Source organism: Tachyglossus aculeatus, unplaced genomic scaffold, assembly GCF_015852505.1.
Source record: "Tachyglossus aculeatus isolate mTacAcu1 unplaced genomic scaffold, mTacAcu1.pri scaffold_135_arrow_ctg1, whole genome shotgun sequence".
NCBI classification, from domain to species: domain Eukaryota; kingdom Metazoa; phylum Chordata; class Mammalia; order Monotremata; family Tachyglossidae; genus Tachyglossus; species Tachyglossus aculeatus.
The window spans coordinates 8,967-153,145 of record NW_024044862.1 but is presented as its reverse complement, the minus strand read 5'-3'; the positions used below and the strand labels follow the sequence as shown (position 1 = coordinate 153,145).

The window sequence follows — 144,179 nt, the reverse complement described above, 5'->3', positions numbered from 1 at the left end:
GATCATGAAGAGGAAGAGGGTTAAGACCAGGCTAAATGCGAGAACCAAGACCAAGCAGAAGATGAGGGCCAGTGCCAGGGGGAGGGGCCAGATGGGGTAGGAGGGCCAGGACCAGGCAGAGGAGCATGACCAAGACCAGGTGAGTGAGGAGGGTCAGGACATTGTGGAGGAGGAGTGCCAGGCCCAGGCGAAGGAGGAGAGTGAAGATCAGACAGAGGAGGTAGGAAAAAGATCATTGGGAGGAGGAGAGCCAGGTGGAGGTGGAGGAGGAGGCCCAGGACAAGACGGAATAGGGTGGGCTAGGACTAGGCAGAAGAAGAAGAAGAGGATCAGCAGAAGAAGGAGGTCCACGATCTGGCGGAGAAGGAAGGCCAGGATGAGGCAGACGAAGAGGACCAGGATCGAGGGAGGAGGAGGGACAAAAGTAGGAGAAGTAGGAGGCGAGGTAGACTGCGAGGAAGGCAAGTGCCAGGTGGAGGTCCCAGGAGATCCAGGATCCGGCCGAGGACGAAGGCCAGGACAAGGCTGAGCTGGTGGGCCAGTGTTTGGTGGAGGAGGATTACCAGTACCAGGAAAAGTTGGAGGGCCAGGGAAAGAATTAGAAGGAGGCCAAGACCAGGAGAAGGAGGAGGCGCAGGATCTAGCTGAGGAGGTGGGAAAGGACGAGGCAGAGAAGCAACAGGATCACGAGGAGGAAGAGGGTTAAGACGAGGGTGAAGGCGAAAACGAAGACCAAGCAGAGGATGAGGGCCAGTGCCCGGTGGAGGAGCTAGATGGGGTAGGAGGGCCAGGACCAGGCAGTGGAGAATGGCCAGGGCCAGGTGGGTGAGGACGTTCAGGACGATGTGGAGGATGAGTGCCAGGGCCACACGAAAGAGGTGAGTGAAGGTCAGACAGAGGAGGAGGCAAAAAGTTCATTTGAAGGAAGAGAGCTAGGAGCAGGTGGAGGAGGAGGCCCAGGACCATACGGAACGGGGTGGGCCAGGACCAGGTAGAAGAAGAGGACGAGGATCAGGAGAAGGAGGAGGGCCAGGATCTGGAGGAGGAGGAAGGCCTGGATAAGGCAGAGGAAGAGGACCTGGACCGAGGGAGGAGGAGGGCCAAGACTAGGAGGAGGAGGAGGCGACCTAGATGGACGAGGAAGGCAAGTACCAGTTGGAGGTCCCAGGAAAGCCAGGAACTGGGCGAGGACGAAGGCCAGGAGTAGCCGGAGTATGAGGGCCAGTGTTTGGTAGAGAAGGATTACCAGTACCAGGAAGACTTGGAGGGCCTGGAAAAGAACGAGAAGGAGGCCAAGACCAAGAGAAGGAGGAGGCGGAGGATCTAGCAGAGGAGGAGAGCCAGGACCAGGCAGGGGAGGAACTTGATCATGAAGAGGAAGACGTTTAAGACGAGGCTGAAGGCGAGAACCAAGACCAAGCAGAGGATGAGGGCCAGTGCCAGGTGGAGGAGCCAGATGGGGTAGGAGAGTCAGGACCAGGCAGTGGAGGATGGCCAAGGCCACGTGGGAGAGGAGGGTCAGGACCATGTGGAGGAGGAGTGCCAGGCCCAGGCGACGGAGGAGAGTAAAGATGAGACAGAGGAGGTGGGAAATAGTTTAATGGGAGGAGGAGGGCCAGAAGCACGTGGAGAAGGAGACCCAGGACCAGACGGATAAGGGTGGGCCAGTACAAGGCAGAAGACGAAGAAGAGGACCAGAAGAAGGAGGAGGGCCAGGATCTGGAGGAGAAAGAAGGCCAGGATGACGCAGAGGAATAGGACCTCCCTCGGTACCGAGGGAGGAGGAAGGCAAAGACTAGGAGGAAGAGGAGGCAGCCTAGTTGGACGAGGAAGGCAAGTGCCAAGTGGAGGTCAAAGGTGAGCCAGGATCTGGCCGAGGAAAAAGCCCAGGATTAGCCGGAAAAGGAGGGCCAGTGTTTGGTGAAGGACGATTACCAGTACCAGGAAGATTTGGAGGGCCAGGAAGAGAAAGGGAAGAACGGCCAACACCAAGAGAAAGAGGAGGCGCAGGGTCTAGTAGAGGAGGAGGGCCATGACCAGTCAGAGGAGGAACTGGATCATGAAGAGGAAGAGGGCTCAGACCAGGCTGTATGCAATAACCAAGACCAAGCAGAGGATAAGCGCCAGGGTCAGGTGGAGGAGCCAGATGGAGTAGGAGGGCCAGGACCAGGCAGTGGAGGATGGCAAAGACCAGGTGGGTGAGGACGGTCAGGACCATGTGGTGGAGGAGGGCTAGGCCCAGGGGAAGGAGGAGAGTAAACATAAGACAGAGGAGGTGGAGAAAAGATCATTGGGAGGAGGAGAGCCAGGAGCAGGTGGAGAAGGAGGCCCAGGACAAGACGGAAGAGGGTGGACCAGGACCAGGCAGAAAAAGAAGAGGATCAGCAGAAGTAGGAGGTCCACGATCTGGAGGAGAAGGAAGGCCAGGATGAGGCAGACGAAGAGGACCAGGATCGAGGGAGGAGTAGGGCCAAAACCAGGAGGAGGAGGAGGCGAGGTAGATTTACGAGGAAGGCAAGTGCTAGGTGGATGTTCCAGGAGATCCAGGATCTGGCCGAGGACGAAGACCAAGACAAGGCGGTGCTGGTTGGCCAGTGTTTGGTGGAGGAGGATTAACAGAACCAGGAAGAGGTGGAGGGCCAGGGAAAGAATTAGATTGAGGCCAAGACCAAGAGAAGGAGGAGGCACAGGATCTAGCTAAAGAGGTGGAAAAGGACCAGGAAGAGGAGGAACAGGATCATGAGGAGGAAGAGGGTTAAGGCCAGGCTAAATGCGAGAACCAAGACCAAGCAGAGGATGAGGGCCAGTGCCAGGTGGAGGAGCCAGATGGGGTAGGAGGGCCACGACCTGGCAGTGGAGAATAGCCAAGGCCAGGTGGGTAAGGAGGGCCAGGCCCAGGCGAAGGAGGAGAGTAAAGATGAGACAGAGGAGCTGTGAAAAAGATCAATGGGAGGAGGAGGGCCACGATCAGGTGGAGGAGGAGACCCAGAACCAGACGGGAAAGCGTGGGCCAGGACCAGACAGAAGAAACAGAAGAGAATCAGCAGAAGTAGGAGGTCCACGATCAGGAGGAGAACGAAGGCCAGGATGAGGCAGACGAAAAGGATCTGGATCGAGGGAGGAGGAGGGCCAAACGTAGGAGAAGGAGGAGGCGGGCTAGATGGATGAAGAAGGCAAGTGCCAGTTGGAGGTCACAGGAGAGCCAGGAACTGGCCGAGGACGAAGGCCAATAGTAGCCGGAGTAGGAGGGCCAGTGTTTGGTAGAGGAGGATTACCAGTACCAGGAAGAGTTGGAGGGCCTGGAAAAGAACGAGAAGGAGGCCAACACCAAGAGAAGGAGGGGGCAAAGGATCTAACTGAGGAGGAAGCCAGGAGCAAGCAGAGGAGTAACTGGATCATGAGGAGGAAGAGGGCTAAGACCAGGCTAAAGGCGAGAACCAAGACCAAAGCAGAGGATGAGGGCCAGTGCCAGGTGGAGGAGCCAGATGGAGGGCCAAGACCAGGCAGAGGAGGATGGCCAAGACCAGGTGGGTGAGGAGGGTCAGGACCATGTGTAGGAGGAGTGCCAGGACCAGCCAAGGAGGCAAGTGAAGATCAGACCGAGGAAGTGGGAAAAAGATCATTGGGAGGAGGAGAGCCAGGAGCAGGTGGAGGAGGAGGTCCAGGACCAGACAGATGGGGGTAGGCCAGGACCAGGCAGAAGAAGAAGAAGAGGATCAGCAGAAGGAGGAGGGAAAGGATATGGGAGAGAAGGAAAGCCAGGATGAGGCAGAGGAAGAGGACGTGGAACGAAGGAGGAGGAGGGCCAAACCTAGGAGGAGGAGGAGGAGGCGACCTAGATGGAGGAGGAAGGCAAGTACTAGGTAGAGGACCCAGGAGAGCCAGGATCAGGCCGAGGACGAAAGCCAGGACAAGGCAGATCTGAAGGGCCAGTGTTTGGTTCAGGAGGATTACTAGTACCTGGAAGAGTTGGAGGGCTAGAAAATGAACAGGAAGGAGGCCAAGACCAAGAGAAGGATTAAGCGCAGGTTGTAGCAGAGGAGGTGGGCCAGGTCCAGGCAGAGGAGGATCTGGATCATTAAGAGGAAGAGGGTTAAGACGAGGCTGAATGCGAGAACCAAGGCCAAGCAGAGGATGAGGGCCAGTGCCAGGTGGAGGTGCCAGATGGGGTAGGAGGGCCAGGACCAGGCAGTGGAGGATGGCCAAGGCAATGTGGGTGAGGTGGGTCAGGACCATGTGGAGGAGGGGTGCCAGGCCCAGGCGAAGGAGGAGAGTAAAAATGAGACAGAGGAGGTGGGAAATAGTTCAATGGGAGGCGGAGGGCCAGGAGCACGTGGAGAAGGAGACCCAGGACCAGACGAATGAGGGTGGGCCAGGACAAGGCAGAAGAAGAAGAAGAGGACCAGAAGAAGGAGGAGGGCCAGGATCTGGAGGAGAAAGAAGGCCAGGATGACGCAGAGGAATAGGACCTCCCTCGGTACCGAGGGAGGAGGAAGACAAAGACTAGGAGGAAGAGGAGGCGGCCTAGATGGACGAGGAAGACAAGTACCAGGTGGAGGTCAAAGGTGAGCCAGGTGAGCCAGGATCTGGCCGAGGACGAAAGCCAGGACAAGGCGGAGCTGGAGGGCCAGTGTTTGATGCGGGAGGATTACCAGTACCAGGAAGTGTTGGAAGGCCTGGAAAGGAACGAGAAGGAGGCCAAGACCAAGAGAAGGAGGAGGCGTAGGATCTAGCTGAGGAGGTGGGCCAGGACCAGGCAGAGGAGGAGCTGGATCATGAGGCGGAAGAAGCTTAAGACCAGGCTGAAGGCGAGACCCAACACCAATCAGAGGATGAGGGCCAGTGCCAGGTGGAGGAGCCAGATGGGGTAGAAGGCCCAGGACGAGGCAGTGGAGGATGGCCAAGACCAGGTGGGTGAGGAGGGTCAGGACCATGTGGAGGAGGAGTGCCAGGCCCAGGCGAAGGAGGGGAGGGAAGATCAGACAGAGGAGGTGGGAAAAAGGTCATTGGGAGGAGTAGAGCCGGGAACACGTGGAGGAGGAGGCCCAGGACCAGGTAGATGGAGGTGGGCCAGAACCAGGCAGAAGAAGAAGAAGAGGATCAGCAGAAGGCGGAGGGTTAGGATATGGGGGAGAAGGAAGGTCGGGATGAGGAAAACGACGTGGAAAGAAGGAGGAGGAGGGCCAAAACTAGAAGGAGGAGGAGGGGACCTAGAAGGAGGAGGAAGGCCAGTACTAGGTGGAGGACACAGGAGAGCCAGGATCTGGTCGAGGACGAAGGCCAGGACACGGCGGAGCGTAAGGGCCAGTGTTTGTTTCAGGAGGATTACTAGTACCAGGGAGAGTTGGAGGGCCAGGAAAAGAATACGAAGGACAGGACCAGGTAAAGGAGGAGGGACAGGATCTAGCAGAGCAGGAGAGCCAGGACCAGGCAAGGGAGGTACTGGATCATGAAGAGGAAGAGGGTTAAGACCAGGCTGAAGGAGAGAAACAAGACAAAGCAGAGGATGAGGGCCAGTGCCAGGTGGCGTTACCAGATGTGTTAGGAGGGCCAAGACCAGTCAGAGGAGCATGACCAAGGACAGGTGGGTGATGAGGGTAAGGACCATGTGGAGGAGCATGCTCAGGCGAAGGAGGGGAGTGGAGATCACACAGAGGAGCTGGGAAAAAGATCACTCGGAAGAGGAGAGCCAGGAGAAGGTGGAGGAGGAAGCCCAGGACCAGACGGATGGGGGTGGGCCAGGACCAGGCAGAAGAAGAAGAGGATCAGCAGAAGTCGGAGGTCGACGATCTTGAGGAGAAAGGAAGGCCAGGATGAGGTAGACGAAGAGAACCTGGATCCTAACCCTAACCCTAACCCTAACCCTAAACGCTAACCCTAAACCCTAACCCTAACCCTAACCCTAACCCTAACCCTAACCCTAAACGCTAACCCTAAACCCTAACCCTAACCCTAACCCTAAACCCTAACCCTAACCCTAACCCTAACCCTAAACCCTAACCCTAAACCCTAACCCTAACCATAACCCTAAACCCTTTCCCTAACCCTAACCCTAAACCCTAAACCCTAACCCTAACCCTTACACTAACACTAACACTAACCCCAACTCTAACCCCTAACACTAACCCTAACCATAACAACCCTTACCCTAACCCTAGCCCTAAACCTAACCCTAACCCTAGCTCTAACCCCTAACCCTAACCCAACCCTTAACCTAACCCTAAGATAACCTACTATTAATTCTGTTTTTACCTAACAACCTACTTTTAATGCTAACAGCCTGCTTTTTAATCTGTTTTTAGCTAACAGCCAATTTTTTAGTCTGTGTTTATGCTAACAGCCTGCTTTTGAATCTGTTTTTATCTAACAGCCTGTTTTTAAAGCTAACAGCCTTCTTTTAATGCTAACAGCCTATTTTAATTTTAAAACACCCTACTTTTAAATGGTAACAGCCTGTTCTTAAAACTTCCAGTCTATTTTAATGCGAAGAGCCTACTTTTAAATCTTTCACCTAACAGCCTGCTTTTAAAGCTAATAGCCTACATTTAAAGCAAACAACCGACTTTTAAAGCTAACAACCTACTATTAAATCTGTTCTTATCTAACAACATACTTTGAATGCTAACAGCCCAATTTTGAGCCTGGAATCCAGTTCTGACCTGTGGCCTTGGGACCTGAAGAACAGTGTCCCAGAAGCCTGGGGGCTGAACAGTCCAGGGCCGACGGGTCACCCTCTCTCCGCCACACCCATAGACTCTAGTGGCACTCCAATCTAAACCCCGCCCCAACTCCCTACCATCCCGCTGGCTGAAGGAAAGTCAGGCCCCACCCCTCGGGAAAGAAGTGGGAGTTTGACACCGGCTCGGTCCTGTCCCCACCGTCCCAGAGTCCTGGAGTTAGAGTCCACACCCAGGCTGGCCTCCATGCTCCCGGCGGCGGCCAAAGCAAAACTGGGGGATCTCGGAGAGGGCCGAGTGCCGTGAGCCACCTTCCCTCACATGGCTGTCTCGGGACGGGATTCTGTCCATTCGTCTGGGACCAAAACCCATGGCACGTCCCAAGGCAGCCCCCGCTTCTCCAGACCCGTCGCCCCAGGACCGTCCTGATGCCACTTCGTCCTCCTAGGTTTCTTTTCTCCCACGGGGTGGGGGCCCTCAGAAGAAGAATGGTTCATCGTTCTTTCTGTCTCTGTTCGTAGGTGTTCAGGAATCTGCGGGTCTTGGACGAGGAGTCGTTTTTCAGGGCTTCAATTTCTGAAAAGGAGTGGTAAAGAAGACGTGTGATGCAAGGCAGTCCTCCACTAGAAGCTGTTCCCCTCCCCGACTTTGATCATGCCCCGGGGACATGGGAAGAGTCCTCCACTCCCCATCCAACTCCAATCTCCTGAGCCCATAACTTCCCCTTGCCTCGTTCTGTCCTTCTACCACCACCCTCCCAGGGCTGCGGAGATGGGAAAGCCTGAAGCACGAGACAGAGGAAAGAAGAAGACAGAGAAATCAATCCGTCAGTGGATGGTATTTCCAGAGCGCTTACCATGTGCAGAGCACTGCATTAAGCGCTAGGGAGAATATAGTCAACTAGAATGAGCAGACAGATCTCCCAGCCCATAAGGAGCTAGCAGTCTAGGGGGAAATAGCTGCTAGAGGCTCAGAGGGCCAGCATTCAGAAAGGCGAGTGAAAGAGAAAAGCAAGACAGAGGAGGAAGCACAGAGCATGGCGAGAGGCAGAAGAGAGAGACAGAGAGACAGAGAGAGAGAGAGACACAGAGAGAGAGAGAGAGAGAGAGAGAGAGAGAGAATAGGGGACAGATGGAAAGGGTGCGTGTCTTTGTTAGGACTCACTCTGGAAAATGATTGTGAACGTCTTGTCGGAGAGGAGCGCGCTTGCGGGATACAGAGTGATGGTGTGTACTGTGGGGAAAGGAAACAAACCATTATTTTCCTCGTTTGTTTGCCCATCCATCCGTCCACCCGCTTCCCGGAAGGACGGCTGGAGAAGGACTTGGCTTCCATATCCAGCCCCCGGAGTCAGGGAGGAGGAGCCAAGAGAGGCCTCCTCTGGGATCTGGCCAGAAAAGGGGTCGGGCCAGATGGTGTGGCATTACTTCGTTGGTTTTTAGTTTGTATGCTTGCTTGCCCTCCACTCCCCACTCACCGAGGAAGACAACGGCCGCAAATTTCACATCTGGTTGGATGCAGTTGGTATAGGCCAGAGTTTGGGACAAGAAAATGGGATGGAAGTCCCCAAAGTTCTTCATCTGGGCAGAAGGAGAAGGAGAGTGGGAGACCCCAACCCATCCCCAACCTCCTTGACGATGCGCCCCAACTCTCCAACTTCCACTTCCACTACAGGACACGGGGCTCTCAACCTCCTCCTGGTCCCTTTCGCAAATCAACCCCTCTAGACGGTAAGGTCATTGCGGGCCGGGAACGTGTCTACCAACCATTCAACTGTGCTCTCCGAGGAGCTCGGTACAGTGCTGTGTACAGAATAATTACCCAACAAATCCCACCGATGTGCCCCGCAGGAGGGATCCGCGCCCACAGTTCCCACCCCAGACCCAAGGACACCCCCTCCCAGCCCCCATCCATCCCTGACGTACTCACCAATGCCGTCCAGATGGTACCATAGGCCCTGATCTCCCTCTCTTCCCACCTCAACTTCCATCCGACGACTCTGGAGTGCCTCCAGCCAATATTCTGGGCCAGCCAGAAGAATGTATATCTGGCTTTCTGGAAACACAAAACCCGAGGGGGTGGGTGTCAGGGGGCGGCAGAGCCCCGGACCAGGGGCCCAGAGAGGATGGGTACTGTGGAGGGTGGGGGAGCCTCACTTTGGCCACTGAAGGGTGCTCGTCCTTCAGGTGGAAGAGTACGGGGAGAAGGCAGCAGATCAGCTTCTGATGGAGACGGGATTTTGGAACCATCACACAGCTGCTGGCCACGGCTGCCAGAAGCTCCAGGGCTGCCACCCGCACTTGAGGTCTGTCCTGAGGAGAAATCCCCGGTGGAGTGTGTGGGAGGGGCAGGAGATGAGGGGAGGGCTGCGGGCACTGGAGCCGGGGCTGGGGACCCCAGGGCAGGGGCAACGTAGGGACTGAGGTCTTCGGGGGGAGAGTAAGGAGTGAGGACATCACCGGCAGAGGAGGGGACGCAGTGCCGGGCGGGGGCGGGGGTGAGCCGTGGCTCACCCCTTCCTCCAGGAGGAAGGGGAGCTGAGCAAGGAGCACTGGGCTCTGAGGAGACGAGGGCAAAGAGGGCGAGGGTGAGGCCGTCCGCCCTGAGACGGCTCCCCTGGCCCCTCGATCCCGGGCCCCCACCCGGACTGCCCACCCCCGGGCCGCCCCCGACCGCTCCCGGGAGTCCTTTGTCGCCCCGCTTCCCCTGCCCGATTTGGGCCCTCCCCGGGGGCGGGGTGCTCTCAGAGACTGTCCGGGTCCCGGGCTGGTGTTCCCCCCCGGCCCTACACCCTATGGGGGTGGCCCTAGGGCTGGGCCCCTGACCTTGTCGTGGTTGAGGGGCAGGCTGGTGAGGGCCTGCAGGCTGATGACTCGCACCACGGGGTCGGTGTCCTTTAGGCCGTCCCGGAAGATGAACCGCACGACCTTGGGATCCAGGACAGTCTTCATGCCGGGGGTCCAGATCAACTGCCACAGAAAACCGTGTCTGCGCCTGGACCGCGTAGCCGAAGGGGGCGGGAGTCTGATGCTTGGGAAGGCGGAGCCGGGACCCGCAGAGAGGGGGCAACGAGTGCCAAGCTCTTTGGGACGGGGGGCAGGGACCAGTACCTCCCCGCTCGCCTCCAACCTCTGCCCACCCTCTCACCCGGGGTTCGGGTCCGGGGGTCTCTGGCTGAAGGTGACAGTGCTCACCGCGGATCCGAGCCGTCTCTCCGGGGCCCTAGACCCCTGCTCCTACCTCGGCCAGAAGCCCCATGGCCACATTCCGGCCCTGCGGGTCTTTCTCCTGCAAAGAGGTGCCCACCATTTCCATGAGTTCGGCCACCATCGGGCATTTGCTCTGGACCAGGGTCCGGTGGGAAACAGCCCCACAGGGCTGAGCTCAGAGAGGAGTCCGGGAAGCCCTGGGGCCGGAGAATAGGAGTTCGGGGAGGGACAAGGGTAGGGCAGTTAACTGCGGAGGCTACTCCCCACCCGCTCGTCCAGACCAATTTCTTGGGGGATCCTGCCCACCCCGTGTCACACACACACACACACACACACACACACACACACACACACACACACACACACACACAAACACACACACACACACACACACACCTTGTCAGAAGGGCCACGGCCTCCTGGAAGGTGTTGAGGGATGAGAAGAGGTGCCAGCCATCCTGCAACTCCATGGCTATGAAGCTCTGCCAACATCCTCTGGTGGACAGAAGCCTCCTCAGGGCCTCCAGGGCCGTCCTGAAAGCAACGAGGGTTTGCGGGTTCAGGGCGGGTGGGTGGTGCGAGAGGACCAGAGGGTGTCCGTCAGTCCTGCCGATTCTGGGCATGTCCCAAAAAAAAGTCTTGTCCTGTCACAGGCAACCCCTACCTCCAGGGGTAGGACACACGAGAACTGGCCTCCAAATCCCCCATCCTTGCCGTGTTTGGTCCCCAGCCCAGCAGGGACAATCTGGACCAGGAGCTCCCTGGAATTTCTGCCATCTCCGGCCTCCCAGACCCACGGCCCATCGGCTCCCCGGCCTCTTGAAGCCCCCGGCCCCAATTCAGACTCCTCGAAGGATCTGTCCGGTGATCAGGGGATGAGCCATCCGCAATTGGAGTATCTCCTTCACGGGTCCCTCTCCCCCAGCTCCACATCCCTCCGGTCGCTCACCTCCAGGGACTTAGGGCAGAGGGGACGGTGGGCTCCACGGCCAAGAGCACTCGTTCCCCCACCAGGCCCAGCTCCAGCACATACTGGATCTGGATGATGAAGGCCAGGAAGAGCTGGGGGAGGAGTTGAGCCACAGCCTCCGAGTACTCCACAGCAAAGAGAAGCTCATATAGCATGTTCACATCCTTGTGGGGTGGCACAAGGGCTCAGCCAGAAGTTCCCTCCAACCCGACCTGCCCCCTGGCCTCTGTCCACGGCTCCCTTTGACCCCACAACCGGGGCCCACTCTGAGCCGAAGCCCCGGGCAGGGATAGGCAGCACCCAACTCTGTGGCCCCTCTAGGGCCTTGGCCCCCTGTGCCCTCGAGGACAGCCCCCGACTCCCACCCCTTGCGCCCTGGGCAACCTCCCCAGGCAGCGGGGGATGGGTCGGAGGGAGTGGGAAGAGGTGGGGCAGGGGTGGGGCTCAGTGCTAAGGGCTGCGGGCTCCAGCCAGGCCTGCCCTTCGATCCGTTCTTCTGGGTCTCACCGCGATGGAGCCTCGGGTATGCCTCTCCCACCCGGTCCCGTTGCTCTCCTCAGGTAGAGGTCGTACCAACACTCTACGGAGCAGTTCCCGCATCATTCAGGAGGCGATGGAAGCATCCGCCCCGACAGATTTCCAAGCCTCAAGGACCTGCCTGTAGAGCCACAGCCCAGACTCAACTTTTCCCACCTCTCCCCAAGCAGCGGCCCCGGATCACGCCCCAGAGGGGACCAAGGCATTGCGGGGGACCCTGGATTGCAGCCTTGGGGGCCTGGGAATCTCCCCACCACTCACCTGCCTGCACCTCCGACCCAGGACCGGCCCCTCAGGCAGAGACCAAGGAGAGCCGAGGCCCCCAGTCTCCATAAAACTGCCGGAGTTCGCACTAGGCCCCCACCCCGGAGGCATCCGGTGTCGTCCATCCCGGGTCTGTCCCAGCTGGGGCCTTTCCGTCCCGAGGAGCTGGGGGGGCGATGGTGGCCGTACCTGTTCAGAGGTATTGAGTACTCGAGGAACACCTGCACTGTCTCCCGAGTGTGGTGACAGGCCAGCAGGGCCAGGGCTTCCTTGAAGAGGGTCTTCCCAGCCTGGGGGTCGGAGGAGATGTGGTGCTCCAACACGCTCCTTGCCAGGTCGGCCGCCTGTAGGTCAGTGGGGAGGCAGACGGTCAAATTTGAACTCGAGAACCCCGCCAGTCATCCCTTCCCGCCGTGTCCCCCACTCCCACCGACCCCCCCTCCGCCCCCACCGCACGAACCCTGCCCGGCCCGGCCGTCTGGGCTCCAAGCAGTAAAGGGGTGAAGGCCCCACCGCCTCCCAGGCCCAGGTCTGCTAGTCTGGCTCCAGTTCACAGAGCAGGGGACCGGAAGTGCTGGCGAACTGAGTGGGGAGAAGCCGAAGAGGGGAGAGCGAGAGACTCCCGCTCCTCAAGAACCTCCAGTGGTTGCCTGTCCACTTCCACATCAGGCGGAAACTCCTCACCAGTGGGTAAGCACACCACCACCTTGCTCCCTATTTCCTGCTGATTTTCTATGGCGACCCAGCCCGCGCACTTTGCACTTCTAATGCCAACTCCCTCACTGTACTTACTGTATTCAAGGTACTCACTCTACCTCCATCTCATCCAGACTTTGGCCAACCTATCGCCCATGACAGACCTCTGGCCTGGAACGCCCTCTCTCCTCAGATCCGACAGGCAATGACTTACTGAAGGCACATCTACTCCACGAAGTCTTCCCTGACTAAGCCCCCCCCCCCCCTTCTCCCACTCGCTTCTGTGTCACCATGACCTGCTCTCTTTATTCATTCCCCCAGCCAGCCAGCCAGCCAGCCCCACGGCACTCACGTCCATATCTCTCATTTTTTGCTTTCTCTTACTATCTGTCTCCCCCCTCTAGACTGACAGCACATGGTGGACAGGGAATGGCTTCATTTGCTGTTATATCGGACTCTCCCATTCGTTTAGTACAGTACTCTGAACACCGGAAGTGCTTAAAAATATGATTGACTGACTGATTCTTCCTGTTCTTGGATGTTTAGTATTGTTCACTGCCCTTATAAAACTCCCATTTTTAAAAATTTGATAGACTCATAAGTAGATATTCCAATGAGCCCTGTCCTGTGGAACGATTTTGAGTATTGACGCACAGCGCTACTGCTCGTTCAGCTGGGCGTAACCGAAAATAAATCAGGATTGGGTATTCGGAAAACTATTTTGTGTGCACACCACCACGATTCCCAGGGCGATTCCACGATTCCACGATTCCACGATTCCACGATTTCACCTGCATCGGTACCCTAAGAAGTTGTGTTGTGAAACAGGGACATCAATAAATAGTACAGACACACGGGAAGATAGAAAATTAGGAAAATGTAGGTCTCAGAATGCCTAATCCTTTGGTTTCCAGATCTGGAAAAATTGCCATTGCAGATAAAACGTGCCAGTTTTGTGGAGATGACAGATGGGGAGAAATGATATGTTCACTTTAGTTATTGATTCCTATTCGTTCATTCCTTCACTCAGTCATTCAACCGCAGTCATTGAGCGCTTACAGTGTGTCCGACACTGTACTAAGCGCTTGGGAGAGTAAACTAGAACAACCAACAAACACATTCCTGCCCACGACGTGCTTACAGTCTTGAGGGGGCGACAGGAATTAATATAAATCAGTAAATGATAAATAGATAAAAAGTAAATCAATTACAGTTCTAAGCATATTCATACCGATGTGCCGGGGGGATCAGAGTGAAGATGAATGAAGGAGCAAGTGAGAGCGGCACAGAAGGGAGTGGGAGAAGAGGAGAGGAGGGCCTAGTGAAGGTAGACTTTTTGGAGGAGAAGGGTCTTCACTAAGGTTTCGAAGTGGGGGACAGAAAGTATCTGAAGAAGAGAAGCAGCGTGGCTCAGTGGGGAAAGCCCGGGCTTGGGAGTCAGGGGTCGGAGGTTCTAATCCCGGCACCACCACTTGACAGCTGTGTTACTTTGGGCAAATTACTTAACTTATCTGTGCCTCGGTTACCTCATCTGTAAAATGGGAATTAAGACTGTGAGCCCCAAGTGCGACAACCTGATAACCTTGTATCTATTCCAGGGCATCATCCCCGTCAGCTCTTCCGTACATTCAACTCCCTTCTCAGGCCCCCGGTTCCTCCCCCTTCGCCTTCCCTCACCCCCAAATATCTGGCCTCCTACTTCATTGATAAAATTAAATCCACCACGTCCGACCTCCCCAAAGTCACTCCACCACCTTCTCCAACCCCTCGGCTCTCAACACTCTCTGCTACTCTCCCATCCTTCCCAGCGGTATCCTCAGAGGAGCTCTCCTCCCTCCTCTCAAGTGCTACTCCGGCCACCTGTGCTTCTGACCCCATTCCCTCTCATCTTATGAAATCTCTCGCTCCGTCCCTTCTCCCCTCCTTAACTTCCATCTTCAACCGCTCACTCTCCACTGGTTCCTTCCCCTCTGCCTTCAAACATGCCCATGTCTCTCCCATCCTAAAAAAAAAACCCCCTCTTGAGCCCACCTCACCTTCTAGTTATCGCCCCATTTCCCTCTTGCCATTGCTTTCCAAACTCCTTGAAGGAGTTTTCTACATGCGCTGCCTCGAATTCTTCAACAACAACTCTCTCCTGGACCCCCTCCAGTCTGGCTTCCGTCCCCTACGTTCCACGGAAACTGCCCTCTCAAAGGTCACCAATGACCTCCTGCTTGCCGAATCCAACGGCTAATACTCTATCCTAATTCTCGTCGACTCTCAGCTGCCTTCCACACTGTGGACCACCCCCCTTCTCCTCAACGCGCTATCCGACCTTGGCTTCACAGACTCTGTCCTCTCCTGGTTCTCCTCTTATCTCTCCGGTCGTTCATTCTCAGTCTCTTTTGCAGGCTCCTCCTCCCCCTCCCATCCCCTTACTGTGGGGGTTCCCCAAGGTTCAGTTCTCGGTCCCCTGCTGTTCTCGATCTACACTCACTCCGTTGGTGACCTCATTTGCTCCCACGGCTTCAACTATCATCTCTACGCTGATGACACCCAAATCTACATCTCTACCCCTGCTCTCTCCCCCTCCCTCCAGGCTCGCATCTCCTCCTGCCTTCAGAACATCCCCATCTGGATGTCTGCCCGCCACCTAAAACTCAACGTGTCCAAGACTGAAATCCTTGTCTTCCCTCCCACACCTTGCCCTCTCCCTGACCTTCCCATCACTGCAGACGGCACTACCATCCTTCCCGTCTCACAAGCCCGCAACCTTGGTGTCAGTCTCGACTCCGCTCTCTCATTCACCCCTCACATCCAAGCCGTCACCAAAACCTGCCGGTCTCAGCTCCGCAACACTGCCAAGATCCGCCCTTTCCTCTCCATCCAAACCGCTACCCTGCTCGTTCAAGCGCTCATCCTATCTCGTCTGGACTACTGTATCAGCCTCCTCTCTGATCTCCCATCCTCGTGTATCTCCCCACTTCAATCCATACTTCACGCCGCTGCCCGGATTGCCTTTGTCCCGAAACGCTCTGGGCATGTTACTCCCCTCCTCAAAAATCTCCAGTGGCTACCAATCAATCTGCGCATCAGGCAGAAACTCCTCACCCTCGACTTCAAGGCTCTCCATCACCTCGCCCCCTCCTACCTCGCCTCCCTTCTCTCCTTCTACAGCCCAGTCCGCAACCTCCGCTCCTCTGCCGCTAATCCCCTCACCGTGCCTCGTTCTCACCTGTCCCGCCGTCGTCCCCCGGCCCACGTCATCCCCGTGGCCTGGAATGCCCTCTCTCCCAACATCTGCCAAGCTAGCTCTCTTCCTCCTTTCAAGGCACTACTGAGAGCTCCTCTCCTCCAGGAGGCCTTCCCAGACTGAGCCCCCTCCTTCCTCTCCCCCTCGTCCCCCTCTCCATTCCCCCGTCTTACCTCCTTCCCTTCCCCACAGCACCTGTATAAATGTATATATGTTTGTACATATTTATTACTCTATTTATTTATTTATTTGTTTTCTTTGTACATATCTATTCTACTTATTTTATTTTGTTAATACGTTTGGTTTTGTTCTCTGTCTCCCCCTTCTAGACTGTGAGCCCACTGTTGGGTAGGGACTGTCTCTATATGTTGCCAACTTGTACTTCCCAAGCGCTTAGTACAGTGCTCTGCATACAGTAAGCACTCAATAAATACGATTGATTGATTGATTGATTGACTGGCACATTGTAAGCGCTGAAGGAATACCATTACAATTACTTTTGTTGTCTGTCTGATACGAAAGAGGGCGGGCATTCTGGGCCAGAGGGAGGATGTGGGCGAGAGGTCGACGGCGAGATAGAAGAGATCACAGTAAAGTGAGAAAATTAGCGTTAGAGGAACGAAGCATGCTGCCTGGGTTGAAGTAGAAGAGAAGCGAGGTGAGGTAAGAGGGGACAAAGCGATGAAGTGCTTTAAAGGCCAGGGTGAGGAGTGTTTGTTTAAAACAAAGGTGGATAATAATACAATAATAATGATGATAGAATTTGTTAGGCGCTTACTATGTGCAAAGCACTGTTCTAAATACTGGGGGGATACAGGGTGATCACGTTGTCCCACGTGGGGCTCACAGTCTTAATCCCCATTTTACAGATGAGGTAACTGAGGCTCAGAGAAGTTACTTGACTTGCCCAAGGTCACACAGCAGAAATGTGGGGGAGCTGGGATTAGAACCCATGACCTCCAACTCCCAGGCCCGTGCTCTTTCCACTGATAAGCTCCAGCTGGAATTTCTTGGGGAGTGGGGAAACATGGTCTGAACGTTTTTGCCGGAAAATGTTTCAGGAAGCAGAATGGAGTGTGGACTGGAGTGTGGAGAGAGAGGAGGCAGGGAGGTCAGCAAGGAGGCTGTTACACTAATCAAGGAGGGATAGAATAAGTGCTTGCATCAGTGTGATAGCCGATTGGATGGAGTGGAAGGGGGGGTGGGGGGCGATATTGTGAAGATAGAATTTAGGGAATTGATTGCTGGCTGGACTGTGTGGGTGGAAGGAGATAGTGGAGTCGATGCTCATGCCAAGGTTATGGGCTTCCTGTGCCCATCTTCCAGGAATTTTTGTGATATTTAGCATTCCATTTTCTGTTGAGTTTCTTTTTGTGAGGGTGGGACCCTGCATATATGGGTACACGGTGGGTCTCCAATTTAGACATGGCAAATGAGAGAATGCCTTCCTGTCTGGGAAGTCCTCAGCCTAATGGTTGAGCAGCCAAAAAAGGCACAATGGGCTTAGGAAAGGATATGGAGAAGGCAAAGGTCCAGGAGCTTTCTTGTGTGATACAATTACCTCCTAGAGCCCCACCTTTAGGGAAATGGGGAAGTAGCCGGAGTAGTATTTCCCTGTGGGAGCAGGGGGAAGTGACTACCGCCTAACTGTGACTTGAGGAGAGTGAGGGAGGTCTCAGGTGACAGACAGCCCCAAGACCAGGAAACCATGGAGCATCCCCAAATCATTTATTGGTCGTCATGTCCTTCTCCCGCTTCTAGACTGTAAACTTGTTGGGGACAGAGAATGTGTCCACAAACTCTACTGTGTGGTACTCTCCCACGCTCTTAGTCCAGTGACCACTCGATGGATACCATCGATCGATGGTGCTGGCTTACATCAGAGGGACTGGCTACAATCAGGGTTCATTGTATTGGTTAAACACTTGGCATGTGGCAGTCACTGCACTTAACGCTGGTGTAGGTGCACGACTAACGGGATGGATACAGTAGCTGTACCACATAGGGCTCAGTGTCTTGATCCCCATTTTTCACATGAGGGAGCTGAGGCCCAGAGATGTGGAGTGACTTGCTAAGATCACACAGCAGCCAGGTAGCAGAGCCAGGATTGGAATACAGACCCTTCTGTCTCCCAGGCCTAAGGTCTAGGAGACACTGGGCGACTCTGCCTCTTTCTGTGACTTGTGTCACACCACTGTGCCTTGTGTCTCTCAGTTGGTCTACAATCCCGAGCCCCCCACCCCAGCATGCCACTTATTGCCTGACATCAAAGGTAAATCCCACTCCCAGCCCCTCCCTCCTCAGACCCCTCCCTCCCCCCACCCCCGGGTTCCTACCTGATTTTCGAAGGCTGTGTTCACCTGAAGCAGTATGGAGAGTATCCGCATTGCCTGCCCCACCCTGGTCAGGTTGGGGCTCCTCAAACAATTCAGGACTTGAAGGGAGAGATTACTCACCTGGGGCGAGGTTAGGTTCCTGGTCCAGGACTGGTGGGAGGTTAAGAGGGAGTCAAGGAGCGATGGCACATTCTGACCACTTAATTGTAAGAACAATGATAGCAATAATAATAATAGTACTTGTGACATTTGTTAAGAGTTTACAGTGGGCCAGGCACTGTATAAAGCCCTGGGGTGGGTCCAAGCAAATCGGATTAGACGTAGTCCCCGTAGCACCTGGGGCACACTTTGTCAATCCCCATTTTCCAGTTGAGGGAACTGAGGCCCCGAGAAGTGAAATGACTTGCCCAAGGTTCCATAGCAGACAGATGGCAGAGCAGGGATTAGAACTCGTGGCCTTCTGACTCCCAGGCCCCCTGGCCTATCCCCTCCCCACTCCCGCCTCACAGAGCAGGGAGACCCTCCTCTCCCCACCCTTCCCCCAGCCTCACCCCCCCCCCCCGGCCCCGGAGAGGCCCAGGCCCAGAGGAATGACCAGGCCCAGGGAGTGCTGGCTCTTACCACCAGATCGCCGTGGGACTGGGATCCGTAGAGCTCACTGAGCACGAGATCAAAACTCCACTCTGGGAAGGAGGGAGAAACCCCGCGGTGAGAACTTGCTCAGTGATGATGATGATGGTATTTGTTAAGCGCTGACTATGTGCCAAGCATTGTGTCTGGGTCTCTTTGTCCCCTGCCCCCAGTTCCCTTCTCCAGACATCCCGCCAGCTCCAGAACATTCTGAGGACGGGGCTGCACCCGGCCCCTCGCAACCCCCCTACCAAAAAAAAAAACCAAAAATCCAGGCCTCTGCACCCCACCCTCCATCTCCTCTTTCTATTAACTTTGGTTACGGTACTTGCTATGCGCTTACTCTGTGCCAGACACTCTATTAAGCGCTAAGGTAAACAGAAGGTAATTGTGTTGAACACAGTCCATGTCTCACATGCGGGCTCACTATCGATCCCCATTTTCTTGATGAGGTAACAGAGGCATGGGGAAGTGACCTGACTTGCCCAAGTTCACCCAGCAGACAGGGGCAGAGCTGGGATCAGAACCCAGGTCCTTCTGTCTCCCAGGCCCGCACTCCGTCCACTACCGTGTCACAGGTTCCTCACCATTGCTCATCACTTCCTCCTTGAACTCTGTGTCCTCGGGGGCTGGAGCGACCCGGGAGGTGCTCATCACTTCCTCGTTGAACTCTGTGTCCTCGGCGGCTGGAGTGACCCGGGAGGTGCGGGCGAAAAGCTTTCTGAAATGAGCCTTTCGGTCCCATTCCAAGAAGCGCCGCATCCTGGAGGTCTCACTCGCAGAAAAAATTCTCTTGTAGCAGTAGGAAGAGTTGAAAGAGAAGGAGATGTAAAAGGGGGTTGAAAGAGGCTCCTGGACTGGGGCACCTACCTCTCCCAGTCCCCGGCCTCAGCCTCCCCTCGAAGGTTAAGAAAAAGGGGGGGGGGAGGCACCTCCAGCACCTCCCATAACTGCCGCTGCCCTCCCCTCCTCCCCTCCCTTTCGCCTCCTCCCTTCTCCTGCTTCTCAGCCCCTGTTTCCCCTCGGCCCCCAGCCCCTAGCCCCAGACTGGACCCCCGCCCGTTCCCCTTCTCTTGCCCTCCCAGCTGACCACATCCCGGGCCCACGGACACAAGAGTGGACTGACAGGATGAATCGAGACATTCCGCTGATCGTTATCACTCGACGCTACTCTACTCTGCTCTACTCTACTGTTCGCTAATCTAACTAAAGTCCCCTTCCCTAGCCCAACAATTCCCCCCCTCCACCTAGCCCCTCTCTAGCCCCCCTCCCTAGCCCACAACAAGCCCCCCGCCTCTTCCTAGCCCTCTCCAAACACCTTCCCTCAACAAATAAACGAAATCCTTCTCTCTCCTCTCTACGTTCCAATCTACTCTCAAGCTCCGAACCACCAAACTACCACCGAAAGCACCACTAACTCTTCAACCACTACCAACACCTCGGCCAACGGTCCAATGAACACTTCCCGTCCCCAACGGGCAGACCCCTCGCGCCCGGGCTCTGACATCAGTAGTACATCGCAATCGGTTGCCTGGCAGGGCTCAAGCCCCTCTACTTTTCGCTCCCCCGCCCCTCCTTTCCTCCTCACGGTTCCCCACCCAAGCCCCACCCAACCTATGGTCTCTGACCTGCAGTCTTTGTCCATGTGTCCTGAGGATCTGCCTTTTCCCGGCTTTCTTTGTGGACTGTGCCCCCTGCCCCCCCCCGCCCCCAACACACACACACACATACATACATATTCTAGAATTTGAGCCCGTTGTCGGGTAGGGACCATCTCTATATGTTGCCAACCTGTACTTCCCAAGTGCTTAGTACAGTGCTCAGCACACAGTAAGCGCTCAAGAAATACGATTGAATGAATGAATTAAAGAAGGAAAGACATAAATATACTAAAGAAACAGATATAATATATTCATATAATAATTACATAATATATTATATTAATATATTAATATAATGGAAATTATACACACACGCACATATATTATAGAGATATGTTGTGCCAAGTTGTACTTCCCAAGCGCTTAGTACAGTGCTCTGCACACAGTAAGTGCTCAATAAATGCGATTGAATGAATGAATGAAAGGAGACACATATACGAAACAGATATATTAATATAATAATTAAATAATATATTTTATTAATATATGAATATACTGCAAATTATTTATACACACACATATATATTCTAGACTGTGAGCCCATTGTCGGGTAGGGACCGTCTCTATATGTTACCAACTTGTACTTCCCCAGCGCTTAGTACAGTGCTCTGCACATAGTAAGCGCTCAATGAATACGATTGAATGAATGAATGAAAGAACGAAAGACATAATATACTAAAGAAACAGATATATTAATATAATAATTATGTAATATACTAATATAATGTAAATCACACACACACATATATTCTAGACTGTGAGCCTGCTGTCGGGTAGGGACCGTCTCTATACGTTGCCAACTTGCACTTCCCAAGCGCTTAGTACAGTGCTCTGCACACAGTGCTCAATAAATACGATTGCGTGAATGAATGAAAGAAGGAAATACATAAATATACTAAATGAAGAGATATACTATATAAATATAATATTATCATACTAACATATTAATATAATGTGAATTACACACACATGTGTGTATATATGTGTATATGTGTGTATATGTGTACAGAAATGTGTGTATATGTGTATATATATATGTATGTGTGTGTATATATACACATACATACATATCAATCAATCAATCGTATTTATTGAGCACTTGCTGTATGCAGAGCACTGTACTGAGCGCTTGGGAAGTACAAGTTGGCAACGTATGGAGACAGTCCCTACCCAACAGTGGGCTCACAGTCTAAAAGGGGGAGACAGTGAACAAAACCAAACATACTAACAGAATAAAATAAATAGAATAGATATGTACAAGTAATGTAAATAAATAAATAAATAGAGTAATAAATATGTACAAACATATATACATATATACAGGTGCTGTGGGGAAGGGAAGGAGATATGTATAAGTGTGTATATATACATATATAGAGAGAAGCAGCGTGGCTCAGTGGAAAGAGCACGGGCTTTGGAGTCAGTGGTCATGGGTTCAAATCCCGGCTCCGCCAATTGTCAGCTGTGTGACCTTGGGCAAGTCACTTAACTTCTCCGGGCCTCAGTTACCTCATCTGTAAAATGGGGGCTGACTATGAGCACCCCGTGGGACAACCTGATCACCTTGTATCCTCCCAGCGCTTAGAACAGTGCTTTGCACATAGTAAGCACTTAATAAAAATGCCATCATGATTATTTTTAGACTGTGAGCCCACTCTTGGGTACGGACGGTCTCTATATGTTGCCAACTTGTACTTCCCAAGCGCTTAGTACAGTGCTCTGCACACAGTAAGCACTCAATAAATGCGATTGATTGATTGATTGATTGATGTGTGTGTATATATACATATATATATATACATATATGTATGGGTGTCTATATACATAGATATGTATGTGTGTGTATATATATATATATATATATATATATATATATATATATGAATGTTTGCATATATATGTGTTTGTATGTGTCTGTGTATACACAAACACACACACACACGCACACACACACACACACACACACACACATATATATATAAAACCAAGGTCATGCGCAGTGTGGGAGGTGAAGCACGTGGGCTGGGCCCGTCTCCTTCCAGCCTGGCGGGGAGCGCCTGAGGGGACGCGCGTGCGCGAGGGCACGAGGCCGGCGGAGGAAGGAAGAGGGAGAAGGGGGGCTCGGGGCCTCTGGTTTCCTGCCCGGCCGCCCGCCGTCAGCCGCCACGTTGGTTGCTAGGAGACGTGGTGTCACCGGAAGCTGGGCGCGGGCTAGGCCGAGGCCAGGTAGCCGTGGCCCGGCCTGGCCCGGCCCGGCCCACGGGGTGAGGGGCCGTTGCCCGGAAGAGGGCCGAGCGTGTCCGAGGGGCCCACCGACACCGACACCGACACCGACACCGACACGTCCCCGCTTCCCGCCCGGCAGTGCGGGCCGGCAACATGTTGGGCCCCGGGCCCCAAGCCTCGCCAATGATCGGGGGCGCCCGCTGCCACTCCTGCTGCTGCTACTGCTACTGCTACCGCTACTGCTGGCCGGGCCGGGACCAGCGCCCTTCCGGGGCTGGGAGACCGGAGACCTGGAGTTGTTCGACCTGGTGGAGGAGGTCCAGCTTAACTTCTCTGACTTCCTGGGTGTGCAGCAGCTACGGCCGGGCCCGGTCGGGGGCTGCCACCAACGTGCGCAGCTCCCCCTCCCCACCCCCTGCCTTACCCCCTTCCCCTCCCCACAGCACCTCTATATATGTTTGTACAGATTTATTATTCTATTTTACTTGTACATATTTATTCTGTTCGGTTTATATGTTTTGTTGTCCGTCTCCCCCTTCTAGACTGTGAGCCCGCAGTCGGATAGGGGCCGTCTCTATATGTTGCCAGCTTGCAGTTCCCAAGCGCTTAGTACAGTGCTCTGCACACAGTAAGCGCTCAATTCCATTCAATCGTATTTATTCAATACGATTTATACGATTCAATAAATACGATTGAATGGATGAATAAATGTGATTGAATGAAGGAGCGAGGATGGTCTCCTTTCCACGCAGGCTGCCCGGCCTAGCGGCAGGACCGGCGCCCCAACCCTACCGGGGGCGGGCCCGCACCTTGCCAAGCGCCCCCGTGCCCGGGGTTAGATTCGCTGGTGCCACCCCAGGCAGCCCCCCCCCCCCCCCCCCCCCCGCAGCAGGAAAGGGGCAAGTGGGGTTTTGGGGGCAGGGTTTGTTTGGCTTCTAGACTATGAGCCCACTGTTGGGTAGGGACTGTCTCTATATGTTGCCAACTTGTACTTCCCAAGCGCTTAGTACACTGCTCTGCACACAGTAAGCGCTCAATAAATACGATTGATTGATTGATTGATTGATTGATTGCCCCACCCCTCACCTCCCATAAGGGCACGAGTCAGAACTTGTCCAGTCTCTGCTGTGCAGTTTGGGATGGGGGTAGTGCCCTTTGGCTCTCTGAAATGAGGAGTCTTCCCAGGTCATGGCCAGTCCTCTCATCAGAATCAGAATCATGGAATTTGTTAATCGCTTCCTATGTGCCAAACATTTTCCTAAGCGTTGGGGTGGATACAGATTAACCAGGTTTAAGAAAGTCCATGTCCCACATGGGGCTCACAATCTGAATCCCCATTTTAGAGGTGAGGGAACTGAGACTCAGAGAAGTGAAGTGAGCTTACCCAAGGTTACAGCAACCGAGTGGCAGAGCCGGGATTAGAACCCACTTCCCCTGACTCCCAAACCTGTGCTTTTGGGGCTGCTTAAGTTTCCAGTCTGGAAACTCATTATGGGCAGGGAACCAGTCTGCTAATTCTGTTGTATCAGACTTTTCCAAGGGCTCAGTACAGTGCTCTGCACATAGTAATAATATTAATAATGACATTAACTGTGGTCTTTGTTAAGCGCTTACAACGTACAGACCACTGTATTATGTGCTGGGGTGGATAGGGGCAAATTGGGTTGGACACAGACCCTGTCCCACCTGGGGCTCACCGTCTCATCCCCCATTTTACAGATCAAGTAACTGAGACACAGAGAGCTAGAGTGACTTGTAGTAAGCACTCATAGCTCATAGCTCTTGTAAGTGCACATAGCTAAGTGCTGCTGAGAGGCAGCACGGCCTAGGAGTCAGAAAGACCTGGTTTGTAATCCCTGGTCTGTCATGTCTCTCCTGTGTGACCTGGGGCAAGTCACTTATCTTCCCTGGGTCTCAGTCCCTGCATCTGTAAAATGGGGAATAAGACTGCAAGACCTTTATGGACAAGGAATCTGTCTGCTATTTCTCTTGCAATGTACCCTCTCAAGAACGTAGTACCGTGTTCTGCAACAGAGTACACACTCAATAAACATGTTTGATAGATCAAGCCTATGAATCCCCAAAGGGACAGGGGCTGTTTTCACCTCGGTTTGGCTGTATACACCCTAGTGATTAGTACAGTGCTTGGTACATAGTAGTTCTTAACAAATACCACGCTTATTATGATTATTGTGCATTATCATTACTATCATTACTGTCAATGAATACCATTGATTGATTGGTAGAAAGAGTGGAGAAGACTCTCTAGCTCTCCCTATCTAGAGGTCCCCTGTTTCTATCCCAATAGTTGGAGAAGTTGGACTAAGCTAAAGCGGGGGGCAGGAATTACTGCTTTTCCCTATGATGGGGGTCCCGCATAGAGCTCAAGGTCAAGAGACGGGGGGCACCCATCCGCCCTTGGAGCTCCCTGTGCTCTGACTCTAGGGAAGGAAAAGGGAACTTCTGAAAAAAAATCTATGACCAATAAGGGTGTCATGAAAGAGGAGGTCCCAGGATTAGAAGTGTAGAAAACAAGAAAATCTTTCAATCTGAATCGAGTATGCTCACCCGTGGGATTACTGGTGGAGAGACTCCTTTTGGGGTTCACTCAAAGTAAGCGGGGTTCATAGCTATTAAGGTTATTCTCGATCCCACCTGGGGGCTCGAGTTCTTTACTATGGAGAGGAATACGATACCACCACCAATAATCATGACATTTGTTCAGCATTTATTGTGTGCCAGGGAATCTACCAAGCTCTGGGGAAGATACAAGTTAATGAGTTTGGACACAGACCCTTTCCCACATGACACTCACGATCTTAATCCCCAGTTTGCTGTTGAGGTAACTGATGTCCAGAAAAGTGAAGTGACTTGCCCAACGGCACACAGGAGACACGAGGTGGAGCCGGGATTGCCCTCTCGGGGGAGATTTTCCCATAACAGCTCTTACTAATGAGAATCTTATTGATTTAGTGCTGTATATGCGTCGAGTAATAATCATAACTGTGGTATCTGTTAACTACTTACTATGTGCCAAGCACTGTTCTAAGTATTGGAGTAGATATAAGGCAATCCGGTCAGACATGGTCTCGATCCTATTCGCAGCTAACAGCCTTAGAAGTAGAGGCTACTATACTCTCTCCCCATTTCACATGGCCTAGTGGATAGCGCACGGGCCTGGGCGATAGAAAGACCTGGGTTCTAATCCTTTTTCTGCCACCTGTCAGCTTTATGACCCTGGGCAAGTCACTTCACTTCTCTGGAACTCCTCTTTAAGAGGAGAATTAAGACGGTAAGTCCCATGTGGGACAGGGACAGTGGCCATTCTGATTATCTTCTATCTTCCCCAGGATGTAGTCCAGTGCCTGGCCCATAGTAAGCGCTTCATGATTGCCACAATTCTTATGATGATCGTTATTATTTCACAGAGGAGGAAACTGAGGCACAGAGAGATTTAGTAACTTGCCGAAGGTCACACAGCAGGAACCTCTTTGGACTGGATTATTTGTATTAAGGTCTGTGTTCCCCTCTAGTTGATGAAGCTTGGAACTATGCCATCTAGGGTTACCCATAATGGGAAGGACTAAGCCTAAGCATCAGACAGAGTCAAATCACCTGTGCTAGGCAGCCGCGGCGTGGGGAAGAGTCAAAGATGGGCGGTCGATTTGTTGAGCAAAGACAGCTGCAGAGATTCGAGTTTTTACTGTTTGGAAGAAGGCAATGGTAAACCACTTCAGTATCTTTACCAAGAAAACTCTATGGATATGCATACCGGGATGACTTGATGACAGAAGATGGGACATTCTGGCAAGGGTGTCTCAATGATATTACTGGAAAGGGTGTCTCCATGAAATTGAGCTGGATTCCAAACAACTCGATAGCATTCTGAACCCACTGTGGGCAGGGAATGAGTCAATGTTGTATTGGACTCTCCCAAACGCTTAGAACAGTGTTCCTCACATAGTGAGCACTCAATAAATGCGATTGATTAGTCTTCTGAGTAGCAGAGCCATGCTCTTGCCAGTAGGCTGCACTGCCTCCCACGAAGCCCCTTAACAGGAGACGATGCAGTTCCCTTTTGATCTTGACATGCCTTAGGGTTCGTGGTGGGGATGAAATTTCCAGTCAGGATCAGGTTTTCAGTGCCTTGCTCTCGGGCCCCCAAATGTTGCCAAAGACTTGGGGTGAGGGTGGATTTTTAATAGGGGAACAGGGTCTTCTCACACTGCCATCCCCCACACGACCGGATCAAGGACAGGCGGGCCACGGAGGCTTCTCCGGTCATCAGGGTGTCTTAAGGGACCCCCGAGCTCTGGTCATCTGGTGTCAGTGGAGGGCTACTTGGCAACAATCAAGAGAAACACTTGGATCATTTAGTAGCTATTCTGTACCAATGAAAATATTCAGTGTCACCTTCTTAAGTAACAGTTTGGGAAGCAGCATGCCCACTGGAAAGAACCCGGGCCTGGAAGTCAGAAGGACCCGGCTCCCTCCCTTGTCTGCTGCATGACCTGGGGCAAGTCACTTCATTTCTCTGTGCCTCAGGGCCCTCATCTGTCAAATGAGGAATAAGACTGTGAGCCTTAAGTGAGACATGAACTGTGTCCAACTTGATTTGCTTGTGTCTCCCCCAAAGCTTGTTACATGCCTGGCACATAGGGCAGGGATTGTCACCATTTACTGTTGCATTGTACTTTCCCAAGTGCTTAGTGCAGTGCTTTGCACATGGTAAACACTTAATAAATACAATTGAATGAATGAATGAATGAGTGAGTGAAGTGACTAGCCAGTACCCTAAATATATAGATTTGAAACATCATTTCTCCTTTTACACGCAAAGAGACAAACTGTACTTTTATGGCATTTCTTAAGCACTTACCATGTATGAAGCACTGGGGTTTCTACAGGTTAATCCGGCCGATTACAGCCATGTCCCATATGAATCCCCAGTTTGCAGTTGAGCAAACCGAGTCCTAGAAAACTGACCTGACTAATGTCAGATCACCCCGTGGGTAAGTGGTGGAGCTGGGATTAGAATCCAGGCCCTCTGACTCCCAGTGTGCTTTAACCAGCCCAGCTGCTTTATCTGTAGCTTATCCTTTCTCCTGATTGTGGTTTGTGCACAGAGAAATGTGTCTACCAGCTCTGCCATATTGTGTCAGGCACGGTACCGGGAGTCAGATGGATTTGCGATCTAATCCGAGCTCCGCCAATTGTCTGTCATATGACCCCTATGTGGGACAGGCACTTTGTACAATCTGCTTAGTTTGTTATCTATCCCAAGCGCTTAATACTGTGCCTGGCACTTAGTAAGCGCTTAATAGATATTGTTAAACAACAACAACAACAACAAGCAGCATGGCTGGGCGGATAGAGGCCAGGGCTGGGAGTCAGAAGGTCTTGGATTCTAATCCCACTTCCACCTGCTGTGCAGCCTTGGGAAAAATCACTTCACTTTTCTGGGCCTCAGTTTCCTGATCCGTGAAATGGGTATGAAGACAGTGAGCCCCATGTGGGTCAGGGACTATGTCCAAACCGATGATCTTGCATCATCTTCAGGCCACAACATATTGTGCCTAGTACAGTGTTCTGCACACAGTAAGTGCTCGTTAAAAACCATTGATTGATTGTTATTTCTTCCATCCACATATTTAAAAGCATCTGTAACAGACGACCCCTTTCTTGGTAATGTCCTGAGGGGGTGTGGGGGATCCAAGCCATAAAGTATGGGTTACTTCCCATATGGGGACCAGATCAGTCAACCACTCAATCAGAAACATTTAAGCAACCCTGGGACGGGTATAGCACCATGGTAAGTGTTGGAAGAAAACACAGACGTTGATTCATCAACAGCCTCCAGTCTCCTACAGAGTCTCCGTCCCCGCATCCCAGATTACTCTTTTGCCCTCCTGTTCCACCGTAGGGATCTTGTAATAATAATAATGATGGTACTTGTTGAACCCTTTTCGACGTGATCAAGCCCTGTTTTGAGGGCTGGAATTGATGCAAGTTAACCAGGTTGGATGAACCCAGGCCCTGTGCCTCATGGGGCACGTATGCTTAATTCCCTTTTTTGCGGATGAGGTAAATGAATCCTAGAGAAGGAAAGCGACTTTCCCAAGGTTACATAGAAGACATGTGGTGGAGCCGGGATTTTCATTCATTCATTCTATCATATTTATTGAGCGCTTACTGTGTGTAGAGCACTGTACTAAGCGCTTGGTAAGTACAAGTTGGCAATATATAGAGACGGCCCCTATCCAACAGCGGGCTCACAGTCTAGAAGGGGGAGACAGGCAACAAAACAAAACATATTAACAAAATAAAATAAATAAAATAAATATATACAAGTAAAATAAATAAATAAATAAATAGAGTAATAAATATGTATACATATATATCTATATATATATATATATGGATGCTGTGGGGAGGGGAAGGAGGTAAAGTGGGGGGAAGGGGAGGGGGAGAAGGGGGAGAGGATGGAGCGGCCTCAGTCTGGGAAGGCCTCCTGGAGGAGGTGAGCTCTCAGTAGGGCTTTGAAGGGAGAAAGAGAGCTAGCTTGGCGGATGTGCGGAGGGAGGACATTCCAGGACAGGGGGAGGACGTGGGCCAGGGGTCGATGGCGGAACAGGTGAGAACGAGGCCCAGTGAGGAGATTAGCAGCAGAGGAGCAGAGGGTATGGTCTGGGTGTAGGGGTATTTGGTGTCAGTCGGCTGTCCGCGACCCTTCTCCAGGGCAGCAGGTCGTCGCTACAGCCGTTGGGCATCCCATTGTAGCCAATCCCGACGACCTTGTTTTCCATGTTCACGATGCAGGCACCCACCTGGGAGTTAGGGTCCTTGCACCAAATCCAACCCGACTGACTTGTATCTACCTCAGCACTTGGTACAGCGCTTGACCCATAATCAATCAATCAATCAATCAGTCAACCAATCATTCGTATGTTTTGAGGTCTAACTATGGGCCAAGTGCTGTACTAAGAGCTTGGGTGAGTATAATAGGACAGAATTAGCAGATACGTTCCCTGCCTATAACTAGCTTATCATCCAGAGGATGCACTTGGTAAATGCCATCATTAATTAATTATCCAACATGAGATTTTAGACACCGTTAAGCCCTCACCCCAGAGCAATAAGATAAAGCCCTCACTCCAGGGCCATTGAGATTTCTCCTACCGCGAGCTGATCGGTCCGAGTACCTACTAAGATCAGCGAGAGCATCCCAGGTTCAAAGATCTCCATCAGCCTGTCCTTCGGTCGGGCCCACCGGATCCCCTTTCTAGCTACCCTGCTCTGTGGCGGGTGAAGCTGTGATCTGCTTCCCCCCACCCGGGTCAGCAACCTCAGGCGATCACTGGACTACTGACGTATCCCAAAGGAGGGACTTAATTGGTGGACACTTCGATTCAGGCGCAGAAGAAGGAAGCAAACAGACCCAGTGAGTTCGGTCATGAAAACTATGGCTTTACTATGAAAACCTACGTAAAGGCTAAGGCTTTGAAGGATGTGTCTATGGAAAAGCTATGGCTTTACTGCATAAACCTACAAGAGCTGTGCATCCGTTTACGAAACATGGTCATACCTCAAACGAAAGGTATTACATCCTTTAGGGACCCAATGTCTCACCCCATCACGGGGCGGTCTGACCTCATGCCTCAAACTCAATCTCAGATAGACAGGTCCTCGAACCCCTTTTCCTCTCTAGAACTTATCGGGGCCTTTACAGAGCCTTGGACCGGTAGTCCCAGGCTAAGCCAAAAACACTCTGGACTGTCCTAGGCTCCCCTCCGGGTTGCAAAGAGCAAGAGTTAGTTAGCCCAAGTTCACGTTGTTTTGATGAGGTTGGGCGTGGAAGAGGCAGCTGGGCGTTCATATTCCCCGACCAACCAGGCGAGCAATCCAATATGACTGCCTTGTTTGGAAAGGATTATCTGCCTGTAACGCATAACATCGAGCTTCTTCCGCATGGACCCTACTCTACATAGAAACATGTTTTTGTGGACGTAGCAGACGGGGAATATATAGCGGAATTTGGGTGAGATGTTTCGGCCCTGTTAAGTGTAACCTTGAGCCATATCTGCAAGGTGTGGCCTCTAACTACAAGTCTTTGTTACCCATACATAAACAACTAAGAGCATGTAACAATTCCCTGATAACAGAGGAGAAGGAGGGCCTTTCCAAAATGGGGTCGGTTTGGCTAGCTCAGGTTGGGAGACTCAAAATGTGTCCCGACCGGTCAGCTCCAGTGTTGCTCTAGGCAGAGCGCATTCAGGTGGAGTTTCGTGGAGAAGCTGTGTGGAAAAAAGCAATAGAGAAAGCTGGAGAACAACAGAGCACGACACTATTTAAGCCATGTCTTGAGCGAGGAAAGTCAAAATATGCCAGGACCAATGGGGGAGGCAACAGTGGGGAAACATGAGGAAAGGAATGCTCAAATAACTTCCATTTTCTCGGAGTCTATTCGGTCCTACCCGAGTCCTGTAGACGTACAGGACCAGGTCTCCCGTACCTTTCGCCATCTGGTTTTGGAGGGCAAATCCAATGTGAGCTGCATGGACGATATGCTCAAAGAGCTTGGCCAAGTCCTCCTCGTATATTTTCTTGTGTGAAGCCGGAGCCTACATTCCTAGTCTGAAATCCTTCATTCATTCATTAATTCATTCAATCGTATTCACTGCATGCTTACTGTCAGCAGAGCACTGTCCTAAGCACTTGGAAAGTACAATACGGCAACAAATAGTGACAATCCTTCCATAACGGGCTAAGAATCTAGAAGGGGGGAGATAGACAACAAAACAAAACAAATGGACAGGCATCAATAGCATCAATATGAATAAATAGAATTATAGATGTATACACATGATCAATAAAATCAGTAGAATTATAAATGTGAACATGTATACACAAGTGCTGTGGGGTGGGGATGGGTTGTAGAGTAGAGGGAGGAAGTAGAGGAGATGGGGAGAGGATGTGGAGCAGAGGAAAAGGGGGGCTCAGTCTTGGAAGGTCTCCCGGAGGAGTTGAGCTCGTGGGGGTTGCATACCTATGGGGATGAAGAGAAAGAGCCCCGTGTTCGACAGGGACTAGGTCCACCCCGATCTGGTCTTATCCACCACAGGGCTTAGTACAGTGCCTGGCACATAGGAAGCGACTAAAAAATACCGCAGTTATCATTATTAGACTGGGTGCCCCATGTGGGACAGGGACTGTATTTTGACCTGATGATCTTGTATCTAGCCCAGTGCTTAGAACAATGCTTGGCACCTAGTCAGCGCTTTACAAATGCCATCATTATAATTTTTCAGACCCCCAATCACCTTCCTAAAAATGAAGCGGAAGCCGAGCCGATTTTTGAGTCCTACTCTCCCTAGCGCTAGGTAAAGTGCTCTGCCCCCAGTAGGCACTCAATAAATCCCGTCGATTGGCCAAAGAAGCAGATTCCCCCGAGTCACCTGAGGTCCTGATGGCAGTTATCCAGCAATTCAGGACTGAGGGCTAGACCAACCATAGTTATTTTTATTATAAACATATCTTATTTATAGTAATGTAAATACTATATACTATAGATTGTGAGCTCTTTGTGGACAGGGAATGTGTCCACCAACTCTGTGGTATTGTAGCCTTTCAAACATTCAGCAAGCTACTCTGCACGCAGTAAGCTCTCAAGAAATCTGATGGATCTACAGATTAGTTCTCCAATACAGACACTCAATTTAGCTAATTGTTACGAATAAAGGCAGAGCTTAATCTCTACCCACGGGACGTATCCCCCTTTCTTCTATCCCACGTTTTGGCACCGGTCCACCCGTGGCCCAGTGAGGCCCTTGACGGCCCTTACAGCCAAGGCCTTATCTGGACAGGCATAAGGGGCATCCCATTTCCTCACTTCTATGGTATTCTTCTGCGGTTTCCAACAGCAGCATACATCAAATAGGACAAAGTGAAATAGAATAGGAAAATTCACGCACCGAGGTTCCAGGGAAGGGAGGACATCCACTCCCAAGGATGCCAAGTGGTTTACTGCATGTGTACCTGAACCAACCTATCGTGGAGTGTTGGGAATAACCACTTTCTGCATGGCCACCATTGCTGCTCCACTCCGATTGGAACAGGACCGATTCCATCTCCCAGGACACAGCCGTGGCTTGATCCAGGCACTGGGCTAAAGTGCAGGAGCGGTAGTAGAGTAAACTATCACGACAAGAACTGAGAACGGGATCTGCACATTTCTCAACTCCCACGTGCAGAGGTAGAATAAGAATCATGGCCTGAGGTTATTCCTAGTGCTCCCAGGCTGAGAGAATAGGAAGCCTGTGAGAATGAGGGCCAGAGCCAAGTGTGAGGCCCGAAAGGCCACAAACCGGTGCGGACAATAAACCACCGCCTGGGTCAGAGACCTCCATGAAGATGCCGAGATCTCCCTGCAGACGGGTTACAAGCCGGCAGGACCATCAAACACCTCCCGGGTCAAGGACCTACACTCTTCCCCTCTGCTTCCCCTCCTACACACTCCACCGCGGGTTTCTCCCAAGGAGCTACCCCAAGTGCGGGTGGCAACCCTGGAGCTTCTGGCAGCTGTGTCCAGCAGCTGGGTGACGGAGGAGGAAGTCTACCTCTAGCAGGAGCTGATCCGCTGCCTCCTACCTGTCCTTTTCCACTTGAAGGACAAGCACTCGACAGTGGGCAGTGAGTCTTCCCGACTCTGCACAGTCCCCTTCATCTTGTTCTCTGGTCCTGGCCTCTTCTCCCCTCTAAAACTCACCATCGGATTCTCCGTTTCATAAAAGCCAGATACATATTCTTCTGGCTGGCCCAGAGCATCGACTGGAGGTACACACAAGTAGTTGGATGGACAGTAAGCGGAGAGGAGAGGGAGAGCACGGCCTATGGTACCATCTGGGACGCCTTGGTGAGTACGGCTGGGATGGGTGGGGGGCTAGAGGGGCGTCCTTGGGTCTAAGGGGGAATTTTGGGCCCGATTGTCTCCTGGGGGGCACATCGATGGGATATCGGGGGTAATTAGCATGTGCAGAGCACTGTACGCAGCGTTAGGGAGAGTTCAGTTGAACAGCTACTGGACACGGTCCCGATCTGCAATGACCTTCCAGGTTAGAGGGGTTGATTTAGGAAAGGGACCAGGAGGAGGTTAAGAGCCCAGTGCCCTGGGGTGGAAATAGGTTTTGGGGACTTGGGGGTGGGCATCTACAAGCCTGTTGGGGACGGGCAGGGGTCTCTCACTCTCCTTCTCTTCCTGCTCAGATGGAGAGCTTTGAGGACAACCATCCCATTTTCTTGTCCCAAGCTCTGGCTTATACCAACATCCCACAACCAGATGTGAAATTTGCGGCTGTGCTCGTCTTCGGTGAGTGGAGAGTGGAAGGCACTGGGGATAGAAAAGAAAACAAGCAAAAAACCAACAAAAAAACGTCATGTTCTGGCCTAGCCCCTATTCTTTGCCGGATCCCAGAGAAGTCCCCTCTTGGCTCCTCCTCCATGCCTCTGGGGACTGGATATGGAAGCCGAGTGGCGATAGTCCTTCTGGGAAACGGGTGAATGGATGGATAGGCAAACAAATTAGAAAATAAAAATACAACCTGGCGGGACCATCAACCACCGCCCGGGACAAGAACCTGCCCCGTTCCCATCTCCTGCCCTTCCTACACACTCTAACGGGGTTTCTTCTCAGGAGAGACCCCAAATGCAGACTGCTCCCGTGGAGCTGCTGGAACCGTGGCTGGTGGCTGGTCAATGGAGAAGGAAGCCTGCCAACTGCAACATTGATGTTCCACTGCCTCCTCTCTGTCCTCTTCCACATAATGGACCAGCACCCTACAGTGAGCAAAAGGCGTCTTCCCCACCTTCTGCAGTCCCTGCCTATTTTGCGCGATTGGTCCTCCCCTCCCTCTCCCTCTGACACCTCCCCTCCCCCTGCAACCCCCATTCTTGTTCTCCATTTCCAGAAGGCCTTCTGGAAAGCCTACATATCTTCTTCCATATACACCATCAACATCAGTCTGGATAATCTGGGGCTCTTCGTTGAAGACTTGGAATTCCTTTCCCAGGGTGAGTCCCAATCGTATTCTATCTGTCTGTCTGTCTGTCTGTATCTCTCCCTCTAGCTTTGTTTTGTGCTTCCTCGTCCTTCTTCCTTTCCTTCCTTCCTATCCTTCTGAAATTTCGCGGCCACCGACCCGGCTGTGCCATAACCCAGAGGGGGCCGCTACCCCTGGGTTCGTGGCATCGGCTGCCCTTCCCAATAATGTCACCCCTGCAACGAGCCACAGGGCTTCCCCCGTACCCGAGCGCAGCTTTCCTTCTGCCAGTGCTGCCTTCGCTCCCTACACTCCCCCGGCAGACGTCTCTCCTCCGGTTGTCCCTGCCCTGGGGTCCCAAGCCCCCGCCCTGGGGTCAGAAGCTCCCCACCCATCTCTTGCCCCTCTCACACACTCTACCGGGGATCTCTCCTCAGGAGAGAACCCAAGTCGGGGCGGCTGCTTCCACGGCTCCCATAGAGCTTGGGGAATCTGCAGCGCTTCCCCAGCTCATCACCTCAGCGGCGACCCACGGCGCTCCCACACCCTCCCCCAGGCACTGCGTCTCCCCATCTGCCAGCGCTGCCCTTGCCCCGGAGATCTCAGTACCCCTGTTGTCTCTGCCCTAGGGTCCCCAGCCCTCTCCAGGGTGCAAGCAGCCCCCCACCCATCTCCTGCCCCTCCTACACACTGCACCGGGGATTTCTCCTCAGGAGAGACCCCAGGTGTGGGTGGCAGCCCTGGAGCTGCTGGCAGCAGTAGCCAGCGGCTGTATGATGGAGAGGAAAGCCGGCCTCTGTCAGAGGCTGATCTGCTGCCTCCTTCCTGTCCTCTTCCACCTGAAGGACGAGCACCCAACAGTGGTCAAAGTGAGTCTCCCCCACCCTCCACAGTGCCCATCCTCTCTGGGCCCCTGGTCCTGGGATCTGCCGCCCTCTGACACCAACCCCTCTGGCTCTCCGTTTCCAGGAAACCAGATATACATTCTTCTAGTTGACCCAGAATGTTGGCTGGAGACACTCCCAAGTAGTCGGGTGGATGTTGAGCTGGGAAGAGAGGGAGGGCACAGCCTACGGTACCATCTGTGAGGCCTTGGTGAGTATGTCAGGGATGGGTGGGATGTGGGAGCGGCATCCTTGAGTCTGGGATAAGCATTGTGGGTGCCGATCCCTCCTGGGGGACACATGGGTGGGATATCTTGGGTAATTACTGTTTGCAGAGCACTGTACCGAATGCCTCAGAGAGTACAGTTGAACAGTTGGTGGACACGTTACCGGCCTGCAATGACCTTGCAGTTTAGAGGGGGTGATTTGCGAAAGGTACCAGGAGGAGGTTAAGAGCCCAGTGCCTTTGGGTGGAACTAGGAGTTGGAGATTTGGGGTGCATCCGCAAGGAGGTTGGGGGTGGGCTGACGTCTCTCACTCTCCTTCTCTTCCTCCCCAGATGGAGAGCTTTGAGTATAGCCATCCCTTTTTCTCGTCCCAAGCTCTAGCATATACCAACTGCCCCCAGCCAGATGTGAAATTTGTGGCCATTGTCTTCCTTGGTGAGTGGAGAGAAGAGGGCACTTGGGAAAGGAAAAAGAAGCAAACAAAAACTGCAAAATATGCTCATGATCAGGCCCGGCCCCGTTTCTTAGACAGATCCCAAAGGAGTCCTCTCTTGGCTCCTCCTCCCTGCCTCCGTGGGATGGACATGGAAACCGAGCGTCTGTAGTCCTTCTGGGAAGCGATTGGACGGATGGATGGGCAAACAAACGAGAAAATAATGGCTCTTTTCCTTTCCCCTCAGTACACACCATGACCGTCATTCTAGAAAGCTCGCTGCTCTCCGTTGAGGACTTGGGAATCCTTTTCCAGAGAGACTCTCAAACATAGACACCCTCTCTCTCTCTCCCTCTCTTTCTCTTTCTCTCTCTCTCTCTCTCTCGCTCTGCCCTACATCTCACGTGCTCTTTACCACCACCTTTTCAGAAATTCAAACTCTAGAAAATGACTGCTCGACCAAGATTCGCAGATTCCTGAGATCCTACAAGAGGAGACTGGCAGATAACGATGGCTAGTTCTTCTTCTGAGGGCTCCCATCCCGTGGGAGAAGAAGAAGCCTAGGAGGGCTAGGTGGCAACAGGACTGTCCTAGGGCTCCAGGTCTGAGGCAATGGGGGCTGCCTTGGGACGTGCCATAGGTTCAGGTCTCCGAAGAATTGAGAGGATTCTGGCCCCAGACAGCCACATGAGAGAAGCAGGTTCAGGGGCCCTGGCCTTCTCCGTGAACCCCCATTTCTGCTCTGGCCGCCAGCGAGAGGAAGGAGGCCAGGCGGGGTTGGACTCTAACCCCAGGACTCGGGGATGGGGGGAACTGGACCGCGGCGGTGTCAAAGTGCTAGCTCCTTTCCAGGTTGGGGCCGCCTTTCCTTCAGCCAGCGTGGTCGATAGGGAGTGGGGGCACTGACAGTAGAGCGCCATTCGAGTCTGGGGGTGGGTCTGGGAGGGGGAGACCGGCCTACCAGGGTAGAGCTTGGATAGTTTTAAGTGCTGGGCTTGGGAACACTTCTGGTGAGGCATGGGTGCCCCAGGAGGGGGTTGGTATGGCATTCATCCATTCAATCGTATTTACTGAGCGATTACTGTGTGCAGAGCACTGTGATAAGCGCTTGGGAATGGCACTTGGATTGGGGCCAGAACTGGGTTCCAGCCTGTCCATTTGATGCCATCGGAGGAGGAGGAGGGCCAGGATCAGGTGGACGAGGATGGCTAATAACTGGTGGAGGAGGAGGGCCAGCACAAGGCAGAGGAGGCTGAGGCAGAGCCAGAGGAGGAGGACAAGAGCAGGCGGAAGGGGTGGGCCAGGACCGTGGGAGGAGGGGGGCAAGACCAGACAGAGGAGGGTTAGGGTCAGGACAAGGGGGAGGAGGAGGGCCAGTGGTAGGCAGATGACGAGGGTCAGGACCAGGTGGAGAAGGAGGGCCAGTGGTAGGCAGATGACGAGGGTCAGGACCAGGTGGAGAAGGAGGCCTAGGACCATGGATTGGATTAAGGCCAGGATCAGGTGCAGGACGAAGACCAGTACCATGTGGAGGATGAGGGCCAGGGCCAGGAGGAGGATGGAGGTCGTAGTCAGGCACAGCAGGAGGACCAAGACCAGGGCGAGGAGGTGGTCCAGTACCAGGAGGAGTAGGTGGGCCAAGACCAAAGAGAGGTGGAGGATTACGACTAGATGGAGGAGCAGGGCCATAACCAGGTAGAGTACAAGGGACAGGACCAGATGGAGGAGGGGGGCCAGGGCCCGACAAAGGAGGAGGAAGGCCAGGACCAGGAGGAGAATGAGGGCACAGGATCAGGGAGTGACAGAGGGTCCGGACTAGGCAGAAGGGTAGGGTCATGACCCGTTAGAGGAGGATGAACAGTCAGAGGTGCTAGATAGTACCACGGGACAGAAGTGGACTAGGACCAGGAGGAGGAAGAGAGCCAAACCCCGACAGAGTAGTAGGAAATCGAGCAGCGGTAGTTCATCCAGAAAGCGAGTGGATGGATGAATGGACAAACAAAGGAGAAATTAATGGTTCGTTTCCTTCCCCATCAGTATACACCATCACCATCAATCTAGAAGCAGAGTAGGGAAGAGTGAGAGAGTCCCTTCTTTTGTTCTCCGAGCAAGACTTGAAATTCCTTGCACAGCATGAATCCCAACCGTAGACTCTCTTTCCCCCCCCCCTCTCTCTCTCTCTCTCTCTCTCTCTCTCTCTCTTTCACCCCCCTTTTCGGTTTTATGCATCCTCCTCCATCTTCCTTTCCTTCCTTACTCTCCTCTCTGAATGCTTGCCCACCGGGCCTCTAGCCGCTGTTTCCCCCCTAGACTGTCAGCTCGTTAAGGGCAGGGAAACGAGTCTGCTCATTCTGATGGATTTTGCTCTTCCCAGCTCTTAGTACAGTGCGCTCCACATAGTAACACCATCGATTGACTGATTGATTCGACAAATACTATCGATTGATTGATTTCTCTGACTTTCTTTCTCCTCTTTCCCTTCTCTCAGGCTCTTTCTCTGAGCCCCTTACTGTCTCCGCAGCCCTGGAAGGGGAAGTTGGAGGGTGAGGCAGGGGGAAGGTAACACTCCTCCCAGGTACCCGGGGTGTGGTAGAAGAGGAGGGCTGCTGACAGGGTAGGGCTGCATCGTGTCTCACGTGGTTTTTGCCACCCACTTTTCAGAAACTGAAATTCTAAAGAACGACCCCTCGATCACGATCTGCACATTTCTCAGCTCCTATGCGAGAAGCCTGGAAGAGAATGATGGCCTGGGCTTGTTGTTAGTGCTCTCAGGCTGAAAGAGAATAGGAAGCCGGTGAGGACGAGGGCCGGAGCCAGGCCATAGGGAAAAGAAGCCACAAAATGGCACGGACCATCAACCACCCCTTGGGACAAAGACCTGTTTCAGGAGGCCGACATCTCTCCAGCGAGGGGCCACAAGTGGCGCAGACTATTAACTGTGGCCCGGGACAATGACCTGACATAGGACGGTGAGATCTCTCCTTCGAGGGGCCACAGAGCTGTGCGGCGTTCAACCGTGGCCCGGAATACCGACCTGCCCAAGAATCAGGAGATCCCTTCGCCGATGGGCCACAAACCGGCAGAGAACAACCGTCGCCCGGGGAAGAGACTTTTCAGAGAACGCCGGACCTCTCCCCCGAGCTACCTCAGCCTGGTCAGGTCATCAACCGTTGGAATCCCTGACAACCGTCTGCCTGCCCGCCAGGATGATAGGACCCACTGTTCTCGATCTCCTGCGGACTTGAAGTGGCTTTTTTTCCTCAATTTCTTCATCTTCCCACTTTCCCTACAGTCAGATCACCTCCCTTCTCTCCTTCTATATCCCAGCCCGCACACTCCGCTCCTCTAGTGCTAATCTTCTTACTGTGCCTCGTTTTCACCTGTTTCGCCATCGACCACACAGTACCTGGGGCCTGGAGTGCCTTCCCTCCTCTTATCCGCCAAAGAAACGACACTTCCCTCCTTCAGAGCCCTACTGAAGGCTCACCTCCTCCATGAGGCCTCACCAGAATAAACCCCCCTTTTACTCAGCTCCCGCAAACCTCCCCATCAGCCAGACTCACTCCCTTGGCTCTTCCTCCCTTCCCACCCCACAGCACCTGTGCATATATGCATACGTATATATATACACACACAAACATATATATATGTATACATAAATATATATACATACATACATGTATATATATACTTATAATTCTATTTGTCTCCCTTTATTGCTGATTTGTACTTTCAAGCACTTAATACAGTCCTTGCACACAATAAATGCTCGATAAATACGATTGAATGAAGAATTAATATTAATGCCTGTTTACCTGTTTTGATGAGTACATAGCTATAATTGTAGTTTTTTGTACTGAGCCTGTTTACTTGTTTTGATGTCTGTCTCCCCCTTCTCAACTGTAAGTACGGTGTGGGTAGGAATTGTCTCTATTGCTGAATTGGACTCTCCAAGCTCTTAGTACAGCGCTCTGCACACAGTAGGCACTCAATAAATACGAATGAATGAGTGAATGAATGAACAATGGCCCCTTCACTCCCAAGGCCCCAAGGACAATTCAACTATTCATTCATTCATTCAATCTGCATGCAGAATACAAGCGCTTGAGAGAGAACAACAATAATAAACAGTTACATTCCATGACCACAACAAATTTACAAACTCCTCGGGGTTCACCTGAACACAGGACCCTTCACTCTCTAAGACCCAAGGAAAATTCAGCCATCTTCTCAAGGTTCTTCAAGTCTCTGACCTTCTCCCCCTTAACGACTCAAAGACAATGCAACCACCTCCTCTCAGTAACACGGGATTAAGTTGTTATTGTCATTTATCTCACCAACTCCACCATGACCCTTCAGTCCCTCCCATTTCCTGTCAGACCACCCCAGTCGTCTCCTCCCACCTCAACTCCCCCAGGCTCCGCTGCCAAATTCCTCCCCACCTCTTGCACTGCTCACACCATTCTCCCCGTCGCATCCCTGTAATCCTGTTTCAGCGCCACCCCTTGTCCCCTCCCCCTACACCAGCCCCTGTCTCAGCCAATCCCTCCCCTACTCTAGCGCTGTCCCCTGTTCCCTCCCCACCACCCACATACCCACATTTCCACAGATTCAGCCAAGGGATACCTGTGGATCCCCAATTCCACCGTGAGGAAGCTTCCCTTCATCTTTGACCTGTTCCTGTCCCAGTTACTCCTCCTCCTCCCCTTCACTGAAACTTGACTCTCCCGAGACAACATGGACCCTCATTCTGCTCTCTCCAGAGAGGGCTTCATCTTCTCTCACTCCTCGAGACTCACTGGGAAAGGAGGTCTTGACTTCCTTCTGGCGCCCCAATAAAAGGAAAATTGCTAAGACAGTTATTGGATATAATGCTGTAAATGATCAATTGTTATCTTTTAGTTTCAGAAGAAAACCATTCAGTATGACAATAGTTCAGGTGTATGCCCCAACAACGAATGCAGAGCAAGAAGAAATAGGTTTTACGATGAAGTACAGAGAGAGATTGATAAAAGCTGCAAGATATGTTGATTATCACTGGGGACTGGAATGCAAAAGTTGGTTATAGAGTGGAAATGAAGGTTGTTGGAAAATATGGCCTTGGAAATCGGAATCAAGCCAGGGACCGATTTAGGATTTCTGTGACACAAATGACTTTTTTATTTGCAGCACCTTCTTTATCCAACCTAAACGACGATGGCAGACATGGACTTCACCACATGGACTATGTAGAAATCAAATAGTCTATATTATTTGTAGAACGAGATGGACGAGTTCTGTTTTGGCAGGAAAAACATGGCCTGGAGCTGACTGTAGCTTCAACTATCATCTCCACGCTGATGACACCCAAATCTACATCTCTGCTCCTGCTCTCTCCCCCTGGCTCCAGGCTCGCATCTCCTCCTACCTTCAGGACATCTCCAACTTAATTTCTGTGGCCATCTAAACCCAACATGTCCAAGACTGAACTCCTTGTCTTCCCTCCCAAACCCTGCCCTCTGCCTGACTTTCCTATCACTGTTGACGGCACTACCATCCTTCGCATCTCACAGGCCCACAACCTTGGTGTCATCCTCGACTCCACTCTCTCGTTCACCACTTACATCCAAGCCATCACCAAAACCTGCCGATCTCAGCTCCACAACATTGCCAAGATCCGCCCTTTCCTCTCCATCCAAACTGCTACCCTGCTCGTTCAAGCTCTCATCCTATATCGTCTGGACTACTGTATCAGCCTCCTTTCCGATCTCCCATCGTCGTGTCTCTCCCCACTTCAATCTATACTTCACGCCGCTGCCCGGACTGTCTTTGTCCAGAAACGCTCTGGGCATGTTACTCCCCTCCTCAAAAATCTCCAGTGGCTACCAATCAATCTGTGCATCAGGCAGAAACTCCTCACCCTCGGCTTCAAGGCTCTCCATCACCTCGCCCCCTCCTACCTCACCTACCTTCTCTCCTTCTACAGCCCAGCCCGCACCCTCTGCTCCTCTGCCGCTAATCGCCTCATGGTGCCTCGTTCTCGCCTGTCCCGCCGTCGACCCCCGGCCCACATCATCCCCCTGGCCTGGAATGCCCTCGCTCCCAACATCCGCCACGTTAGCTCTCTTTTTCCCTTCAGAGCCCTACTTAGAGCTCACCTCTTCCAAGTGGCCTTCCCAGACTGAGCCCCCTCCTTCCTCCTTCCTCCCCCTCGTCCCCCTCTCCATCCCCCCGTCTTACCTCCTTCCCTTCCCCACAGCACCTGTATATATGTATATATGTTTGTATATATTTATTACTGTATTTATTTATTTATTTTACTTGTACATATCTATTCTATTTATTTTATTTTGTTAATATGTTTGGTTTTGTTGTCTTTCTCCCCCTTCTAGAAGGTGAGCCCACTTCTGGGTAGGGACCGTCTCTATATGTAGCCAACTTGTACTTTCCAAGCGCTTAGTACAGTGCTCTGCACACAGTCATCGCTCAATAAATACGATTGATTGGTTGATTGATTGACTGTGGAACAGATCACGAGCTGTTAATGTGTAAACTCAGGCAAAAACTTAGAAAGATCAATCATGCCTTCGAGTTGCCCACATATGAACTGATGAACATTCCACCTGTGTTTAAGGATCATTTAAAAAATAGATTTGAGGTGCATAATCTCAGACAAAGAACCAGAGGAAATTTGTACGGAGTTTAAAAATGTCATCAAGGAAGAAAGTGACACAGTATTGCAAAAGGTCAAGAAGAAGGAAAACCCAAAATGGATGTCAAACATAACTCTGGAAGTAGCCAAAAAAAGGAAGGAAGCAAACATCAGAGGATAAAATAACCTGGTTCAAGAACTAAGTTGAGAATTTCAGCGCTCTGACAGGAAGGACAAAGAGGAACATTACAACAGCATATGTAAAGAAATGGGCATCAGTAACAAATGCGTCAGACAAAATCACTGTTTCAGAAGACTAAGGAAATTAAGGGAACATTTAGTCCTTGGATTGGCTTTGTCAAAAGCAAAGATGGACTGACAATAAATGATACCAAGTGGAATCAAGCAGAGATGGAAAGAATACACACGGGAACAATACCAGAAAGACTGCAATATACAATAAGTATCTGAGGAATCTCCTTTAGGATTAAAGCCACTCATCATGGAAAGTGAAGTTAGGTTAGCTTTACACTGCCTCTCCAAAAACAAGGCACCTGGCTTTGATAGGCTTCTTATTGAAGTGTTTCAGACAGCTAAAGAGGAATTGGTTAAAGTCCTTACCGAATTATGTCAACAGGTGTGGCTAACCATTCAGTGGCCATCTGATTGGAAGAGATCAGTTAATGTTCCAATACCGAAGAAAAGAGATACAACTAAATGCAACATTTATCGTACACTTTCCTTGATCTCACATGCCAGCAAGGAACTGCTAAAAGTTATACAGCATCGAGTGGAGGCCTACATGGAACACGAATGGCCCAATGTTCTAGCAGGATTCCAGAAAGGACAAGAGACGTGAGATATTATTGCTGATGTTTGTTACATAATTAAAAGGACAAGAGAATAGCCAGAGGAAGTCAGCCGGTGCTTTATTGATTATATTAAGGCCTTTGACTGTGTGGATCCAAAGAAACCCTGGAGCACATTGAGGAAAATGGGCAGATTGCATTTAATTAATGCATTTAATTGCATTAATACAGAACCTGTATGACAAACAGGTGGCTACAATAAGAACAAAATATGGAGAAACACATTGGTTTCCCATTAGTAAGGTTGTAAGGCAAGGATGTATCTTATCAGAGATGCAGCACGGCTCAGTGGAAAGAGCACTGGACTTGGGAGTCAGAGGTCATGGATTCTAATCCTGGCTCTGCCACCTGTCAGCTGTGTGACTTTGGGCAAGTCACTTAACTTCTCTGAGCCTCAGTTCCCTCATCTCTAAAATAGGGATTAAGACTGTGAGCTCCACGTTGTACAACTTGTTTACTCTGTATCCCCCTAGCGCTTAGAACAGTGTTCAGCACATAGTAAGCACTTAAAAATACCATCGTTATTATTATTATTATTATTTTTTTATTATTATTGCCTTATCTGTTCATCCTTTACACCCAATACCTAATGAGAGAAGCCGGATTAAATGAAGACAAACAGGGAGTAAAGATTGGAGGAAGGAATATATACAACCTTCATTATGCTGATGATACAACCCTACTAGGAGAAAGTGAAGAAGATTTGAAGGGCTAATTATTAAAAGTAAGGACCTGAGCAAAAAGATGGAACTACATTTGAATGTCAAGAAAACAAAGATCATGACAACTGGAAGTTTTAACACTTTGTAGTGGACAGAGAGAAGTTTGAAATAGTTGACAGTTTTTCTCTCCAGAGATCGATCATCAATAATAAAGAAACTAGTAGCCAATAAATAAGCCGAAGATTAATATTAGGAAGACTTGCTATGAAGAACCCGGAAAAAGTCATGAAATGTGCTCATGTAACAACTGCCACAAAAATACAAATTGTCAACTCTATGCTGTTTCCAGTAACACTGTATTGATCTGAAAGCTGGACAGTGAAAAAATAGTATAGAAAGAACATCAGTTCTTTTGAAATGTGCTGTTTAACAAGGCTTTTGCGAATACCAAAAAACAAACCGAAAAACAAGTAAATGGATTTTGGAGCAAATTAAACCAAAGTGGTCTTTGGAAGGCCACATGACTCGACATAGCATGTTTTGGATTCATAATCAGGGGGACTAATTCTCTGGAGAAGACACTAATATAGGAAAAGTCCAGTGAAAGCATGGAAGAGGCAGACCAGCAACTAGATGGATAGAGACCATAACAACAATAATGGAATAACCATGAGAAAGGTTCCAGATTATAGCAGAGGACAAGACATTCTGGAGAAAGTATGTCCATGAAGTCGCTATGAATCAGAAATGACTTAATGGCACTTAATAATAAAATGGCAAGAAGGAGATCATTGGTGACCTTTGAGAGGGAAGTTTTTGGAGATTGGAGAGGATGGAAGCCCATCAGGAGGAGAGTAAAGAGATTTGGAGGAGAGGAACTCTGAGGAATTCTGTCCCTACAGCTCTCTTTCCCCGCAGCTCTGTACCCCAAGCTCTCGACCCCTCATCTCTCGGATCTCTGGCCCCAGCAGTCTGTTCCCCAGCACTCTGCCACCAAGCTCCCTCTTTCAAGCTCTCTGAACCTCAGCTTTCTGCCTCTCTAGCCCTCAGCTTTCTGCTGTCTGCCCCTCAGCTTTCTGCCCCCCCACAGCTTACTGTTCTCCACCCTTTAGCTCTCAACTCTGTATCCTCCAGCACAAAGACCTCCTGCAACACCCCCATCTCTCTATCTCCTCAGCTCTGTCCTCCCAGCTATTTGTCCCGCCTGCTCCCCGTCCCCCCAGTTCCCCTTCCCCCCAGCTTCCCTTCCCCTCAGCTCTCTGACTCTCACCTCTTTGTCCCTCAGCTCCCTGCCCCTTAGCTTACTGCACTGTGTCCCTCAGCTCTCGGTCCTCTGACTCTAAGCTCTCAGACCTCTGGCCTCAGCTCTCAGATTGCTGACCTTCAGCTCTAAGGCCGCTGACCCTCCACTCCCAGGCCACTGCACTTCAACTCTCAGGCCTCAGTCTCTCGGCTCTCTGTCCCCTCACCAGGTCTCTGTCCCCATGTCCCTCTGCCTCTCTGTCCCTCTGCTCTCTTGGCCTCAGGTTGCTCTCTGCCCCTCATCTTTCTACCATATGCCCCTAAGCTCTCTGCCCTCTGCCCCTCAGCTCTTTGCTCGTTGCTCTTCTGCTCTCTATTGTTCTGCTCTCTGCCTTTTTGTTCTCTGCTCTTTCTCTTCCTTGGCCCATGGCTCCAGTCCCTCGGCTACCTACCCACCGGCTCTCCAATCCCTGGACCCGGCCCCCCTTGTCCCTGACCCGCAGGTCCCTGCACCCCAACTCTGTAACTCCTAGCTCTGGCCCCCATCTCTTCCTCTCGCTCTCTGCCCATAAGCTTCCTGCTCTCTGCTCCTCAGCTTTCTGCCCTCTATTCCTCAAATCTCTGGCCCTCAGCTCTCTTCTTTCGGCCCTTCAGCAATTAACCCCCTGCTTCTCAGCTCCCTGCCCCTCAGTTCCTCAGGTCTCTGCCCCTAAGCTCTCAGATCTCTCCTCCTCTGCTCTCTGCCCTTCCATTCTCTCATTCTTCTCCCAAACCTTCTGTTGTCTGCTCCCTCCGCATAAACTCCCTGACCCTTGGCTCACTGCCTCTGTGTTCCTGCCCTCCTGGTACCTGTTCTGCAAGTCCCTGCCCCCAGGTCTCTGCTCCTCAGCTCTCTGACCCTAATGTTTTTGACCCTCTGCCCTTCGACTCTCTGCTATCTGCCTCTCAGCTCTCTGCCCTCTGCCCCTCAGCTCTCTGTCCCCTGGTTGATGCTCCTTAGTTCTCTGACCCTCAGCTATATGATCTCTGCACCACAGCTCTCTGCTCTCCCTCACCTCACCTCCCTTTTCTCCCTCTACAGCCCAGCCCTCACCCTCCACTCCTCTGCTGCTAACTTCCTCTCCGTGCCTCGTTCTCGCCTGTCCCGCCATCGACCCCTGCTCCATGTTCTTCCCCTGGCCTGGAATGCCCTCCCTCCACACATCCGCAAAACTAGCTCTCTTCCACCCTTCGAAGCCCTACTGACAGCTCACCTCATCCAGGAGGACTTCCACTCCTCCTCCCCATCCCCTCCCTTCTCCCTTCTGCCCTTCCTCCTTCCCCTCCCCACAGCACTTGTATATATTTGTACAGATGCGTTACTCTATTTATTTTGCTTGTACATATTTACTACTCTATTCCTTTTGTTAATGATGTGCATATAGCTGTAATTCTATTTCTTCCGACAGTTTTTACACCTGCAATATATTTTGTTTGGTTGTCTGTCTCCACCTACTAGACTGTGAGCCCGTTGTTGGGTAGGGACCGTCTCTAAATGTTGCTGACTTGTACTTCCCAAGCGTTTAGTACAGTGCTCTACACACAGTAAGCGCTCAATAAATACGATTGAATCAATGAATGAATGTTCTCTCCCCCTCAGCTTTCTGTTCTGCTTCTCAGGTCTCTGGCCTCTGGCCTCTGGCCTCTGCCTCTCTGCCTGTCAGCTCTGCCCCTCAGTTCTCTCTCCCTCAGCTTTCTGCTCTCTGCCCCACAGATTTCGCTCTCTGCCTCTCAGCTGTCTGGCTTCTGTGCCTCAGCTCTCTGGCTTCTGCTCCTCAGCTCTCTGCTCTCCATCCCCTTAGCTTACTGCTCTCTTCCCCTCAACTCTCTGCTCTCTCACCATCAGTTCTCTGGTTTCTCACTCTCAGCTCTCAGCTCTACATCCCCTTAGCTCACTGCTCTCCTCCCCTCACCTCTCTGCGCTCCCACCCTCAGCTCTCTGCTCTCTGCCCCCAGCACTCTGTCTCCCAACACTCTGTCCCAGAGAACCCTGCCCCCAGCTCTCTACGAGTCAACTCTGCCCCCCGGTCCCTGCCCTGTAATGCTCTGCCTCCCAAAGTTCTGTGCTCTATGACCCCTCCAGCTCTCTGCTCTCTAGCCCCCGACAGCTCTCCTCTCTCTGACCCACCTCCACTCTCGGCTTTCTGATCGCCTTCAGTTCTTTGCTTTCTGCCTCCAGTTGGTTTTGACCCAAAGCTCCCTGCTCTCTGCCTCCCCGCTCACTTTTCTCTGCCCCACGAGCTCTCTTTTCTCTGCCTCCCAGCTCTCTGCTCTCTGCCCCTCAGGCCCACATTGCTCTGCTCGCTGTCCCTCAATCCCTCTGCCCCCTGCCCTTCGGCTCCCTATTCCCTACCTCTCAGCTCTCTGCTCCCTTTGCCTCGGCTCTCTGCTCCCTGAACGTCAGCGTTCTACTTCCTTCCCCTTATCTCTCTGCCCCCATGCTCTCTGACACCCCTGCTCCCTGCATCCCGGCTCTCTGCCACCTTATTCTCTGCCCCGCCTGGTCTCTGCCCCCGGCTCTCTGCCCTGGGGTTCTTGCCCCTGAGGACCTTGTCCTCAAGATTCCTTCCCCACAAGTCACTGTCCCCTGATCTCTGCTCCCCTGCTATCTGCCCATTGCCCTATGCTCGACTTCCTGTACCTAGGTTACTGCTTCCTTCCCTTAAGATCTCTTCTCTCTATCACCCCGTGAACCAGATTCTGCCCTCCTGGCCTCTGGCTCTCTATTCAATGAACCCCAGCTCTCTGTTCTCCCCCCAGCACAGCACAGCATTCTCAAGCAGCATGGCTCAGTGGAAAAAGCACGGTCTTTGGAGTCAGAGGTCATGGGGTCAAATCCCAGATCTGCCAATTGTCAGCTGTGTGACTCTGGGCAAGTCAGTCACTTAACTTCTCTGTGCCTCGGCTACCTCATCGGTAAAATGGGGATGAAGACTGTGTACCCCACGTGGGACAATCTGGTCAACTTGTATCCTCCCCAGCGCTTAAAATAGTGCTTTGCACATAATAATCACTTTAAAAATGTCATTCTAATAATTATTATTATTCTGCACTCTGCCCCTCATCACTGTGCCCCTCAGGTCGCTGTCCCTCTGTTCCTCACTTCCTCTCCCACTCAGCTTTCTTTTCTTCCCCACTCAGCTCTCTGCCCTCCATGCTCTCTGCCACCTGCCACCCACCCAACACACATGCAAATGGGTCTCTGCCCTCTTGCTAGCTGCACATTGCCCTCTGCTCTGCTCCCTGCAGCTCAGCTTTCTGCTCCCTACCACCCCGGCCTCTGACCTCCGGTCTCTGCCCCCCGATCTCTAGCTCTCTGTTCATTGGCCCTCAGATCTCTATTCTCTGTTTCCAAGGTCTATGCATATCTCTTCTCTGCCCTCTAGATCACTCTTATCTTCCTCTCTTCTTGGCCCTCTAGGTCTCATCACCCTGCCCTTTAGGTCTCCACTCTGCCCTCTAGGTCTCCCCTCTCTGCCCACTAGGTCTCTGCTCTCTGCCCCTATCTCTCTGCTTTGTGGCCCCCGGTGTTCTGCTCTCTGCCCCCCAGCTCTCTATTCTCTACCCCCCAGCTCTCTAATCTCTACCACTTGGCTCTCTAGTCTCTGCCCTGCATCTCTCTGCACTCTCCCCCTCAGCTCTCTACATGCTACCCCTATGCTCTCGGCTCACTTCCCCTCAGTTTTTTACTTGCTGTCCCTCAGAAATCCATGTTCCCTGCTCGTTGCCCCTCAAAGATCTATGACCCTCAGTTCACTAAGCCATGCTGCTTTGATCTCTGCCCACCAGCTCTCTGCCCCCGAGCTTTCTTCCCTCTGTCCCCCAGCTTTCTTCCCTCTATCCCCCAGCTCCCTGCCCTCTGTCCCCCAGCTCTTTTCCTTCTTTCCCACAGCTCTCTCCCCTTTACCCCCAGCTCTGTGCCCTGTGCCCCTACGTTTTCTGCCCATTCCAGGCTCTCTGCTCTCTGCCCACTCCCTGCTCTCTGCTCTCTGCCCACCCCAGGCTCTACGTTCTTTGCCCCCAGTTCTCCACTCTTTCCACCATGCCCCTCAGTTTCCTGCCCCTCAGCTTTCTGGATACCCAGTTCTCTAACCCTTGCTCTCGTTCTGCGAGTTCTCGATCTTTGAGGTCTTTGTCTCTCAGCTATGTATCCTCAGCTCTCTGCCCCCCTGCTATCTAGCCCCCTACTCTCTATTCTTTGCACAATTCCTCCCAGTTATCTGCTCATTGCCCCAAGTTATTTGCTCATTCCTCCCCATTTATCTGCTCATTGCCCCCCGTTTGTATGTTTATTGCCCTCCAACTCTCTTCTGTCTGCCCACCAGATCTCTTCTTTGTTTTCCAGCTCTCTGCTTTGTACCCAAGCTCTCTGCTCTGTCCTGCAGCTCTCTGCTTTCTGGCCCACCATTCCTCTGTCCCCATCCCTCGGCCCCCAAGCTCTCTGCCACCGAGCTGTCCATTCTTTTCCCCTAAGCTCCCTGGCCTCTGCCTTTCAACTCACAGGTGTTTGCCCTTCAACTCTCAGACCTTTGTCCTTCAAACCTCTGGCCTCTGCACCTCAGCTTTCTAGTCTCTGTCCCTTGGCTCTCTGCCCCTCAGCTCTCTGCTCTTTCCCTTCAGCTTTCTACCCCTCAGCTCTCTGCTCTCTACCCCCCAGTTCTCTGGCCTATGTCAATCACCTTTCTGTACACTGCCTCACTGACCCTCAGCTCTCTGCCCTTCCATTCTATGACCGCTGCCTTTCAGCTCTCTGGGCTCTGTCATACTTTCCTTTTGGCGCTGCCCCTCAGTTCTTTGGCATCTGTCCCTCAGGACTCACTTCTCTGCCTAACAACTCTCTGCATCTTATTCATTCATTCATTCATTCATTCATTCATGCAACCGTATTTATTAAGCGATTACTGTTTGCAGAGCACTGTACTAAGCGCTTGGGACGTACAAGTTGTCAACATATACAGTCCCTACCCAACAGTGGGCTCACTGTCTAGAAGGGGGAGACAGAGAACCAAAGCATATTAACACAATAAAATAAATAAAATAGATATATACAAGTAAAATAAATAAATGAATAGAGGAATAAATATGTACAAAGATATATACATATATATAGGTGCTGTAGGGAGGGGAAGGAGGTAAGGTGGGGGGGTGGGGGGGAGAAGGGGGAGAAGAATTAGGGGGTACAGTCTGGGAAGGCCTCCTGGAGGAGGTGAGCTCTAAGTAGGGCTTTGAAGGGAGGAAGAGAGGTAGCTTGGCAGATGTGCAGAGGGAGGGCATTCCAGGCCAGGGGGATGATGTGGCCCAGGGGTCGATGGCGGAACAGATGAGAACGAGGCACGGTGAGGAGATTAGCAGCCGAGGAGCAGAGGGTGCGGGCTGGGCTGTAGAAGGAGAGAAGGGAGGTAAGGTAGGAGGGGGCGAGGTGATGGAGAGCCTTGACAAGCCACCCAACGACTCTGTGCCTCAGTTACCTCATCTGTAAAATGGGGATTGAGACCATGAGGCCCACATGGGACAACCAGTTTACTTTGCATCTACCCAGTGCTTAGAACAGTGCATGGCACATCAAAAGCGCTCAACAAATACCATAAAAATAATTTTTATTATTAACAGATCTCTTGTCTGCCCTCCAACTCTCTATTCTCTGCCCCACAGTTCTCTGCCCCTCTGATCTCCACTCTCCCTCCTTCAGCTTTTTGCTCTTTGCCCCTGTGCTCTCTGACCCCGTGTCTCTGCCTCTCTGCTACTTGCTTCCCTGGTCTCTGCTCCTCTGATCACTGACAATTTTCCCCCTACTCTCTGATTCATGTCCCTCAGTTCTCTTTTGCCTCCCCTCAGCACGTTACTCCCTGCCCCTCAGCTCTCTGCTCTCTAACCCCTGTCAACTCTCTGCTTTCTGTTCCGCCCTCTCAACCCTCTCCCCACCCCGACCCCTGCGTGGTCTCTGCCTTCTGCCTCCACGATCTCTGCTCCTCGGCTCTCTTCTCTCTGCCCTTTAGCTCTCTGGTCTCTAGTGCTCTGCTCTCTAGCCCTCAGCTCTCTGCTCTCTGCCCCTCAGATCTCTGATCTCTAGCCCTGAGCTTTCTGCCCCTCGGCTCTCTGTCCCTCTTCTCAGCTCTCTGTCCCTCAGTTCTCTGTCCCTTATATCTTCATTCATTTTCATTCAATCGCATTTACTGAGCACTTACTGTTTGCAGAGCACTGTACTAAGCGCTTGGGAAGTACAAGTTGGCAACATATAGAGATGGTCCCTACCCAACAGTGGGCTCACAGTCTAGAAGGGGGAGACAGACAACAAAACAAAACACATTAACAAAATAAAATAAATAGAATAGTAAATATGTACAAGTAAAATAGAGTAATAAATATGTACAAACATATATGCAGGTTGTGTGGGGAGGGGAAGGAGGTAAGGCAGAGCTGATGGGGAGGGGAAGTAGGGGAAGAGGAATGCTCCTTGCATTTAGGCTCTTTGTTCTTTGCCCCTCACCCCAGCTCTCTGCCCCATTGCTTCTGCTCCCGTGTTCTCTGACCATTCCACCCCCCAACTCTTTGATCCATTCCCCTCAGTTCTCTGTATTCCCCATTCAGCACTCTGCTCCCTGTCACTCAGTTCTCTGCTTCCTGCACGACAAATTTAGATGGGTAAAAAAGTGAGTCATAATATATAATTTCAATATATGTACATAAGAGCTGTTGGTTTGGGGATGGGGCAAATATCAAATGTTCAAAGGTCACAGATCCAAGTACATAGAGGAGGCAGAAGGCAGAGTGGGGCAGGGAAAAAAGAGCTTAGTCAGGGAAGGCCTCTTGGAGGAGATGTGACTGAAACTGTACTTTGAAGGTGGAGCAAGTGGTGGCTAGATGAGAATGAACTGGGGCAATGTCCCAGGCTAGGGGGAAGATGTGGGAAAGGGGTTGTCATCAAGATAAACAAGATTGGGGCACAGTGAGTAAACTGGCTCTACAGGAGTCTGTGGGCTGAGCTGTTGTAGGCGAACAGTGAGGTGAGGTAGGATGGGGAGAGCTGATCGAGTGTTTTAAAGCAAATGGTAAGGAGTTTCTGTTTGATCTAGCAGTGGATGGGTGGCTATTGCAGGTTCTTGAGGACTGGAGAGACAAGGATTGAATGAAAGCTTTTGTTGAAAAATAATCTGTGCAGCAGAGCTAAGTATGGATTGGAGTGGGGAGAGATAGGAGGGCAGGAGGGCAGTGAGGAGACAGATGCAGTAGTCAAGTGATTAAATCAGCATGGTAGCAGTTCGAATGGAGAGGAAAGGCAATGTTGTAAAGGTAGAACCGACAGGATTTGATGACACTGAATTTGGTGGAATCAGAGAGATGAGTCGAGGACAGTACCAAGGTTACAGGCTCGTGAGATAGGATGGATAATGGTATTGCCAACACACATGGGAAAGAAAGCGTTAGGACACGGTTTGGGTGGGAACATATGGAGTTCAGTATTGGACATGTTTACTTTGAGGTGTCAGCAGAACTCCACATTCTTCCCTCTCGTGCTCAAGCCGCATAGCGCTTGCTGGTGGAAATCTAAATATCAGACTGAATTTGTCCACTTCAAGTTTGTCATTTAATGTTTTAACTGTGCACTCTCCTCTACCCCGCAAAACTATTCCTCCACCCTTATTGACACCCAAGCCCATTGCCCTTGCCAGTAGTTTCAGATATTTAACTCCTTCCTCAGGCCCCTTTCCCCTCGTCTCTCACCTTCCCTTGCCTTCAATGAACTGGCCACCTACTTCATTAAGAAAATTGACACTGTCAGTCATGAGCTTCCTAAAGATCGCCCCTGCTCCTCCTCAGTCCCTCCCCATTCTAGACCCCTCTTCAACTCTCCCATCCTTCCCAGCAGTACCCCTAAATAATATCTCCTGCCTCCTCTCAAAAGCCACCCCCTCCACCTGCGCATCTAACCCCATTCCTTCTCACCTTACCAAAACACTTGCCCCCTCCCTTCTTCACTTCCTAGCAGCTATCTTCCTAACTGTTCACTCTCCAATGGCTTCTTCCTCACTCCTTTCAAACGTACCCATGTCTCCCCCATTCTTAAAAAAAACCCTACCTTGACCCCACGGCTCCCTCCAGTTATCACCCCATTTCCCTCTTATCATTCCTCTCCAAACTCCTTGAGTGAGTTGTCTACACCCATTGTCTCAAACTTCTCTCCTCCAATTCTCTCCTTGACCCCCTTCAATCTGACTTCCATCCCCTTCACTCCACAGAAACAGCCCTCTCAAAGGACACAAATGATCTCCTTCTTTCCAGATCCAATGGTCTGCACTCCATCCTAATGCTTCTCGACCTCTCAGCTGCCTTAGACACTGTAGACCACCCCCTTCTCCTGGAAACCTTGGTTTCACTGATACTGTCACCTCCTGGTTCCCCTCATCTCTCTGGCTATTTATTCTGAGTCTCCTTAGCAGGCTCTTCCTCTGCCTCCCACCCTCAAACTATGTGGGACCCCCAAGGTTCAGTTCTGGGTCCCCTTCTATTCTCCATCTAAACCCACTCCCTTGGAAAACTCATTCATTCCCATGGCTACAACTACCACCTCTATTCATTCAATCATAATTATTGACCTCTTACTGTATGCAGAGCACTGTACTAAGCGCTTGGGAAGTACAGGTCGGCAACATATAGACACAGTCCCTACCCAATAACGGGCTCACAGTCTAGAGAAGCAGCATGGCTCAATGGAAAGAGCACGGGCTTGGGACTCAGAGGTCATGGGTTCTAATCTCAGCTCCACCACATTTCTGCTGTGTGACCTTGGGCAAGTCACTTAACTTCTCTGAGCCTCAGTTACCTCATCTGTAAAATGAGGACTAAGACTGTGAGCCCCACGTGTGGCAACCTGATCACCTTGTATCCGCCCCAGCACTTGGAACATTGATTTGCATGTTCTAAGCGCTTAACAAATGCCATCGTCATTAGAAGGGGGAGACAGGCAACAAAACGAAACATGTAGACAGGTGTCAAAATCGTCAGAATAAATACAATTATAGCTATATAATGATTATGGCATTTATTCAGCGCTTGCACATCACTAACAAAATACAATAGAATAGTAAATATGTACAAGTAAAATAAATAGAGTAATAAATCTGTACGAAAGTATACAAGTACTTTGGGGAGGAGAAGGAGGTAAGGCTGAGAGGGGCGATGGGGAGGAGGAGAAGAAAACAGGGGGCTCAGTCTGGAAGGACCTCCTGGCAGATGTGAGCTCTTAGTAAGGCTTGGAAGGGAGGAAGAGAGCTACTATGGTGGATGTGTGGAGGGAGGGCATTCCAGGCCAGAGGAAGGAAATGGGCCGGTGGTCGACGGCAGGACAGGCGAGAACGAGGAACAGTGAAGAGGTTCGTTACAAAGAAGCAGAGGGTGTGGACTGGGCTGTAGAAGGAGAGAAGGGAAGTGAGGTAGGAGGTGGCGAGGTGACGGAGAGACTTGCAGCCGATACTCAGAAGTTTTGCCTGATTCGTAAGTTGACAGGCCACCACTGGAGATTTTTGAGGAGGGGAATAACATGTTCAGTTCGTTTCTCTACAAAGATAATCCGGGCAGCAGAGTGAAGTATAGACTGAAGTAGGGAGAGACAGGAGTATGGGAGAACAGAGAGGAGGCTGATGCAGTAATCCAGTCGGGATAGGGTGAGAAATTGAATCAGCAAGGTAGCAGTTTGGATGGAGAGGAAAGGGCGGTTCTTCTCGGTGCTGTGGAGGTGAGACCGGCAGGTTGTGGTGATAGATTGGATGTGTGGGGTGAATGGGAGAGCCGAGTCGAGGATGACACCCCGGTTATGGGATTGTGAGACAGGAAGGATGGCAGTGCCGTCTGAGGTGACAGAAAAGTCAGGGAGAGAACAGGATTTGGGAAGGAAGATAGGGAGTTCAGTCTTCAACAGACTGAGTTTAAGATGGCAGGCAGACATCCAGATGGAGATGTCCTGAAGCCAGGAGGAGATACTAGCCTGGAGGGAGGGAGAGAGAGCAGGGGCAGAGATGAAGATTTGGGTGTCAACAGCGTAGAGATGATAGTTGAAGCCGTGCGAGCGATTGAGTTCACCGAGGGAGTGAGTGTAGATAGAGAACAGAAGGGGACAAAGAACTGACCCTTGAGGAACCCCTACAGTAAGGGGGTGTGAGGTGGGGGAGGAGCTCACAAAGGAAACTGAGAATGAACGTCCGGAGAGATAGAAGGAGAACCAGGAGAGGACAGAGTCTGTGAAGTCAAGGTTGGTTACTGTAATGAGGAGAAGGGGGTGATCAACAATGTCGAAGGCAGCTGAGAGTTCTAGGAGGATTACGATAGAGTAGGCGCCATTGGATTCGGCAAGAAGGTGGTTATTGGTCACCTTTGAGAGGGCAGTTTCGGTGGAGTGTAGGGGTTGTAAGCCAGATTGGAGGAGGTCTAGGAGATAGTTGGAATTGAGGAATTCGAGTCAGTGAGTGTAGACGACTTGTTCTAGAATTTTGGAAAGGAAGAGTAAGAGGGAGATAAGGTGGTAACTAGAAGGGCCAGTGGGGTCGAGAGAGGGCTTTTTTTAGGTTAGGAGAGACGAGAGCATGTTTTAAGGCAGGGGGGAAGGACCCAGTGGAGAGTGAGCAGTTGAAAATGGAAGCTAAGGAGGGTAAGAAGGAAGGGGCGAGAGTTTTCATAAGATGAAAGGGAATGGGGTCCGAAGCACAGGTGGATGGAGTAGCAGTTGAGAGGACTGGCACAGGGGCTGTGGTTAGAGCCCAGGTGCCTCTTCTGACAATGACACAGGTGCTGTGGACAGATCCTGGATGCCTCTTTCTGCATTGGAACAGGGAAGGTGAGCAGATCCTAGGTGCTTCTTCTTGCATTGGAACAGGGAATGTGGGCAGATCCTGGGTGCCTCTTCTGACAGATCCACGAGGCCTGTTGGCAGTGCCTTGGTGCCTCTCCTGGCATTTACAAGGGCGTTATGGACAGAGCACAGGCACCTCTTCTGGCATAGTTTCAGGGAATGTGAGCAGTGGTTGGATGCCTCTTCTGGCATTGACACGAGGTCTGTGGGAAGGACCTGGGTTCCTCCTCTGGCATTGACACAGGTCCCGTAGGACAACCTGGGTGCCTCTTCAGGCATTGGTTCATGGCTGCGGGATGAGCCTGGGTGCTAATGCTGGCATTGACACAGTGACTGGAGGCAGAGCCTGGACACATCTTATGCCACTGACACAGGGACTGTTGGCAGAGTGTGTGTGCCCTTTCTGGCATTGACACAAGAACTATAGGCAGATCCTGGATGTCTCACCTGGCATTGACAAAGGGATTGTGACAGGGCAGGGGCACCTCTTCTGGCATAGTCGTAGAGCCTGTGGGCAGCACCTGAGAACTTCTTCTGGCATTAACTAGGGGGTTGTGGGCAGAGCTTAGGTGCCCCTCCTGACCTTGACTCATGGACTGTGGGAAAAACCTGAATGCCTCTTCTGGGATTGAAACAAGAGCTGTGGACAGAATCTAGACACCTCTTTTGGCATAGTTTTAGGGGCTGTGGGCAGTGCTTGGATGTTTCTTCTGACACTGACATGAGTACTGTGGGCAGAGGCTGGGTGCCTTCTCTAGCGTTGACACAATCCATGTGTCAATTCCGGAAGAGACAGATAGACCCTGCCCAGAACCCCGGAGGCTCTGCCCGAAGAGATGTCTGGGCTGTGCCCACATTTCCTGTCTCAGTGCATGAAAAAGGCACCCAGGCTCTGCATACAGCCCCTGTGAATAATGCCAAAAGAAGCATCTAAGCTCTCCCCACACTCCCTGTTTCAAGGCCAGAAGAAGCCACAGGCTTTGATACCGTAAATCAATAATATTTATTGAGCAGTTACCTTGTGCCATGCACCATACTAAGCCCTTGGGAAAGTACAAAATTAAATCAGATACATTCCTTGCTCACAATGAGATCACAGTCTAGAAGGGGAGACAGACATTAAATATAAATAAATGGATAAATAAAGAAATTACAGATATAAACATATGTGCTATGGGGAAGGGAGGGTGGATGATTGAAGGAGCAAGTGTGAGTGGCACAAAAGGGAGTGGGAGAAGAGGAGAGGAGAGCCCAGTCAGGGAAGGCTTCCTGGAGGAGATGTCCAGGCTTTGAACATGGCTTTGAAATGAGGTAGAGCAAATGAACTCTGCCTCCCTCTGATATGAGGTGGGGGGCATTCTAGGCCAGAAGTAAAATGTGGGTGAGAGGTCGGTGGCGAGATAGATGAGATCAAAGTACAGTGAGAAGTTTAGGACCAGAGGAATGAATTGTGCGGGCTGGCCTGTACTAGGAGAGCAGCTAGGTGAGATAGGAGCAGGCAAGGTGATTAAGTATTTTAAAACCAATTGTGAGGAGTTTTTGCTTGACGTGTAGGTGGATGGGCAACCACTGGAGTTTCTTGAGAAGTGGAGAAATATGGTCTGAACATTTTTGAAGAAAAATGATTCAGGCAGCAGTATGAAGTATAGACTGGAGTGCAAAGAAATAGGAGGCAGGGAGGTCAGCAAGGTGGCTGATAGAATAATCACGGCAGGATAGGATAAATACCTGTATCAATGCCAGAGGAGGCACCATGTTATTCTCATAGACCCTGCGTCAATTCTAGAAGAAACATCTAGGCACTGTCTACTTCCCCTGCACTATTACAGAAAAGACAGACAGGCTCTGAACACAGCCTCTTTGTCAATTCCAGCAGATTTGCCCAGGCCCTGACCACAGTCCCTGCATCAATTCGAGAAGAAGTCTCCAGCCTCAGCGCAGAGTCTCTGTGTCACTGCTAGAAGAGGGACCCAGACTCGATCTCATCCACCGTATTATTGCCGGAAGAAGCACCTTGGCACTGCCCAGAACACCTGAGGTGTTGCCAGACGAACTAGCCTGCATCAGTGCCTGAAGAGGCACTTTCATACAACATGTGGGGATGGGATTCAAGGATCGGCATGGTGAGAGTGAGACCAGAATCAGAAAGGTTGAGCCGTGAAAGATGTGTTCCATGCAGTGATTTGAACTTCTCTTTTGGGAGCAAAATGCTTGTTTTTAATCATTCATGGTTTATTGAGCATCCCTTTTTTTTGGGGGGGGGATGCAGTTATAAGTTACAAGCAATGCCAATCCTATACTACTAGGCAGTGAGTCCACGGGTCAACATGGTTCCCAAATTCTAACAGCCGGCAGAAGCAGGAAGGAGACATGGTCATCTCCAGAGGCTACCTTTCAAATTACCCAGGAATCAAGTCTCCAGGGGCAACCTTTCAAATCACACCCGGCATGGACTACCTTTCATATCACCTTGCACTTGACCTACATCCTCGAAGGGTTACCATTTGAGCTCACTCCTCTAAGGGATACTCACTCCTCTTTGCTCCAGCAAGGAGGTCCACTCAGTCACTTGGAACCACGCAAGATCTGTCAGAGTGGGCACCCTCACCTCGGTAGAGGATTGGCGTGACATTAGTGTGACATTAGTGTGACAGAATTCCAATCTACTACAATTCTCAATCCTCTCCCTGTTCACATTTGGGAGGATCATGTGTCAAGACCCATTGGAATTCTTTACTAGGAGACCTTGTGGGTTTTCATTGCTAGCCCTACAGTGTCAGTGACCTTATGTTTTTTCACAATCAAGGAGCTCACTGTTCCTTATCACTCACTGCTAGTCCTCTGGTGTCAGTGACCTTGTGAGTTTTCAGAATCAAGGGGCCCACAGTCTTGGCTTAGCACTGGCAGACACATGGTGTATTTGTTCAGAGCAAATGGTGGCTTGTTACAAAGTAGAGTCTGCCTGGCCAAGGCCCAGCTGTTCACAGGCATTCAGGATCTGTACACAGCCCTCATGTTAATGCCATAGAAATCACCCAGGCTTTGTCCACAGACCTTGAGACTCTGTCCAAAGAGTTGTGGGGGCTATGATCACAGCCCCGTGTCAACGACAGTAGAGGCATCCATGTTGTGCCCAAAGACTCTAAGACATGGTCAGTAGAATTGCCCAGTCTCTGGCCACATTCCTTTTATCAATTCCAGGAGAGAAACCCATGCTCCGCATACAGCCACTGTCTCAATTCCAGAAGACAAGCAGCCTGGTGTAGTGAACAGAGAACAGGCCTGGGAGTCAAAAGGTCATGGATTATAATCCCAGCTCCACTGCTTAATAATAATAATGATAATAATGATAATAATAATAAAATAATAATAATAATAATGGCATTTATTAACTGCTTAGTATGTGCAAAGCACTGCTCTAAGCACTGGGGAGGTTACAAGGTGATAAGGTTGTCACACGGGGGGCTCAGAGTCTTCATTCCCATTTTACAGATGAGGCAACTGAGACACAGAGAAGTGAAGTGACTTGCCCAAAGTCACACAGTTGACAATTCGCAGAGCCGGGATTTGAACCCTTGAACTCTGACTCCAAAGCCCGTGCTATTTCCACTGAGGCACACTGCTTCTCCATGGCTTGTCTGCCACGTGACCTTAGGTAATTCATTTCATTTCTCTTTGTCTCCGTTACCTCATCTGTAAAATGGGGATTGAGACTATGAGCCCCAAATGGGAAAGGGACTGTGTCCAAGTCGATTTGCTTGCATCCACCCCAGTGCTTAGTACTCTGCCTGCCACATAGTCAGCGCTTAAAAATACTATTATTAGTATAAACCTAGGGTTTGCCCACAGTCCGTTTGTCAGTGCTATAAGCTCTGCCCACAGCCCCTGAGGCTATTTCAGAAGAGTTACCCAGGCTCTGTCTACAGCCACTGTGCCAATGCCAGAAGAGGCCCGCAGGCTCAACCCACAGTCCCTGGGTCAAGACAAGAGACCACCAGGCTCTAAGCTTAGCTCTTGTATCAATGCCAGGAGAGACACCCAAGCTCTGACCACAGTTCATGTGTCAATGCTAAAAGAGGCCCTCAAATTCTACCTGTGTCAACACAAAGGGAAATGCCTTGTCTCCGCCTACAGTTCCAGTATCAATGCCAGGAGAGGCACAAAGACTCTGCCCACAGCCCCTGTGACAATGTCATTGTAGGCACGCTGGCTATGCCCATAGTCCCTGTACTTATGCTATAAGAGGCCCTAAAGATTTTGCACAATGTCCCTGAATCAATGCCCAGAACAGGCTCCCAAGAGTTCTGACAGCAGCTCCTGAGTCGATGCCAGAAGAAGCACCCAGGCTTTGCAGACATTCTCTGTCTCAATGCCACAAGAGGCATCCAGGCTTTGCCTTCTGTCCCTGTGCCAATGCCAGAAGAGGTGACTGGGCTCTCCCCACAGTCATGGGAACTAGCTGTGTCAGTTTTGCTATCAGCGGTCAGTCAGAGACAAGATCCTGCTCAGGATGACTGGTGCCCAAATCTCTCAGTGGCTTGACTGGGGTCTGCAGTGGGTGTGGAGTCACACCTGGACAGGCCAGACCCCGAGGAAGACCAGGCTGTCTTATATACTGGCCTCCGATGGCTCTCAAGCTGGGGCCCTAGCACTGAGATGTCTGGGCCCAAGAGCAGCTGTAATAATTATTTTCAGACTTGATCCCAAATAAGGCAGGGGCCTCGTCCTGGCCACCCTTCATCTGATCCTGCTGAGTGACGAGGAGGTGTCTTCCAGCTGGTGAAATACCACCGTACCCTGACCCTCCGCTGGGTGTTGGGAACGGGGATGAGGATCAGGAATGAATGTCAGGGCTGTCTTTATTTTTGGTAAGGGCATTCACTGTATATGTAAATGAGGCCTGCCCAGAGCCGGAGAGTGGAAGCCCTTTTCCCCTCCCTTTTTTCCTTGTTGGTGGGGCAGACAACTGTGTGGATCAGGGAGGGGAGGTGAAACTAAAGACACCCCTGGACTTTAGTGTGGGGCCACGCCCCCCTTCATTACCCTGGTTTTTAGGCTGTTTTGTACATGTGATTTTTGTATGAAGTATCGATTTCCTGAACTGGCTCCTGAAATGGCTCCTGTCCTGCAGGTCTCCATTGCTGCCATCTCTGCAGCCTAGGATTTGGGGCTGGCTCTGGGTTGGAAAGAGGCAGAGGGGCTCATTCTGATGGGGATGGTGAAGGTGGACACCCCAGGCCACTAGCTATGTGTTGGAGAGCAGTCACTGCATAAATGCCAGAAAGGACACTCAGACTCTGCCTGGACTCTGGAGTGGGATGAGAGGAAGGGCAGCCATTCCTCAGTTCGTTTGCATAGAAGTCAGCCCCACAGAAGGGTGGTAGGTGTCTGTCTCTCCCTCTAGAATGTAAGCACATTATGGGCAGGGAATGTGTCTACCAAATGTGTTAAACTGTACTCTCCCAAGCACTTAGAACACTGCCCTCAATAAATATCGTGGATTGATTAAGGTGTCTGGGTTCTCCCCACAGTCCCTGTTTCAAAGTCAGAAGAGGAACCCAGGCTTTACCCACAGTCCCTGTGTCAATGTCAGAAAAGGCATCCAGGCTTTGGTTATAATCCCTGTGTCAATGCCAGAGGAAGCACCCAGGCTCTTCCCATTGTCCCTGTGTCAAGAGTAGAAGAGCTCCCAGGCTCTGGCCATAGTCAGTCAGTCAATCAGTCAATTGAATTTACTGAGTACTTACTGCTCGCACAGCAGTATTCTAAATACTTGGGAGAGTACAATTCAAGAGTACACTACAACACAACAACAGTTACATTGCCTGCCTAAAATGAGCTTACAGTCTAGATGGGGACATGGACATGAATATAAATAAATAAATTACAGATATGTACATAAGTGCTGTGGGGCTGGGTAGGTGGATGAATAAGGGGAGCAAGTCAAGAAGACGCGGAATGGAACTGACGAAAAGGATTAGAAGGCTTAGTCAGGGAAGACCTCTTGGAGGAGATGAGCTGTCAAAGCTTTAAAGCAGGTGAGAGTGATTGTCTGTCAGATATGAGGAGGGAGGATATTGAAGGGCAGGACGTGGGCAAGAGATCAAAATACAGTGAGAAAGTTAGCATTAGAGTAGCCAGGTGTGTGGACTGGATTATAGTAGGAAAGTAGCAAGGTGAGATAGGAGGAGGCAAGGGGATTGAATGCTTTAAAGCCAATCGTGAGGAGTTTCTGGTTGATGCAGAGGTGGATAGGTAATCACTGGAAATTCTTGGGGAGTGGGGAAGCATGGTCTGAGTGTTTTTGTAGAAAAACAATCCGGACAACAGAGTGAAGTATGGATTAGAGTGGGGAGAGACAGGAGGCTGGGAGGTCAGCAAGGAAGCTGATACAAGGCAGGATAGTGACTGGACTAACGTGGTACTACTTAAATAATCCCTGTTTATGTTCAAGAAGAGGCACCCTTGTTCTGCCAACAGGCCCTGTGTCAATCCCAGTAGAGTTACCCAATCTCTGCACACAGCCCGTGTCAATGCCAGAAAAGGCACCCAAGCTCTGCCTACATTAGTAGAGGCACCAAGGCCCTGACATCGTCACTGTTTAAATAATAATAATAATAATAATAATAATAATAATAATAACGATGGCATTTATTAAGCGCTTACTATGTGTAAACCACTGTACTAAGGGCTGGGAAGGTTACAAGGTGATCAGGTTGTCCCATCGTGGGGCTCACAGTCTTAATCTCCATTTTACTGTTGAGGGAACTTAAGCCCAGATAAGTGAAGTGACTTGCCCAAAGTCACACAGCTGACAATTGGTGGAGCCGGGATTTCAACCCATGACCTCTGACTCCAAAGCCCGAGCTCTTTCCACTGAGCCACGCTGCTTCTCACCCGCTTTAAATGCCAGAAAAGGCACTCAGACTCGGCCTACAGTCCTTTTGTCAATGACAGAAGAAACCCTAGGTTCTGCAGAAAACCCCAGAATTGATGCCAGACGATGCACCCTTGACTTTGCCGACAGCCCCTGAAAAATGCCAGATGAGGTACCCGGGTGCCGGGCCGGGCCCCTGCATCAATAATAGAAGTGGTACTCTGGCTCTGCACACATTCCCTGTTGAAATGAACGTGGCCTGGTTCGAGAGGGGCCATGGCCTGGTCTGTGAGCGTGGCCGTGGTCTGGTCTGTGAGTGGGGCCGTGGTCTGGCCTTGGAGTGGGGCCACTGTCTGATCTCCCCTGTCGTTCTCTTGACTTTCCCATCACTGTAGTTGGCACCACCATTCTTCTTGTCTCACAAGCCCGTAACACTATTACGCCTTGACTTCTCTCTCTCATTCAACCCACATATTCAATCCATCACTAAGTCCTGTTGGTCCAACCAACAGCCCTACATTCTGCACTTTCCTATCCGTCCAAACAGCTACCATGTTTATACAATCACTTATTCTTTTCCACCTCGATTATTGTGTTAGCCTCTTGGCTGACCTTCCAGCCACCTAACTCTCCCCACTCTAGTCCATTCTTCACTCTGCTGCCCATATCCCTTTTCTAGAAAAATGTTTAGGCCACTTTTTCCCCTTTCCTCAAGAGCCTCCAGTGGTTGCCCATCCCCCTCCACATCAAACAGAAACCCTTCACCAATTGCTTTAAAGCACTCCATCACCTTGCCCCTTCCTTCCTCACCATGCTACCCTCCTACTACAACCCAGCCCACGTGGTTTTCTCTAATGCTAACGTTCTCATTGTGCCTCTGTCTTATCTATCTCACCACCAGCCTCTCACCCACATCCTGCTTCTGGCCTGGATTGCCCTCCCTCCTTGTAGCCAACAGATAATTACTCTCTCCCACTTCAAAGCCTTCTTGAAGGCACAGCTCCTCCAAGAGGCCTCCCCTGACCAAGCCTTTCTATCCTCTTCTCCCTCTCTCTTCTGCATCACCAGGACTTGCTCCCTTCATTCATTCTCCCTCCCAGTCCCTCAGCACCTATGTCAGTATCTGTAATGTATAGATTTATATTAATATCTCTCTCCCCTTCTAAGCTCGTTGTGGGCAGGGAATGTGTTTGTTATATTGTTGTATTCTTCCATGTAGTTAGTACAGTTCTCTGCACACAGTAAGTGTTCAATTAATACAACTGACTGACTGACTAATCTGTGAATGGGGCCATAGTTCCGTCTGTGAATTGGGCTGCTCTTCATTCTGTGAATGGAGATATGGCCTAGTCTGTGAGTGAGGCCTCCATCCAGTCTGTGATTAGAGACATGGAATGGTCTGTGACTGGTGGCATGGCCCTTCGTTCAAGCAGGGCTGTGGCCTGGTGTGTAAGTGGGTTCGCAGCCCAGTTTGTACGTGGGGTAGACACCTGTTCTGTGAGTGGCGACTCGTGCCGATCCCCACTCACCTACTGGGCTGTATCCTTATTCACAGACCAGGCCAAGGCCACTCAGAAAGACCAGACAGCAGGCCCACTCACAGACCAAGTCACAGCCCCACTTAGACCGGATCACGGCCCCACTCATAGACCAGATTGTGGCCCCACTCTAGACCAGGCCACAGCCCCACTCCAGAACCTCATAGTTCCGAGGTGCTAGGGACCTTCCCACTTACATTTCTCTGGTGCTAATCGCCAAACTCCTCCCACATGTCCCAGGGAAGTGACCTGAGGCTCAGAGCCCTTGTTTCTGGTGCTATGGTGCTGAATCCGAACCTAGGACCATCCGTACAGGATCGGGGCTGCTCGCCCAGGTCTCAGAGCCCTCACCGAGATGCTGAATCATGTGCCAGAACTTTCACAAATGCCAAGAGCCCGAGTGAGGTCCTGAGACCCCTGCCCCATAGGCACTAGGATTTTGATTCATGGCTCTCCTACTAGTTTCCAGGGTGTTGGACCATGTCCCAGGACCATCTCTAGAAGTGGTGGGCTGCTGAGCCAAGTCTTTGGGCTCCACAAAAAAGGGAAAGAACCCATGCATCACCCCAGTATAACTGTCAAAACCAGGATGAGACCACAGGGCAAAAATCTCAAACCAATACAGTTTACTGGCTCACTCTCACAATGATGCCCAGACCCATGGTCTCCGGTCCACCGAGCAAAGACTTTTGTCCCCAGTCCCATTTTAGCCAGCCCCAATATCCTTTGCTCCACCCCGATTCTGCAGAATCTGCTTTGTCACTTCTGGGTAGGTCAGTCTGGGCAGACTAGCGTTCTTGAGCATCACCATATTTCAGAGTGACATGGGAGTCAGGAGGTTACTAATCCCAGCACTGCCACCTGTCTGCTGTGTGACCTTGGACAAGTCACTTAACTTTTCTGTACCTCAGTTCCCTCATCTGTAAAATGGGGAATAAGACTGTGAGTGCTATGTGGGACAAGTACTGTACCTAACCCGATTATGTTTTTATCTACCCCAGGCACTTAAAACAGTGCCTGGCATATAGTAAGCACTTAACAAATCCCACAGTTATTATTAATTATTATTATTTAAAGCACTTAATTACTTTACCTCCCCCTACCTTACCTGGCTACTTTTCTGCTACAACCCAGTCCGCAATTAATGCTAAGCTTCTTGCTTTGCCTTAATCTCACCTATCTCTGCACCAACCTCTGGTCCATGTCCTGTCTCTGGCCTGGAATATCCGCTCTTGTCAAATTCAACAGGCAATTACCCTCCCTGCCTTCAAATCCTTATTGAGGGCACATCTCCTCTCAGCGGCCGTTCCTGACTAAGCTCCCCTTTCCTCTTCTCCCACTCGCTTTTTAATCACCCAACTTGCTCCCTTTGTTCATTGCCCTCTCCCAGCCCCACAGCACCTATGCATACATCTGTAGTTTATTTATTTATTTATTTATTTATTTATTTATTTATTTATTTATTTATTTATCACTAGGCTGTGAGCTCGTTGTGGACAGGGAATTTGTCTCTTCACTGCTGTATTATACTCTTCAAAGTACAATAAGTAAGAGGAAGGAAGGGAGGGAGGGAGGGAGGGAGGGAGGGAGGGAGGAAGGAAGGAAGGAAGGAAGGAAGGAAGGAAGGAAGGAAGGAAGGAAGGAAGGAAGGAAGGAAGGAAGGAAGGAAGGAAGGAAGGAAGGAAGGAAGGAAGGAAGGAAGGAAGGAAGGAAGGAAGGAAGGAAGGAAGGAAGGGAGGAAGGGAGGAAGGGAGGAAGGGAGGAAGGGAGGAAGGAAGGACTGATCCCACCATCCTTTCATGTTCTTTTTACTATAGCACTGATTCTGGTATCTGCCCTACCAACCTACCAAAGCACAGTGATCTGTGCCCCCATGTGGGGGGATCCAGTTAATTACATTGCTTTAGAACTCTTGTTGTGTTATCTTGTCGTTGGCTTGGTAATTATGCCAGGATGATGGGCAGGTTCTTAACCGTTTTGCTGGGGGGAGGGAGGTTGTTGGAGGGGGCTGTGGAGGAGGTAGGTCTTTCAGGAGCCCCAATACGTTGTTGAAGGGGGATAGTTGTTAACAACATATCCAAGTCCGTGCACTCTTCTCATTAGTGCAGAAGAACTGACCAAAACCCTAGAGTCCTCACTACAGGTGCTGGGTGATAGGGATCTCCCTATCAGTTCAGGGTCTTGAACCGGTCTCCAGACCATCCATATGGAAACTGTAATGCTGTCAGGTCCCAGAGATTTCCCCAGAGATGATGTGATGCTGACCCAAATCCTGCAGACCTCTCTGCAGGTGCTGGGATGTTGACCCTAGTCCTGGAGCTCTCCCCATCCATTTCACAGAGATGATCTACAAGTGATGGGTTGCTAAATTAGGACCTGTGGATCCTTCATTCTATGAAATTGACCCAATATCTTTGACCCTCCCTGTGGCTACTAGGGTAATTACCATGGTCCCGGAGTTCACAGTCAGATGCTAAAATACTGAATCATTTCCCGAGGCTTTCAAGAACTAGGATGTAATGACCCAGCTCCCAGCGTTCTCCTCCCTGGTGTCAGGATCCTGAACGATTTCCCAGGATCTCCCTCACTTACTGGACTGCTGGCCCATGTCCCAGTACCAGCACAGATTGTGTTACATCACTGCCCCATTGTCTCATGTCACTGCCCCATTGTCTCATTCTCCCCTCTCTTCCAAGCCAGCATGCTGAGGTCTCAGGGCTTTCTCAATTTGCATTTTATATGTTGTCTTGGGTTCCTGGGACTTCCCTCCAAGTTCTGCATGATGATACATGTCCTAGGACTCTCTTCATATGTGCTGGGAAGCAGACCCAGATCCCAGAGATGTCTCCATTGTTGTCAAAGGTATTGACTCAGGTCCTGGGACTCATCTCTTGCATACCACCAAGTTTTCTCAAGTTCCTTAGCCCTTCCAACACCTCTCTGAGGTGTTGAACCAGAGTCCAAAACCAGCACCATAAATGCTGTGGTGCAGGCCCAGAACCCAGTGGAGTTCATCAAAGGAAAACTCCAGAGGAGCTGGGCCTAAGAACTAAGTCCTCCTTTATAGGTGTCAGGTTCTCACCCAGGTCCCGGGATTCTCTTCAAGGACTAAAGTCCTAGTGCCACCCTACAATTACTGATGTGCTGACCCACTGATATAGAACCAAGTACCTGGGCATACCCCAAATATCTCTGGGTGCTGACAGAGCTCCTAGGGGCCTCCTCACTGGTGTTGAGGTGCTGATCCATGTCTCATCTCGTCCAAGAAGCCAGTATACTGAACCAAGTCTCCGGATCTTCCCCAGAGGTGCTTATTTGCTAACTCAGGTCCCTAGACATACCAGACGCAGATCTCAAGGCCTGCCACACAATTGCCAATGTGCTATGCCAGGTCTTATGCTTTTCCTCCCAAGTGCCAGTGTGCTATAACAGGTCCCAGGATCCTAGCCACAGGTGACAAGGTATTGAACCAGGTTCCTGGACAGGCCCAGACAAGTGCTGGGTTTGATGGCACCACCATCCTTCCTGTATCATAAGTCCATAAACTTGGCATTTTTCTTGAGTCCTCTATCATTCAACCCACATTTTCAGGCCATCACTAAATTCTGTCAGTTCTAACTTCAAAACATCGCCAAGATCCGGCCATTCCTCTCCATTCAGACTCCTACCACATTAATGCAAGCACTTATCCTATCCCGCCTTGATTACTGTATCAGCCTCCTTCCTGACCTCCCTGCCTCCTGTCTCTCCCCGCTCCAGTCCATACTCTATTCTTTGGCCCGAATCATTTTTCTTCAAAAACATTCAGACCATATTTCCCCTCTCCTCAAGAAATTCCCTTGGTTGCCCATCCACTTCCACATCAAACAAAAACTCCTCACCATTGACTTTAAAGCACTTAATCACCTTGACCCCTCCCACCTCATCTCACCACTCTCCTACTGCCACCTAGCCCACACACTTTTCTCCTTCAAAGCTAACCTTCTCACTGTACCTCGATCTTGTATATCTCGCCACCGACCTCTCACCCACATCCTACCTCTGGCCTGGAATTCCCTCCCTCCTCATATCGGACAGATAATTCTTTTCCCCCACTTCAAAGCCTTATTGAAGGCATATCTCCTCCAAGAAGCCTTCCCTGCCTGAACCCTCCTCTCCTCTTCTCACACTCCCTTCTGTGCTGTTCATACTTGCTCCTTCATTCAGTCTCCCTCCCATCTCCACAGTATATATATAGCTCTATATCTATCTATCTATCTATCTATCTATATATATCTGTATACATCATTTATTTATTGATTTATATTAATGTCTGTCTCCCCATCTAGACTGTGAACTCGTTGTGAGCAGTAATGTGTCTGTTTGTTGTTATAGTGTATTCTCTTAAGTGCTTAGTACAGTCTTCTTGCAGATGTACGGGTACTGAATCAGGTCCCAGGACTCTTCTCAGATGCCAGATGTGGGCTCAGGTTCAGGGACTCTCCCCACAAATGTTGGGGTGCTGCTGAATCGGGTTCCATGACTGACCCCATATGTGCTCTGGTGCTGACTCAGGTCTCCTAGACCTTGTGCCAGGTGTCAGAATTCTGAACCAAGTCCTAGGGCTTTCTCTGTAAGTGCTGGAGTTCTAGTCAGATACCTTCAGCCCTTCGCACAGCTGTAGTGCTCCTCCAGGTCCCAGCACTCTCTTCCTTGATGCCAGTGAGCTGGACCAGTCTCCAGGACTTGGTTTGTTTACATCTGTTTCCTTCTTTTTCTCTTCTCCAACTCTCAGGCTGCTGTAATCTGATTTTTTCATCATCCACACCACTCAAACCGCTCCCTCCATGATCACGAGTGACCTCCACTTTGCCAAATCCAATGTACTCCTAGGCATGTCAGTAGCCTTTCCTTCTGTGGATCATCCCCATCTTCTGGAAACACTATCTATCCTTGGTTTCTCTGACAATGCCCGCTCCTGGTTCTTCTCTTACCTCTCTGGCTTTTCCTTTTTGGGCTCTTTCATTACCATTCCATGTAGAGGTGTAGTGTAGAAATAGAAAACGCTCCAACCACATCTCATTCTTCTTGAAACTCCTTGATTTCCACTCCACAACCCTGAGGAATGATACCCATAGATTTGGGCTTTATCTCTTGGAATATTTACATACTCCCTCCCCTGGCAGACACAATCAGCCTCCCAGGCAACTGCCCACCAACCCAAGTCTCTGGAATATTCCAGCTAGCAAGAATCCTCTGTATCCTGAAGTTTGTCCCAGATATTAGGGCTTGGCCCACAGATGTCAACCCAGCTGTAGCCCTTGTCTGCTATGTGTCCTTGGACAAGTCACTTAATTTCTCTGTGCCTCAGTTACCTCATCTGTAAAATGGGGATGAAGACTGCGAACCCTATGCAGGACAGGGAATGTACCCAACTCGATTTACTTGTACCCACACCAGCACTTAGTTCAGTTCCTGGCACATAGTAAGTGCTTAACAAATACCATAAACCCTCTAGACCGTGAACTCATTATGGGCAGGGATTCTCTTTCTTTATTACTGTATTGTGCTTTCCCAAGTGCTTAGTACAGTGCTCTGCACACCATAAGCACTCAATAAATACAATTGAATGAATGAACCACATTACCCTAGCAGAGCATCTCTTCCCAGTGATATTCTACCTCATGGTGAGGACATGGGTTCTAGTCCCAGCTCGCCACTTGCCTAATGTGCAATCTTGGGCAAGTCAACTTAACCGCTCTGCGTCTTATTCTTAGGTGGGTGGACAATCACTGAAGGTTCTAGAGGAGCAGGGAAATGTGAACTGATTTTTTTTTTTAGAAAAAGGATCTGGCCAGCAGAGTGGAGTAAGGATTGGGATGGGGAGAGGTAGAAGGCAGGGAGCTCAGCAAGGAGGCTGATTCAGTAATCAGATAGGATAGGAATAAGTGCTTGGATGAACATACTAGGAGTTTAGATGGAGAGGAAAGAGCAGATTCTGGCGATGCTGTGAAGGTTGAACTGTCAGGATCTGGTGGCAGATTGAATCGGTGGGTTGAATGAAAAAGAAAAGTTGAGGACAATACCAAGGTTATTGGTTTATGAGACAGGGAGGGTAGTTATGTTTTCTACAGTGTTGGGAAAATCTTGTGGGAGGACAGAGTTTGGGTGAGGAAATGAGGAGTTCTGTTTTGGACATATTAGGTTTGAGGTGTCAGCGAGATATCCAGGTAGAGATGCCCTGAAGGCGACAGAAAATGTGACACTGCAGAGAAGGAGTGATAGATTTGGGAATCATCCATGTAGAGATGATAACTGAAGCCAAGGGAGCAATGAGTTCTCCAAAGGAATAGGTGTAGATGGAGAATGGAAGGGGACCCACAAATGAGCCTTGAGAAACTCCCACAGTTGCAGCGGGGGAGTAGAGGAGGAGTCTGTGAAAGAGACTGAGAAGACAACTGAGGAGGTTGTGGTCAGTTAGAGGAATGTCAGAGTTGATGAGGGTAGAGACTATTCAGTTACTAGAGACGTGTCCAGGCATGAGTCCAATTTGGTGAAAGGATGAGGTGGGGTGGAGCAGGAGGTCAGTGGAATGGTCGAGAAAGAGGACGTGGGCAGTGGAAGGGTTGTCGAGAACATCTCTGTGGATATTGAGGTCCCCATATGGAAAGAGAGAGAAGGAATGTGAGAAAGGGATCAAAATGGTTCAAAAGGTTGAAAGAGAGGCCTGGGGGCCGTACATGATTGTGAATAGTAATTAGAATGAGTGCTGAAGGCAAATGATATGGGCTTCAAAGGAAGGAAATGAGAGCGACAGGGGAGGTGGGATGGTAAAAAAGCGGAAAGGGGGAGAAAGAAGGAAGCCAGCACGTCTCCATAACCTAGTGAGTCTAGAGGAGTGTGAGAAGCCAGCTCTTCCGTACATTCAACTCCCTTCTCAGGCCCCCGGTTCCTCTCCCTCCTCCTTCCCTCACCCCCAACGATCTGGCCTCCTACTTCATTAACAAAATTAAATCCATCAGGTCCGACCTCCCCAAAGTCACTTCCCCACCTTCTCCAACCCCCCGGCTCTCAACACTCTCTGCTACTCTCCCATCCTTCCCAGCAGTATCCTCAGAGGACCTCTCCTCCCTCCTCTCAAGTGCTACTCCGGCCACCTGTGCTTCTGACCCTATTCCCTCTCATCTCATGAAATCTCTTGCTCCGTCCCTTCTCCCCTCCTTAACTTCCATCTTCAACCGCTCACTCTCCACTGGTTCCTTCCCCTCTGCCTTCAAACATGCCCATGTCTCTCCCATCCTAAAAAACCCTCTCTTGACCCCACCTCACCTTCTAGTTATCACCCCATATCCCTCCTACTATTCCTTTCCAAACTCCTTGAACGAGTTGTCTACACACGCTGCCTAGAATTCCTCAACAACAACTCTCTCCTCGACCCCCTCCAGTCTGGCTTCCATCCCCTACATTCCACGGAAACTGCCCTCTCAAAGGTCACCAATGACCACTTGCTTGCCAAATCCAACGTCTCATACTCTGTCCTAATCCTCCTCGACCTCTCAGCTGCCTTTGACACTGTGGACCACCCCCTTCTCCTCAACACGCTATCTGACCTTGGCTTCACAGACTCCGTCCTCTCCTGGTTCTCCTCTTATCTCTCCGGTCATTCATTCTCAGTTTCTTTTGCAGGCTCCTCCTCCCCCTCCCATCCCCTTACTGTTGGGGTTCCCCAAGGTTCAGTGCTTGGTCCCCTTCTGTTCTCAATCTACACGCACTCCCTTGGTGACCTCATTCGCTCCCACGGCTTCAACTATCATCTCTATGCTGATGACACCCAGATCTACATCTCTGCCCCTGCTCTCTCCCCCTCTCTCCAGGCTCGCATCTCCTCCCGCCTTCAGGACATCTCCATCTGGATGTCTGCCTGCCACCTAAAACTCAACATGTCCAAGACTGAACTCCTCGTCTTCCCTCCCAAACCCTGCCCTCTCCCTGACTTTCCCATCTCTGTTGATGGCACTACCATCCTTCCCGTCTCGCAAGCCCGCAACCTTGGTGTCATCCTTGACTCCACTCTCTCATTCACCCCTCACATCCAAGCCGTCACCAAAACCTGCCGGTCTCAGCTCCTCAACATTGCCAAGATCCGCCCTTTCCTCTCCATCCATACCACTACCCTGCTCATTCAAGCTCTCATCCTATCCCGACTGGACTACTGCATCAGCCTTCTCTCTGATCTCCCATCCTCATGTCTCTCCCCACTTCAATCCATACTTCATGCTGCTGCCCGGATTATCTTTGTCCAGAAACGCTCTGGGCATATTACTCCCCTCCTCAAAAATCTCCAGTGGCTACCAATCAATCTGCACATCAGGCAGAAACACCTCACCCTGGGCTTCAAGGCTCTCCATCACCTCGCACCCTCCTACCTCACCTCCCTTCTCTCCTTCTACAGCCCACCTCGCACCCTCTGCTTCTCTGCTGCTAATCTCCTCACCGTACTTCGTTCTCGCCTGCCCCGCCATCGACTCCCGGCCCATGTCATCCCCCTGGCCTGGAATGCCCTCCCTCTGCCCATCCGCCAAACTTGCTCTCTTCCTCCCTTCAAGGCCCTACTGAGAGCTCACCTACTCCAGGAGGCCTTCCCAGACTGAGCCCCTTCCTTCCTCTCCCCCTCATCCCCCCTCCATCCCTCCATCTTACCTCCTTCCTTTCCCCACAGCACCTGTATATATGTATATATGTTTGTACATATTTATTACTCTATGTATTTATTTATTTATTTTACTTGTACACATCTATTCTATTTATTTTATTTTGTTAGTATGTTTGGTTTTGTTCTCTGTCTGCCCCTTTTAGACTGTGAGCCCACTGTTGGGTAGGGACTGTCTCTATATGTTGCCAACTTGTACTTCCCAAGCGCTTAGTACAGTGCTCTGCATACAGTAAGCACTCAATAAATGCGATTGATGATGATGATGATGAAGCCCCCCCGAGAGAGCGTGGCAGACGACACTGTCCTCTGGGGAGAGCCAGGTTTCCGTAATGGCAAGGAGGAGCAGTGATTGAGTCAGAAACAGGTCAAGGATGAAGGGAAGCTATTTCTTAATGAAATGGGGATTCCACAGGCTGCACTTGGCTGAGGCGGTTGGGAAGGGTTGAGGTGGGAGGGGATGGCGTAAGAGATAGGGATTGGTCGGTTGGGAGTGAGCTGTTGTGGGCTGGTGCGTGGGGAAGGGGGACACCTTCTCAGGATTTGACCAGTACTTCACTAATCCTTATCCATGGGAATAACAAATATTGAATGTTCAGCAATCATTCATATTATTGAGTACTTAGTGGAGAGAGCACTGTACTAAGAACGTGGGAGAGTACAATATAACAGAGTTGATAGGGACATTCTCTGCCCACAATGAGCTTACCATCTAGAGGAACATAGCTTTGCGATGGTGGAGACTGCCATTGAGAAAAATATGTCCTGAGGCTTAAGGAACAAAATCCTATCTGAAGTAATTGAGCATAAGACAAGTTGTTGCAAAGCACAATTCATACTCTCATTCCTACCATTCATTCATTCATTCTTTTAATCATATTTATTGAGCACTCACTGTGTGCAGAGCACTGTACTATGTGCTTGGGAAGTACAAGTCGGCAACATATAGAGACTGTCCCTTGGGGCACAAATCGAGTATGTTGTGAAGTGTACACAAAGATTCTTTTATAACTGTGTTATTTGGTAAGCGCTTACTATATGCCAAGCACTGTTCTAGCACTGAAGTAGATGAAAGATAATCGGGTCGGACACAGTCCCTGTTCCACATGGAGCTCACAGTCTTAATCCCCATTTTACAGATGAGGTAACTGAGGCATAGAGAAATGCAGTGACTTGCCCAAGGTCACAAAGCAGACATGTGGCAGAGCCAGGATGAGAACCCACATCCTCTTACTTCCAGGACCCTGATCTTTTCACTAGAACATCTAATCATATGCAATTGTTTAAATACTTAATTTTACTATGTAGTATTTCATTTCTATTTTCATATCTGTCTCTTTGGTATGCTTCCTGTGGGCAGGGCATCAACCAATCACGAAAGTGCTTACTACAGTGCTCTGCACACAGTAAAAACTCAAGGAATACCATCGTTGGATTGATTGATCACCCATCTCCATCGAAACTACTACCACTCTGATCCAAACACTTATCATTTACCACCTTTTTTGTCATTCATTCATTCATTTATTCAATTTTACTCACTGAGCACTTACTGGGTGCAAAGCTCTGTACTCAGTACTTGCAAAGTACAATTCGGCAACCGGTGGAAGCAATCCCTACTCAACAACGGGCTCACACTCCAGAAGGGGGAGACAGACAACAAAACAGAACAAGTAGACCGGCACTAATAGCCGCACAATAGATAAATAGAATTATAGACATAAACACATCATTAATAAAATAAATAGAATAACGAATATGTACAATTCTACACAAGTGCTGTGGGGCAGGGATGGGGTAGAGTACAGGGAGGGAATAGGGGCGATGGGGAGGGGAGGAGGAACAGAGGAAAACGGGGACTCAGTCTGGGAAGGCCTCTTGGAGGAGCTGAGCTCTCAGTAGGGCTTTGAAGGGGGGAGAGAACTTTTTTAGAAAAAGTATTCATTATTCACAATAATAATATTTCTTAAGCACTCATTATGTGCTACGCACTGCACTAACTGCTGGGACGATACAAGAAAATCGGATTGGACACAGTTCCTGCCCCATATGAGGTTTACAGTCTTTGTTTCCATTTTATGTTAGAGGTAACTGAGGAAAAGAAAAGCAGTTAAATGACTTGCCCAAGGTCACAGAGCAGACAAATGGCAGGGCTGGGATTATAACTCAGGTCCTTCTGACTCCCAGACCCATGCCCTATCGACTAGACCATTTTGTTTCTCTGCCTTGACTACTGAATCAGCCAACTCGCTGATCTCTCTGCCTCCTATCTCTTCTTCTCCAGTCCATACTTCATTCTGCTGCCCGAAACATTTTTCTGAAAAAATGGTCAGTCCACACCTCCTCACTACTCAAAAACCTCCAATGATTGCCTACCTACTTCTCCATCAAATAAAAATTCCCTAAAATAGGCTTGAAGGCACTCAATAATAATGATCTTGGTATTTGTTAAGCACTTACTCTGTGCCAAGCACTGTTCTAAGCAGTGGGGTAGAGACAAGATAATCAGGTTGTCCCGCATGGGGCTCACAGTCTTAATTCCCATTTTACAGATAAGGTAACCGAGGCCCAGAGAACTTAAGTGACTTGCCCAAAGTCACACAGCTGACAAGTGGCAGAGCCAAGATTAGAACCCACGACCTCTGACTCCCAAGCCCGTGCTCTTTCCACTAAGCCACGCTGCTTCTCTATCAGCTCACTCCATTGTATTTCACCCCTCTAATCTTCTACTACAACCCAGTATGCACACTCAGCTCCTCTATTGCCAGCCTACTCTATGTACTTTGATCTCATCTATCTTGTCGCCAACCCCTTGCCCACACCCTTCCTTGGGCCTGGAACTCAGCATAGTGTAGTGGATAGAACACGGGTCTGGGAATCAGAAGGTAATGGGTTCCAATCCTGGCTCTGTCACTTGTCTGCTGTATGAGCTGAGCAAGACATTTAACTTCTCTGTGCTTCAGTTATCTTTCATTCATTCATTCAATCGTATTTATTGAGCTCTTACTGTGTGCAGAGCACTCACTGTACTATGCGCTTGAGAAGTATAAGTTGGGAACATATAGAGACGGTCCCTACCCAACAGTGGGCTCACAGTGTACCTCAGTCTACCTCATCTGTAAAACGGGAATTGAGACTGAGCCCCTCATGGAACAGGGACTGTGTCCAACCCGATTTGCTCATATCCACCCCAGCACTGAGTACAGTACCTGGCACATAGTAAGCACTTAACAGATACAATAATTATTATTGTTATTATTCATATACCACTGTCCACAACTCTCCCCACTTTCAAATCCTCCTATAATCCCATCTTTTCCTAGAGGCCTTCCCTGACTAAGCCTTTATATTGCTTATCTCCCCTCTTCTCATCAACTATGTACTTCTTCTGTGTACCATTTAAGCTCTTTGATACTAATTCCAGCCCTATGGAACTTATGTAAAAGTCTTGATACTTAACTATGTCCCCTATCTGTATTTTATTTGAATATCTGTCTCCTCTTGGAGACTGTAACCTCCTCCTTATGAACAGGGATCATATCTACCAACTGTATTATAATAGTACTTTCCCCAAAGCTTAGTACAATGCTCTGTACACAGATTGTTTGCTTGACTGATTAATCCCCTTCCCTATTCTTGCTTCGCAATCTATTTTACCCTGAAGATTATCTTCTCTTCCTGTTACCATCAGCTTCCCTACCTCATCCTTCCTGCTCAACCTTAATTAGTTTCCCCCAAAGACTTTGGCCGAGCACATCCTAAACTTTATACCTCAACCAGCCCAATAGTTCCTGTTGGCACTGCCACCCTCAACCTCTCCCAATCCTCCAATGGTTCATTAAGTCTTTCAGGGATTGTGGATTTTCCACCCCATTCAAAAGGCATTTTCCAGCTACAGAGATAGTCACCAGGCCACTGTTGGCTTTCAGGATATTGCAGGGTGCTGATTGGCAACCACGCTGCAAAATTGTTACCATTGTGGTCAGTGACAGGGTGCAGATGAGTTTCCACTCCCTGAAACGGCTGCCTCGGCCCTCTCGGCTTCTGCCTTTGCAGTCCTGCAGAGGGAGCCCTACTGTCAGGAGAGCCAGGTCTTCATTCAATTTCATTTTCTCTACCTACTGTCTTCAAACCAAGTACCCACGCCGACTGCTGGGGTTTCCAAATGCATCCTAGGACTGATGGAGGTGCACCAGGGAAGCAGTAATCACAGGTGGGCCTGGCCCTCACCACGTTGAACCAATGATTCACACACAATTAAGATGCCCAGCATCCTGGGCTCCTGAAGCCTGGTCACAAACAGGTAGGGCGGGTTGAATCGGACCACCCATCCTTCAGTTCTAGTGGTACTCTTTGCCCCTTTGTGGAGATCTCCTAGCCAGGAACCATTGCTACTATTATCATTGTTATGGTATTTGTTAAGCACTTACGCTGTACCACGCACTCTTCTAAGCACTGGACTAGATACAAGGTAATCAGGCTGTCCCATGTGGGGCTCACAGTCTCAATCCCCATTTTACAGATGAGGTAACTGAGGCACTGAGAAGTTAATCGGCTCGCCCAAGGACACACAGCAGACAAGTGGCAGAGCAGAGACTAGAATCCACATCCTCTGACTCCCAAACCCGTGCTCTTTCCACAAAGCCATGCTGCTTCTCCTATTGATACATCTTTATGACAGTGTTACTTCCCTGTCTGGCTCCACTTTTGGACCCTGCTCTCACCCCAACTTGTCTGCACCCTCTGAAACTTTCGAACACTCCTATGGGGACTGGTGGTAGTAGCAGAGAAGATGTGGGAATGGATGGGTTGCGGCACACAACTTCTCATACCTCTTTCTCTAACAGACTAATATATTCACTTCCCCAAAGTCCAGGAAAACACATAGTGCCTTGAGCAGAACTCTTGAGAAGCGCACTAGGAAGGAGAAAGTTCAAACTCCGGGATCTGTAAACTGGTCAGTGGCATTTATTAAGCACTTACTATGTGCAGAGCACTGTATTAAGCCCTTGGGAGAGTACAATACAGCAGAATTAGTTGCTAATGTTCCCCACTCATAGCAAACTTACAGTCAAGAGGGGCAGACAAATAATATTATAAATAGATAATTCATAATATACAATTTAAAGAAATGTACAAGGTATTGGGGGGTTGGAGGTGGAGTGAATATCAAATTTCCCAAAGGTCATAGATTCAAGTGCCTAGACAAGGGAGAATGGAGAGGGAGCCAGGGGAAAAAAGGGTTTAATTGGGGAAAGCCTCTTGGAGGAGATGTTAAGTCCAAGAAGGGAATTAGGATTGAGGAGGAAGGGGCAGGGAGAAGTTGAGGACAAGTATGTTCACTTACTTACCTTGTCCCTAGCCCAGTTTCCATGGCCTGGTACAACCCCCAGCCCCTTGCTATACAAGGCTTTTGGGTTGGGGCTCCATGAAGAAACCAGCGCTGTCTTGGTTGTCCACTAGTGGACAGTGGAGTGTTCAGCTGGCTCTACCTTCAACAACTTTGTGGGGATGCCTGTCTAATGTCTAATAGAGGCCCCAGTGTCCCTGACGTCATAGGAGGGTGGAAAGATTGGATGTTGCAAGCCTTAGGGGATAGTCATATAATAATAATGATAATAATAATAATGATAATAATAATGGCATTTATTAAGCACTTACTATGTGAAAAGCACTGTTCTAAACGCTGGAGAGGTTACAAGGTGATCGGGTTGTCCCACGGGGGGCTCACAGTCTTAACCCCCATTTTACAGATGAGGTAACTGAGGCACAGAGAAGTTAAGTGACTTGCCCAAAGTCACACAGCTGACAACTGGTGGAGCAGTGATTTGAACCCATGACCTCTGACTGCAAAGCCCGTGCTCTTTTTCACTGAGCCAGGCTGCTTCCCTATGTGTGTGCTGTGGGCAATGTCAGGCAAAAATGAATTCCTGAGGCTCACCTGGGGGTTTCCCTTGACCTGCGCAGCTTAGTGGAAAGAGCAGGGGCTTGGGAGTCAGAGGTAGTGAGTTCTAATCCCGGATCCACCACTCCTCAGCAGTTTGAATCTGGGCAAGTCACTTCATTTCTCTGTGCCTCAGCTATCTCACCTGTTAAATGGGGGTTAATAATAATAATAATTATTATTATTATTATTATTATTATGGTATTTCCTAGGCGCTTAACTATGTGCCAGGGACTGTATTAAGTGCTGGAGTGGATGTAAACAAATCGGGGTGGACATAGTCCCTGTCCCATGTGGTGTTCACAGTCTCAATCCCCATTTTACAGATGAGGTAACTGAAGCCCAGAGAAGTGGAAGTGACTTGATCAAGGTCACACAGCAGACAATTATGAGCCCCATGAGGAAAACCTGATAACCTTGTGTCTACCCCAGCACTTAGAACAGGGTTTGGCACATAGTAGGCACTTAACAAATACCATCATCATCATCATCTGTTTTGCCTCATCAGAATAGCATTGGCCACTCTGGCTTCCAGTGCTCATAGGACACAGCCTTCCCCCAAATGTCCCTCTGGCCAATGACAGGTAGAGAAGGCCACTAAGGGCCGAGACCCCTCTACCAGCATGATGATTCTCCTATAGCTGAGGATACCCAAGCAAGCCACAGTTAGGTCTGGACTTCACACATTGTTTGTCCCCCATTTGTCCATTTCCAAGACTTTAAGCCTTCATCTCGTATCCTCCACATGGACTTTGGTGAGTAACTTGAGAGATGTGCAAGAGCCATCAACCTAGGGCTATCCAGTCAATTCCCCCTGCCTCTATAACCTTGCCAATCAAAGTCAATTGCTTCCCCTTCTAATAACCAATACTTTGTATATCAGTTATGAGATCCTCAATTAACAACAGGGTAAAGGCCAGATTGGGGTTTGAATGAAAAATTGTCACAGACACTTTACAGGATGCTGCACCTTTTCCTCACTCCTGGCTTGTTGCAACCACTGCCCAGCAGATAGAAGGAAATTTTATGGGCCCTCGCCGATACCAGACAAGTAGACATGGAATATACTAGGCCTGCAGGAAGCTGAGATGGTGTTACATGTGCACTTTGCCCAAGTACATAGAGCTCACTCCAACTAAAAGATTTGCCTGGGAGACAGGTCCAGATAAAGACTCCCATGCTCCCAGGGGTATTCAATTTGGGGGCACCCACAGGGCCCTTGACATCATTATACAACACTGCACTTACCAAGCCTCTCCTCCCCCTCTATCATGAATCCAGAATCAGAGTTCTCCCCTCCCTCCTTCTGCCCTTGCTCCCTTTTGTCTCTGTCAGGCTACTGCTCCTCCCAGGAAATGGTTGGTGATTGTCCAGACCTCAAGTCTAGGGAATGGGTGGGGGTGTACAGGCCTCAGAGCCATGGAACAGGTTAGGCATCAGAAAGCAGCCAAATCTAATTTGCTTCCCCTTTCTCCTAAGTCACCTGAGAGTCACTTTCGTACCCCTAAATGGAGAGACTTTCCTAACCTTCCTGCCCCGCTGGCCCATGGAGTGAAATAAAGCTGGCTCCTTCCATACATCTGATTAGGCCTCATATATAACAGAGAAACTGGGGCCAAGTAGCATTTTGTCACTGCTGTCTGGCTGGAAGGTCTGCAAGGGAAAGAGGAGACGGGAGGACCCTGCTTAGCAGAGGGGAAAGGGGAAGGCTTGAGCACCATCTGTCCCTGGTGAACTTCACTCTGACCTAAACTCAGCTCTGTATCTTTGACTCTCTCACTAAACATGTTTTCCCTGTGATTGGGCATCTCCTTACCATCAGCTTTAAAGCACTCAATCACCTTGTCTCCTCCTACCTCACCTTGCTACTCTTCTACTACAATTCAACCCACACACTTTGCTCCTGCAATGCCAACTTTCTCACTGTACCTTTATCTTGTCTCTCTCCCCGCCAGCCTCTTGCCCACATCCTGTCTCTGGTTTGGAATGCAATCCCTGTTCATATCTGAAAGACAAAGACTCTCCCCACCTTCAAAGTCTTATCGACGGCATTTCTCCTCCAAGAGGCCTTCCCTGATGACGCATTCCTTACCTCTTCCCACTCCTTTCTGTGCTGCCTTGACTTGCTCCCTTTATTCATTCCCCCATCCAAGCCTCACTGCATTTATGTACATATCTGTAATTTTAGTTTTTATATTAAAGTCTATTTCCCCCTCTAGAGTTTAAGCTCCTTCTGGGCAGGCAATTTGTCTGTTATATTATTGTGTTGTACTCTATCAAGCACGTAGTACAGTGCTCTGCACACACTACGCACTCAAATATGATTGACTGGCTGAATGACTAACTCTACGTTGGCCATGGAGAAGAGACAGAAGAGGAAGAATTAGTGGGAGAGTGAGTCAGAAAGAGAGAGGGTAAGGGAGAGGAAGAGAGAGAGAAAGAAAGAGAAAGAAAGTGAGAAAAAGAGAAAGAGCGAATGAGCATGTGAATATAAGAATGAAATAAAGAAACTCTGGAGGTGATCTGCAGAAGCACAAGTCAATGCCTGCTCCTGCTTACCACCCATACAATCTGAAGACAAACAAGTGCTCCCTGAAACTCTCCATGATGCCCTCCAGCAGATTTCACCCGGACCAGTTTAGGAGGGGAGGTAGAGTGGTTCACAACAACCATATCTGACCTGTTGGCTCTGGAAGGCATCCAGACTCCTCTCACAGCATGCCCATCCTAACAGGTGGGCTGGCAGTGGCAGGAGAGTCAGAATCATGCCAGGACAAGATCGATTGCCACGTAGTACCTAGGCTTCAGGCATGGCCTCTCCCTATGCCCCCTCATCAGCCAACCTAATCTTCGCAGACGAGAGAATTGCAGAAGAAACCAAAGATGGCTGCAGCAGGTAGTGTCTGAGGGAATGTAGGTGTCCAAGATGGGGAGATGATGTAGGGCAATGAGGACTCCTGGTTAGCTTCATCTCCTCATCCCCTCTACTACTGTGCATGTGTCAAAGTCATCTTGAGAAGGTCCCGTTTGGATGCCAGCTTAGTAGTGTCCTAAGCAGTAGCCATGTTGGTATGATTAAGATTACTACCGAAAGTGGGAATGGCTCACGTTGCATATCTCTGGAAGGTGATTTTGAGCTGTCTCCCTCTCCCTCCTTTATGCCACTTATTCCAGGACTTCAGCTCCTAAAGTACCTCCTTTAATCTGCCCAGCTAGGGACCCTTGTGTTGGTAACTGCTGGCAGAAGGTGTGGGGAAGGGAGGGAGAATTCCTTTGATTTTCAGTATCTGGCTCGCTCTACCTTGATTGCTGCCACATCTCAGAAATTGTGCCTATGTTCAGAGGGACCAGGAAGATAAATGTGACAGCTCTGAAGAAAAGCAGAATGATGAGGGTCTCCCTAGAGAAACACTCTAGTTCCTAGCTGATTCCTGCCAAATACTCCGTACAATGTCATTGTATTACCCTGGGTGAAAAGCCTAACACAAGCAAATCATTGCATCTGATTGTCCTGTTCTAATCCCAGTCTTTATGACTACATAAATGTTTCTGTGCAGCTTTTGATGAGAGATGTAATCACCATCTCAAACTGGATACAGGCAACAGGACATCAGGATTTCTTGGTGCTCTTCCATTGTTCTGACCAGAAAAGGGGAAGGAAGATTCTCATTATGACTCCCCACAGATGGATCCCCTTTCACCATCAGAAGCATCATCTCTAAACCAAAGAACAACTCCATGGGAAAGAGACCCTTTTGGAAGGGTATGAGGTTTGTCCAGGCCCTAGGAGTGGGACTAGGAGAGTAGCTGGCACCATCTAGGGCAAGGGCCAGGTACAACCTCCAGGACAGCCCTAAGTGTTGAACTCTGTCTTTGTCGACCCATCCTTTCCCTGGTCACCTTGATTACTGCATTATCCTCCCTGTTGATGTCCCTACCTTCAGTCTCTCCCCACGTCAGTCCGTAATAGGTCACTCTGCTGCCCGGATGACTTTTCTACAACGACGTTCAGTCCATGTGTCCTGACTCCTCCAGAACCTTCCGTGAATGCCCACCCATCTTCGCATCAAACAGAAACGCCTCCCCATTGGCGTTTCCCCAAGCACTCAGTCACCTTGCCCCCTCCTACCTCAGCTTGCTACTCTCGTACGACAATTCAGCCTGTACTCTTTGCTCCTCAACCTACTCACTGTACCTCGATTTCCTCTATGTTGTTGCAAACCTCTCACCCACATCCTGCCTCTGGCCTGGAATGCCCTCCCTCTTCATATCTGAAAGACAACTACTCTCTCCACCTTCAAAGCCTTAATGAAGATACGTCTCCTACAAGAGGCCTTCCTTGACCTTCTTTTTTTCTTCTCCTACTCTCTTCTGCATCACAACATCAGAACAGTGGCCACATTAATTTTCTTTCCACACTTGGTCCAAACCTCGGAACATTTATGCTGAAAGCCTGCTGTCCCCTTATCACAGGAGATGGATGCAAAATCAATAGCTGCCCATTCTCCGCAGCAGTACCTACGTCTGCTCAGAATTTCCCTCAGAAGCAGGTCATAGCCTCCCCGACTCCCCCTTCACCAGCCAGAGGCATCCTCTGATTGATTATTTGTAATTCAGTCATGCAAAGCAGCTCAATTCTGATGTTTGGGTTATAGCAGCAGCCAGGTTCAAGTTTAAAGAATATTTTCAGAGCCAGATTAATGGCTCATGGTTGCTCTATGAGGACCTAACTAGCCTTCATCTGGTTTAGAGTACACAACTGACTAGCTGTGGCAGCAAATCAGGAGCCCAGAGCCCAGGAGTACACTGTAGTCTGGAAGGAACCATACCCTGCAAGCCCAAGGGAAAAGAATATTATTTTCTAGGTGCAGGGGGGCAGTGGGTGAGTGTGCTAGCATGCAATACAGGGAGGAAAACAGGACAAGGAGGACTTGCCCGAGGGCTGGCCAAGATTTGAAGAAAAAAATGATCACAGGATATTTTTTCAAAGAGTTTAATGAAGCAGTAACAGTTTGGTCAGACACTGGCTTGAAAGAGGCAGTTTCATGATTCTGAAAAACACTTTACAAAAGTACTGCAGCACAAGATTCCCTCTGTAAACTAGGCTTTGCCGTAAACTTCCCTAGAGTTATGTGTTCATAAGACTTCAAACCTATTCTTTCTACCTATTCAGGATGGTCTTGTGCTGTTGAAAAACTGCAGAAGGCACTTGAAAGCTGTTTTAGGACTTGGTCAAATTCATTTGCTTGCTGGTAAGGTGTTGCTGTACTGGGCAACGGTGCAGGTTTTCACTATAAATCATCATGGTGTTGGGATGTTTCGTTGATGACCTGTGAACAAGTTGAGGAGAAGGACCACGTAATGCGTGAACAACTGTCTGATGGCAGAGGTATGAGATTCAGAAACCTAATCAGATAACTCATACATGTTAACCTGGTGCTACGTGCAGAACCTCATTTTCCTTTGGAGAAGCTTGGTTTCTCCATTCTGACAGCTTTATTTCCCAGAACGATGGGTGCAGGGTTGAGGGACAGTCAGAATATTACATGCAGGCATGAGCTGCTGCCCCCAAGACATTGAAAATGACAGTGGTTCCAAGAAGCCCTTCAGGCAGTAGGATCTGACAAATGCTAATTTACATTTCAGAAGCATATTCAGTGCAGGAGAGGCCAAAAGTCATCTGGAATCCAGCCCGACGCTAGAGGCTAACCAGGGGAGCCAACTCACGAACACCCAACAATGCTCTGGTCTTCCTACCTCCTAGGGAAAGTGTTTGGATGACTCCCAATTACCTTTAGCTGTCTGGGCATACATTAATTGGGACTTCATGCTCCAGGGACACTGAGGTGCAAAGGCTGGCTTCCCATATAGGGCACTGGCCCTGTAGAGTGGGGCTCAGTAGGGTATATCCTGGGGGCCCAGCAGTGAGGTGAAGGGAATTGTCTTCAGGGTCAGGCCAGGGTCAACTGGCTGAACTTACAGAGAGTCAAAATGTTTGTATGTGTGTGGGTACTGGGGACAGAGGGAAGAGATTGGCCAGGGTAAGGAAGAACAACTCTCTCCTCGACCCCCTCCAGTCTGGCTTCCGTCCCCTTCATTCCACGGAAACTGCCCTCTCAAAGGTCACCAATGACCTCCTGCTTGCCAAATCCAACGGCTCATACGCTGTCCTAATCCTCCTCGACCTCTCAGCTGCCTTTGACACTGTGGACCACCCCCTTCTCCTCAACACACTATCTGACCTTGGCTTCACAGACTCCGTCCTCTCCTGGTTCTCCTCTTATCTCTCCGGTCGTTCTTTCTCAGTCTCTTTTGCAGGCTCCTCCTCCCCCTCCCATCCTCTTACTGTGGGGGTTCCCCAAGGTTCAGTGCTTGGTCCCCTTCTGTTCTCAATCTACACGCACTCCCTTGGTGACCTCATTCGCTCCCACGGCTTCAACTATCATCTCTATGCTGATGACACCCAGATCTACATCTCTGCCCCTGCTCTCTCCCCCTCTCTCCAGGCTCGCATCTCCTCCTGGATGTCTGCCTGCCACCTAAAGCTCAACATGTCGAAGACTGAACTCCTCGTCTTCCCTCCCAAACCTTGTCCTCTCCCTGACTTTCCCATCTCTGTTGATGGCACTACCATCGTTCCCATCTCACAAGCCCGCAACCTTGGTGCCATCCTCGACTCCACTCTCTCATTCACCCCTCACATCCAAGCCGTCACCAAAACCTGCCGGTCTCAGCTCCACAACATTGCCAAGATCCGCCCTTTCCTCTCCATCCATACCGCTACCCTGCTCATTCAAGCTCTCATCCTATCCCGACTGGACTACTGCACCAGCCTTCTCTCTGATCTCCCATCCTCATATCTCTCTCCACTTCAATCCATACTTCATGCTGCTGCCCGGATTATCTTCCCTTCAAGGCCCTGCTGAGAGCTCACCTCCTCCAGGAGGCCTTCCCAGACTGAGCCCCTTCCTTCCTCTCCCCCTCGTCCCCCTCTCCATCCCCCCACCTTACCTCCTTCCCTTCCCCACAGCACCTGTATATATGTATATATGGTTGTACATATTTATTACTCTATTTATTTATTTATTTATTTATTTATTTTACTTGTACATTTCTATCCTATTTATTTTATTTTGTTGGTATGTTTGGTTCTGTTCTCTGTCTCCCCCTTTTAGACTGTGAGCCCACTGTTGGGTAGGGACTGTCTCTATGTGTTGCCAATTTGTACTTCCCAAGCGCTTAGTACCGTGCTCTGCACATAGTAAGCGCTCAATAAATACGATTGATTGATTGATTGATTGATCTTTGTCCATAAATGCTCTGGGCATATTACTCCCCTCCTCAAAAATCTCCAGTGGCTACCAATCAATCTGCGCATCAGGCAGAAACTCCTCACCCTGGGCTTCAAGGCTCTCCATCACCTCGCCCCCTCCTACCTCACCTCCCTTCTCTCCTTCTACAGCCTATCCCGCACCCTCCGCTCCTCCGCCGCTAATCTCCTCACCGTACCTCGTTCTCGCCTGTCCCGCCATCGACCCCCGGCCCACGTCATCCCCCGGGACTGGAATGCCCTCCCTCTGCTCATCTGCCAAGCTAGCTCTCTTCCTCCCTTCAAGGCCCTGCTGAGAGCTCACCTCCTCCAGGAGGCCTTCCCAGACTGAGCCCCTTCCTTCCTTTCCCCCTTGTCCCCCCTCCATCCCCCCATCTTACCTCCTTCCCTTCCCCACAGCACCTGTATATATGTATATATGTTTGTACATATTTATTACTCTATTTATTTATTTATTTTACTTGTACATATCTATCCTATTTATTTTATTTTGTTAGTATGTTTGGTTTTGTTCTCTGTCTCCCCCTTTTAGACTGTGAGCCCACTGTTGGGTAGGGACTGTCTCTATATGTTGCCAATTTGTACTTCCCAAGCGCTTAGTACAGTGCTCTGCACATAGTTAAGCGCTCAATAAATACGATTGATGACGATTGATGATGATGTCCCTCTGAGCTTGTATGCCCTTCCCCGCTAGCCCTGGGAACGGATCTCATGAGAGTCCTTTCCCATCACCCCTGGCTGGGTGTGGGGCATATTGACAGTGGCGCATAGGTCTTTCATTTCTTTCTGCAGACCCCTCCTCCCCCTACTCCAGGCCCTTGATTTAAGAAATTCACATACCTGTCCATCCCTAGTTTCAACAGTCTCGGTAAGGAGTATTCTCTTGGGATGGGTGTCCACCAGAGGGTGGGAGTCAATGTTGATTTCTGAAAGATGAGAATAACAATTTGTCAAAATGAGAGTTTAATGGTCCCTGCATATCACCCAAGAGTTCTCTACAAAGGATTAATAGTCTTGTGTTTATTCTTGTTGAGAATTTCTCTCTTTCACCAGGCACCATCTCAGTGCCTTGGGAGGTTTAAAGAGTTGCCAATATTGGTTTCATGATCAGCAATCCATGTACACAGGCTGTGTGAACTATTGATTACAAAAGTGAATAGCTATTCATAAAATAAGGATTTTGGGGCAGTAATAAAAAAGTTAAAAAAAGTTTAATCAACTTTGTTGCCCACAAAAATGAACAGTTACGAGCCTAGTCAATGAGTCAATGATCATGATCAAGTCAACAAGAACATTGGTATTCAGCAGTATAAACTATTCAGGAGTTGTGGGGTAGATTTAGTCAGGGTACATCTTGATTCTGACTAGTTCCTTTTGTCCTAATCAATCATGTGACCGGCTACTTAGGTGAAAAAAGTCTAAATTTCAGGGGGGCCACATTCTATTATTATCATGTTATTTGTTAAGTGCTTACTATGTGTCAGGCAATGTATTAAGAACTGGGAGGATAGAAGCAAGTCGAGTTGTCCCTTGTGGGGCCCACAGTCTCTATCCCCATGTTACAGATGAGGTAATAAAGGCACAGGGAAGAGAAGTGACTTGTCCAAGGTCACACAGCCGATAAGTGGCAGAGCTGGGATCAGAACCCATGGCCTTCTGACTCTCAGGCCCATGGGCCATGCACTACACCATGTGGGCCACAGTCACCCTATGCATGGTGTGACCGCCACCTCTGCTTTAGTAGCAACTGTGTGAGTGATGAGATTTCTCTAGTTTGACCCAGTAGAGACATAATCACCTTGCCTGCCAGATTTGAGGGAGGGTTGGTTGCTGTAGTTTGGATGAAAGAGATGAACTCACCCTCACCCTGCCACCCCTACCCCCACTGCTGGGGCTTCCCCTAAATCCACTGCAGCTTCAACTAGAGACAACCCCCCATTATTACAAGGGAGTTCCAGCTTCCCCAAACACAGGTCTTGGCATTTAGGAGTGTCTAGGGCTTTTTCTGATCAGAAGGAAACTTCTGTGCTTCCCATGAGGAAGCTACCAAGCCCTGGAAATGAAATGGCAGTGCTCACCTCTCAGGTTCAAGGAAAAAAAAGCTTGGAACTATCAGGGTAATCCTGTAAAAAGACAGATCACGTTGTTACCAGGCAACCCTAAGGATAGATGGTCACCTCCCAGGTTCCCACTCCTCTCCCCTACTTACCTGCTCTCCTCCCCCTCCAGTAATTTGCGATAGGTGGCTATCTCAATATCCAGTACCATCTTGACATTCAGCAGGTCCTGGTATTCACGCAGGTGGCGAGCCATCTCTTCCTTCATGTTCTGGATTTCATCCTGAAGGCGGCCAATAGTGTCTTGGTAGTTAGCAGCTTCAACCGAAACGTTCTCCTCCATCTCACGCATCTGGCGCTCCAGAGATTCGTTCTGCAAGAGAAGAGTAGGAGCTTGGCTATGACCTCATCAAAGACTTGGTACCCCGAGCGATGCTGCCCAACCCAGTTTGACCCCATTCTGTGGTCCATGGAGAGGCAGAGGTTTCTCATCATGAACATGGTGCCGGATAATAAGAATAATGCCATTTATTAAGCACCTACTTTGTGCAAAGCACTGTTCTAAGCACTGTGGAGGTTACAAGGCGATCAGGTTGTCCCAAAGGGAGTTCACAGTCTTAATCCCCATTTTACAGATGAGGTAACTGAGGCACCAGAAGTTAAGTGACTTGGCCAAATTTACACAGCTGACAGTTGGTGAAGCTGGGATTTGAACCCATGACCTTTGACTCCAATGCCCACGCTCTTTCTACTGAGACACGCTGCTTCTCTAAAGTGTATGTCCAAACGCTTACAGAAGCATTCTTAAGCCACCTGTCAATTGTCTATTCCAAGTAATCATGGACAGAAGAATGAATCATTGTGTTCCAAGTTGACAGTCAGTCAAGCAGAAATAATCAAAGACACGGGGCCCAGAGGTGTGGTTCAGGAATTACCTGGTCTTTCATGCTATCCTAACACTTGGTTAAAAACCTAAACTTCTTTTCTTTCAAACTTGGCTTTAATGACTAGCTTTGATTGCCGATTCCTTCTACATTGGTTAGAAACACATTTGGGATTATGGTAATATATGTTCATCAATCAATCAATCAATCGTATTTATTGAGCGCTTACTGTGTGCAAAGCACTGTACTAAGCGCTTGGGAAGTACAAGTTGGCAACATATAGAGACAGTCCCTACCCAACAGTGGGCTCACAGTCTAAGAGGGGGAGACAGAGAACAAAACCAAACATACTAACAAAATAAAATAAATAGAATACATATGTACAAGTAAAGTAAGTAAATAAGAGGCTCACGAGAGCCTCTTGGGGACAGGCCATGGTGGCTCTGAGGCAATTAGATCCGAAATCCAGCTCGGCCCCCTTCCCTCGGTACCCTTGGACCCCTCGGCCACCCGCCGGCGACACAGGGGGACGGAGAGACAGGTCATGGACGGGTTTTATTGCTCAGGTTTGGAGTTTCAGTTGCCCCCACCCATCACGTCCACCACCCGAGCTGCGTAGTCTGGCACCGAAGTTCGACCTGGGGCGGACAGCCGCTCTCCTAGTAGCCATTTCAGGGCCACCGGGGGCCCTGTGGGATTCTGGGAATCGGGCTTCCGCCCATCCATGTCTGTGGGAAGAAGCCGGGCAGTGGCCCGGAGCTTTTATTCCCAGAGACGCCACCCTCAACACCTCCGCTCTGAGCCCTCCGAGGCCCCAGACGCCGAGGGAAAGAAAGATGAGTGAACCGCTCCCGAAGCCCCAGAGCCGGGAGAGAGGGGAGGCCCGTCTCCCGGTCCCCGCTGCTGGTCTGGAGCCAAAATTTCCGAGGAATGCCGGGCCGAAGTCCAACATGCCCGTCCTCTGGCCTGCCTCCTGCTTCACAGCGGTTCTTTCCATCTCCCGGGGGCGGCTATACCTGCCGCTGCCCCTGTCTGAGTTTCTTGAGCCGCCGTTAGGCCTGCACAACCCACGCTCGCTCTTCCTCCACGATCCGCCGGAGGGCCAGGGAGACGGGGGGCGGCCGGGGGTCACCGCCGGGGGCCAGGAGGATCTTCAGCAGGAGCTGTTTCTGGTCGGGCTTGTCGTGGCTGATGCTCTTTCTGGGCTTGGCCGTCAGGTCCGGGGGCTGCATGGCCACCTCGCCAAACTTCACCCCATCTTGGAACATTTCCTTTTCTCTCTTGACCTCGGCCTTCTCTTCCTTCCGCCATCGTACTTTCTCCAGCCGCCGTCTCTGAAACTCTCTCTTCTGCTGGGGCTTGTCGTTCTCGGCCAAATGGTCATGTTCATGTTCATGGGTCAAATGGTTTAAATAGTTTAAAATGTCTGTTGGGTGTCCTCATATAAGAGGTGGAATGCCAATTTAGGAGGCTACGATATTAGAGCAAAGCCCATTGTTGGTGTTAAGTTAGCCATCACCAAGCAAAGGGGAGAATTTCCTGCAATGCCAACTTCAGCCAACACAGTGGACCTGTGGTATTTCATCCCCGACACCCACACCCTCCAGCGTGTACTCACGGTCCCTTTCAGTGCATCCACTTCACAAGTGAGAGACTGGACCTACCAGCGATACTCATTTGATTCCTGCTTGGCCTGGCGCAGAGCTTCATTGTTCCTATTAGCAGCTTCGGAGAGGTCAGCAAACTGTTGAGAAAACATTCACAGTGGACATCTCAACCCCAGGGTGGATCGCAGCCCCTTGGTCCCAAGAGGGCAGAGGACCAGTCAGCTGTCAACTGGAAAGCTGGATCACCAATGAATTCCCTATTCCACTCTCCTCCAGTCACCAGCGTCACCTTCCGTAGCATACAGTGTGGTCCTGAGAAACCCATCTAGGAAATAGGTGACTCCTGTGCATGCCACGGATACTTCCAGAGGGAGCCCTGGTTTGATGAAGTGAGTGTAGGCATGCATGCACCGTACCCCCAATCCCTGCACCCCCTCTCCAGATGGGTGACCTGTGCCAACTGCTTGGTTTAATCCCCAGAGAGCTGGTTTAGGGACTAGGTTTAGGGTACCGCCCTCAGGGAACACCTTCCCCTAGAGTCACACCTCGGATTTGTACCATTCTTCAGGTTCATGGACGTTCTTTGCAGCCACATTTTGGTACCGCTGGCGAACATCACGCAGGGCAGCAGTGTGATCGGGCTTAGTCACATCCACATCGATTTGGATGTGCTGTTCCTGAATCTGGGACTGCAGCTCCTGGATTTCCTGGTGAAGAATAAGTAGAAAAGATCAAGTTCCTGCTGGCTTCCCTGAGAAGATAGGCTTAATTTACATTCCCCGATACAGAGGAAGCCCATTACCTCGTCATGAAGTTTCTTCAAGAAGACTATCTCTTCTTTTAAGGATTTGACTTTCCGCTTGAGATCAAGGTGTGCCGATGAAGCATTGTCAACATCCTAATTGAAATGAGAGCCAAATTACTTATTCTAACCAAATCAACCATTCATTGACTCACATTTGCTTTTTAGAAAACATTTGTTGAAAATAAGCAGAGTCAAATAACCACAGTCTACCATGCCAAAGCATCCGGAAAGAGTTGAACTGAGCTTTCCAGTCGGACGTTTGGAATTTGGCCAAATCAATCTGGTTCTCAATTTGGAAATGCTGAGGTGAGAGGCATTCGTTCTTTGGTAATTAATCATAAGGGTAGGCCCGGTATCATGAGAGTCCAATTGGGGACTTCTTTACTGAGACAGATCCTGGGTGGATCTTGTAGGCCCTGGTCACCAACAAGCAGGCAGGGTAGAAAAGCAGCTCTGGCTCTGATTCTGGCTTCAGAAAGTGAAAAACAGATGTGTCAATCTATCAGTTCAACTTGCTTTTCCCCTTCTTCCAGAGGACGTCACAGCTTGGAGACAAGGGAGACAGTGTGGCCTATTGGAACAAGCACAGGGCTGGGAGACAGGAAACTTGGTTCAGATCCTGGTTCTGCCACTTGTCTGCTGGGTGACCTTGACCAACTTCTCTGGACCTGTTTCCTGTAAAAGGGGAATTCAATTCTTGTCCTGCCTCCTTCATTGACTATGAGTTCTGTGGGAAAAAGGTACTCTTTCCATTCTGATTATTTTGTCTCTTCCTCAGCGGCTAGCACATAGTGAGAACAACCACAGTAACTGCATATAGTATAGTACTCTGAATACAGCAGGCATTCAATGTATACTACTGGATGAATGAATTAATTGCAATATAGTGCCTTCTTCCCGTAGATGTACTTTCTCTGACTGCTGCCCAAGCCTTCTCTCTGACCTCCCTGCCTTCAACCTTCAATCTTCTACCCAGATCATTTTCTTAAAAAAATTATTCTGGGCACATCTCCCCACTCCTTAAAAACCCCCCATCTCAGTACAATACTCTGCACACAGTAAGCTCTCAATAAATACTATTGAATGAATGAATGAATGCCCCCTGCTTTCTACCCCTCTGCTTTCTGCTCCTTTGCTTCTCAGACCCTCTGCGCCTCAGCTCTCTTCCCCCATCCTTCGTCTCTCCTTTCTCTTTCCCTCTGCTTTCTGCTGTCTGTCTCCATCCTTCTTGACTGTGAGCCTATTGTTGGGTACGGATTATTGATGACGTTGTACTTTCCAAGTTCTTAGTACAGTGCTCTGCACACAGTAAGCGCTCAATAAATAATATTGAATGAACGAATGAATGCCCCCTGCTTTCTACCCAGCTGCTTTCCGCTCCTTTGCTTCTCAACCCTCTGCTCCTCTGCCCCTCTGCCCTGCTGACCCTCAGCTCTCTTCCCCCTACCCTTCAACTCTCCTTTCTCTTCCCCTTTGCTTTCTGCTATCTCCCCCCTTCTAGACTGTGAGACTGTTGTTGGGTACGGATTGTCTGTGTAGATGAATTGTACTTTCCGAGTGCTTAGTACAGTGCTCTGCACATAGTAAGCACTCAATAAAAACTATTGAATGAATGAATGAATGCCCCCTGCTTTCTACCCAGCTGCTTTCCACTCCTTTGCTTCTCAACGCTCTGCTCCTCTGCCCCTCTGCCCTGCTGACCCTCAGCTCTCTTCCACCTACCCTTCAGCTCTACTTTCTCTTCCCCTTTGTTTTCTGTTATCTCCCACCTTCTAGACTGTGAGCCTGTTGTTGGGTACGGATTTTCTCTGTAGATGAATTGTACTTTCCGAGCGCTTAGTACAGTGCTCTGCACACAGTAAGTACTCAATAAATACACTTGAATGAATGAATGAATGCTCCATTCACCTCTGCTCTCTACCTTCCTTCCACCCTGCGATCAGCTGTTCCCCATTCTGCTCTCAGCTCCCTGCCCCTTTGCTCTCGGCTCCCTGCCCCTATGCCCATCTGCACTCTTCCATTCTGCATTCTGCCCCACTCCTTTCTACCCGCTGGCATTTTCCCTCCTGGTCTCTTCCCCCCTTGTCTCTGTCTCCAGAGTTTCTGCCCCCCTAGACTCTAAAACCCAGCTCTCTGCCCCCCAGTTCTATGCTTTCTGCCCCGAGCTCTCTGGATCCCTAGCTTTGCACCTCTCAGCTTTCTGCCACCGGCTATCAGCTCCCCTTGGTCCTTGCCCCTCAGTTCCCTGACTCCATTCTCTCTGTCCCCTGCTCTCCTGCCCTGCCTCTCAGTTCTCTGCTCCATGCCCCTTTAGTCTCTGCTTCCTATCCCTCTGCCCCCGCCCTTCCCCCAGCTCCGCCCCACACACAGCTCTTGACTCTCAGCCCCTCAGCTCTCAGATCTCTGCCCTTAAGGTCTGTATCTTTCTGTTCTCTGCCCCTCAAATTTTTCCCCTTGAATCTCTTCCCCTCTGATCTCTGGTCCTTGTTCTCTGAATCCCTGCTCTCTATCCACCTGCTCTCTGAATCTGTCTCCCTGCTTTCTGCCCCTCAGCTCACCTCCCTGTGCTCCACCCCTCAGTTTTCTGTCCCTCAACTCTATTCCCTCTGACCCTCAGCTCTCTGTGTCTTCGCTTCAGCTCTCTGCCACTCAATTCTCTTCCCTCTGCCCCTCTGCCCCTCAACTCTCACCTCCAATTGCTTCATTTCACTACTCCTCAGTTCTCTGCCCTTTTGTTCTCTTCCCTTTTCTTCTCTGGCCTTCTGCTCACTGCCCTAAGCCCTTCTGCCCCTAGACTCCTTGCCCTGTTTCTCTGCCTCCCTGCTCTCTTTGCCCTCCCTGATCTTTGCACCCAGGCTCTCTACCCATCAGATGCCTGCTCTCTTCCACCCACTCTCTGCCACCCGCTCTTTAACACCAACTCTCAGCCACCAGCTCTCTGCCCCCAGTAATGTGTGCAATCTCCCAGCTCTTTGCCCTAACCCCAATTCTCTGCTTTTCGTCCCCCAGCTCTCTGCCCCCAACTCTCTCATCTCTTGCCCCCCAGCTCTCTGCTTTCTGCCCCCAGCTCTCTGCTCTCTGACACACAGCTTTCTGTTTGCCCAGCTTTCTATCCCTCCAACTTTCTATCTCCCTGGCTGTCTATCCACCCAGGTTTCTGCCTCTCGGCCCCTTTGGCCTCTACTCCTCTACTCTCTGTCCCTCTGCTGCTACGCCACTGTCTGCCCCTCAGCAGTCTTCCCTCCTGACCTCTGTCCCCCTAATCATTGCCCCCCTTTCTGTTCCCCTTGTTGTCTGCCTCCTCCTCTCTGCCCCCCACTCTCTGCCCTGCTGATCTTTGGATCCCTAGCTCTCCACTACTCATCTCCCTGTCCCTCAGCACCCAGTCCCCAGTTTTGGGCCCCCCGCAACTTTCTGGCCTACCAGTTTCTGCCCTCCCACTTTCTGCTCCCCCTGCTTAAGACCGCCCCGCCCAGTTCTCTGTCCCACAACTCTTTGCTTCCTGCCACTATCTCTCTGTCCCTCAGCTCTGGGCTCTCTGCCCTTCAGCTCTCTGTCCCTCAATCCTCTGTCCCTCAGCTCTCTGCCCCTCAATTCTCTGCCCCCGAGCTCTCGGCTTTCTTCCAATCTGCTCTCTTCTTGCCTGCTCTTTGCCCATCTGCTCTCTGCTCCCTAGACCTGCCTCACAGACGCCTGCCTCATAGGTCTCTCTACCACAGGCTCTCTGTCCTCTAGACCTCTGCTATCTTCCATAAGCTCTCTGCCCTGACCCCCAGTTCTCAGTTCTCCATCCCCAAGCTCTCTGCTCTGTGTCCCCCAGTTCTCTGCAGTCTGTTCTTCAGCTATCTGCTGTCTTACCCCTATCTCTCTGCTCTTTGTCCCTCACTCCCTGCTCCCCCAAGGTCTCAGCAAATCAGCTCAATTTCCTACCCCAGCTCCCTGTCCAACTGGCTCTCTGCCCCTGTGCTTACTGCTCTTGGCCCCAGTGTTCTGCTTTTTTCCCCCCTCCCCCAGCTCTGTGCTTTCACCCCATTCCCTGCTCCCTATTCCCAGACTGTCTCCCATCTCTTTCCCCTGAGCTTTCTATTCCCCACCCCCCAGCTCTCTGTTCCACACAGCTCTCTCTCCCCCCAGTTCTCTGCCTGTCAGCTCTTTCCCCCCTGCTCTCTGACTTTTAGCTGTCTGCCCCCTGCCTTACCCAGCTCTTGCTTTCTGCCCCTTGCCCCAGCCCTCTGCTCCCCCAAATTTCTGCTCTGCCCCCCCCGGCACCCAGCTCTCTGATCTCTGCCCCCAACCTCTCTGACACTCAGCTCTCTTGATCCCTAGCACTCTACTCCTCAGATCTCTGTCACTAAAATCTCTAACCCCCCGCCACTCCCAGCCCTCAAGCTCACTGCCCCACCAGCTCTCTACCCGCCACCTCCCTGTCTTATTTCCCTCCAGCTCTCTGGCCCTATACCTCAGGTCTCTGCCCCCCAGCTCTCTGATCTTTGCCCCCCGACCTTTCTACTCTCTGCCCCCACTGCACTCTTTGCCCCCCCAGCACTCTGCTCTCTGCCTCACCAACCTTTCTGCCCCATGCCCCCAGGAGTCTACCCCCTGCCCTCTGCCCTCGGGCTCTCTCCTCTTCCTCAAGCTCCCTGCCCACTCTAGGCTCTCTGATCTCTGCCCACACCCAGCTCTTTTCTATCTTACCCCAAATTTCTGCTTTTTGTCCACTAGTTCTCTGCTTTTTGCACCCCAGCTTTCCGCTCTCTGCCTCTCGGCTCCCTGTCTCTCAGATCTCTAAATCACTGTTAGGATCTCTAGGATCTACTGGACTCTGGGGTTCTGAAACTTGGTCCATGGCAGGGAGGTAAAAGAGAGGGTGAGGTTTTAAGGAGGGATGGAGGTTAGAATTTTGGGCCCAAATGGCAACAGGAGAGGAAGGAAAGGGTTCTTTCCCTTCCTTCTCTATGTGGGGAGACATGGGGAGCAGGGGCTGCCAACAATAGAATAGAATAGATTCTATTTATCTAATTTGATGGTATTGGTGCCTGTCTACTTGTTTAGTTTTCTTCTATGTCTCCCCATTCTAGACTGTGATCCCTCTGTTGGATAGGGATTGTCTCTATCTGTTGCAGAATTGTATCTTTCAAGTGCTTAGTACAGTGCTCTGCACACAGTAAGTGCTCAATAAATACGATTGAATGAATGAATGAGGGAACTGGGCAGCGTTTTTTTGGGAGAGGAGGAATCACCCTTCTAGATAATGGCAAGGGACCCCATCCCTGAGTGGTTTGGCATGGTGCTTTCTCCCACATTAGAGAGGCTTATCCCTTGCCTCCATCTCTTCATTGGGAAGCATCATGGCCTCATGTCTAAAGCATGGGCCTGGGAGACAGAGGATGTGGGTTCTGATGCCAGCTCTCCCATTTGTCTACTGAGTGACCTTGGCCAAATGATTTCACTTCTCTGGGCCCCAGTTCCTACAACTGTAAAATTGAAATTAACATTGTGAGCCCCTGGTGGGACGTGGGCAATGTCCAACCTAATTAACTTGTATCTCTCCCACCGCTTAGTACAGTGCCTGAAACCTAGTAATTGTTTTACAAATAATCAATAAATAAAGCCGGCCTTGTCAGACTAAGTTTTCACTGATTCCTTTTCTAGAAGGGATCAGTGAGGAGGTGGCAGGAGCCAAAACCCTGGGATCTTGAGGAGTGAGGGAGGATGGAACAGACCACAGAATACTAGCGAAGAATCCTTTGAGGAAGACAGCATGTCCCCTTTCCAGTCCCTTACCACTGCCCAAGGATTAGGCCAGAAAGTAGGGTGGCCCTGGGCCCCAGCTAAACTCGAAGCAACGTGGAGCATCGGAAGGGCCCCAAGGCCCTCGGTTCCACCTGAAAAGGTGGACAGTGGGACATCCGGGCCCCTGCCTCATCAGGTGTGACAACACATTGACAGGCGGGAAAGTGGGTGGGTGGCAGGATGTTGGATACAATTCCTCTAGGGTGATTGCTGATTTGTTTCTCTTTGTGCAGGTCTTTTTGAGGGGCAGTCTTGTTCAGAGGCAGATCAGATAGATCAGATGACAGATGAGCAGTGTGGGTCAGTGGAAAGAGCACGGGCTATGGAGTCAGAGGTCATGGGTTCACATCCTGACTCTGCCATTTGTCAGCTGTGTGACTTTGTGCAAGTCACTTAACTTCTCTCTGCTTCAGTTCCTTATTCTGTAAAATCGAAATTAAGACTGTGAGCCCCACGTGGGACAACCGGATCACCTTGTATCCTGCACATAGTAAGCGCTTAATCAATGTCATTATTAATATTACTATTATTATTATTATTATTTTTATTACTAATATTATATTTGTACCCTTTCTAGACTGTGAGCCCACTGTTGGGTAGGGACCGTATCTATATGTTGCCAGCTTGTATTTCCCAAGTGCTTAGTACAGTGATCTGCACACAGTAAGCGCTCAGTAAATACAACTGAATGAGTGAATGAATGAATGAATGAATTTGAGGGGTTCCTTGTCCCTTCTAGAATGACATGATTGCTGAATTTAGCATCCTTTCCTGCCTGCTCCCGAGGACCCCATGCCCGCTTCTGATTGGCTCTAGGGTGTTCAGCTCAGGACATTGAGTGAGGGTGATGAACCAGTTTCCATGCTCATTTTGGTGGTTCCTAGAGCTGAAGTGGTGCAATTGGTTATCACACGGTTCTTACAGTGTGATATGGATGTAGGTCATTCTATCTCCTCGAAGAGGCCTTCCCTGACTAAGCCCTCCTTTCCTCTTCCCCCACTCCCTTCTGCTTCACCCTGACTTGCTCCCTTTATTCATTCCCCCCCAGCCCCTCAGCACTTATGTCTGTATCTGTAATTTATTTATTTCTACTAATGTCTGTCGCCCCTTCTAGACTATAAGCTTGTTGTGGGCAGGGAATGTGTCTTTTTATTGTTACATTGTACTATCCCAAGCACTTAGTACAGTGCTCTGCACACCAGAAGCAATCAATCAATCAATCAATCAATCAATAAATATAAATAAATAAATAAATAAATAAATAAATAAATAAATGTGCCCCTCAGGTCTATGATCTCTGCAGCACTACCCCTCAGCTCTCTGCTCTCCACCCCTCAGTTCTCTTTCCCCCAGTCAGTTAGTCAGTAGTATTTATTGAGCACTTACCCTGTGTAAAGCACCATACTAGGTGCATGGGGAATGCAATTTAACCATTAATCCACATTTTCCTTGCACACAACAATCTTACAGTCTAGAGTGGGAGAGAGGCACTAATAGGAATAAATATATTATAGATATGTAAATAAATGCTCTGGGGCTGGGAGGAGGGATGAATAAAGGGAGCAAGTCAGGGCAATGCAGAAGGGGATAGGAGAAGAAGAAAGGCGGGCTTAGTCAGGGAAGACCTCTTAGAGGAGATGTGCCTTCAACAGTGCTTTGAAGGGGAGAGAGTAATTGTTGGATCTGAGGGAGAGAGGGAATTTCAGGCCAGAGGGAGGACATGGGCAAGGGGTTGGTGGCAAGGTAGATGAGATCGAGATATAATGAAAAGGTTAACATTATAGGAGCTAGGTGTTGGGGCTGGGTTGTAGTGGGAGAGTAGCGTAGGTGGGGACAAGGTGATTGAGTGCTTTAAAGCCAGTGGTGAGGACTTTTTGATCGATATGGAGGTGAATGGGTAACCCCTGGAGTTTCTTGAGGAGTGGGGAAATATGACCTGAAGGTCTTTGTATAAAAATGATCGGGGCAACATAGTGATATATGGACAGGAGTGGGGAGATACAGAAGGAAGAGAGGTCAGCAAGGAGGCTGATACAGTAATTCAGGTTGTTTGTAGAAGACGTTTAGATGGAGAGGACAGAGCATATTTTAGTGATGTTGTGAAGGTGCGACTGACATGATTTAATGATGGATTGAATATTGGGGTGGAATATGAGAGAGGAGTATTGCGAATAAATTCCATCGTATTTATTGAGCACTTACTGTATGTGTTTAATTCATTCATTCGATCGTATTTATCGAGCACTTACTGAGTTTAATTCATTCATTCATTCGATCGTATTTACTGACTGCTTACTGTAGCCTTTTAGACTGTGAGCCCACTCTTTTAGACTGTGAGCCCACTATTGGGTAGGGATTGTCTCTATATGTTGCCAACTTGTACTTCCCAAGTGCTTAGTACAGTGCTCTGCACACAGTAAGCGCTCAATAAATACGATTGATGATGGAAAGAGTAGAGGCCTGGGACCCGGGTTCTGATCCCAGCTCTGCCAAGAAGCAGCGTGGCTCAGCGGAAAGAGCCCGGGCTTTGGAGTCAGAGGTCACGGGTTCAAATCCTGACTCCAGCGCTTGTCAGCTGGGTGACTTTGGGTGAGTCACTTCACTTCTCTGGGCCTCAGTGACTTCATCTGGAAAATGGGGATGAAGACTGGGAGCCCCCCGTGGGACCACCGGATCTTCTTGGAACCTCCCCGGTGCTTAGACCAGTGCTTTTCACATAGTAAGCGCTTAATAAATGCCACCATTATTTATTATTATTATTAGAGAAGCAGCATGGCTCAGCAGAAAGAGCCCGGGCTTTGGAGTCAGAGGTCACGGGTTCGAATCCCGGCTCTGCCACTTGTCAACTGGGTGACTTTGGGCGAGTCACTTCACTTCTCCGGGCCTCACTGACCTCATCTGGAAAATGGGGATGAAGACTGAGAGCCCCCCATGGGACCACCGGATCTCCCTGGAACCTCCCCGGCGCTTAGAACAGCGCTTTGCACATAGTAAGCACTTAATAAATGCCATCATTATCTATTATTATTACAGAAGCAGCGTGGCTCAACGGAAAGAGCCTGGGCTTTGGAGTCAGAGGTCACGGGTTCAAATTCTGGCTCCGCCGCTTGTCAGCTGGGTGACTTTGGGTGAGTCACTTCACTTCTCCAGGCCTCAGTGACTTCATCTGGAAAATGGAGATGAAGACTGGGAGCCCCCTGTGGGACCACTGGATCTTCTTGGAACCTCCCTGGCGCTTAGAACAGTGCTTTCCACATAGTAAGTGCTTAATAAATGCCAACATTATTTATTATTATTATCATTAGAGAAGGAGCGTGGCTCAGCAGAAAGAGCCCGGGCTTTGGAGTCAGGGGTCACGGGTTTGAATCTCGGCTCCGCTGCTTGTCAGCTGGGTGACTTTGGGCAAGTCACTTCAATCAATCAATCAATCGTATTTATTGAGCGCTTACTGTGTGCAGAGCACTGTATTAAGCACTTGGGAAGTACAAGTTGGCAACATATAGAGACGGTCCCTACCCAACAGTGGGCTCACCATCACTTCTCCAGGCCTCAGTGACCTCATCTGGAAAATGGGGATGAAGACTGGGAGCCCTCCGTGAGACGACTGGATCTCCTTGGAACCTCCCCAGTGCTTAGAACAGTGCTTTGCACATAGTAAGCGCTTAATAAATGCCATCATTATTTATTATTATTGTTATTAATTGCTTGCAGTGTGACCTTGGGCAGGCAGCTTTACTTCTCTGCGCTTCAATTTCCTCAGCTGTAAAATGAGAATACTTTTTCTCCCTCCTTATTAGACTGGGAGTCCCATGTGGGACAGGGACTTTGTCCAAACTGGTTAACGTGTATCTATCACAGCGCGGAGAACTCTGACACATAGTAAGTGCTTAGCAAATACCATGTTAAAAAAAAGAGAGAAAGCCCATAGGGTAGTGCTTTGAATGTCGGGGAAATGGTGGATTTTGACAGTGTCGTGAAGTAGAACCCACAGGACTTGGGGACACGGACTGTGTGGGTTGAATGAGGGAGATAATGATAATGATAATAATAATAATAATAATAATGGCATTTGTTAAGCGCTTACTATGTGCACAGCACTGTTCTACGTGCTGGCACCGTTCAAAGCGTTGGCACTGTTGGACAATGCCACGTTATGGGCTTGTGAAACCAAGACAATGAATGATAATGATGGCATTTATTAAGCGCTTACTATATGCTCCCCACAGCACCTGTATATACGTATATATGTTCGTACATATTTATTACTCTACTTATTTATTTTATTTGTACATATTTATTCTACTTCTTTTGTTTTGTTAATATGTTTTGTTATGTTCTCTGTCTCCCCCTTCTAGACTGTGAGCCCACTGTTGGGTAGGGACCATCTCTAGATGTTGCCAACTTGTCCTTCCCAAGCGCTTAGTACAGTGCTCTGCACACAGTGAGAGCTCAATAAATACAATTGAATGAATGAATGAATGAATGAATGAATGAACAAGGAGACTGATGAATTACTCAAAGTGAGACTAGGCTACTTGTCCTTCGCAAGGGCTTAGTACAGTGCTCTGCACACAGTGAGCGCTCAATAAATATGAATGAATGAATGAATGAATAAATGAATGAACAAGGAGACTGATGAGTTAGTCAAAGCGAGATTAGATTACTTGTCCTTGCCAAGTGCTTAGTACACTGCTCTGCACACAGTGAGCGCTTATTCAATAAATACGATTGAATTCATTCATTCATTCATTCAATTCACTGAATGAATGAATGAATGAATAAATTAATGAAAAAGGAGAGTGATGAATTAGTCAAAGAGAGACTAGGCTACTTGTCCTTCCCAAGTGCTTAGTACAGTGCTCTGTACACAGTGAGCGCTCAATAAATACGATTGAATGAATGAATAGGCTAAGTGCTTGGATCACGCTGCTTAGAGAAGCAGTGTGGCTCAGTGGAAAGAGCCGAGGCTTTAGAGTCAGAGATCACGGGTTCAAATCCTGGCTCCACCAATTGTCAGCTGTGTGACCTCAGGCAAGACACTTCACTTCTCTGTGCCTCAGGTGTTTTGTCTGAACACGTGTTTGGAGTCAGAGGCCATGGGTTCAAATCCCGGCTCCGCCAATTGCCAGCTTGGTGACTTGGGGCAAGTCACTTCACTTCTCTGGGCCTCAGTTTCCTCATCTGTAAAATGGGGATTAAGACTGTGGGCCCCCCATGGGCCCATCTGATCACCTTGTAACCTCCCCAGCGCTTAGAACATTGCTTTGCACCTAGTAAGCGCTTAATAAATGCCATTATTATTATTATTATTATTATTATTCTCTGGGCCTCAGTTCCCTCATCTGTAAAATGGGGATTAAGACTGTGAGCCCCCCGTGGGACCACCTGATCACCTTGTAACCTCCCCAGTGCTTAGAACAGTGCTTTGCACATAGTAAGCGCTTAACAAATGCCATCATTATTATTATTATCAACATAGTAGCAGTTTGGATGGCCCCAAAAAAGGTTGGATTTCAGTGACGGATCCTGGCTCCGCCACTTGTCAGCTGTGTGACTTTAGGCAAGTCACTTCACTTCTCTGGGCCTTGGTTACCTCATCTGTAAAATGGGGATTAAGACTGTGAGCCCCCCATGGGACCACCTGATCACCTTGTAATCTCCCCAGCGTTTAGAATAGTGTTTTGCACCTAGTAAGTGCTTAATAAATGCCATTATTATTATTATTATTATTATTATCAACATAGTAGCAGTTTGGATGGCGACAAAAAAAGACTGGATTTCAGTGACGGATCCCGGCTCCGCCACTTCATTCATTCATTCAATCATATTTATTGAGTGCTTACTGTGTTCAGAGCACTGTACTAAGCGCTTGGGAAGTACAAGTTGGCAACATATAGAGACGGTCTCTACCCAACAGCGGGCTCACCGCTTGTCAGCTGTGGGACTTTGGGCGAGTCACTTTGCTTTTCTGGGCCTCAGTTCCCTCATCTGGAAAATGGGGATGAAGACTGGGAGCCCCCCATGGGACGACCTGATCACCGTGTATCCCCCCCAGCACTTAGAACAGTGCTTTGCACCTAGTAAGCGCTTAATAAATGCCATCATTATTATTAGTATTATCAACATAGTAGCAGTTTGGATGGCGACAGAAAAAGTTGGATTTCAGTGACGGATCCCAGCTCTGCTGCTTGTTACCTGTGTGACTTTGGGCAAGTCACTTCACTTCTCTGGGCCTCAGTTCCCTCATCTGGAAAATGGGGATGAAGACTGGGAGCCCCCAATAGGACGACCTGATCACCTTGTATCCCCCCAGCGCTAAGAACAGTGTTTGGCACCTAGTAAGCGCTTCACAAATATTATTATTACTATTATTATTATTATTATTATTATTTTATTAAAACTGAAAGGATTAAGTGCCAAACTGAATACGTGGGACGACCTGATCACCTTGTATCCCCCCCAGCACTTAGAACAGTGCTTGACACCTAGTAAGCGCTTCACAAATACCGTTATTATTATTATTATCATTATTATTAAAACTGAAAGGATTTAGGGCCAAACTGAATATGTGGGACAACCTGATCACCTTGTATCCCCCCCAGCACTTAGAACAGTGCTTGGCACCTAGTAAGCACTTCACAAATACCATTATTATTATTATTATTTTTATTATTAAAACAAAGGATTTAGGGCCAAACTGTATATATGGGATGACCTGATCACCTTGTAACCCCCCCAGCGCTTAGAACAGTGCTTGGCACCTAGTAAGTGCTTTACAAATACCATAATAATAATTATTATTATTATTATCATTATTAAAACTGAAAGGATTTAGGGCCAAACTGAATACGTAGGATGACCTGATCACCTTGTATCCCCCCAGCGCTAAGAACGGTGCTTGGCACCTAGTAAGCGCTTCACAAATACTATTATTATTATTATTATTATTATTTTATTAAAACTGAAAGGATTTAGTGCCAAACTGAATACATGGGACGACCTGATCAACTTGTATCCCCCCCAGCGCTTAGAATGGTGCTTGGCACCTAGTAAGCGCTTCACAAATACTATGATTATTATTATTATTATTATTATTATTATCATTATTATTATTAAAACTGAAAGGATTTACAGCCAAACTGAATACATGGGATGACCTGATCACCTCATATCCCCCCCAGCGCTTAGAACGGTGCTTGGCACCTAGTAAGTGCTTCACAAATACCATCATTATTATTAGTAGTAGTATTAAAACTGAAAGGATTTAGGGCCAAACTGAATCCGTGAGTTGAACGAGGGAGGTGAGAGAGACGGGCAGTGACGACAGGAGAAAGAAATCCCTGGTAAAACCCAGATTCCGACCCAAAGAGCCCGAGTGCTTGCCCAGCGAGGTGAGGTTCTGATAGTTTTCCAGTATTGCGTCCCGACAGAGGTTGCGGTGGGCGAGGTCCAGAAGCCACCACTCTTTGCGGGTGAAGGTCCTGGCCACGTCCTCGAATGTCACTGACCCCTGAAATGCCATGAGGTTCCCGGTCAGTTCACATCGCTCCCGGCCATCGCTCCGAGCACCCGTCCATCGCTCCGAGAACCCGACCACTGCTCCAAGAACCCGTCCATCGCTCCGAGCACCCGTCCATCGCTCCGAGAACCCATCCACCGCTCCGAGAACCCATCCACCGCTCTGAGCACCCCTCCATCGCTCCGAGAACCCGTCCATCGCTCGGGCCTTCGGAGGAGATACCTGGCTGCAGGTATTCCCAGAGGCCCTGAGAGGGAATAATGCTACTCCCAGGGGCCACATTGTGGAAAGGAGATGGGAGAGAAGGGTGGAAGGGTTGGAAGGTGCAGCAGAAGAGAAAAACAAAGATTGAGAAGCTACAGCAGCATATTTACTACTCTATTTATTTTATTTTGTTAATCTGTTTTATTTTGTTGTCTGTCTCCCCCTCCTTGCCTGTGAGCCCGCTGTTGGGTAGGGACCATCCCTCTAGGTTGCCAACTTGCACTTCCCAAGTGCTTAGTACAGTGCTCTGCACACAGGAAGCGCTCAATAAATACGATTGATTGAATGAATGAATGAATAAATAAATAAATTGAATGAATGAATGAATGAATGAAATGGTGTTTCTTCCAGGCAGGGAGACTGTGTCGGTTTCCTAGGGGATAATTTTTTTTCAGTTGTTATGGCATTTTGTTAATAATAATGATAATGATGGTATTTGTTAAGCGCTTACTATGTGCCAAGCACTGTTCTAAGCGCTGGGGAGGTTACAAGGTGATCAGGTTGGCCCACGGGGGGCTCACAGTCTTCATTCCCATTTTAATAATAATAATGATGGCATTTATTAAGTGCTTACTATGTGCAAAGCACTGTTCTAAGCGCCGGGGAGGTTACAAGGTGATCAGGTGGTTCCACGGTGGGCTCACAGTCTTCATCCCCATTTGACAGATGAAGTCACTGTGGCTCAGAGAAGCGAAGTGACTTGCCCAAAGTCACACAGCAGACATGTGGCGGAACCAGGATTCGAAACCCTGACCTCTGACTCCAAAGCCCGGGCTCTTTCCACTGAGCCACGCTGCTGTAATAATAGTGATGATGGTGATGGTATTTGTTAAGCGCTTACTATGTGCCAAGCACTGTTCTAAGCACTGGGGAGGTTACAAGGTGATCCGGTTGTCCCCCGGGGGGCTCACAATCTTCATCCCCATTTTACAGATGAGGTAATAATAATAATAATAATAATAATGGCATTTTTAAGTGCTTACTATGGGCCAAGCACTGTTCTAAGCGCTGGGCAGGTTACAAGGCGATCAGGTTGTCCCCCGGGGGGCTCACAGTCTTCATCCCCATTTTACAGATGAGGTAATAATAATAATAATGATGGCATCTGATAAGCGCTTACTATGTGCCAAGCACTGTTCTAAGCGCGGGGGAGGTTCCAGGGTGATCAGGATATCCCCCGGGTTCTCACAGTCTTCATCCCCAGATTTACAGATGAGGTAATAATAATAATAATAATAATTATTATTATTATGGCATTTGTTAAGCGCTTACTACATGCCAAGCACTGTTCTAAGCGCTGGGGAGGTTACAGGGTGATCAGGTGGTCCCACTTACTATGTGTTAAGCGCTAATCAGGTTGTCCCACGTGGGTAAGCACTTACTACATGTTAAGCACTGAAATAAGAGCAAGGATGGATACAAGTTTACCAGGTTGGACGCAATCCTTGTCCCATGGTCTAAACCGGAGGGAGGAGAACTGAATCCCCAATTTACAGATGAGATAACCGAGGCATGGAGAATCCTTGTCCCACGGTCTAAACCAGAGGGGGGAATACTGAATCCCCAATTTACAGATGAGATAACCGAGGCATGGAGAATCCTCGTCCCACGGTCTAAACCAGAGGGGGGAGAACTGAATCCCCAATTTACAGATGAGATAACCGAGGCACGGAGAATCCTCGTCCCACGGTCTAAACCGGAGGGAGGAGAACTGAATCCCCAATTTACAGATGAGATAACCGAGGCATGGAGAATCCTCGTCCCACGGTCTAAACCGGAGGGGGGAGAACTGAATCCCCAATTTACAGATGAGATAACTGAGGCACGGAGAATCCTCGTCCCATGGTCTAAACCGGGGGGAAGGAGAACTGAATTCCCAATTTACAGATGAGATAACTGAGGCACGGAGAAAGAAGTAACCTGCCCAAGGTCTCCCCCTCCTAGACTGTGAGCCCGCTGTTGGGTAGGGACTGTCTCTGTATGTTGCTAACTTGGACTTCCCAAGCGCTTAGTACAGTGCTCTGCACACAGGAAGTGCTCAATAAATACGACTGAATCAATGAATGAACACAGCGGACTAGAGAAGCAGCGAGCGTGGCTCAGTGGAAAGAGCCCGGGCTTAGGAGTCGGAGGTCGTGGGTTCAAATCCCGGCTCTGCCAATTGTCGGCTGGGTGACTTTGGGCAAGTCACTTCACTCCTCTGGGCCTCAGTTCCCTCATCTGGAAAATGGGGATGAAGACTGGGAGCCCCCCGTGGGATGACCGGATCACCTTGTAACCTCCCGATCGCTTAGAGCAGTGCTTTGCACAGAGTAAGCGCTTAATAAATGCCATTATTATTATTATTCTCTGGGCCTCAGTTCCCTCATCTGTCAAATGGGATGAAGACTGTGAGCCCCACGTGGGACAACCGGATCACCTTGTAACCTCCCCACAGCTTAGAGCAGTGCTTTGCACATAGTAAGCGCTTCATAAATGCTATTATTATTATTATTATTATTATTATTATTATTATTATTATTATTCTCGGGGCCTCAGTGACCTCATCTGTCAAATGGGATGAAGACTGTGAGCCCCACGTGGTACAACCGGATCACTCTGTAGCCTCCCCAGCGCTTAGCGCAGTGCTTTGCACATAGTAAGTGCTTAATGAATGCCATTATTATTATTCTTATTCTCTGGGCCTCAGTTCCCTCATCTGGAAAATGGGGATGAGGACTGTGAGCGCCCCCGTGGGCCGGCCGGATCAGCTTGTAACCTCCCAATCGCTGCTCTGCACATAGTAAGCACTTAATAAATGCCATCATCATTATTATTATTATTATTAGAAGGGGGAGACAGACAACAAAACATATATTAAAAAATAAAATAGAATATGCAAATATGTACGAGAGAGAACTTGTACTTTTCAAGCGCTTAGTACAGTGCTCTGCACCCAGGAAGTGCTCAATAAATATGACAATGAGAAACAGGACCTCAAGAAGGGGAGAGGGAACCGCATCTCACCCAAGCACTGGTTTTCCGAGGCGCGGGGGCCGTTGCTTGATTTCCCGGGCTCCTCTCTGGGAGATGATGACCTGTGGGAAAAGGAAAACCACTGTCCGCGAATCCAGTGCCACTTCCCAATTTCCCAGATAACATCACCAGAGATTGCCGTGAGGAGCAGGGAGACCTGAGGGAGAAAGAAGGAAAACCACTGTCCGTGAATCCAGTGCCACTTCCCGATTTCCCAGATAACCCAACCAGAGATTGCCCCGAGGAGCAGGGAGACCTGTGGGAGAAAGAAGGAAAACCACGGTCCGTGAATCCAGTGCCACTTCCCAATTTCCCAGATAACCCAACCAGAGATTGCCCTGAGGAGCAGGGAGACCTGAGGGAGAAAGAAGGTAAACCACTGTCCGTGAATCCAGTGCCACATCCCGATTTCACAGATAATATCACCAGAGATTGCCCCGAAGAGCAGGGAGACCTGGGGGAGAAAGAAGGAAAACCACAGTCCATGAATCCAGTGCCACTTCACGGTTTCCCAGATAACATCACCAGAGATTGCCCTGAGGAGCAGGGATACCTGAGGAAGAAAGAAGGAAAACCACTGTCTGTGAATCCAGTGCCACTTCCCGATTTCCCAGATAACCCAAGCAGAGATTGCCCCGAGGAGCAGGGAGACCTGTGGGAGAAAGAAGGAAAACCACTGTCCGTGAATCCAGTGCCACTTCCCAATTTCCCAGATAACCCAACAAGGGATTCCCCACCCTTTCAAAAAGGTATAGATCCAGAAAAGAAGAGGGAGCGGGAAAAATGAGGGCTTTGGGACAGCTTCTTGAAGGAGACGGGATTTTAATAAAACTCTGAAGGTCGGGAGTGTAGTGCCCTCCTAGATGTGAAGAGGAACGTTGTCCTGGGCTGTGGGGAATGGGAGGAAGGAGAAGGGAAGGATATTGACATATTTTTCAAAAGCCACAGCGTGGCTCATTGGAAAGAGCCCGGGCTTTAGAGTTCGAGGTCATGGGTTCAAATTCCGGCTCCGCCAATTGTCAGCTGGGTGACTTTGGGCAAGTCACTCAACTTCTCTGGGCCTCAGTTCCCTCATCTGTAAAATGGGGGTGAAGACTGTGAGCCCCCCGTGGGACAACCTGATCACCTTGTAACTTCCCCAGCTTTGCACATAGTAAGCACTTAATAAATGCCATTATTATTATTATTATTTTTGTTAATAATAATTCTATGCAGATGAAGGAAAAGCAGGTGAAGATAACCTAGAGAAGGACCGACAGACGGATCTAGGAATAATCAGCTGTCTAGACTGCGAGCCCATCGTTGGTTCGGGACCGTCTCTGTATGTTGCCAATTTGGACTTCCCAAGCGCTTAGTACAGTACTCTGCATACAGGAAGTGCTCAATAAATACGATTGAACAAATGAATGAATCTGTACAGATTTATTGCTCTATTTATTTTACTTGTACATATTTACTATTCCATTTATTTTGACTAATGATGTGCTTATAGCTATAATTCAATTTATTCTGATGGTATTGACACCTGTCTATTTGTTTGGTTTTGGTGTCCGTCTCCCCCTTCTAGACCACGAGCCCGTTGTCAGTTAGGGACTGTCTCTATATTTCACTTGCGCTTTCAGTAAGCGGTCAATAAATATGATTGAATGAATGAATGAATATATGTTGCCAACTTGTACGTCCCAAGCACTTCGTACAGTGCTCTGCACACGGGAAGCGCTGAATAAATATGATTGAATGAGTGAATGAATATATGTTGCCAACCTGTACATCCCAAGTGCTTCGTCCAGTGCTCTGCACACGGAAAGCGCTCAATAGATATGATTGAATGAATTAATATATGTTACCGACTTGTACGTCCCAAGCGCTTCGTCTAGTGCTCTGCACATGGGAAGCGCTCAATAAGTACGATTGAATGGATGAATGAATATATGTTGCCAACTTGTACGCCCCAAGCGCTTCGTCCAGTGCTCTGCACACGGGAAGTGCTCAATAAATACGATGGAAGGAATGAATGAAGAGGGTGGACTGGGTTGTAGTAAGAAAGTCGGGAGGAGAGCTAGGAGGGGGAGAAATACCTCCGCCACTAACCTCCTCGCCGGGCCGCGTCCTCGTCTGTCCCACCGTCGATCCCCGGCCCACGTCCTCCCCCTGGCCCGGAATTCCCTCCCTCCACACATCCCGCCAAACTGGCTCTCTTCCTCCCTTCAAAGCCCTACTGAGCGCTCACTCCTTCCAAGAGGTCTTCCTGAATGGAGCCCCCTTTTCCCTCTGCTCCTCCTCCCCTCTCCGTCACCTCGACTCCCTCCCTCTGCTCTGCTCAAGCGCTTAGTACAGTGCTCTGCACACAGTAAGCGCTCAATAAATATGATTGATTGATTGCCCCTGGCATCCCAGCACTTGTGTGCATATGCATGCATTTATTATTCGATTTATTTGATTAATTATGTGCATCTATCTATAATTAATAATAATAATAATAATAATAATAATAATAATAATAATAATAATAATGGCATAATGTAAAATCCTCACTTGACAGATGAGGGAACTGAGGCCCAGAGAATAATAATAATAATGATGGCATTTATTAAGCGCTTACTATGTGCAAAGCCCTGTTTTAAGCACTGGGGAGGTTACAAGGTGATTAGGTTGGCCCACAGGGGGCTCACAGTCTTAATCCTCATTTGATAGATAAGGGAACTGAGGCCCAGAGAATAACAATAATAATGATGGCATTTATTAAGCACTTATTATGTGCAAAGCACTGTTCTAAGCGCTGGGGAGGTTACAAGGTGATCAGGTGGTCCCACGGAGGGCTCAGTCTTAATCCTCATTTGACAGATGAGGGAACTGAGGCCCAGAGAATAATAATAATAATAATGATGGCATTTATTAAGCGCTTACTATATGCAAAGCACTGTTCTAAGCTCTGGGGAGGTTACAAGGTGATCAGGTTGTCCCACAGGGGGCTCACAGTCTTCATCCCCACTTGCGAGATGAGGGAACTGAGGCACAGAGAAGTGAAGTGACTAGCCCACAGTCACAAAGCCGACAATTGGTGGAGCGGGGATGTTAGCTGAAGTCACAAGAGCGAATGAGTTCTCCAAAGGACGACTCAGAACTGAGCTGTGAGGGATGTCAGAGGGTGGAAGGGAGAGGAGGAGCCAGAAAAAGAAACTGAGAAGGGGCAGGAGAGACAGGAGTGTCAGTGACACCGGAGCTGGAGGAAGCTTCAAGGAAAAGAAGGTGGTATACCTTGTCAAAAGCAGTCGTGAGGTCTAGGAAGATTAGGATGGAGTACAGACCGTCAGATTTGGCAAGAAGAGAGTCATCAGTTACCTTTGAAAGGGCCGTTTCTGTGGAAAACAGATTGGAGGGGATCGAGGACAGAACTGGTGGAGACAGAGGAAAACAAAACTGAGGAGCAGAGAGACAGGAGTGTCACTGAAGCGAGGGTTGGAGGAAGCTTCAAGGAAAAGAAGGTGGTATACCTTGTCAAAAGCAGTCGCGAGGTCTAGGAAGATTAGGACGGAGTACAGACCATCAGATTTGGCAAGAGGAGAGTCATCAGTTACCTTTGAAAGGGCCGTTTCTGTGGAAAACAGATTGGAGGGGATCGAGGACAGAACTTGCGGAGACAGAGGAAAACAAAACTGAGGAGCAGAGAGACAGGAGTGTCACTGAAGCCAGGGTTGGAGGAAGCTTCAAGGAAAAGGAGGTGGTATACATTGCTAAAAGCAGTTGAGAGGTCTAAGAAGATTAGGATGGAGTGCAGACCATCAGATTTGGCAAGAAGAGAGTCAAAAGCAGTTGAGAGATCTAGGAAGATTTGGATAGAGTACAGACCATCAGATGCGGCAAGAAGAGAGTCGTCGGTTACCTTCGAGAGGGCCAATTCTGTGGCATAAAAGTGGTGGAAAACAGATTGGAGGGGATCAAGGAGAGAACTGGAGGAGAGGAGACAGTGGAAAAAGAAACCGAGAAGGAGCAGAGAGACAGGAGTGTCAGTGAAGCCAGGGCTGGAGGACATTTCAAGGAAAAGGAGGTGGTATACATTGTTAAAAGTAGTTGAGACGTCTAGGAAGATTAGGATGGAGTACAAATCATCAGATGTGGCAAGAAGAAAGTCATCTGTTACCTTCAAGGGGGCTGTTTCTGTGGAAAACAGATTGGAGGAGATCGAGGAGAGAACTGGAGGAGACAGAGGAAAAAGAAACTGAGAAGGAGCAGAGAGACAGGAGTGTCAGTGAAGCCACGGCTGGAGGACGTTTCAAGGAAAAGTAGGTGGTACATTGCTAAAAGCAGTTGAGAGGTCTAGGAAGATTAGGATAGAGTACAGACCATCAGATTTGGCGAGAAGTGAGTCAAAAGCAGTTTGGAGGATCTAGGAAGATTATGATAAGAGTACAGACCATCAGATTTGGCAAGAAGAGAGTCATCGGTTACCTTCGAGAGGGCCCATTCTGTGGCGTAAAAGCGGCAGAAAGCAGATTGGAGGGGATTGAGGAGAGAACTGGAGATGGTGGGTGTCACCAACTCATGCTTGGAGTTTGGGAGAAACACGGTAGGAGGGAGATGGAATGATAACTGGAGGGATCCTTGGGGTTCTAGGATAAGATAGTAACGATCCTAGTGATTGAATATTGATAAATTGAATGTTTACATTCTTGCACTGGTAATCACATTTTTCTCTCCAGTATTTGAAATCTCCAGTGGTTGTACTTCAAAACTATGCCTTGGGGCTGGAGAAACCCCAGGGCAGAATAATAGGTCTTCCTCATTGCTAAGGTGTGGCATTTTCAGGACATGACGAGGAATGGAAATCCTATCTAAACGGGACTACACCCGGGAAGTACTGCCTTGAGTCCTGGCAGGAAAACTTCAGGGAGTGCAATTTTGGTCATTTAAGCCTCCTTCTGGAGTGAATCCTAATCCTCGTCGACCTCTCCGCTGCCTTCGACACTGTGGATCATCCTCTTCTCCTCAACAGTCTGCTAGACTGTGAGCCCACTGTTGGGTAGGGACCGTCTCTCTATGTTGCCGACTTGTACTTCCCAAGCGCTTAGTACAGAGCTTTGCACACACTAAGCGCTCAAGAAATACGACTGAATGAAAGATAAGGAGACAGAAGTAAGTGCTTAGTACAGTGCTCTGCACACAGTAAGTGCTCAATAAATACGATTGAATGAAAGATAGGGAGACACAAGCAAGCGCTTAGTACAGTGCTCTGCACACAGTAAGTGCTCAATAAATACAATTGAATGAATGAATGAATACAAGGATCCCCCTCCTCCCCTTCCCCATCCCCTGCCTTACCTCCTTCATTCATTCATTCAATCGTATTTATTGAGCGCTTACTGTGTGCAGAGCACTGTAATTTCCCTCCCCACAGCTCCTGTATATATGTATATGTTTGTACATATTTATTAGTCTATTCAGCATGGCTCAGTGGAAAGAGTGCAGGCTTTGGAGTCAGAGGTCATGGGTTCAAATCCCAGCTCCACCACTTGTCAGCTGTGTGACTTTGGGCAAGTCACTTAACTTCTCTCGGCCCCAGTTACCTCATCTGTAAAATGGGGATTAAGACTGTGAGCCCCACGTGGGACAACCTGATCACCTTGTATCCTCCACAGTGCTTAGAACAGTGCTTTGCACATAGTAAGCACTTAACAAATGCCATTATTATTATTATTATTATTATTATTATTATTCATTTATTTATTTTACTTGTACACAATTATTCTATTTATTTTATTTTGTTAATATGCTTTGTTTTGTTCTCTGTCTCCCCCTTCTAGCCTGTGAGCCCGCTGTCGGGTAGGGACCGTCTTTATATGTTGCCAACCTGTTCTTCCCAAGCGCTTAGTACAGTGCTCTGCACACAGTAAGTGCTCAATAAATACAATTGAATGAATGAATGCATTACTCTATTTTACTTGTACATATTTAATCTATTGATTTTATTTTGTTTATATGTTTTGTTGTCTGTCTCCCCCTACAAGCCTGTGAGCCTGCTGTTGAGTAGGGACCGTCTTTATATGCTGCCAACTTGTTCTTCCCAAGTGCTTAGTACAGTGCTCTGCACACAGTAAGCGCTAAATGAATACGACTGAATGAATGAATGAATTCATTACTCTATTTTACTTGTACATATTTATTCTATTGATTTTATTTTGTTAATATGTTTTGTTTTGTTGTCTGTCTCCCCCTTCTAGACTGTGAGCCCGTTATCGGGTAGGGACCGTCTCTATATGTTGCCAACTTGGACTTCCCAAACACTTAGTACAGTGCTCTGCATACAGTAAGCACTCAATAAACACGATTGGATGAATGAATTTGTTACTCTATTTTAGTTGTACATATTTATTCTATTGATTTTATTTTGTTAATATGTTTTGTTTTGTTGTCTGTCTCCCCCTTCTAGCCTGTGAGCCCGCTGTTGGGTAGAGACCGTCTCTATATGTTGCCGACTTGTACTTCTCAAGGGCTTAGTCATCATCATCATCAATCGTATTTATTGAGTGCTTACTGTGTGCAGAGCACTGTACTAAGCTCTTGGGAAGTACAAGTTGGCAACATATAGAGACAGTCCCTACCCAGCAGTGGGCTCACAGTCTAAAAGTCCAGTTCTCTGCACACAGTAAGCGCTCAATAAATACGATTGAATGAATGAATTTATTACTCTATTTTATTTGTACATATTTATTCTATTTATTTTATTTTGTTAATATGTTTTGTTTTGTTGTCTTTCTCCCCCTTCTAGCCTGTGAGCACGCTGGTTGGGTAGGGACTGTCTCTCTGTGTTGCTAACTTGTACTTCCCAAGCACTTAGTACAGTGCTCTGCACACAGTAAGCGCTCAATAAAGACGACTGAATGAATGAATGAACAAGCAGGTTGGAAAGCAGTGGGGAAGAAGCTGTTGGAAAGGGAATGGTTGAGGGAACTGAGAAGGAACGTCACGGAGCAGGTAACTGGGGGAGCCGGGATCGGAATCCGGGGACGGCGATGGGGTGATAATAATAATAATAATAATAACGGCATTTATTAAGCGCTTACTATGTGCAAAGTGCTGGCTGGACAGCGGGCTCTGAGGAGAGAGGTGGAGGTCACGTTCCAGCCGCGGCAGTGGAGGGGAGGGAGTTGAGCTCTTTACCTTTCCGTAAGAAGCCGATGCAGGGTGACGGGAACGACTCCTCCGCGGCTCCCGGGAAGGCCGCGTCCTCGGCCAGCAGTTCGTGCACCCGGCCCTCCGCCTGGGGAAATTCAAAACATTTGCAAAGATGGGGCCAGGACGGGGAGAGTTCTCGGGGGGGGGGTGTCAAATTTAAGGCTTCTGAGTTGCCACCGAGCCCAATTCGCGAATGTCAGATATTCATCCATTCAATCGTATTTATTGAATTATAAGGTTATTAATTCAGTCAATAAATTCATCCATTCATTCATTCAATAATATATTTATTGTCAAAGGCAGTTGAGAGGTCTAGGAAGATTAGGATGAATGAATGGATGAAAATTCATTCATTCATTCATTCAATAATATATTTATTGTCAAAGGCAGTTGAGAGGTCTAGGAAGATTAGGATGAATGAATGAATGAAAATTCACTCATTCATTCATTCAATTCATTCAATAAATAATATATTTATCGTCAAAAGCAGTTGAGAGGTCTATGCATATATGTTTGCACATATTTATTACTCTATTTATTTATTTATTTTACTTGTACATATCTATTTTATTTATTTTATTTTGTTAGGTTGTTTGGTTTTGTTCATCCAAACTGTGAGCCCACTGTTGGGTAGGGACTGTCTCTATATATTGCCACCTTGTACTTCCCAAGCGCTTAGTACAGTGCTCTGCACACAATAAGCGCTCAATAAATACAATTGACTGATTGATTGATAGGAAGATTAGGATTAATGAATGAATGAAAATTCATTCATTCATTCAATTCATTCAATAAACAATATCTTTACTGTCAAAGGCAGTTGAGAGGTCTAGGAAGATTAGGATGGATGAATGAATGAAAGTTCATTCATTCATTCAATTCATTCAACAAATAATATATTGCTTGTCAAAGGCAGTTCAGAGGTCTAGGGAGATTAGGATGAATGAATGAATGAATTGATTCAATGATGAATGAATGAATGAATTCAATGATGAATGAATGAACTGAATGAATAAATACGATTGAATGAATGAATGCACGAATTGAGCGCTTCCGGTGTGCAGAGCACTGTACTAAGCACTTGGGAAGTCCAAGTCGGCAACAACTAGAGACGGTCCCTACCGGACGGCAGGCTCACAGTCGAGAAGCGGGAGATGGGCAACAAAACAAAATGTATTACCCAAATAAAATAAATAGAATAAATATGTGCAAATAAAATGAATAAATAGAGTAATAGATACATACCAACATCAGTGCTTAGAACAGTGCTTTGCATATAGTAAGCACTTAACAAATACCATTATTATTATTATTATATATACATATAATCATATATATACTCAAATACCATCATTATTATTATTATATATACATATATGTACTCAAATATTATTATTATTATTATATATACACATATATACTCAACCACCGTTAAAATCTGCTTTCCTGATATGGAGTCAGCCCCACAGAGGCAGAGAGGGTTGAATTTTCCACCCTGCACACCTGAGGGGAGCCAGCAAACCGGGTTTTCACTGCAGGTAGGGACCGTCTCTCTATGTTGCCAACTTGGACTTCCCAAGCGCTTAGTACAGTGCTCTGTGCACAGTAAGCGCTCAATAAATACGACTGATTGATTTTAGTACATTGTTTTCATCTTTATTGTACAGATTATTGCTTCTGTACGGATTTATTACTCTATTTGTACATATTTACTATTCTATTGATTTTATTTTCTTAATATGCTTTGATTTGTGGCCCGTCTCCCCCTTCTAAAAATAATAATGGCATTTATTAAGCGCTTACTATGTGCCAAGCACTGTTCTAAGTGCTGGGGAGGTTACAAGGTGATCCGGTTGTCCCACAGGGGGCTCACAGTCTTAATCCCCATTTTCCAGATGAGGGAACTGAGACCCAGAGAAGTGAAGTGACTTGCCCAAAGCCACACAGCTGAGAAGTGGTGTAGCCGGGATTTGAACCCATAATAATAATAACAATGGCATTTATTAAGCGCTTACTATGTGCCAAGCATAGTTCTAAACGCTGGGGAGGTTACAAGGTGATCCGGTTGTCCCCCGGGGGGCTCACATTAATCCCGATTTTCCAGATGAGGTCACTGAGGCCCAGAGAAGTGAAGTGACTTGCCCAAAGTCACACAGCTGAGAAGTGTCAGAGCCGGGATTTGAACCCATAATAATAATAATAATAATGTCATTTATTAAGTGTTTACCATGTGCCAAGCACTGTTCTAAGCACTGGGGAGGTTACAAGGTGATCCGGTTGTCCCCCCGGGGGCTCACATTAATCCCCATTTTGCAGATGAGGGAACTGAGGCCCAGAGAAGTTAAGTGACTGGCCCAAAGTCACACAGCGGAGAAGTGCCGGAGCCGGGATTTGAACCCATAATAATAGTAATAATAATGATAATGGCATTTATTAAGCACTTACTATGTGCTAAGCGCTGTTCTAAGCGCTGGGGCGGTTACAAGGTGATCAGGTTGTCCCACGGGGGGGCTCACAGTCTTCATCCCCATTTTCCAGATGAGGTCACTGAGGCCCAGAGAAGTGAAGTGATACCCAAAGTCACACAGCTGAGAAATGGCAGAGCCGGGATTTGAACCCATAATAATAATAATAATGGCATTTATTAAGCGCTTACTATGTGCCAAGCGCTGTTCTAAGCGCTGGGGAGGTTACAAGGTGATCAGGTTGTCCCACAGGGGGCTCACATTAATCCCCATTTTGCAGATGAGGGAACAGAGGCCCAGAGAAGCGAAGCCACACAGCTGAGAAGTGGCAGAGCTGGGGTTGGAACCCATGACCTCGGACTCCAAAGCCCGGGCTCTTTCCACTGAGCCAAACTACTTCTAGACTGTGAGCCCGCAGTTGGATAGGGACCCTCTCTATGTGCAGCCAACTTGTACTTCCCAAGCGCTCAGTACAGCGTCCTGCACACAGTAAGCGCTCAATAAATACGACTGAATGAATGAATTAATTAATGAACTGCTTAGTTTAGCGCTCTGCGCAGAGCTGGTGCTCAGTAAATGGGACGACCTGATCTCCTCGTAACCTCCCCAGCGCTTAGAACAGTGCTTGGCACATAGTAAGCGCTTAATAAATGCCATCATCATTATTATTATTATATTTGTGTCAAATAACTATCACCTGTCCGCAAGTTTTGTTTTGTCGTCCGTCTCCCCCTTCTAGACTGTGAGCCCGCTGTTGGGTAGGGACCGTCTCTCTATGTGGCCAACTTGGACTTCCCAAGTGCTTAGTACAGTGCTCCGCACACAGGAAGCGCTCAATAAATATGACAATCAACGAATGCACAAATAATATGACCTTGTCCAACCACCCCCCTGATTGGCACAATTTTTATGCGAGGAAATTACCTGGATCACATGAGACCGAAGTCTATATGTTGCCAACTTGGACTTCCGGAGCTCTCAGTACAGTGCTCTGCACGTAGTAAGTGCTCAATAAATACAATTGAATGAATGAATAAATATGACTGACTGAATGAATGAACTCTGGAGTTTGCAAATATTTACAGGTGTTTTGTCTGAACACGTGTTTGGAGTCAGAGGTCATGGGTTCAAATCCCAGCCCTGCCAATTGCCAGCTCGGTGACTTGGGGCAAGTCACTTCACTTCTCTGGGCCTCAGTTTCCTCATCTGGAAAATGAGGTTGAAGACTGTGAGCCCCACGTGGGGCGACCTGATCACCTTGTAACCTCCCCAGCGCTTAGAACAGTGCTTGGCACATAGTAAGCGCTTAATAAATGCCATTATTATTAAATCCCGGCTCCACCAATTGTCAGCCAGGTGACTTTGGGAAAGTCACTTTACTTCTCTAGGCCTCAGTTCCCTCATCTGTAAAATGGGGATGAAGACTGGGTGCCCCCCGTGGGACAACCTGATCACCTTGTAACCTCCCCGGCGCTTAGAACAGTGCTTTGCACATAGTAAGCGCTTAATAAATGCTACCATTTTTATTATTATTATTATTATGTAAATAAAAGCACTTTTTTCCCCTCCAAACCTGAAAATACAGGTATTTTAGTCTAAGAGTATTTGTTAAGTAGAGAAGCAGCGTGGCTCATTGGAAAACAGCCAGGGCTTTGGAGTCAGAGGTCACGTGTTCAAATCCCAGCTCCGCCAATTGTCAGCCGAGTGACTTGGGGCAAGTCACTTCACTTCTCTGTGCCTCAGTTCCCTCATCTGTCATATGGGGATGAAGACTGTGAGCCCCCCGTGGGACGACCTGATCACCTTGTAACCTCCCCAGCCCCTAGAACAGTGCTTGGCACCTAGTAAGCGCTTAATAAATGCCATTATTATTAAATCCCGGCTCTGCCAATTGTCAGCTGTGTGACTTGGGGCAAGTCACTTCAGTTCTCTGTGCCTCAGTGACCTCATCTGTCATATGGGGATGAAGACTGTGAGCCCCGCGTGGGACGACCTGATCACCTTGTATCCTCCCCGGTGCTTGGCACATAGTAAGCGCTTAATACATGCCATCATTATTATTAAGTGCTCACTATGCGCCAGGCACCGTACTAAACGCCCGGGGAGGCACAAGTTAAAAAGGTCGGCCACAGTCCACGGCCCAAATCGGGCTCACCATTCTGACCCCCTTTTCCTGATGAGGAAACCGAGGCACAGAGAAGGGAGGCGTCTTTCCCAAGGCCACATGGCAGCTAAGAGCCAAGATCAGAACCAGTCGCATTTATCGAGCACTTACTGTGCGCAGAGCACTGTACGAACCGCTTGAACCAGATTCCTTCCGACGTCCCGTGCTCTAACCATTAGGCCGAGCTGCTTCTCCTGACTTACTTGTATTTCCCAAGCGCGTGGTACAGTGCTCTGCACACAGTAAGTGCTCAATAAATGTGATTGAATGAATCCCTGCTCCGCAAACTGTCAGCTGGGTGACTCTGCGCAAGTCACTTCACGTCTCTGGGCCTCAATTCCCTCATCTGAAAAATGGGGATTAAGATTGTGAGCCCCCGTGGGATCACCTGATCACCTCGTAACCTCCCCAGCGCTTCGAACAGTGCTTCGCACATAGTAAGCGCTTAACAAATACTATTATTATTATTATTATTATTATTATTTCTGTGTTTTGGTTTCTCCCCGAGCTGCCATCATGTTGCCAGCGCTGTGTCACCCGCGGACAACACAGTCTGATCGGCATATTTTTATGGCGTCTTATGGTTTCGGAAAACGCGGTGGTACCAACTTGGACTTCCCAAGCGCACACAGTAAGTGCTCAATAAATACCATTATTATTATTATTATTGTTATTATTATTATTGTTATTATTATTATTATTATTATTTCTGCGTTTTGGTTTCCCCCCCGAGCTGCCATCACGTTGCCGGCGCTGTGTCGTCCGCGGACAACGCAGTCCAATCGGCATATTTTTATGGCGTCTTATGGTTTCGGAAAACGCGGAGGTACCAACTTGGACTTCCCAAGCGCACACAGTAAGCGCTCAATAAATACCATTATTATTATTATTATTATTATTGCTATTATTATTATGATTATTATTATTTCTGCGTTTTGGTCTCCCCCCGAGCTGCATCATGTTGCCGGCGCTGTGTCGCCCCCGGACAACGGAGTCCATTCGGCACATTTTTATAGCGTCTTATAGTTTCAGAAAACGCAGAGGTGCCAACTTGGACTCCCCAAGCACACGCAGTAAGCGCTCGATAAATACGATTGAACGAATTAAGGAATGAATGAGAATAAATATGACTGAAATAAATACCATCATTATTATTATTATTTCTGCATTTTGGTTTCCCCCAAGCTGCATCACATTGCCGGCGCTGTGTCGCCCACGGACAACGGAGTCCGATCGGCACATTTTTATAGCATCTTATGGTTTCGGAAAATGCAGAGGTGCCAACTTGGACTTCCCAAGCGCACAAAGTAATTGCTCAATAAATACGATTGAACGAATTAAGGAATGAATGAGAAAAAATACGACAAATAAATACCACTATTATTATTATTATTATTATTATTATTATTTCTGCGTTTTGGTTCCCCCCGCGCTGCATCACGTTGCCAGCACTGTGTCGCCCACAGACAACAGAGTCCGATTGGCCCATTTTTATGCCGTCTTATGGTTTTGGAAAACGTGGAGGTGCCAATTTGGACTTCCCAAGCGCACACAGTAAGCGCTCAATAAATACCATCATTATTATTATTATTTCTGCGTTTTGGTTCCCCCCGCGCTGCATCATGTTGCCAGTGCTGTTTTGCCCGCGGACAACGGAGTCTGATCGGCCCATTTTTATGGTGTCTTATGGTTTCAGAAAACACGGAGGTGCCAACTTGGACTCCCCAAGCACACGCAGTAAACGCTCGATAAATACGACCGAACGCACGAACGAGAAACGCACCTTTAAACACGATCGAACGACAAGGAACGAACGGGAAACGTACCTTCTCCGTCTTCCGAACGAATTAAGGAATGAATGAGAATAAATACGAACGAACGAACCTTCTCCATCTTCCGATCTGCTGCGTCCCCCGTCTGTGATGGGAAGTAGTCCCGTTCTCAGCGTCGCCTCCTTAGGGATTTCTGAAACTCCAACACCTCGCGAGGAAAACCCTCCGGCAACCCCTGGCGTGGCGCCGCGCATCTCCGGAGGCGCAGGTTGTTCCGCCACATGAAGCGGCTCATCCAGCCTCGACCAGGTTTAAACTCCGTTTCGGCGACGTTTTGTTCCCCGGCGACTTCCCGGGCCTTGGTTTTGGGCATCTCGGGCGACACGGCGCGCCCGCTGTCCCTCAGCTCGGTCACGTTATTCCAAGATCCTGCTGTGGATCTCGGGGTATTTCCCACCCTTTGGGCCCCAGGAGGCCCAGCACGTCGTCTTGGCGCTCATCAGCTGCTCCTTCTGTTTCCACCGGTATCGCGCCTTCTTGGGAGCCACCAAAAATTCCCACGCCGCCACCCAGACGCCATTTGTTTCCGAAAAGGATACAACGCCCGGCTTAAAGTGGGCCTTGTAATTGTTATATTTACCCATGTCGGGGACAGACGTTCGCTCCGTTACGGATCCTTCGGCTTTGAATTCTGCAACTCGCTTGGCGGGCTCAGATTTGTCCACGTCGAGTCGGCCGAAATAAGCGGACCACTTGGGCCCCGGCAACTGTCTAGACACACGATGGCTACTTCAGCCCATCTGGGGGTTCATTCCTCAGCCGGCCGAGACGCCGAGGGAGCGCTGAACACCAAAAAAACACAAATTTAATAATAATAATGGCATTTATTAAGTGCTTACCTTTAGAATAATAATAATAATGGCATTTATCAAGCGCTTACCTTTAGAATAATAATAATAGTAATAATAATAATAATGATAGCATGTATTAAGTGCTTACCATACCCCGCATCTTACCTCCTTCCCTTCCCCACAGCACCTGTATATATGTTTGTACAAATTTATTACTCTATTTATTTTACTTGTACCTATCTATTCTATTTATTTTATTTTGTTAGTATGTTTGGTTTTGTTCTCTGTCTCCCCCTTCTAGACTGTGAGCCCACTGTTGGGTAGGGACTGTCTCTATATGTTGCCAGCTTGTACTTCCCAAGCGCTTAGTACAGTGCTCTGCACACAGTAAGCGCTCAATAAATACGATTGATTGATTGATTATTAATAATAATAATAATGATGGCATTTATCAAGCGCTTACCTTTAGAATAATAACAATAATAATGATGATGGCATTTATTAAGCGCTTTCCTTTAGAATAATAATAATAATGATGATGATGGCATGTATTAAGCGCTTACCTTTAGAATAATAATAATAATAATAATAATGATGGCATTTATTAAGCGCTTACTATGTGCCAAGCACTGCTCTAAGCGCTGGGGGCGGTTACAAGGCGATCACGATGGCCCACAGGGAGGCTCACGGTCTTCATCCCCACTTTACAGACGAGGGAACTGAGGCACGGAGCAGTTAATATCAGTGCTCCGACGGCCATGCTATTTTTGTGTCCCACTCATTCCGTCGATCGTTATTTATTTAGCGCTTTACCGCGTGCAGACCTCTGTACTAAGCGCTTGAGAAGTCCAAGTCGGCAACATATAGAGATGGTCCCTACCTGACAATGGGCTCACGGTCTAGGAGGGGTGGAGACGGACGACAAGACAAAACATTCAGTCATTCAATCGTATTTATTGAGCGCTTACCGTGTTGTGCAGAGCACTGTACTAAGCACCTGGGAAGTATTCATTCATTCATTCCTTCAATCATATTTATTAAGAGCGCTTACCACGTGCAGAACACTGTACTAAGCACTTGGGAAGTCCAAGTCGGCAACATATAAGCGCTCAATAAATACAATTGATATAGAGACGGTCCCTACCCGACAATGGGCTCACGGTCTAGGAGTGGGGGGGAGACTGACAACAAAACAAAACATTCAGTCATTCAATCGCATTTATTGAGCGCTTACCGTGTGCAGAGCACTGTACTAAGCACCTGGGAACTATTCATTCATTCCTTCAGTCATATTTATTAAGAGCGCTTACCGTGTGCAGAGCACTGTACTAAGCACCTGGGAAGTATTCATTCTTTCAATCATATTTACTAAGAGCACTTCCTGTGTGCAGAGCACTGTACTAAGTGTCTGGGAAGTATTCATTCATTCCTTCAGTCATATTTATTAAGAGCGCTTACCGTGTGCAGAGCACTGTACTAAGCGCCTGGGAAGTATTCATTCCTTCAATCATATTTATTAAGAGCACTTCCTGTGTGCAGAGCACTGTACTAAGCACTTGGGAAGGACAAGTCAGCAACATATAGAGACGGTCCCTGCCCAACAACGGGCTCACAGTCTAGAATGGGGGGAGACAGATGACAAAACAAAACATTCAGTCATTCAATCGTATTGATTGAGCGCTTCCCGTGTGCAGAGCACTGTACTAAGCACCTGGGAAGTATTCATTCATTCATTCCTTCAATCATATTTGTTAAGAGCGCTTCCTGTGTGCAGAGCACTGTACTAAGCACCTTGGAAGTATTCATTCATTCATTCCTTCTATCATATTTGTTAAGAGCGCTTACCATGTGCAGAGCACTGTAGTAAGCACTTGGGAAGTCCAAGTCAGCAACATATACAGTCCCTACCCGACAACAGGCTCACCATCTAGAAGCGGGGGGAGACGGATGACAAAACAAAACATTCAGTCATTCCATCGTATTTACTGAGCGCTTACCATGTGCAGAGCACTGTACTAAGCGCTTGGTAAGTCCAAGTTGGCAACATATACAGACAGTCCCTACCCGAAAACGGGCTCACCGTCTAGAAGGGGGGGAGACGGATGACAAAACAAAACATTCAGTCATTCCATCGTATTTACTGAGCGCTTACCATGTGCAGAGCACTGTACTAAGCGCTTGGGAAGTTGTCACCCGTCGTCCGGGGACGGGTTCGTTCAGTGATCGGCGAGGCGAGAGAGAGAGAGAGGCCGGGGACGGAAAGCCTAAGTTTTATATAAAATTTATTCCGCGAGGTGAATTGAATTTATGTAATTGTTTAGGTGCAATGGATTGAGCTTCCCTTTCGGGAGGAATATAATCAATTAGCAATATTAGAGCTTCCCTACACGGGAGGAACACAATCACCCGTTAATCGCGCGTGGGTGAGTTGGTTAACTCTCACCCATGTGCGCTTCCCACTCAGGAAGAATCCACTTACTTTCCCACATGGGAAGAATTCATTACATTACCCGCGCACGTGGTGGGCGGCTAGCTCTCACAATGTGCTCTCCCTACATGGGAGGAATCCACTCATAATTCCCATCAGCAGCGGGATACCTGGGTCCCACCCACGAGACACTCACCCATCCCGCGGCCCTTGCCTCAGTGTGTTGATTCTGGTTGTAGAGCGGGCATCTGGCCTTCTGGGCAGGGAGAGACATGTGGGCTGCTGCTGCTGCTGCAGCGGCTGCTCCTGCAGCGGCTGCTCCTGCTGCTGCGTGTCCTGGTGTTCTGCCCCTGAAGGTCAGAAGCGACAGGTATTTATTGCCTGTGCCCCTAGGCCATTCCAGCTTCCGGCCTCAGTCTATCCAATCTCTGCCCTCCCCCCCCTCCACCATACCTAATTTGATTGGCACGGGGGCGAGGGACACCTTCTGTATTCCCAGCTTGGGCTGTCGATCTAGCAGATTTGGTCGTGGGGGCGGTATCCCACCCTCACTTCCGAGTTCCGCCTGCTGGCTCAGGTGGTCACGAGATAGCTTTTGACCTTGAGATGGCCGGTACCCAAGGGTCACCTCGGGACAGAAGTCCAAGTCGGCAACATATAAAGGCAGTCCCTTCCCAACGACGGGCTCACCCAGCGCTTAGAACAGTGCTTTGCACATAGTAAGCACTTAATAAATGCTATTATTATTATCATTATTATTATTAGGGGGAGACAGACAAGAAGACAGAACATGTGGATGGGTGGCAAGTTGTCCAAACAAATAGGATTGTTTTATTATTATTATTATTCTCTGAGCCTCAGTTAGTCATCTGTAAAATGGGGTTAAAGACTGTGAGCCTCATGTGGGACAACCTGATCACCTTGTAACCCCCCCAGCGCTTAGAACAGTGCTTTGCACATAGTAAGCGCTTAATAAATGCCATCATTAATTAATTAATTCATTCAAGCTAGATCCATTCAATCGTATTTATTAATAATAATAATAATGATAGCATGTATTAAGCGCTTACTATGTGCATAGCACTGTTTTAAGCACTGGGGAGGTTACAAGGTGATCAGGTTGTTCCAAGGTGGGCTCACAGTCTTAGTCCCCATTTTACAGATGAGGGAACTGAGGCCCAGAGAAGTCCAGTGACTTGCCCAAAGTCACACAGCTGACAATCGGAAGAGCTGGGATTTGAACCCATGACCTTTGACTTCAAAGTCCGGGCTCTTCCTGCTGAGCCACGCTGCTTCTCATTATTATTATTATTCTCATTATTGAGTGCTTCCTGTGTGCAGAGCACTGTACTAAGCCCTTGGGAAGTCCAAGTTGGCAACCTAGAGAGACGGTCCCTACCAGACGGCGGGCTCACGGTCCCGTCGTTAACAAAAATCAATAGAATAGTAAATACGGACGAGTAAAATAAATAGAGTAATAAATCTGAACGAACATAGATACGGAGCTGTGGGGGCGGGAAGGTTGGATGTTGTGTGGGTGTTGTGTGTTGGTTGTTGTGCAGATGTTGACGTGCCCAAGGACGTCCTGTTCCTCCCCACGTCACCCGTAAACATGCGATCTCATCATCTCTAGCCACTGCACATCTCTACCCTCACCGCCTGTGAAATCCCGCTATCCGGCTGCGGATTTAGCTCTAATTCAATCGTATTTGAGCGCTCCCTGTGTGCAGAGCACTGTACTAAGTGCTTGGGAAGTCCAAGTTGGCAACATAGAGAGACGGTCCCTACCCAACAGTGGGCTCACAGTCTAGAAGGGGGAGACAGACAACAAAACAAAACATATTAACAAAATAAAATACATAGAATAGTGTGACTCAGTGGAAAGACCCGGGGCTTTGGAGTCCGAGGTCATGGGTTCAAATTCCAGCTCCGCCAATTGTCGGCTGGGTGACTTTGGGCAAGTCACTTCACTTCTCTGGGCCTCAGTTCCCTCGTCTGGAAAATGGGGATGAAGACTGGGAGCCCCCCGGGGGACGACCGGATCACCTTGGAACCTCCCCGGTGCTTAGAACAGTGCTTTGCACATAGTAAGCACTTAATAAATGCCATCATTATTATCATTTATAAAATGGGAATTAAGACTGTGAGCCCCACGTGGGACAACTTGATCACCTTGTATCTTAGAGAAGCAGCGTGGCTCAGTGGAAAGAGCCCAGGCTTGGGAGTCAGACGTCATGGGTTCAAATCCCGGCTCCACCAATTGTCAGCTGGGTGACTTTGGGCAAGTCACTTATCTTCTCTGGGCCTCAGTTCCCTCATCTGGAAAATGGGGATGAAGACTGGGAGCCCCATGTGGGACAATTTGATCACCTTGTATCTTAGAGAAGCAGCGTGGCTCAATGGAAAGAGCCCGGGCTTGGGAGTTGGAGGTCATGGGCTCGAATCCCGACTCCACTGCTTGTCAGCTGGGTGACTTTGGACAAGTCACTTCACTTTTTTTATATATATAATGGCATTTATTAAGCGCTTACTCTGTGCCAAGCACTGTTCTAAGCGCTGGGGTGGCTACAAGGTGATCAGGTTGTCCCAGCGGGGGCTCACAGTTTTAATCCCCATTTTCCAGATGAGGGAACTGGGGCCCAGAGAAGTGAAGTGACTTGCCCAAAGTCACACAGCTAGACTGTGAGCCCACTGTTGGGTAGGGACTGTCTCTATGTGTTGCCAATTTGTACTTCCCAAGCGCTTAGTACAGTGCTCTGCACATAGTAAGCGCTCAATAAATATGATTGATTGATTGACAAGTGGCGGAGTCGGGATTTGAACCCATGAGCTCGGACTCCAAAGCCCAGGCTCTTTCCACTGAGCCACGCTGCTTCTGCTTCTCTCTTTCTAGACCGCGAGCCCACTGTTGGGTAGGGACAGTCTTTATATGTTGCCAAATTGTACTTCCCAAGCGCTTAGTACAGTGCTGTGCACACAGTAAGCGCTCAATAAATACGACTGAATGAATGAATGAATGAATGAATGCCTCAGTTCCCTCATCTGTAAAATGGGGGTGAAGACTGTGAGCCCACCCCCAGGGGCCAACCTGATCACTGCCACTGTTGTTATTAATAATAATAATAATAATAATAATAATAATGAGAAGCAGCGTGGCTCAGTGGAAAGAGCCCGGGCTTGGGAGTCAGAGGTCATGGGTTCAAATCCCGGCTCTGATACTTGTCAGCTGTGTGACTTTGGGCAAGTCACTTCACTTCTCTGGGCCTCAGTGACCTCATCTGTAAAATGGGGATGAAGACTGGGAGCCCCCCATGGGACAACATGATCACCTTGTTAACCTCCCCAGCACTTAGAACAGTGCTTTGCACATTGCACATAGTAAGCACTTAATAAATGCTATCATTATTATCATTATTATTATTACCCCAGAGCTTAGAACAGTGCTTGGCACATAGGAAGCGCTTAACAAATACCATCACTATTCTTTTCTTTTAATTTATTTTGTTAAAATGTTTTGTTCTCTGTCTCCCCCTTCTAGACTGTGAGCCCGCTGTTGGGTAGGGACCGTCACTATCTGTTGCCAACTTGGACTTCCCAAGCGCTTAGTACAGTGCTCTGCACACAGTAAGCACTCAATAAATATGATTGATTGATTGATTATCATTATTATTCGACTGTGAATAGCATATGGGACAAAGACCCGTGTCCAACCCCAGTGCTTGCCTCATAGTAGGTGCTCAACAAATAACATCATTATTATTATTTACAGATTTGAACGGTGTGGCTCAGTGGACAGAGCCCGGGCTTGGGAGTCAGAGGTTGTGGGTTCAAATTCCGGCTCCGCCAATTGTCAGCTGTGTGACTTTGGGCAAGTCACGTCACTTCTCTGCGTCTCAGTGACCTCATCTGGACAATGGGGATGAAGACTGTGAGTCCCCCGTGGGACAACCTGATCACCTTGCAACGTCCCCAGCACTCAGAACAGTGCTTTGCACATAGTAAGCACTTAATGCCATTATTTAGTCTTCCAGATTGTGAGCCCCCTGTTGGGTAGGGACCATCTCTATATGTTGCCAACTTGTACTTCCCAAGCGCTTAGTACAGTGCTCTGCACACAGTAAGCGCTCAATAAATACGATTGAATGAATTGTTATTATTATTATTGTTCTCTGGGCCTCAGCTCCCTCATCTGTAAAATTTGGATGAAGACTGTGAGCCCCTGTGGGACAACCTGATCACCTTGTAACCTCCCCAGCGTTTAGAACAGCGCTTTGCACATAGTAAGTGCTTAAAAACTGCCAATATTATTATTATTATTATTCTCTGGGCCTCAGTGACCTCATCTGTAAAATGTGGATGAAGACTGTGAGCCCCCCGTGGGCCAACCTGATCACCTGGTAACCTCCCCAGTGCTTAGAACAGTGCTTTGCACCTAGTAAGCACTTAATAAATACCATCATTATTATTATTCTCTGTACCTCAGTTCCCTCATCTGGAAGATGAGGAGGAAGACTGCAAGCCCCCCGTGGGACAACCTGATCACCTCCCCAGCACTTAGAACAGTGCTTGACACATAGTAAGTGCTTAATAAATACCAACATTATTATTATTATTCTCTGTGCCTCAGTGACCTCATCTCTAAAACAAGGATGAACACATGGGCCAACCTGATCACCTGGTAACCTCCCCAGCGCTTAGAACAGTGCTTTGCACGTAGTAAGCGCTTAGTAAGTGCCAATATTATTATTATTATTATTATTCTCTGGGCCTCAGTTCGCTCATCTGTAAAATGGGGATGAAGGCTGTGAGGCCCCCCCCCCGGAGGACAACCTGATCACCTGGTAACCTCCCCAGCGCTTAGAACAGTGCTTTGCGCCTAGTAAGCACTTAATAAATACCAAGATTATTATTATTATTCTCGGGGCCTCAGTTCCCTCATCTGTAAAATGGGGATGAAGACTGTGAGCCCCCCGGGGGACAACCTGATCACCTGGTAACCTCCCCAGCGCTTAGGACAGTGCTTTGCACTTAGTAAGCGCTTAATAAATGCCACTTTTATTATTATTATTATCTGTGACTCAGTTCCCTCATCTGTAAAATGTGGATGAAGACTGTGAGCCCCCCGTGGGACAACCTGTTCACCTGGTAACCTCCCCAGCGCTTAGAACAGTGCTTTGCACATAGTAAGCGCTTAATTAATACCAACATTATTGTTATTATTACTGTTGTCTACCAGCAAACTTGGCATGACTGACTCCACCTTGTGCATACCAACAGTAACCCTTTATTTTGTGCAGACCGAAAGCACTCCAAGTGTTTGTAAAGTAACATTAACCCAAGTGGCCCCTCTCTGTCTGGAATGTCCCCATCCTGTGTTGACCATTATCTCCTGAGAACATCTTGTAAACAGGGATTTTAACACTAACCAAACCATGACAAACTAACGGTCGTACTTTAACTTGGGATCTAGGAATGCCAAGGCCTCACGGACGGCACTACTCTCGGGAATCCTTTGTGTAGCTCGGATTTGAACCCCAATAAAAGCGGAAGAAGCGGCTGGGATCGATCAGGGCTGCTTGTCACTCGTCCCTCTCCCGGGAGGTGAAGGGGCAGGGAGCCACTCTCCTTCTTTGCTGCTCTATCTGAACTCCTGTCTCCGAGTCATTTTTCCCCTCTGCCTCACCACCCCGGGTACAAGAACCCTGCGGCCGATTTACACCGAGTTAACCTATTTTGCACCCTACTACTTGTCGATAACAATTACTATTATTGTCATTATTATCCGTGCCTCAGTTCCCTCAGTCCCCAGAAAACCAGCCCCACCAAGAAAGAATCCGCGCCCTACTCACCGGCCTCCCGGCGGCGGAAAGCGCGGCCCAGCGAGACCGGAAGCACCGCCTTGTGGGGCCCTTCTAGGCCGCCGGAGGCCTCGCCGACTCTGTGGCAGTCCGCCTCCGCCGAGGGGGCGGTTCCTAGATTCTCCAGTGACCAATCACATCGCTCCCGGGCCACGCCGGGGACAGCTGATTGGTCGACGGGCGAGTCACTCTGCACGCAGGCGGCTCCGTCGCCGGAGCACGAGGCCTAACGGGAGAGGGCGGAGCGGAGGGGGCCGGAGATGGTGCTCCGTCATGCGTTCGTTCATTCGGTCATTCATTCATTCGTTCGTTTGTTCATTCATTCATTCATTCGATCGATCATTCATTCAGTCAGTCAGTCAGTCCTTCAGCCAGCCAGTCATTCATTCAGTCAGTCATTCAGTCAGCCAGTCATTCAGACAGTCATTCAGACAGTCATGCATTCAGTCATTCAATCAATCAATCAATCATATTTATTGAGTGCTTACTGTGTGCAGAGCACTGTACTAAGCGCTTGGGAAGTACAAGTTGGCAAGATATAGAGACAGTCCCTACCCAACAGTGGGCTCCCAGTCTAGAGGGGGGAGACAGAGAACAAAACCAAACATATTAACAAAATAAAATAAATAGAATAGATATGTACAAGTAAAATAAATTAATCAATAAACAGAGTAATAAATATGTACAAGCATATATGCATATGTACAGGTGCTGTGGGGAAGGGAAGGAGGTTTCAGCCATTCATTCATTCATTCAGTAATTCACTCAGTCATTCAGTCACAGTCATTCAGTCAGCCAGTCATTCATTCATTTAGTCAGTTATTCAGACATTCATTCGTTCAGTCAGTCATTCAGCCATTCATTCATTCATTCATTCACACCATCAGTCAGTCATTCAGTCGGTCAGTCAGCCAGTCATTCATTCATTCAGTAATTCAGTCAGTCATTCAGTCAGCCAGTCATTCAGACAGTCATTAATTAATTCATTCCATCAGTCAGTCGTCATTCAGTCAGTCAGTCAGTCATTCAGTCAGTCATTCAGACAGTCATTCAGTCAGTCATTCAGTCATTCATTCAGTCAGTCAGTCATTCAGTCAGTCATTCAATCAGTCATTCAATCACATTTATTGAGCGCTTACTGTGTGTACTAAGCACTTGGGACGTGCAAGGTGGCCACGGTTCCTACCCAACAAGGTGCTCACAGTCTCGAACAGCGCTTTGAACAGTGCTTTGCACATAGTAAGCACTTAAGAAATGCCACCATTATTCATTCATTTAATCGTATTTATTGAGCGCTTACTGTGGGCAGAGCACTGTACTAAGCGCTTGGAAAGCATAAGTTGGCAACCTATAGAGACGGTCCCTACCCAACAATCATTATTATTATTATTATAAGGGGGACACAGGCAACAAAACAAAACATGTGGACAGGTGTCAAGTCGACAGAATAGATAGAAGTAAAGCTAGATGTGCATCGTTAACAAAATCACTAGAATAGTAAATATGGACAAGGAAAATTAGTAGAAAAATATGGAACACTTCACGAATTTGCGTGTCATCCTTGCTCAGTCATTCATTCAGTCGTATTTATTGAGCGCTTACTGTGGGCAGAGCACTGTACTAAGCACTTGGGAAGTACAAGTTGGCGACGTAGAGACACGGTCCCTACCCGACAACGGGCTCACTGGCTAGAAGGGAGAAACACACAACAAAACAAAACATTCATTCATTCAGTCATTTACTGAGTGCTTACCGTGGGCAGAGCACTGTACTAAGCGCTTGGGAAGTACAAGTTGGCACCATAGAGAGACGGTCCCTACCTGACAACGGGCTCACGGTCTAGAACGGGGGGACAGACAATAAAACAAAACACGTGGGCAGGTGTCAAGTCGTCAGAACAAATAGAATTAAAGCTAGATGCAGATTGTTAACAAAATTCATTCATTCAGTGGTATTTATTGAGTGCTTACTGTGTGCAGAACACTGTAGTAAGCGCTTGGGAAGTCCATGGTGGCAACATATAGAGATGTACCTACCCAACAACAGGCTCACAGGCTAGAAGGGGGAGACAGATAATAAAACAAAATATGTGGACAGGTGTCAAGTGGTCAGAACAAATAGAATTAAAGCTAGATGCAGATCGTTAACAAAATTCGTTCATTCAATCATATTTATTGAGTGCTTACCGGGTGCAGAGCACTGTACTAAGCGCTTGGGAAGTCCAAGTTGGCACCATAGAGAGACGGTCCCTACCCGACAACGGGCTCACCGGCTAGAAGGGGGAGACAAGACAACAAACCAAAACACGCAGGCAGGTGTCTAGTCGTCAGAACAAACAGAATTAAAGCTAGATGCAGGTCGTTAACAAAATTCATCCATTCAGTCGTACTTATTGAGCGCTTACCGGGTGCAGAGCACCATACTAAGCGCTTAGGAAGGACAAGTTGGCTCCCCTTCCCTTCCACATCACCTCGACTCACTCCCCTTGCTCTCCCCCGCCTCTCCCTACTCCACAGCATATATATAGTATAGTATATAATATATATAGTATAGTATATATACTATAATATATACGCATACATCTATAATTCTATTTATATATATTGATGCGTGTTTACTTGTTTTGATATGTCTATATCTATAATTCTACAACTGATGCCTGTTTCCTTGTTTTGACTGTAAGCCTAGTGTGAGCAGGGATTGTCTCTTTTTCTGCTGAATTGTACTTTCCAAGCACTTAATACAATGCTCTGCACACAGTAAGCGCTCAACTTTCTGTCTCCCCCTTCTAGACTGTGAGCCTGTTGTCGGGTAGGGACCATCTCTATATGTTGCCAACTTGTACTTCCCAAGCGCTTAGTCCAGTGCTCGGCACACAGTAAGCGCTCAATAAGTATGATCAAATGAATGAATGAATGAACATATAGAGACGTACCTATGCCACAGCGGGCTCACTGGTTACAAGGGGGAGTTGGACAAAACCAAATGCGCGGACAGGTGTCAAGTCGTCAGAATAAATAGAAGTAAAGCTAAATGCACATCATTACCAAAATAAATAGAATAGTACAATATGGACAAGTAAAATAAATACAGTAATAAATCTGTACGAACATATATACGGGGCTGTGGGGAGGGGAAAGAGGGGAGGGAAAAGGGGGCTCAGTTTGGGAAGGCCTCTTGGAGGAGGTGAGCTCTCACTAGGAAATATTAGAAAAAGTCAACACATGTTATCTGGTCAGTCAGTCGTACTTATTGAGCGCTTACAGAGCGCAGAGCACTGTACTAAGCATGTGGGAAGTCCAAATCGGCAACATCTAGATACGGTCCCCATCCCACAATGGGCAAAGCGCTTCCAGGTACGTTACGTGACTGTCATTCAATCGTGGTTATTGAGCGCTCACTGTGTGCAGAGCACTGTACTGAGCGCTTAGCCCAAGGTCACACTGTAGACAAGCAGTGGGGCCAGGATTAGGATTCTCAGGCCCAGGCCCTTTATGCTTGTCAACCGACTGACTGACTGAGGCTGGAGGAAAGAACTTGGGTCTTAATTCCAGCTTTGCCACTGCCGGTCGCGTGACCTTGCGAGAGTCATTTTGCTTCTCTGTGACTCAGTTCCCTTCTCTGTAAAATGAGGATTAATACTTAATGAATGAATAATTAATGAATCAGAGAAGCTGCGGGGCTCAGCTGATTACCTACTTATAATAATAATAATAATGATAATAATGGCATTTATTGAGCACTTACTATGTGCAAAGCACTGTTTGAAGCACTGGGGAGTTTACAAGGTCATCAGGTTGTCCCCCCTGGGGCTCACAGTCTTCATCCCCATTTTCCTGATGAGGGATCTGAGGCCCAAAGAAGTGAAGTGACTTGCCCAAGGTCACTATCCTAAACCTCCTCGACCTCTCAGCTGCCTTTGACATTGTGGACCACCCCCTTCTCCTCAACACGCTATCTGACCTTGGCTTCACAGTCTCCGTCCTCTCCTGGTTCTCCTCTTATCTCTCTGGTCGTTCATTCTCAGTCTCTTTTGCAGACTCCTCCTCCCCCTCCTATCCCCTTACTGTGGGGGTTTCCCAAGGTTCAGTGCTTGGTCCCCTTCTGTTCTCTATCTATACGCATTCCCTTGGTGACCTCATTCGCTCCCACAGCTTCAACTATCATCTCTATGCTGATGACACCCAGATCTACATCTCTGCCCCTGCTCTCTCCCCCTCTCTCCAGGCTCGCATCTCCTCCTGCCTTCAGGACATCTCCATCTGGATGTCTGCCCTCCACCTAAAACTCAACATGTCCAAGACTGAACTCCTTGTCTTTCCTCCCAAACCCTGCCGTCTCCCTGACTTTCCCATCTCTGTTGACGGCACTACCATCCTTCCCGTCTCACAAGCCCGCAAACTTGGTGTCATCCTCGACTCCGCTCTCTCGTTCATCCCTCACATCCAAGCCGTCACCAAAACCTGCCGGTCTCAGCTCCGCAACATTGCCAAGATCCACCCTTTCCTCTCCATCCACACCGCTACCCTTCTCGTTCAAGCTCTCATCCTATCCCGTCTGGACTACTGCATCAGCCTTCTCTCTGATCTCCCATCCTCGTGCCTCTCCCCACTTCAATCCATACTTCATGCTGCTGCCCGGATTGTCTTTGTCCAGAAACGCTCTGGGCATGTTACTCCCCTCCTCAAAAATCTCCAGTGGATACCAATCAATCTGTGCATCAGGCAGAAACTCCTCACTCTCGGCTTCCAGGTTGTCCATCACCTCTCCCCCTCCTACCTCACCTCCCTTCTCTCCTTCTACAGCCCAGCCCGCACCCTCCGCTCCTCTGCCGCTAATCTCCTCACCGTACCTTGTTCTCGCCTGTCCCGCCATCGACCCCTGGCCCATGTGATCCCCCGGGCCTGGAATGCCCTGCTCCCTCTGCCCATCCGCCAAGCTAGCTCTCTTCCTCCCTTCAAGGCCCTACTGAGAGCTCACCTCCTCCAGGAGGCCTTCCCAGACTGAGCCCCTTCCTTCCTCTCCCCCTCACCCCCCCTCCATCCCCCCCATCTTACCTCCTTCCCTTCCCCACAGCACCTGTTTATATGTATATATGTTTGTACATATTTGTTACTCTATTTATTTATTGATTTATTTTACTTGTGCATATCGATTCTATTTATTTTATTATGTTAGTATGTTTGATTTTGTTCTCTGTCTCCCCCTTTTAGACTGTGAGCCCACTGTTGAGTAGGGACTGTCTCTATATGTTGCCAACTTGTACTTCCCAAGCTCTTAGTACAGTGCTCTGCACACAGTAAGCACTCAATAAATATGATTGATGATGATGATGATGGTCACACAGCTGATAAATGGCAGAGTCGGGATTTTAACCCATGACTTCTGACTCCAAAGCCCAGGCTCTTTCCACTGAGCCACGCTGCTTCTCTACTTATATCCCCCCCAGCGCTTAGAACAGTGCTTGGCACATCAGAAGTGCTGACCAAATGCTATTTATTATTATTATTATTATTATTATTATTATTGTTGTTGTTGTTGTTGTTGTTATTATTATTGTTATTACTGTGGGCCCCATGTGGGATGTAGATTGTGTCCAACCTGACTATCTTGTAAGTAGCCTAGTGTTCAGTTCAGTGCCCTGACATAACTTCTAATAAATACCCCTGCAAAAAGTCAATAATGGGCCCCAGAATTTGAGATAAAATACCTGCTCTCACTTGCACATAGTAAGCGCTTAACAAATATCATCATTATATATATATATATATATATATGCATATGTTTGTACATATTTATTACTCTATTTATGTATTTATTTTGCTGGTACATATTTATTCGATTTTTTTATTCATTCATTCATTCATTCAATTGTACTTATTGAGCGCTTACTGTGTGCAGAGCACTGTACTAAGCTCTTGGGAAGTACAATCTTTGTACATATTTATTACTCTATGTATTTATTTTACTTCTACATATTTATTCTATTTTTTATTCATTCATTCATTCATTCATTCAATCAATTGTATTTATTGACCGCTTTCTGTGAGCAGAGTACTGTACTAAGCGCTTGGGAAGTACACTCTTTGTACATATTTATTACTCTCTGTGTTTATTTTACTTCTACATATTTATTCTATTTTTTATTCATTCATTCATTCATTCAATCGTATTTATTGAGTAAATCGTATTTACTGTGTGCAGAGGACTGTACTAAGTGCTTGGCAACTACAATCTTTGTACATATTTATTATTCTATGCATTTATTTTACTTGTACATATTTATTCTATTTTTTATTCATTCATTCAATCTTATTTATTGAGTGCTTACTGTGTGCAGAGCACTGTACTAAGCACTTGGGAAGTACAATCTTTGTACATATTTGTTACTCAATGTATTTATTTTACTTGTACATATTTATTCTATTTTTTATTTATTCATTCATTCAATCGTATTCATTGAGCGCTTACTGTGTGCAGAGCACTGTACTAAGTGCTTGGGATGTACAATCTTTGTACATATTTATTACTCTGTGTATTTATTTTACTTGTACATATTTATTCGATTTTTTTATTCATTCATTCATTCATTCATTCAATCGTATTTAGTGAGTGCTTACTGTGTGCAGAGCATTCTACTAAGCGCTTGGGACGTACACTCTTTGTACATATTTATTACTCTATATATTTATTTTACTTGTACATATTTATTCGATTTTTTTATTCATTCATTCATTCAATCGTATTTATTGAGCACTTACTGTGTGCAGAGCACTGTACTAAGCGCTTGGGAAGTACAATCTTTGTACATATTTATTACTCTATGTATTTATTTTACTTGTGCATATTTATTCTATGTTTTATTCATTCATTCATTCATTCAATCATATTTATTGCTTCCCATGAAGTGGATAGACTAAGTGGTAATAATCATCATTCATTCATTCAATCGTATTTATTGAGCGCTTACTGTGTGCAGAGGACTGTACTAAGCGCTTGGGAAGTACAATCTTGTTAATATGTTTTGTTTTGTCGTCTGTCTCCCCCTTCTAGACTGTGAGCCCGCTGTTGGGTAGGGACCGGCTCTAGATGTTGCCGACTTGGACTTCCCAAGCGCTTAGTACCGTGCTCTGCGCACAGTAAGCGCTCAATAAATACGATTGAATGAATGAATGAACATTATTACCGCTTAGTCTGTCCACTTCATGTGAATCAAGGACGCCGTCGAGTCCGATTATCTTGCATCTCCCCATTGGGTACCTGGTGACCGTGGCATCTCACGTTGAAAATGGCGGATCAGTCAATCAATCACTGGTGTTTATTCATTCAATCGTATTTACTGAGCGCTTCCTGTGGGCAGAGCACTGTACTAAGCGCTTGGGAAAGTAGAGTTCAGCGGATTTCCCAGCACGAGCTAGAGGAATGGGCCTCAGTCCTGTAACTTCTGGTGTGAAGTATGAAGTCACGCTGTGTGAGGTGAAAGGATCAAGAATAATAATAATAATAATAATAATGGCATTTATTAAGCATCTACTATGTGCAAAGCACTGTTCTAACGGATCATATGAGGATCAATCATCTAGAATGATCATCAATCAATCTTCTAGACTGTGAACCCACTGTTGAGTAGTGACCATCTCTATATATTGCCGACTTGTACTTCCCAAGCACTTAGTACAGTGCTCTGCCCACAGTAATCGCTCAATAAATACGATTGAATGAATGAATGAATGAATCAGTGAATTAATCGGTGACTTTTACTGAGCACTTACTGTGTGCAGAGCTCTGTACTAGGAACGCGGGTGAGAAGCACTGTGGCTCAGTGGAAAGAGCCCAGGCTTGGGAGTCCGAGGTCATGGGTTCAAATCCCGGCTCTGCCAGTTGTCAGCTGTGTGACCGTGGCCAAGTCACTTCACTTCTCTGGGCCTCAGTGACCTCATCTGGAAAATGGGGATGAAGACTCTGAGCCCCCCGTGGGACAACTGGCTCACCTTGTATCTCCCCCAGCACTTAGAACAGTGCTTGGCACATAGTAAGCGCTTGGCTCAGGGGAAATAGCCTGGGCTTTGGAGTCAGAGGTCATGAGTTCAAATCCCACCTCCGCTGCTTGTCAGCTGTGTGACTTTGGGCAAGTCACTTCACTTCTCTGGGCCTCAGTTACCTCATCTGCAAAATGGGGATTAAGATTGTGAGCCCCACATGGGACAACCTGATCACTTTGTATCCTCCCCAGTGCTTAGAACAGTGCTTTGCACATAGTAAGCGCTTAACAAATACCAAAATTATTATTATTATTATTATTATTATTATTATTATTATTAAATAAGCGTTCATTGCAGTACCTTGAATAAAATACTTCACTTGCAGAGTGCTGTGCCGCCAATCCGAGCCCACCACTGCATTTCTTGTACATATTTACTCTTGTACATATTGACTATTCTATTTATTTCCTTAATGATGCACATCTAGCTTTATTTCTATTTATTCTTGTAATAATGATGGCATTTATTAAGCGCTTACTGTGTGCAAAGCACTGTTCTAAGCGCTGGAGAGGTTACAAGGTGATGAGGTTTGTCCCACGGGGGGCTCACAGTCTCAACCCCCATTTTCCAGATGAGGTAACTGAGGCCCAGAGAAGTGAAGTGACTTGCCCAAAGTCACACATCTGACAAGTGGCGGAGTCGGGATTCGAACCCAAGGCCTCTGACTTCAAAGCCCAGGCTCTTTCCACTGAGCCACGCTGCTTCTCATGACTCGACACCTGTCCACCTGTTTTGTTTTGTTGTCTGTCTCCCCCTTCTAGACTGTGAGCCCGTTGTAGGGTAGGGACCGTCTCTCTATGTTGCCAACTTCTACTTCCCAAGCGCTCAGTACAGTGCTCTGCACACAGTAAGTGCTCAATAAATACGATTGAATGAATGAATTAATTGATACTTCCCAGGCACTTAGTACAGTGCTCTGCACATGGTAAGTGCTCAATCAATCAATCAATCAATCGTATTTATTGAGCGCTTACTATGTGCAGAGCACTGTACTAAGCGCTTGGGAAGTACAAATTGGCATCACATAGAGACAGTCCCTACCCGATAGTGGGCTCACAGTCTAAAAGGGGGAGACAGAGAACAGAACCAAACATACCAACAAAATAAAATAAGTAGGATAGAAATGTACAAGTAAAATAAATAAATAAATAAATAAACAGAATAATAAATATGTACAACCATATATACATATATACAGGTGCTGTGGGGAGGGGAAGGCGGTAAGGCGGGGGGATGGAGAGGGGGACGAGGGGGGAGAGGAAAGAAGGGGCTCAATCTGGGAAGGCCTCCTGGAGGAGGTGAGCTCTCAGGAGGGCCTTGAAGGGAGGAAGAGAGCTAGCTTGGCGGATGGGCAGAGGGAGGGCATTCCAGGCCCGGGGGATGACGTGGGCCGGGGGTCGATGGCGGGACAGGCGAGAGCGAGGTACAGTGAGGAGATTAGTGGTGGAGGAGCGGAGGGTGCGGGCTGGGCAGTAGAAGGAGAGAAGGGAGGTGAGGTAGGAGGGGGCGAGGTGATGGAGAGCCTTGAAGCCCAGGGTGAGGAGTTTCTGCCTGATGCGCAGATTGATCGGTAGCCATTGGAGGTTTTTGAGGAGGGGAGTGATATGTCCAGAGCGTTTCTGGACAAAGATAATCCGGGCAGCAGCATGAAGTATGGATTGAAGTGGAGAGAGACACGAGGATGGGAGATCAGAGAGAAGGCTAGTGCAGTAGTCCAGACGGGATAGGATGAGAGCTTGAATTAGCAGGGTAGCGGTTTGGATGGAGAGGAAAGGGCGGATCTTGGCAATGTTGCGGAGCTGAGACCGGCAGGTTTTGGTGACGGCTTGGATGTGAGGGGTGAATGAGAGAGCAGAGTCGAGGATGACACCAAGGTTGCGGGCTTGTGAGACGGGAAGGATGGTAGTGCCGTCAACAGAGATGGGAAAGTCAGGGAGAGGACAAGGTTTGGGAGGGAAGACAAGGAGCTCAGTCTTCGACATGTTGAGCTTTAGGTGGCGGGCGGACATCCAGATGGAGATGTCCTGAAGGCAGGAGGAGATGCGAGCCTGGAGGGAGGGGGAGAGAGCAGGGGCAGAGATGTAGATCTGGGTGTCATCAGCGTAGAGGTGATAGTTGAAGCCGTGGGAGCAAATGAGGTCACCAAGGGAGTGAGTGTAGATTGAGAACAGAAGGGGACCAAGCACTGAACCTTGGGGAACTCCCACAGTAAGAGGATGGGAGGGGGGAGGAGGAGCCTGCAAAAGAGACTGAGAAAGAACGACCGGAGAGATAAGAGGAGAACCAGGAGAGGACGGAGTCTGTGAAGCCAAGGTCAGATAACGTGTTGAGGAGAAGGGGGTGGTCCACAGTGTCAAAGGCAGCTGAGAGGTCGAGGAGGATTAGGACAGAGTATGAGCCGTTGGATTTGGCAAGCAGGAGGTCATTGGTGACCTTTGAGAGCGCAGTTTCCGTGGAATGAAGGGGACGGAAGCCAGACTGGAGGGGGGTCGAGGAGAGAGTTGTTGTTGAGGAATTCTAGGCAGCGCGTGTAGACAACTCGTTCAAGGAGTTTGGAAAGGAATGGTAGGAGGGATATGGGACGATAACTAGAAGGTGAGGTGGGGTCAAGAGAGGGTTTTTTTAGGATGGGAGAGACATGGGCATGTTTGAAGGCAGAGGGGAAGGAACCAGTGGAGAGTGAGCGGTTGAAGATGGAAGTTAAGGAGGGGAGAAGGGATGGAGCGAGAGATTTCATAAGATGAGAGGGAATGGGGTCAGAAGCACAGGTGGCCGGAGTAGCACTTGAGAGGAGGGAGGAGAGTTCCTCTGAGGATACCGCTGGGAAGGATGGGAGAGTAGCAGAGAATGTTGAGAGCCGGGGGGTTGGAGAAAGGGGGGAAGAGACTTTGGGGAGGTCGGACCTGATGGATTTAATTTTGTTAATGAAGTAGGAGGCCAGATCGTTGGGGGTGAGGGAAGGAGGAGGGGGAGGAACCGGGGGCCTGAGAAGGGAGTTGAATGTACGGAAGAGCTGGCGGGGGTGATGGGCATGGGTGTCAATAAGGGAGGAGAAATAGTTTTGTCTGGCAGAAGAGAGGGCTGAGTTAAGGCAGGAAAGGATAAACTTGAAGTGAACGAGGTTGGCATGGTGTTTAGACTTTCGCCAGCAGCGTTCGGCAGCTCGAGCATAAGAGCGAAGGAGGCGGACAGTGGCAGTGATCCAGGGCTGTGGGTTAGTGGTGCGAGAGCGGCGAAGGGAAAGGGGAGCGAGCGAGTCTAGCTGAGTAGAAAGGGTAGAGTTGAGAGCAGTAATCTGATCATCAAGACTGGGTAGAGAGGAGAGGGCGGCGAGGTGGGGTGTGAGGCGTTCCGAAAGATGGGTGGGGTCCAGAGAGCGGAGATCTCTGTGAGGGAGTAATACGGATTTACAGGGGAAAGGAGTGTGAGTGAGGAGGCAGGTGAGAAGATTATGATCAGAGAGAGGGATCACAGAGTTGGTGAGGGTGGACACAGTGCAGCGGTAGGAGATGATGAGGTCGAGGGTATGACCAAGTTGGTGAGTGGGTGAGGTGGGGTGGAGGAAGAGGTTGGCAGCGTCAAGGAGAGATAGAAGGCGGGCGGCAGAGGAGTCGTTAGGGATATCCATGTGGATATTGAAGTCTCCAAGGATCAGAGTGGGCATGGAGAAGGAGAGAAGGAATGTGAGGAAGGGGTCAAAGTCGTTAAAGAAGTTGGAAGTGGGGCCCGGAGGGCGGTAGATGACGGCTACAAGAATCTGGAGGGGGTGGTAGAGGCGAATAATGTGGGCTTCAAAGGAGGGGAGGGAAAGGGAAGGGGGAGGAGGGATAGTGCGAAAGCGACATTGGGGGGGCGAGAAGGAAACCGACACCTCCTCCTTTTCCAGTGAGTCTGGGGGAGTGGGAGAAGAAGAGGCCTGCACTGCAGAGAGCAGCAGAAGAGACCGTGTCGTCCGACGACAGCCATGTTTCAGTTAGGGCGAGGAGGAGTAGAGAACTGGAAAGGAAAAGGTCCAGGATGAAAGGAATCTTACTTAAAACGGAGCGGGGGTTCCAGAGGCCACACTTGGCATCAGCTGTCGAGGATGGGGAGGGAGGGGGAAGGGTGCGAGGGGTGGGGAGGGTTTGGATTGGGATGAGTTGGCGGGGGCCTGGGCGGGGAGAGTGGGAAGGGGGGTGGCGATGGGAAAGGAGAACTGGGATGGGGTGGGGGCGGGGAGAAGGGGAGGAGGGGGGTCGGGAGGGAGAAGCAGAGGACCTGCGCTGGTACAGAGGAATCCTTGGTAGGGGTTGAGGGGGAGCGGTCTTGGTGGGTGAGAGGGAGGGAAACAGCTGGGTGGGAGAGGGGAAGGGGAAGGTGAGGAATGGGAATGGCAGTTGGGAGCAAGGGAACTGAAAGTTCATGGTGAGGTCAGCAGGGCGAGTGACAGTACAGTGGGGGGTTAACAATTGAGATGCAGAAGCAATAAAACAGTAGCAATGATAAAAGTAGGCGATGGCATCACAGGGTGTAGTTGAGCAATCAATATGCTATGGCAATAATAGAATTGGCAAACAATGATGCCACAGAGAGCAGATACAAACTATTAAGAGCTGGAGTAGGGTGGGCCAGTTAAGGGGGGTCAGGGAGCAGAGATACCTGGGGAGGGGAGCGAACAGTCAACTAGCATGGGAGGGCTGAGGAGGTGTGAATGAGGTTGTCGTTAATGTAACATGTAACATGGTGCTAACAAGGTGCTAACAAGGGCTTTTTACCTGGGGGCGGGCGGGGGTAGAGTCAGTCAGGACCGGACCGGGAA

The 144,179-nt window shown here is 49.0% G+C and overlaps 1 protein-coding gene and 1 pseudogene across 1 annotated transcript; both read right to left on the bottom strand.

Moving 5' to 3' along the window:
* Positions 1-7,170: 7,170 nt before the first annotated feature.
* Positions 7,171-19,316, bottom strand: LOC119922982 (maestro heat-like repeat family member 5). The gene is given in 15 exon segments (XM_038742582.1): positions 7,171-7,253; positions 7,842-7,910; positions 8,155-8,257; positions 8,607-8,732; positions 8,834-8,989; positions 9,197-9,235; positions 9,503-9,646; positions 9,918-10,055; positions 10,279-10,420; positions 10,836-11,020; positions 11,364-11,514; positions 11,847-12,001; positions 17,925-18,074; positions 18,546-18,607; positions 19,142-19,316. Coding segments are annotated over 15 exon segments (1,878 nt in total).
* A 65,044-nt stretch (positions 19,317-84,360) lies between these two features.
* On the bottom strand, positions 84,361-125,694 carry LOC119922981 (annotated as a pseudogene).
* Between the last annotated feature and the right edge of the window lie 18,485 nt (positions 125,695-144,179).